Below are 144179 nucleotides of genomic sequence, written 5' to 3' on the forward strand. Positions count from 1 at the left end.
TACGAAAACTCAGCACTTGACGAGTGCGAGGTTGTCTGGGTACGAGTTGACGCTGTTGGCAAGTCATATTCAGATAAAACGTTGCAATGTTCTGAACCCGGCGACTTTGTTACCAATCAGCACGGAGTCAGATGAAATAGCAGAACATGACTGTTATTTGAGGACTGAAGAGGAAACAAAAGGTCGAGTGGACCTTAAAAACACTCCTTTGGAAAATCCAGATGGAACTTTGTATGTGGATGGTTCATGTTTTAAATTGCCAAATGGTGATGTGACTACTGCGTATGCTGTTGTAACTTTGAATACTGTTGTGGAAGCTGCAAGATTGAATCAGAACTCTGCCCAGGCTGCAGAACTGATTGCTCTCACTAGAGCGTGTGTGCTAGCGAAAGGGAGACGTGTGAATGTGTTTACTGACAGCCAATATGCATTTGGCGTCGCGCATAGCTTTGGACGGTTGTGGAGAGAGAGAGGTTTTATGACGTCGCATGGCACAAAGATTCAGCATGGACAGCTTGTGAATGATCTTTTGGATGCACTCACGTTACCTAAGCAGGTAGCGATTGTTAAATGTAGTGCACATCGTAAGGTGACGGATGATGTTGGTCGTGGTAATGCATTTGCGGATGAGACTGCTAAGGAGACTGCCCGGAACCTTAGCACTCGAATGTATGTGACGAGTTCGGTTAGGTGGCCTACAGAGACTAGTATGTGTGAAGACACTATCGAGAGTGTGAAAGCGATTCAGAATGAGGCCACCAAGACTGAAAAGACGAAGTGGAAAGAAAGTACGGGAAAGTTGGATGCGAATGGTTGTTGGGTTGATTTGTCGGAACATAAGAGATGGATGTTGCCGGATGCATATGTGCTAGCTGTTGTGACAATGGCACATGGGTTAGCACATATTAGCGTGAAAGGTATTTGTAAGCTGCTGTCCCCTGTGTGGAACAATGATGGTATCACGAAATGTGCTGAACGGTTGGTTAAGAATTGTATGGTATGCATGTTGTACAATCCTGGTAAGGGAACCCCAACACCTCCTGGCCACTTTGCTCCCCCTTCGTGTCCTTTTGAGGTGATTCAATTAGACTTCATCCATATGGAGCGATGCAATAACCTGAAATACGTTTTAGTTGTGGTTTGCGCGTTCTCCCGATGGATTGAAGCCTATCCCCTCAAAGACAACACTGCTCTGTCGACTGCGAAAATCCGACTGAAGGAATACTTTCCTCTGTATGGAATGCCTCGGATTGTATGGTCTGATAACGGAAGTGAGTTTGTGGGGAGTGTGATGAAGAGTGTATGTAAGGGCCTTGGAATTAATCAAAAATTCCATAGCGCCAATCATCCCCAGTCAGCTGGTTTGGTTGAAGGGTATAACGGCACCCTTAAACTAAAGCTAGCGAAGATTCAGGCTACGACTGGTCTTTCGTGGCCTGACGCTTTACCCTTAGCTTTACTGTCAACAAGGGCAACCGTACACTCCCGAGTAGGGCTTAGTCCCTATGAAATAGTGTTCGGTCGTCCTGCGAATGTTTGGGGGGTCCCTAGACCGGGTGTATTCTCTAGTCTTGAGTATCCAATGTTGATTGATTATCTTCATGATCTGACTGCTAAACTGAGGTTAATTCACCAACAGGTTTACGAAGCATTGCCGACGCAGACGGAGGGTCCAGGCCACCAGCTCCAGCCCGGAGACTGGGTGGTAACACGCAACTTTGCCCGTAAAAATAATTTGGAACCCCGCTTCACTGGACCCTACCAGTTTCTCCTTGCCACGAGAACTGCCGTCCGTCTAGAGGGCCGAAAAAATTGGGTGCATGCCACCCATGCAAAGAAAGTTCCTATACCTTTACCGGCAGACTCGTGGGTGAGGAAGGGCATTGCTTCAGCTGAATCCGAAGGATTGCCGGCTTTTGTACCTTTTAGCGATGCACAACCTGTCGGAGAATCCTCAGTGCAGCAGAAAGACATTGTTGAACATTTGCCACCGAAAGACTCAAGACCAGAACATTCGACTGATCAGCAGAACTCTGTTCCCTCATCGGATCCTTTGTTTGATGAACAGACACGTCCTGGGAAAACTCGATACTTTTTGCGATCCAGCACTAAGGACAAATAAAAAGATTTCGTTTTGTCCCTTGACAATTGCATTTTCCCGTTTTCCACGATCAGTCTGAACACCCGTATCACTGTAATTATTTTTGTATATATTGAGTTTCGTTCCACATGTATTTTTGCTTCCACAGCTAAGAGACTTTTTGTATATACATTGTGAATAAAGGCCGTAGGGCCGCGCGTGTACTTCCTTCTGGTTAGTAGGTCTTGACGCTAGGTTAAAGACCGTTGGTTCCTGGGAACTCCTAGGGATTGACTACTGCTACACAGAACGAAGTGCGTCAAGAAACGTTGCGGACGGTCATAGGGGATGGCGTTTTCAAAGCTGATGGACTTGGAAGAAGCTCAGGCGCAAAGATTCAAACTGCAACAACTTATTCGTACCAAATGTTTTATGTTTCAAATATTCGTATTGCTTTTGACTGTTTCTGCACTATTGGCGGGTGGGGTGTATAACATGATGTCGTACTTCTTACCTTCTGCCATACCTACTCCTACTTCTGACCCTAAACTTACCTCCACTGCATCCCCTCATTCTTTCCATATCTTACCTGAACACGAGCAGGCTTGACGTGCAGAATTCCGAAATAATTCCTTTATTCAGCTCCTTCATCAGCACCAGTTAGTGGTTAACACTACTAATTGTTGGGTGTGTGGGCTGATGCCACATACCACGGATAAGGGAATTCCATATCTGGTCTTACCGTATAGTTCCCAGGGTTCAGCTCGAGCATTCCAAACAATGTTTCGAAGCGCACTAGATTCTTACCCCAGTCGAGAGCCACGTTCTCCCTACTTTGGCCCTGGCTCGTATCATAAGCCTTTGTCTATAGCGATAGAAGATTTAGATAGAGATATCTATGAGCCGTCGCTCATCCCAGAGGAAGAGGTACAAGCCTATAGGGTCCTGAGTAAGGTCGAGTATAGTGCGCTCACGAGTGAAAAGCAGCTTAGAAGCTCGCCTCCGATATGGGTCGTACGCCACATTGGTAATTTCTGTCTAATGGGTCGTGGCCGAAGATCGAAAGCTCGACTTGGAGAGAGTGCTTGCACCGAGAATTAAATTCTGCCGATGGTCTCGTCCCCTGTGTTTCTGGCTGCCAAGGGTACATGCCATGATCGTGCGTATGCATGGTTGCCCTCCGACTTTGTGGGCTCATGTTTTATCGCAAATCTGTTGCCTCCGACGTTCACTGTAGACGCAGACTATCACAAGACTAGAGTTGTGAGAGGCGTAATTAGCAAAGAGGACACTGCCGGTCAAGAGGCAGGAGACTTTTTCAAGGGTTTCCTCCCGTTTTGGGGGCCTATGGTTAATAGTAGGAACCCGAGACAGTTGACTCGAGTGGTGGAATCGACAGCTAATATTACTGCCAGTGCCCTTGCCAGTGCCCTTGGTAATATCACCACAGAACTTCAGGCGGATAGGCTTATGACGTTACAAAACCGTATGGTTTTACACGTGATCTTAGCAGATCGAGGTGGGGTATGTAAGGTGATCCATTCGAGCTGCTGTATTTTCATTCCAGATAACGCTCCAACTGTCTATCAAGCCATCTCAAAGTTGCATAAGATCTCTGAATCCATACACGTGGATGTAGGGGATTGGACGCTACTTGGGTGGTTTTGGGGCCTGATGTCGACTTGGGGTTGGAAGATTCTGATGATTATCGGAGTTGTTGTGGCGTTCCTGTTCACGTGTTGCCTTTGTGTGCAGTGTGGTCCTGCCTTATGTGGCCTCTGTGCTACGACGTGTATAAGACAGACGCCTGTTACCAAAGGAGCTCGGTTGGACAGAGCTATGTTACAGCAACATCTAGATGGTCTGATGAATATCGAGTATGATTCCGACTAGTGCTTGCCTACATGAGGGCAAAAGGAGCGTCTGAGGTTCCGTGACCATTGTAAGTGGTGTTTTCGACTCGTACGAATATGGTCGAGTCTGGTATCTATGAACCGCAAATGACGAGTTTAGTGGGTGTACGCAGTTTCGCTGTACTAACCTAAACCGTTCGTCTATTACGTGGGTTTTTCTATCTGTACCCACGGGTTCCATCTTAGATACGGCATCCATTTTGTGTCTTGCCCTCAAGTAGCCAGCGAATGGACATTGTCCGCTTCGCGACCCTGGGATTCCCAAGACATCCGCGGAAGACACATGTCCCTTGAAAATGTCTTTATGACGAGGGGGATGATACTGTAAGGCAGATGGCCCCGCTCGAGGCCCATCTTGCCGTGCCGGTCTATTGTCTCAGCCGTGCATCTCATTAGGCACGTCCCTTTGATGCCTGCAGCTCGTGTTTCCCGATACCTCCCCTTTTACACCCTTTTCGATCTCCCCACTGTTTCCATCTTCCTCTGCACCTGTCCTTGTTCCTTCTTCAATCTGTTTTACTGTTGATTGGAATGTACTAATGGTGGGAAGATGGGTTTTTACAGTTGGAAACCGACAAATGTTTCCGCACTTATGTTCCGGACCTTGAATGTATCAAAGTGACCAAAGCGACCCCTCTCGGGGATAATTATGAGAACCAAGTCGTAAACCTTTGTGTACCATGTAAACCTATGGGAGAAATGTGTATAAAAGGAGCGATCCACAGTAGCAATTTGAAGCAGTCTCCTCGAACCTACACTCGTTGTACTTCCTGTGACTTCTGTGTTCCCTGCAGTAAATAAACCTCGAATCTTTGACGCCAAAGGAAGTGTCCCGTGTCTCTGTCATTCGTACGCCGGAGCAGGTTACCCACGAAGGTTTCAGGTGTTGTCCCCTGGCACCGCTGGGTCTTAAATAACCCAGTCCTTCAGTTGGCGCCCAACGTGAGGCTGCATCAGTGGTACCGGTCCAAGCCCGACGATCGTGAGGAACTTCGTGTGAAATCTCCGAGGGAAGGTGCACTCCGCTTCATCGATCCTATTGTCGAAATAAGTGGCCCGAAGACTTTTCCCGCGAAGATTCCCGCCTCCTGACGGCTGCGACAGACTGCTGCCCTGACTGTAGACCTGTTTTGGCGCCTGGCGTAGACCTTGGTATAGCGAGACGATTGACGGGCCTTCCTGGTGACGCCATCGATCTTTGAGTTAAGTATTTGTGGGTCGCTCCCAGAGTTCTTGGTTGTGGTTGCTTCGTTGTTGCATGGTTCCATTGCATTTGTGGTTCTTGGTACTTTGTTGTGATATTTGATGACTGCAGCCGCCAAAGACCGAGGGTTTTTGCTCTTTGCAGGGACTTGGTAAATCCCGTAACCCTTGACGTTTGTGGAACTCGGCTAGTGTGCAAGATGCCTGGTCGCAGTACTCTGTTTAGTTGTTTCAGACGTTGTGGTACGGATTCCCGACTGGAGGACTCTTGTCCGATACCTCCGGTTGGAACTCCCACTTATGAGCTCTACAGTAAGCATCGGCTAGGCCCGATTACTTTTAATGAATATTGGATCCGTTACACAAAAAAAGATGGTGTCCTTAGTTGGCCACCTCATGGTAGTTTTGAGACCCCGATTTTAGATAATCTTGAGGCTAAATTGTTTGAGAAAAAGTCAAGGCCGGCCATGTTTGATGCCTTTCGGTTGTGGCGTAAAGAAGCCCGAAAGAAAGAGATCAGACAGACTAAACGTAATCAGAGAGATGGTGTTGCTACCATTGTAAAGAAAGCAGAGCAGTTTCAGCGTGATAAGGAGGATAAGGAAAAGGAAGTATTTGATAGGCTACAACGTATGTCCATAGATAAATGCTATCCTGCTTTGCCTACGGAGTCGGATAACAAGGAAGAATTAGTTGAGGATCCTTTAATGTCCTATCTTATGAAGTCGCCACCTCCGTATGTACAGGGTACCGCGGCTCCTGTGGTTCCCCCTGTACCTGCTCCTGTGCCTGTTCCTCAACCTGTTCCTCAACCTGTACCCGTTCTTCCGACTGTTCCCGCTCCTTTGCCTACTGCTGTTCCTACTGCTCCTCCGCTTATACTTCCACATACTCCTGCTCCCGCTACTGCTCCTACTCTGCTTACTCCTGTTGCTTCTTCTGTTTCTACTCCTTCTCTTGTTAATCCCTTATGTTATACTTCTCCATCTACTCGATGTCGTACCTCTCCTGTTGCGGCTAGTTTCTTTAATTCTCTTGGACCTGTTCTTGAGTTCGCTGGTTCGGACGGTCCTCAAAGACGTAGTCAGCTTCCCGGTAACAGGGAACGTGCCGCGCTGTATAACATGGCGATGGGTTGGATGACGTACCCTCTTAGAAATCCTCCACGTGCTGTACTTGATACGTTCTGTCAATTCAATGTACCGACACAGAGATACGTTTTCGAAGAAATGTGCAAGGTTCTGCGCGATCAAATATCGGCCGATGCATCTGACGATGTATTGACCGCTTTGTCTAATCTGCAGCTTCAGTTCTCGAGCGGAATGATAGTGGATACTAACGTTCGACGCGCTGTTGAGCGGTTGTTATCTCTCCGTCCCTCTCCGATACCTCAAGCCTTGTTCGTTGAGGATGTTGAGAGACAGTTCGATGCGACTGGTCAGTTTCCCATGCGCGAAGTTCCACCAGTGTGGATGCTAGGTGATGCTGCTGCTGTTCCTATTATCTTACCGCATTTCCAGAGAGTATGGATACATCTTCCATGGAAACGATCGGAAGTGTTGCAGGTGAAGCAATCTTTGCCTGACCCTCGCAAAAATCCTGCAGGGTACTATAAAGAATCGCAGCTCGTAGCCGCTACGATAATGAATCTTGCCGATATAGATATGTTGTTTGGCAATGTCGTACCGCAACCGGTATGGGCTGAGATTCGTCAGGAAAATCATGTAAACGAATTAGGTGGTGATTGGGCTGCCATTGTAGCGGCGGATGGGTTGCAAACTGGTGGTGCTAAACCCGAACAGTTGATTGCTGCTCTCCCTCAGAGAATAATTACACTAATGAAAACACTTATGCCAGCTATGAGGGTGAACTGGGACAAATTGTCAGCCTGTAGACAAAAGAAGGACGAGAGTGTCTCTGATTTCTTTACGAGATTTGAGGAGGCATTCATCGACCATAGTGGTCAGGATATGGGCACTGAGGGTGGTCAACGGTTGTTTGTGGATAAATTTGTCTCTAACTTGTTGCCCGACTTGAGCAATAAATTAAAAAATTCTGAAAGTGCGTGGGCTGTTTCTACCTCTGCTCAAATATTGGCTACGGCACAGTATTACGAGAACAGAGAGAAAGAGGAGAACGACCGTGCTGATAAAAAGACGAAAGAACTCAAAACCAAAGTGTTGTTGCAGCAGGCTTATCCTCCGCGTTCGAATCAGAATGATTCGCAGCGGAATAGATCACAGCCGCAATTGAATAGGTCGCAATCTCGAAATGACTCCTCTTCCCAAAGATCTTCGTTAGGGTACAATCAGTGTGCCTATTGTAGACAGGAGGGTCATTTAAAATTTAATTGTCCTGTTCTAAACGATCGTAATAGTGGTAACGCATCTAGAGGAGGTCGTGGTGGTTCTCAGCAGCCATCGCGTGGTAGGGGTCGTGGTGCTCAAAATGATCGTTCAGACAACTCATCGAATTCCAATAACTGTTTTGATCAACGTGGATCATCGCAAGGACGATCTGCGCAGTACAATGTAGACGATTATTACGTCGATCAGGGAACTGACGACAGTAATTACTAGGACAGCCATAGACAAGGAGAGGGAGTGGTATCAGTTCCGGTTGATCAGAGAGGGCCTTACGTCGCAGTTGCTACATCGGGCGTCGTTGAGCCTTTTCTGTTGGACACTGGTGCAGCGAAAAGTTCCATAATGCATTCGAAACTCCCTGGCGCACCTTTGTCTGGCTTAACAAATGTTTCCGTTGAATTCTCCGGCGCCCCCGTTAGCAATCCAGTTTTGCGCCCTTTGTCCCTTACAATTGGGCCTCGTGAGCTTCAAGCTCCGTTGATTTTGACTACTGGTTGTGGTGAAAATCTTTTGGGCCTGGATTTGCTAAAACGTTTGTATGCAACTTTGTATTGTTCTCCTGCGGGAGTAAAGCTTACTTTGGGTGAGAGGGTTGTCTCTCCTATGTACTTGTCTCTCGATAAGCTTCCACCGGAATTGAGTTCTATTCCTGCATCTTTGTGGGCAACAGGTCCCAATGATGTGGGCCTGCTTGACATCTCCCCTTATGTTGTTCAGCTGAAATCTAATGTACGATTGCCACGTATTCCCCAGTATCGAATCTCTCTTGATGGTGAACGAGCACTGTTAGCGATCATCTATGATCTGATCGAAAAAGATGTTATTGAAGAAACTCGGGGAAACGTGTGCAACAGCCCTGTATTGCCCATTCTAAAACGTACTGATCCTTCGAAACCACCTGTTTATCGTTTTGTTATCGATTTACGGGAGGTAAATAAAATTGTGATTCCTCAGTTCCCTGTTGTGCCTGACATCACGGCGCTACTGACTCTGATTCCAGCTTCTTCATCTTGGTTTTCGGTGATCGATTTGAAGAATGCTTTCTTTAGCATTCCGATTGCCGAAGAAAGCAGAGACGTTTTCGGTTTCTCTCTTGGTGGTCGCAGCTTCCGGTTTAAACGTGCTCCTCAGGGCTACTGTGAGAGTCCATCGATTTACAGTCAAGCCTTGAAGGGTCAACTGGATGCGTTTATGTTGCCGGCTGGTACGGCCTTAATCCAATATGTCGATGACTTATTGGTGGCTGCTGATACTCAGGACATTTGCAAAATTGCTACGGTGTCGTTGCTGCAACATCTCTGTGACTTACATCACAAGGTGTCACCTTCTAAACTCCAATATTGTTGTCCAGAAGTGACCTATCTAGGTCACTTATTGTCAAAGGAGGGAAGGCGGTTGACCCCAGAGAGGATTGCAGCGATTGCGCGAATGACTGTGCCAACAACCCAAAGAGATGTGCGTGCCTTTCTAGGTATCACGTCGTATTGCAGGCAATGGATTCTGAATTTATTATTGCTAGCGAAACCATTGGTGGCTCTTACGTGCAAGGATGTTTCAACTCCTTTACCATGGACGGAAGAATGTCAGAAGAGTTTTTCTGAATTGCGTGACTCATTGTGTTCGGCTCCTGTGTTAGGTACCCCTGACTACAGTAAGCCGTTTACATTATACGTTCACGAGAGAGAAGGTTGTGCGTTGAGTGTCTTAACGCAACCTTTTGGTGGTAAGCAACGTCCATGTGCATATTTTTCCTCGACCTTGGACCCGGTAGCTAGAGCATTGCCGAGTTGCTTGAGAGCAACAGCGGCAGCTACGGTGTCCATCCGACAATCAGCAGGATTGGTCATGGATAATATGCTTACGGTGATGGTTCCGCATGCAGTTGACACTCTTTTGAATCGTACGAAAACTCAGCACTTGACGAGTGCGAGGTTGTCTGGGTACGAGTTGACGCTGTTGGCAAGTCATATTCAGATAAAACGTTGCAATGTTCTGAACCCGGCGACTTTGTTACCAATCAGCACGGAGTCAGATGAAATAGCAGAACATGACTGTTATTTGAGGACTGAAGAGGAAACAAAAGGTCGAGTGGACCTTAAAAACACTCCTTTGGAAAATCCAGATGGAACTTTGTATGTGGATGGTTCATGTTTTAAATTGCCAAATGGTGATGTGACTACTGCGTATGCTGTTGTAACTTTGAATACTGTTGTGGAAGCTGCGAGATTGAATCAGAACTCTGCCCAGGCTGCAGAACTGATTGCTCTCACTAGAGCGTGTGTGCTAGCGAAAGGGAGACGTGTGAATGTGTTTACCGACAGCCAATATGCATTTGGCGTCGCGCATAGCTTTGGACGGTTGTGGAGAGAGAGAGGTTTTATGACGTCGCATGGCACAAAGATTCAGCATGGACAGCTTGTGAATGATCTTTTGGATGCACTCACGTTACCTAAGCAGGTAGCGATTGTTAAATGTAGTGCACATCGTAAGGTGACGGATGATGTTGGTCGTGGTAATGCATTTGCGGATGAGACTGCTAAGGAGACTGCCCGGAACCTTAGCACTCGAATGTATGTGACGAGTTCGGTTAGGTGGCCTACAGAGACTAGTATGTGTGAAGACACTATCGAGAGTGTGAAAGCGATTCAGAATGAGGCCACCGAGACTGAAAAGACGAAGTGGAAAGAAAGTACGGGAAAGTTGGATGCGAATGGTTGTTGGGTTGATTTGTCGGAACATAAGAGATGGATGTTGCCGGATGCATATGTGCTAGCTGTTGTGACAATGGCACATGGGTTAGCACATATTAGCGTGAAAGGTATTTGTAAGCTGCTGTCCCCTGTGTGGAACAATGATGGTATCACGAAATGTGCTGAACGGTTGGTTAAGAATTGTATGGTATGCATGTTGTACAATCCTGGTAAGGGAACCCCAACACCTCCTGGCCACTTTGCTCCCCCTTCGTGTCCTTTTGAGGTGATTCAATTAGACTTCATCCATATGGAGCGATGCAATAACCTGAAATACGTTTTAGTTGTGGTTTGCGCGTTCTCCCGATGGATTGAAGCCTATCCCCTCAAAGACAACACTGCTCTGTCGACTGCGAAAATCCTACTGAAGGAATACTTTCCTCGGTATGGAATGCCTCGGATTGTATGGTCTGATAACGGAAGTGAGTTTGTGGGGAGTGTGATGAAGAGTGTATGTAAGGGCCTTGGAATTAATCAAAAATTCCATAGCGCCAATCATCCCCAGTCAGCTGGTTTGGTTGAAGGGTATAACGGCACCCTTAAACTAAAGCTAGCGAAGATTCAGGCTACGACTGGTCTTTCGTGGCCTGACGCTTTACCCTTAGCTTTACTGTCAACAAGGGCAACCGTACACTCCCGAGTAGGGCTTAGTCCCTATGAAATAGTGTTCGGTCGTCCTGCGAATGTTTGGGGGGTCCCTAGACCGGGTGTATTCTCTAGTCTTGAGTATCCAATGTTGATTGATTATCTTCATGATCTGACTGCTAAACTGAGGTTAATTCACCAACAGGTTTACGAAGCATTGCCGACGCAGACGGAGGGTCCAGGCCACCAGCTCCAGCCCGGAGACTGGGTGGTAACACGCAACTTTGCCCGTAAAAATAATTTGGAACCCCGCTTCACTGGACCCTACCAGGTTCTCCTTGCCACGAGAACTGCCGTCCGTCTAGAGGGCCGAAAAAATTGGGTGCATGCCACCCATGCAAAGAAAGTTCCTATACCTTTACCGGCAGACTCGTGGGTGAGGAAGGGCATTGCTTCAGCTGAATCCGAAGGATTGCCGGCTTTTGTACCTTTTAGCGATGCACAACCTGTCGGAGAATCCTCAGTGCAGCAGAAAGACATTGTTGAACATTTGCCACCGAAAGACTCAAGACCAGAACATTCGACTGATCAGCAGAACTCTGTTCCCTCATCGGATCCTTTGTTTGATGAACAGACACGTCCTGGGAAAACTCGATACTTTTTGCGATCCAGCACTAAGGACAAATAAAAAGATTTCGTTTTGTCCCTTGACAATTGCATTTTCCCGTTTTCCACGATCAGTCTGAACACCCGTATCACTGTAATTATTTTTGTATATATTGAGTTTCGTTCCACATGTATTTTTGCTTCCACAGCTAAGAGACTTTTTGTATATACATTGTGAATAAAGGCCGTAGGGCCGCGCGTGTACTTCCTTCTGGTTAGTAGGTCTTGACGCTAGGTTAAAGACCGTTGGTTCCTGGGAACTCCTAGGGATTGACTACTGCTACACAGAACAAAGTGCGTCAAGAAACGTTGCGGACGGTCATAGGGGATGGCGTTTTCAAAGCTGATGGACTTGGAAGAAGCTCAGGCGCAAAGATTCAAACTGCAACAACTTATTCGTACCAAATGTTTTATGTTTCAAATATTCGTATTGCTTTTGACTGTTTCCGCACTATTGGCGGGTGGGGTGTATAACATGATGTCGTACTTCTTACCTTCTGCCATACCTACTCCTACTTCTGACCCTAAACTTACCTCCACTGCATCCCCTCATTCTTTCCATATCTTACCTGAACACGAGCAGGCTAGACGTGCAGAATTCCGAAATAATTCCTTTATTCAGCTCCTTCATCAGCACCAGTTAGTGGTTAACACTACTAATTGTTGGGTGTGTGGGCTGATGCCACATACCACGGATAAGGGAATTCCATATCTGGTCTTACCGTATAGTTCCCAGGGTTCAGCTCGAGCATTCCAAACAATGTTTCGAAGCGCACTAGATTCTTACCCCAGTCGAGAGCCACGTTCTCCCTACTTTGGCCCTGGCTCGTATCATAAGCCTTTGTCTATAGCGATAGAAGATTTAGATAGAGATATCTATGAGCCGTCGCTCATCCCAGAGGAAGAGGTACAAGCCTATAGGGTCCTGAGTAAGGTCGAGTATAGTGCGCTCACGAGTGAAAAGCAGCTTAGAAGCTCGCCTCCGATATGGGTCGTACCCCACATTGGTAATTTCTGTCTAATGGGTCGTGGCCGAAGATCGAAAGCTCGACTTGGAGAGAGTGCTTGCACCGAGAATTAAATTCTGCCGATGGTCTCGTCCCCTGTGTTTCTGGCTGCCAAGGGTACATACTTTGTCTGCCATGATCGTGCGTATGCATGGTTGCCCTCCGACTTTGTGGGCTCATGTTTTATCGCAAATCTGTTGCCTCCGACGTTCACTGTAGACGCAGACTATCACAAGACTAGAGTTGTGAGAGGCGTAATTAGCGAAGAGGACACTGCCGGTCAAGAGGCAGGAGACTTTTTCAAGGGTTTCCTCCCGTTTTGGGGGCCTATGGTTAATAGTAGGAACCCGAGACAGTTGACTCGAGTGGTGGAATCGACAGCTAATATTACTGCCAGTGCCCTTGGTAATATCACCACAGAACTTCAGGCGGATAGGCTTATGACGTTACAAAACCGTATGGTTTTACACGTGATCTTAGCAGATCGAGGTGGGGTATGTAAGGTGATCCATTCGAGCTGCTGTATTTTCATTCCAGATAACGCTCCAACTGTCTATCAAGCCATCTCAAAGTTGCATAAGATCTCTGAATCCATACACGTGGATGTAGGGGATTGGACGCTACTTGGGTGGTTTTGGGGCCTGATGTCGACTTGGGGTTGGAAGATTCTGATGATTATCGGAGTTGTTGTGGCGTTCCTGTTCACGTGTTGCCTTTGTGTGCAGTGTGGTCCTGCCTTATGTGGCCTCTGTGCTACGACGTGTATAAGACAGACGCCTGTTACCAAAGGAGCTCGGTTGGACAGAGCTATGTTACAGCAACATCTAGATGGTCTGATGAATATCGAGTATGATTCCGACTAGTGCTTGCCTACATGAGGGCAAAAGGAGCGTCTGAGGTTCCGTGACCATTGTAAGTGGTGTTTTCGACTCGTACGAATATGGTCGAGTCTGGTATCTATGAACCGCAAATGACGAGTTTAGTGGGTGTACGCAGTTTCGCTGTACTAACCTAAACCGTTCGTCTATTACGTGGGTTTTTCTATCTGTACCCACGGGTTCCATCTTAGATACGGCATCCATTTTGTGTCTTGCCCTCAAGTAGCCAGCGAATGGACGTTGTCCGCTTCGCGACCCTGGGATTCCCAAGACATCCGCGGAAGACACATGTCCCTTGAAAATGTCTTTATGACGAGGGGGATGATACTGTAAGGCAGATGGCCCCGCTCGAGGCCCATCTTGCCGTGCCGGTCTATTGTCTCAGCCGTGCATCTCATTAGGCACGTCCCTTTGATGCCTGCAGCTCGTGTTTCCCGATACCTCCCCTTTTACACCCTTTTCGATCTCCCCACTGTTTCCATCTTCCTCTGCACCTGTCCTTGTTCCTTCTTCAATCTGTTTTACTGTTGATTGGAATGTACTAATGGTGGGAAGATGGGTTTTTACAGTTGGGAACCGACAAATGTTTCCGCACTTATGTTCCGGACCTTGAATGTATCAAAGTGACCAAAGCGACCCCTCTCGGGGATAATTATGAGAACCAAGTCGTAAACCTTTGTGTACCATGTAAACCTATGGGAGAAATGTGTATAAAAGGAGCGATCCACAGTAGCAATTTGAAGCAGTCTCCTCGAACCTACACTCGTTGTACTTCCTGTGACTTCTGTGTTCCCTGCAGTAAATAAACCTCGAATCTTTGGCGCCAAAGGAAGTGTCCCGTGTCTCTGTCATTCGTACGCCGGAGCAGGTTACCCACGAAGGTTTCAGGTGTTGTCCCTTGGCACCGCTGGGTCTTAAATAACCCAGTCCTTCAGTAACACTGCCCTGGTACAGATCACACCAATGCTGATGGTCTGTCCAGATTTTTCCGCCTTAGTGATGAGGACTCCCTAGGTCAAGGGTAGTTCTCCCCACATTTCAGCTGGAGGGGACATGTGTTAGACCTGACATCATTGACTTGAGTCTCTCCTCCATTTTTTTCTGTTTGCCTCCTCTGTTTATGATGTTTTTTGCTGGTATACTGCTTTGGGCACTGTGCCACTGCTGATCAGTGCCACAGTGCAAGTGCTCCCTATGTAAAATTGCTGTATTGATTAAATTCCATGTTTGGCTTATTTGGTTTACTGTCAGTCCCTAGTCTAGTGCACCAGGAGTGGCAGGGCTTGTAAATACAAATGCTGCTTGTGGGCTTGCAGCACATGTTGTGCCACCCACAAGAGCGGCCTAGTAAAAGTATGTCTGAAGGTCTGCCATTGCTAGACCTACGTGCAGTCTAGTACTGTCACGCTGACTGCGCAGGTACACCTGCTTTCCAGTCCCCAAACCTTCCCGTAACTTCATGTTAGTCACCCCTATGGTAGGCCCACGGGCAGGGTGCATTGTAAGTATAAGGTAGGACAGGCCTGACCAAGTTGTCATGTCCTAATAGTGAATTACAGCCATATTCGTTTTTCACTATTGTAAGGTAACCTGCTCTCCATTAGTTAGAATGGGCTGCCAGGATTATTAATGCTATAATCCTAGCTGGCTCGGGGAGCATGGTGCAATGTCGAGTTTGGTATCCCTGAACTCGGGGTTTAATAACGCATCCGTTTGTGTGGATGGTTTTTGGACTCTGGGTTTGAAAATAGCACTTTTAGAAAGTGGCTATTTTCTTGTGTAACTATTTCTGGTTTCTGCTGGTTTGGTGTGTGTGTGACAGGAGCTGGGTGGCTCCAGAGGTCTGAGTGAGTCAGTGTGGGATGAGTGGGACATTTGCATTGAGAGTAGGGGGAGAGTAGTTCCTGATAGCCTGCCCTGCCTGATACAATGCTGGCTCCACCTCCTGCCAGGTGACTGATGGCTCTGTGCCTGCCATGGACGATCCTAGCCTCACCTCCTACCAGGAGGCCGATAGCTCTGCTCCTGCCAGTGACAATGCTGGCTCCACCTCCTGCTGGGCGTCTGAGGACCCAGCCCTGCTCAGTGAATAGGCCAGGTGCCTCTGCCTGGCTACACCCACAACAGACCCAGGATGTGGGGAAATTCCCCTGCATGGACAAAGGGATCAAAGCCAAAAAGGGGTATAAGAGAAGGACCCCTGAACCAAGAATTTAGATCACTTCTGACAAGGAAACCTGAACCAAGGACAAGAAGCCTGCTGATCCAAGGACTTGCCGACCCCTTCTGCCAGTGTGCTGTTTGTTGTGGGAATCCTGCAGTTGCTTCTTTATTTTTGCCAAGGAACCAGGAGAGAGGAACTGTGTGTGCCCTCTCAAGCTTTGGTAAGAAAATCTCCAAGGGCTGGAAGAGTGCCAGCCTCCTGTTGAAGTCACAGGGCTAAAGGACTTCATCTGCTAAAAAGTGCTTGTTGCTGGAACCTGAAAATCCAGCACCTCTGAAAGAAACCAGCAACCTCGACGCCGACGGACGTCGCCGAATCCAGCTCGACATCGTGAGTAACGGCTCCAGTGTCCCGCTTCCTCGACGCCGGCCGCCATGCCCGATCGACGCCAGCAGCACCGCCAGTGAGTTGCGAGTTCGGCTCCAGCTCCAAGTGACCTCGTGTCTGTACTGCTGCTGATCGCATCGACTTCGAGCCCACTCGACGCCGTGAGCGCTGCTCACGCTTGCAACACCATCATCGACATAGACGACGACGCCGTATCCTGCTTCACCTCGTGAGCGCTGCTCCTGCCTGACATCTGTCGACGCCGCTGCAGGTCGCCCGGACTCCGAGGCCGGATCGACGCCGGAGACGCGACGCCGGACATCTCGACGCCGCTGATCATCGTGTGCTTCGCTTTTCCAAGGTACTGTGTTGTGGGGGTCTGTGCGACTCCGGGCTCGGCGTAGCGCTCCTCGCGGTCGACACCGAACCTTTGGATTAACTTTGCCTCGACGTCGTGTGACTCCCGTGTGGGTTACATTGTTGCCAAGAACTGTGTTTTACCGAAAAAGAGTTACTTTTGATACTAAAGACTTTGTGCTAAGAAGAAACTACACTTGAACTGTTATTTTTCCTTCCCAGAGTATTTATTGAGATTGTGGTATATTTTTGTCGTTATTTGGTCTTGTGCTAAGCCTTATATAAAAATCCGTATTTTTATAATACTATTGTGTCGTGTCCATTTGTAGTGTATTCACTTTATTACTGTATGTGGTCATAAATGCTTAACACACAGCCTCTGAGATAAGCCTGTCTGCTCTGCCAAGCTACCAAGGGGGTGAGCAGGGGTTATCAAAGGGTGTGATCCCCTTGCCCTGCCTAGAAAAGGTGTGTCCCTATTTGTCAGAAGTGCATACCTCTGCCAACTAGAGACAGCCGGTTCTAACAGAAGGGCTGCCCTTTTTAAAATGATGGCACTCCCCCATTTTTTGTATGCCTTGCAAAATACACCCTACCCAGTCTCGCCAAAATATTTCTCCACAATTGACTCTGAGGTCCGTTCCTTGTTATGGAATGGTGGTACTCCCCGGATCGCATTAGATAAACCCCAGCATAGCTGGTACGACGGTGGTACCTTGCTTCATGCACACAAAATGTATTATTGGGCCTCTCAAATGATGGTCCTTAAACACTGGACGCACCGCCCTATTGCGGACCCAGCATACAGACTGGACTGATTTAATATGACAGGGGGTAACTATCTGAGAGCACTCTATGGTGAGCCCAAGCATGTACCTTTGTTCCCACCAACCTCTACCACAGTTTCAATCTGGCAGGCAGCTACAAGCACATTGGGATGGAAGGGTAAAATCACACAAGTTACCACATGGCTAGAATCCTGCCACTTGGGGATGTTGTCAACTGAGCCAGGTTTTGATAAATGGGACCTGATTGGCCTCTCTGAAATTGGAGACATGTGGGTGAAGAGCGCGGTGGTTCCATTCGCCGAGCTACATTATCTACAAGCACGTAGGCCACTCACCAAGGCCATTCCTAAGGGCTCAGACCTCCCGGCCTCATCACCTTTAGAAGATAGGTACCTAGATGACTACCTGCCAGATAAGGAGATTTCCTTAACATATCACAAGATAATAAACAATCTTCCAGAACCACTTGATAAAATCTGTATGAAATGGGTGGACAACCTAGGGGACATACCGGATGAAGACTGGAGGGAAGACCTAGCTTCTCCCAAAGAGGTGGCCATTAGGTCCCGGTTCAAACTTATTCAACTAAAATTGCTACACAAAGCTTATTACACTCCCACAGCTCTTGTCAAGATGGTATTTCTGCCCTCCCCACTTTGTCCCAGTGACTGTGGTGTAGTGGGTACTTGTATGCATCAATGGTGGGAATGCCTAATCCTCCAACGCTACTGGAATGAGATTGTGCCCCTTATGTCCCCAATATGCCGGAAATCAATAGACCCCACCCCAAGGTTGTGTCGCCTAAATATTTGGGATGCCATAGATCTAAATCGTACCGAGCAAATGCGGGTTTCTCTGCGCTGTATTGTAGCAAAGAGGAATATTGCTAGAAAGTGGAAGGAAGGTGTCGTGCCCGTAGAACGGACTAGGCAGCGGATATGGACTGGTGCATGCAAACTGAGAGGGTGATATACGAAGGAAGGAGCCCAGGCAAATGGACTAGAGTGTGAGGCCCATGGAATGAATAATGAGGACTTCTATGTACCCCTTTTCCAGATGGTGCTTCTTGTAGATGGAGAATCCCTTTAGAAGGCGCAGACTGCGATCTGCCTGTCTGTTATTGCTACTGTCTCTCTTAATTATTTTTTAATACATTTATGCAGCTTTTAATTTCAGTGATGTACCCTCTTTGGCAATTGCTTTACTTTATGTTGTTGTTTTCTGTTGTGTTGTCATTTTTGTCAGGGTGATCTTGTGGCAATGCTAAAGCATTATCAAACAAATGCTGCATCCACAGCAAAAATAAGTACCGATCACGACTCATTATTGCAGGAAAGATGGCAATTGCCATCAAGGGACTGGTAGACCAATATGAAGCCAGGGACGGCTTCCTTATCAAGCCCATCAAAAAAGTTAAACCAGAAAACTGCCTCATCTCGTTCAGATTTATGAGACTCCAACGGGTAGCTCTATAGCGGGCCTAAGTCTGGCACTATTGACCCTCAAATACTGTTCAGCATACTAATTAGTCTGCTCAACAATCTCAGCCAAAAATATGTCATCCATAAAAAACTGTTTAGGCAAACAATTTTTAAAAATCACTCTACACCCTGCATTACCGGTAGAGGCAGGAAACACCGGATGCACCATCTTTGGATCAACCCAAAGTACAGCACTTCCAATGAAAAGCTTTGCCACTCCAGGCTGCAATCCAGATTCCTCTTGCTGCACCTTCAACCATTCAGTGTTCTCTTCTAAAACAGGCACTTCATCGCACTGAGAGTAGCTTCAGCCACACTGAGAGTAGATTCACCACCAGATGATTCCTTGTGGACAGAAAACTCACTGTGAGAATCGTGTACTTCCTCCTCTGCCTCAGTGCACTGTCAGGCTCATAATCATGGTTAGAGGAAGAATCAAAAAGTATACCAACCACCTGTTGAGCAGTAATCATGCGGCTAGCCATAATCCTTACTAATAAAGGTAACTTAACAAACAAGGCAATAAGAACAAACACTTTGTAAAATAAGTAATAAATAAAATGTGGCTTTAGCACAAAGACCTATGTACTCCAAAACGATACTACTCACTTGCCAGAAACACCTAGACTCACCCCCACCTACTCTGCACAGACGCAAGGATCAACATTATCCCACTAAAAAAGAAAAAGAAAATTACATATGAGACAACACATCGTGTACAAATCCCAAAACAGTTGAGAGCAATGCCACAGGAGAGTGAGAAACAATGATGCTCCAGTGATGTTAGGAGCAGGTAATTATGCCCCAAAGAGTGAAAACACAAGGATACAACCTCTGTGTGATCCGGCGGAGTATATCCCAATTAACAACTTCCACTTTGATGAAAGTCCTACTAAGCCAATAGCAATAGGAGAATGGTCCCCCAAGTAAGTGACAGCCGGTCCTGTCAAGGCACTGGAACACTCCCTTTTAGATGGCAGGCCACAAGCCGATAGATCAATAAGCCAGCACGTTGATTACACTTGATTGGAAGCTCCAACTTGGCTTAACAAAACAAAGGGTGGGTGAGAATTTAAGTAAGTTAGGAGTGACAGGTACAGCTTGTCCTAATGGTTTACCAGCTGCCCTTCTTAAACCTGACCCACACAGTGGGCACAATTTCTAACTACAGTCTTTGTGGATTGCTTTCTCTCTAGCATCGTCACTGCAAGCTGGTGAAGGTCCATTCTAGCACCAGTCCACAGGAAAAGAAGCCAGCATTTGCTGGGTAACTACCGAGCGATTTCGCTTCTTGATGTTGAAGGGAAGTGTTATGCCAGACTTTTAAGCAAGCAGTTAGAAGCTTGGGCCACAGAGAAGCAGCTAATTCCATGGTTCTAATATGGTTTCCAAAGAAATTGTGACACTGATGCCTGAAAACCCTGTCTTGCCTAATTGATGATGATACACACCCCAAGTCACTGTCCCTTTAAGCGGCTTTTATAGATTTCACAAACGCTTTTGATAACTTTCCAAGAGGTAGCCTTTAAGTTGATGTTAAGAAGATGGGGAATCCCTTCACTACTTCTGACAGCAATTGAGTCATTTTATAATGAGACATGACTGAAAATCAAGATAGATTCAAAACTGGATAACCTCAGAAAAGATAGCCACATATAAAGGTCTAAAACAAGGCTGTATTTTAGCTCCACTGCTATTTAATATTTATATGGTGGACCAGAAAGGTTATTTGAATATTTTTAGGCTCTGGCTCCCTAAATTTATGGGGCACAAATTCCAAATCCTCCAATACGCTGATGATATGGTCTTGCTAGACAGCACACAATTGGGTCTTCAGGGATCCCTTAACGCACTGGTCCACTGTTGCTCTGATAATGCTAATTCTATCAAATGTAAGTAAAACAAAAATTATAATCTTTGGAAGGAATCTGATCAAACATGGTGCATGGCACATCGAAGGAACCTGCTTAGAAAAAGGGGAAAGTTTTAAACATCTAGCTGTGCGCCTAGATGAAAGTGGGCACAGGGAACAAGACGCAGCCATGAGGGCCATGGCCAAATCTCTGATGTGTACAATGGTCCATTTAAAAAAGAACATGGCCAGACAAACCACTATAGCATTACTCTTTGCCGTAAGATGCAAAGTGATGCCGGCAATCTCATATGGAGCAACCATTTGTAAAGATCAAATTTTTGGTTGGTTGGGCAGACAGCAATGTGTGTGCTATTGTTGCCTTTTTGCCATTTCTGGCAGCACCAGCCAAGCTCAAATACGGCCAGAACTCAAACTGGCTAAACAGGAGCTGGCTCTTTATGTAAGACATGTGCCATTCTGCTTCAAATTAACATGGGAATGGTGCAACCTAACCACATGCACCCAGGGATTTATTTCCCCTAAGCAGACTTAAAGGAGATTACGGTGCAACAAGGGGATAGCCGTCAGAAACTATTAATTGTGTTGAGTGGTTTGTTTGCTGGGTCTAACACAATATTTTGTGGAATGATTTTTATGTTTTAATTTTAATTAATCAAACATAAATCAACTAAACTTGAAAACTAAGTCCCCAGTTGTGGTCTAGTGGACCAGTAGAAAATATGGAACCAAGAGACATGGTTTTTAATCTCTGCCTCCCATTTGGACAAATTGTGTGATCTGGGTCAATTACTTTTTTAACAGATTCTGCTGCTCCCTTTTGGCATAATTGCAATCAAAATTAAATCAAAAGCTGTTAGGAAGTGCGTGGTTAAAAAAGAAAAGCAGTGGATAGTGTCTGGGGGAATGGAGAAGTGGAGAACTGCCCAGTTTCATGGTATATTCACCAAAATATATCAATGAAGGGGACAGAAGGGCTTTTACTAGGTCCAGCATAAATACCTAGGGCAATAGTCAGAGAAGAGGGTATGCAGTTCCTATAGGGGTAAGGGGACAAGAAGGGAGCCCCTCATTGGGTGCCCATTGGGTATTGCAGTGTCGACCCGACTAAGAGCAGACCCAATGATGAAGCATGACACCTAGCTGGCTTGTTGTGTGAGGGTCCTAGTTCCATAGGGAGGAATCCCCCTCCCGCCATTTTCTGTGGGAAATTTCAGTCTTCACGAGAAATTAGTGTGTATCTCCGCCTCCTTGTCCCCTTACGCCTATAGGAACTGCATACGATCTTCTCTAATTATATTCACCAAAATGTAATATGGTGGTAAATGCCTTTGCAGCAAGTAGTCATGTACTGCAGAAAGAGATCTACTGCTTTAACACATTGTGTTATCCTGCCTGACCAATGCTCTACCTTTGCACTATAAACTGATTTCACAATTTGTCACCAATATGATATAGGCACAATGGAAAAAAAATAACACCAAGAAAATACTCCCAGGGTAGATCCACAGCATGGTTTCATTCACACATTCATGGCTCTTTACCAACATACACGTGACTTTACATCTCAATAGCTGAACCTGCGCCTGAAGCTGCATTATACCTCTAAGGGGACCCTTCCGAAGCTGAAGTTCCACCTTTCCAGTCATCAATAGGTAACTCTTTTGTAGCTAGTTAGGGTTTAAAAAGTGATAGTTACTTCCCCTTTCAGAGGATTGAAGAGGTAGGGAACCAAAATGCAGAAAGAATGGGATCCTGCATTGCCTTTGTGCCGGCCGTGGGGCAGGAGCCACAATTGTTAGTCAAACCGGCAAAACGTGTGACAGTTGGCCACCATACCAATATTATGGAGTGTTTCAATGAGCATTGCAATGTAATTCCCTCGGGGATAGCTTCCTGTTACTTTTTGCCCTAGGACAACACTAAAGCACTAAAGCATACTACATGATGAGCAGGCGCTGCTAGCGGAGTTCCCTGTAGGCTGTGCGCTTGTGAGCCCAACCATTCTCTAACATAGCACGCACCTGTGCTTAATTTGCAAATAAATAAGTGCCAGAGCTCTCGTCAGGAGACCACTGCAGCTTGCACCACACATTGCCTCTGCCATGCTGCCAGTGATAGTAACAACAAAACTACTACCTTTCACACTCCTGCAAGTGTGACAATCCAGACTATTCCATGTCCCGAAAGCTATAAGAATGGCTTGGGCAGCAAATAATAGTCATTTTTAATGTATATTGAATTAATAATTTACTGTTGTGGTCACATGAGACAGTGCCACTTGTGGCAGACTGTCACAAGTGCTGGTGTTGACAATTAAGCGCCAGTGCAGAGCCCTGACGAACACAAAGAGAATGGCAGCCTGCAGTAAATAGCCCTGATAGACTGGCTATAAACATTCTCATGTTAATTACTTTGCACCAGGTTCTATGAAATGTTTCGGTTTGTTGGCCTGATGGTTTATGGCAGCCTCCCTATCAAGGGACTCCGTACTCATCAAGGGTAAAGAAATCCAGGATGGTAATTCATTGGAAATCATCCTCTCCCTTTAGTACCAACTACATTCCTACACAGAAAAATGAATGTTTCTTTGGAGTCAATAATATCACAGTATATCCTCCACCTTTTTATAATACTCACAATTGTTGGCTGTCTTCATGTAGCTGGGAATTCCTACTCGAAGCTGCTGCTTTTACACTATTCAGTTACAGGGGCTCCAAACCTCCTACTAATGCCAGTGGCGAGAGGTGACCTTCAACCGTGAAGAGACGTTGAGCCGAGAGTCACGTCCAGTGGCAGGCACTGTCATAAATCACAATGCCTTTAAGCTCAAACTCCGAAGCTCTCAATCATGGCTCGTTAACAGATTTTATAATGGGATGTGACTGAGAGCTCAGGAGTTAAGCCTGAAGGCAATGCGAGCTTCTCAGAGTGCTGGTCAGTGGGCCCAAAAGATTAAAAAAAACAAAATGTACTTTCCTAAGCTTCCTCATCCTTGTCTTGATTGGAGTCTGCGCGAATCCTCCTGGAGACTCAACTAAATCCCCTCTCAGAATCTAGCTGCTGATAATGTTGAGCAGCACCAGCATTGGCTTGAACCGGCTGCTTCGATGCTCCAGCAGGCACTGTGGGCCTGTGCCCGCTCTCCACCCAGATGTCTCAGATAGCTAGGTGGAGAGGTTTAAAGTGCACATGCCAGGATGCCCGTCACAAGAGAGCCGGCCAAAGTAACATGTGCTATTTAAACTGAGGTGAGCACCACTCCTCCCCTGCTGCAAGTCAGAAGCAATGGCCCACCCTAAAACACTGCTTATGCCGGTAGCAGTGAAGATAAAAAGGTTATTCATTTTATTAACATTTTATTTTTCACGTTTGCTGAACAGGCAGCAGGGGTGCAACACTCCTCCGCCCTTACGGGAGGGTCTGCTTCTGACTAATGCTTAGAGAAATATGTCAATTCTTATTTTGGCCATTAAGTTTTTCTTCTTTTGTGTGCTGTAATGCAAAACATTCGACTCAATGAAAAAGTAGGTATCAGTGAGTTCTCTTTCAAATGCACATCTTTGCAATAATCTTTAAAATGAGGAACTAACTACTCAAAATCAAGCAAACTCTGATATGAACCTTATCATGAGACATGGTATGCAGGACCATACGGCAGTCAGTCAGTGTTAGAAATAGGGGTCTCTAGTTGGCAAAGGCTTGCACCTTTGTCCACGTGGAGGACCCTTCGTCCTAGTCAGGATTAGAGAGTTACACTCATAAAATAACCACTGCTCAGCCCCTTGGTAGCTTGGCACGAGCAGTCAGGCTTATCTTAGAGGCAGTGTGTAAAGCACTTGCACATAACTGACAGTAATACAGTGTAAGCACTACAAAAGGACACCACACCAGTTTAGAAAAATAGCCAATATTTTTAAATACAAGACCAAAAACTATAAGAATCCACAATACAGTACTTAAAAATCTACAGTTATCAAAGTACACTTTAAAAACAGTTCCTTGATGTTGATAGCTCCGTCTGGGGATATCATGGCACCGTGAGCAAACAAATCCAAACAGTTCAGGCTGGTCGCGGTGTTGTGGACCAGCAACAGTGTCAGGAAGACCTGCAAACAGTACCTGTTAGAGATGCAGGGCGCCGAAGCCCCTGCAAGTCACTTGCGTTGCAGGTCGAGCTCCTTTCTGTTAGGATCAGGAGCGGAGGCACCGGCAGGCGTCGGGTGCTGCGGTGCAAAGTGCAGCGTTGCAGAGTGCGGTGCCCTCAGGTCAAGGTGCAAGCAGCGGCTCGGTGTCGTTGTCAGATGGTGTCATGGGTGAGACCAGGGACCCGGTGCGAGGTGAAGGCAGTGCTCGTCACGGTGCTGGCAGATCAAGGGTGCAGGCAGCGGGGTCGTCGTTGCTGAAGGACTGTCATCGGATGACGAACGGGAGTCGATGGTGCCGGCATTGGTAGGCCAAGGCTGCAGTGCGGGATGATGGTGGTGCGTCGTGTAACTTTACAAGGGGTGCCTCGAACCACGGTGCAAGCAGCGGCGTCGATTTCAGCATGGCGCATCGTTGTGGGAAGGCCAAGGCGTTGTCGTGAAGCGAGGCTATGCAGAGTGCGGTGCCCACAGATCGCGGTGCGAGCAATGGTTTGGTGGCGGCGTCAGCAAGTTTTCTTGGTGAGACCAGGCTCACGATGTGACATTGCGGCGGTACTCTCTGTAGAGTCCAGGCTTTAGCGTGAAGCGAGGCGGTGTGGAGTGCGGTGCCCACAGGTCGCGGTGCGAGCAGCGGCTCGGTGGATGTGTCAGTAGGCGCTGTCGGTGAGACCAGGGTCATGGTGCGGCGTTGTGGCGGGGCCCCCATGCTGTTCCTTCAGGACATGGAGTCGGCAGCGGCATCGTAGACGGCGTCAAGTTGCTTTTCTTCTGTTACAGCCCAAAACACAGAGTCCTCAGTGCTGAGGGCAGAAGAGCTTGAAGCCTTTGCTGTTCCTGAGACTTCTTGAACAGAGGGTAAGCTCTACCTCAACCCTTGGAGAAACTCACAAAAGTATGTTGTAGAAAGTGCAGTCCAGTCCTTTCACTGCCCAAGACAGAAGCAGCCACTGTAGGCCAACACAGCAAAGCACACAGCAAAGTGGTAGTCCCGCCCCACAGCTTCTCCAGCTCATCTTCTTGGCAGTCTTCTTCATCCAAAAGAGTTCAAAAGTTCAGGGGTGTGGGCCCCAGTATTTGTATCCAAATATCCTTTGATCCTCTAGGCAGAGCATGTCTGTGCCCAGCCAGAACCAGTTCTGCCTTCCCTGGTGAGATTTCCTGGCAGGGGGTGGAGACAGCATTGTCAGAGGCAGACTAGGCCCTTTGAGGTGCAAGGAAATCTCCTCCTTCTTCCACCATCGCAGTCCAGGTCTAATCAGACCTTTCCTGACCTACCTAGACTATCAGGAGCCACCCTTGCTTCCTAGCCATCTGTCGTCCAAAACCCAGACAGGCAATCCACATTCCAGCAGAGGCACACGGGATGACTGAGCAAGAAAATACCTACTTCCTAAAAGTGGTATTTTCAAACACAGAATGAAAAATCACCTTTACTAAAAGATGCATCGTTAGATTCTGAGTTCAGGCATACTAAATTTTATTTTTCCATCTACTTTCCAGGGTCAGTTATGTTTATAAGATGTTATAAACAAACTTCCCATTCTTTCCTATGGGGAACAGGTAGCCTTCTAATTGTGAAAAACTAAATGGGCTGTATTTCACTCTATCATGACATGCCACACACACCAGGGCATGTCTGACCTTTCACATACACTGCACCCTGCCCACAGGGGTACTTTGGGCCTACCTTAGGGGTGCTTGACATGTAAGAAAAGGGAAGGTTAGGGACTGTCCAGTGTGTGCCCGGGCCCAGTCGACATGACAGTTACAAACTGTGTGCAGATTCTGCAATGACAGGTCTGAGGTACCTTTTCCGGGCTACTCACTTGCGTGGCACAATCCGTGTTGCAGGCCCAAGCGTAGCATTTTATTCCCAGTCCAATGCACACTCAGTGCACTTTTCTAGGAGCTAAAAAGAAAATCAAACAGCCAATCAGGGAAACACCAATCCATAACATACTTTACCACAGGAGCACTTGCACTTTACCACTGATCAGCTGTGAGAAAAGTGCGCAGAAACACTACACCAGCAAAAACAGAGTCAAAACAGGGAGGGCAGAAAGCTTCGTATTTGGCGTTTTAGCGCGCGCAGCAAAATTGTTTTACTTATTTTTTACGTTACTTACCTGTAATCGTCTGTTTGCCGTATTTTACACCCCCCTACCCTACCCCTCCCCCACCCCACGACACGGCCCGGTGGAACGCCCTACACGGGCTGTGGCTACCCCTAACACATGCTTCCACCTGAGCCCTATTCCATGTGACTAGCATATTATTTTGCTTATCTACAGATGACATTTTTATAATCTGTTTCATTTATTTATTTATAAAGTTTTGTATAACACGAACAAGACCCAGGAGGGTATCAAAGCGCTTCACATTTGACGTAGGCAGGATACCAAAGTGGGACAAGCATAATCATTACAAATAGGTTCAAGAAAAGAGCATGACAACAACATGATTCAGAGCATTTAAAAAACATTTAAGACGGATCCACTAATAGAGAGGAGTAGGCAATGTAAACGGACCCAGTAAGATCACAGCCTGCCAACACTATTAATCACCAGATTACACAAATGTAGAAGAACAGGTAATGGGAGAGAAACATTCCATAAATAACATACAAAGTTGTGCAGCAGCCTGTTCACACTGTTAAACCCAGGAGTATAACTGTGTAATGGACAGTAATCGCATCGGAGAAGAGAGCATATTGAAGTAGTTAAACCAGGACTTTAGGGCAGGAACTTCAGCATTAGGATTTCTTTCACTTCGTTTTTGAAGGAAGTGATGGATGGGATTCGGCGAACTTCTGGAGGAAGGGAATTCCAGATCTTTGGGGCCATGCCCGAGAATGCTCTGTAACCCGTTCTCTTTTTGTGGACGATTTGAGTTTTCAGGAGCAATGAGTTTGCACTTCGTGATAGACAGCCGCCCCCTGATAATTCTAATTTGAGAGCCAGATAGATGGAGGTCTTGAAGTGCAGTGACTTGTGAGTCAAGCAAACGATCTTTGGTTGTATTCTAGCTTCATAAGGTAGCCAGTTTAGTGATTTTAAGGCCGGGGATATGTGATCATTTCTTTTTGTACCAGTAATGAATCTGGCTGAGGCATTAATGGAAGCCGAAAGTGGAACAAAGCTTAGTTTGGGGAGACTGCAAAGCGTGGAACTACCGTAGTCTAGCCTTGGCAATACTAAAGCTTGAACCACTCATTTCAAGTCTTCCTGTGAGAGGAATGGTTTGAGATTCCTTAGTAGCCTCATCTGGTATTTAGCACCCATGGTTGCATTGCTAATATGTTTCTGCATGTTCAGGTGTCTGTCAAGGTACTGTCATGCTTTGTAAATAATGTTTCTCAGTAATACATGGGAGAACCTAGAATGCTGTGCACATATTTGGGGATTTACCATACATGAACAGTCACGAGTTGTCAAATGAAATAATTTGTGTCTTTGTACTGTAGTACCCATGCAGTTAACATAATATTTTATGCTAGCCAGGTAGTAAAGATTTGATGTTATATTGCTTGAAATGTGCCCAAAAGCAATACCTCACATATCTGTGAGTTGAAGAGCAGAATTGACTGAATAAACTTTCAACACTATAATACTGTGGCAAGATTTGTTTGAATTTCTTTTGAGCTCATAATCACTCCTAAATGAGTGACTAAAATTAACCTCACTGTATTCATTTTGCTGAACATAGTACTCATATCTGAAGGAGAAATTGATATGCCTCACTTATCAGAAGGCACCACCATCACACCTGTTTTCTTAGTGTCACTGCTTGCATTTTTACAAGCTTGCAACTGTTTCCCGTTAATCCCCCACGCCATTCCCTCCTACCAGCAGAGGCCAGGCCCTTACTTTTGCTGATTGGCCCAATTCATGTTCCCATAACTGATCTACCTTGGTTGCCCTTGTCACCCTGTTCTCTTACTTGACTTCTTATCAGAGGGCATTAAGCATAGGGTCAGGGGAATTCAGAGAGAGTCATGAGGGTATTCCTTTGGTATTGTTTCTACATGGGCCTGTGAAGGCCAGGTAGGGGCCTAGGGCACAGAAAATCTACTCCATGTCTACTCTTTGTCTCTACATTCTCCTGCTTCTTCCACGTACCTCCCTTCCTCTTCGATGGCAGTAAAAAGTGGTGGCTCATGCACCACAAACCTTTGCATAAATACTAACTACTATTGATTCTGCACACAGTGGAGAAAAGAGTGCCAACAAACATACGGTTGCCGCGCACAGAGAAAAATATTTAGAGGGAACATTGACTGCCAGCATTCATCTATGCCCTTTCAAACTGCAGAGCTGAACTTGGGCTAGTCTCTGACATCAGCGAATACCACCTGAGCTGCCTCCTTTCCTTACTAACTGATAACAATACAAATATGCAGCACATGAGGAAACTATTGAGTGACGCATGAGTAATCAAAGTTACTGGACTACAGGGATCTTGGAAGTTTCAGGAGAGGCCACTGGATGATGACCATCAGGGCTGTGGAAGAGTGCATAAAATGTCAGGCTCCTCCCACTATAAAGGCTGTAACAATGTAAGCCATTACAAGCATGCCTTTATAAAACCACTCTGGTGAAGACAATAGCAACTCAGAAATTCTTGTACAGTAGTGCCAGACTTACTCACATCACTTTGAGTTACTTTCAGAAGATGATACAGCTGGGATAGTGAAAAAGCCAGTTACACATGAGGTTGACATGAGTGCTAAAGCGAAGGTGCTTGGGAACAGATACTCATGACATACCTAGCTTTCTTTGAAAAGTTAGTAGAATCTGGAAGAAGAGGGAGCATGTTATATACTGCAGGTCTTAGTGCAAACAATGTAACTGGGTCCCCTCACTAGAGTGACATCTGTCACCTACCCCGGATGCTCCTTAGCCTCCTTCAGCATAGTCTGCATAAGTCACTTCTACTGTCACACGCTATTGTGTTTCCACTCCCTGCACTGCATTTCTGCAAGTCAAAGACATAAAACTAAATAGCATTCACAAAGCGAATAAATTTGGTCCTTGTAAAGCACATGCACATAGACATAACATTCAGGGACCCCACACTCACACTGCTGCCCTCACGTAGGCAGGCACACCCCTTCATGCTGCACTCACACAGGCATATGACTCACTCTGCACTCAAACAAAAGCACATTTCAACCTGAAGACCATTTACCTTACAGTTTCAAAATACAATGTTAATCCTTCATTCACACAGGCACACCCCTCACAGCACATTTACAAAACATAGTGTCTCTCCTGTACTCACACAAGCACACTGCTCACTCACAGGTACAACACTCACTCGGAAGGAGTAGCATTAGGACCGATGGTGGCTTAGGAGGCAAAGGTATCTGGTCCATTGGTCCACTAGTGCAATTCAAATCTTTTTAAGTGAACTACACTGAAGCCTGAATGTCTACTGCAGTTATCCAACCTCCTTTCAATGACACTTGGGCCAGCACTGCAGACTATATGAGTCTAATCTTTGTGGACTTTTGACCGGAAAGAGTCTTGGCATCAAAAGAAAGTCCTACTTGCCTTCTAAAATCAAGGTGGTGGTTTTCTTTTTAGTGCAAGCATATGCAAAAATTAAGAAATAAAAACAAAAGGAACATAATGGCAACTAAACATGGAAGGTATGTGCTGATCTGTCCTATTAGAACAGTAAAAAATTATAGAGTTTCCACAGTACAATTTCAATATGGTGGCATGGTCTTGAGGTTTGCAGCAGTGATACCTGGAAATATCCCCAGAGTGAGATACTGAGGTACTGTGACCCCAGGTAACTGTGATACACAATACTGAAGTAGAGTTGGGAGAGGCAATATATTACCAGGGAGAGCTGAGTCACATGTCTATCCTGGCTCCAAATGCCCAGGCACGAGCTGAACAATAGGAACATTTGGCATGGATATTCTGCACCAAATATTACGTACAGTATGATAAAGTTTCTATGAATTTAAAAAAAGTATATTTCTTTAACAAGCATTTCACCTTAGTACAACAGATTACATCACTGCATTGGGAGGCATTTATTAAAAGTAAAACAATGTAAACGTGAACTTAGAAACATTCATGTACCCAACTCGAGGACAATACTATAGTGAATTATGTACCACATTTGTTCCATGTCTTTGAAGGAAGCTTTTACTAACTGGCACTACAATAGAACACTTATTGCATGTCTTTTGCTGCAGCTTGCACTGGCTGGCACTGCAGTGCTACACTTGTTCCTTTTCTTTGAAGGAAACTTGCACTGGGCTTGTAGTGCTAAACGTGTTCTATACTTTTCAGTAAAGACTGTAATATTCTTGACCAGTTCTGTTTGTCTTATGTGTGAGAGCCAAGGCCCCCTGCCCTCCTGCTCCCTGTGCTCTATGTATTTCTGTGTTTTAGGTCTGACCAGAAAACTGCTTTAGCTGTTCTATCCGCCTCATGATTTCTCAAAAATATTACATAATCTTTCTTAGAACATGGACTGTGGGCCCAATTCATTTATTCATCAGAGTACCCTTCACATAGTGGTTTAGCATACATACAACTGAAAGTGGATCTGCCACCCTCCTCAACCATTTGCTTTGTTGTCAATGCCTGGGTCTGCCTAGTAGACAACTGCTGGTCTTTAAGATGTCAGTTAGTCTGGATAACAGTATTTTGCCTGCTTGCTCTGTGTTACTCGGTATCAAGAAGAGTCCGACCTCAGGAGATATTTTGTTTAGCTCATCCACCAGCACCTCACATGCACCTGCAAACTAGCCCTCAAAGAATAAGGAGAATACCAGAAGCTCTGCTTCCATTGCTACTGGACCGCAGCTTTCTTATGCAGAGCGCCAGGTATCAGTGTTGCAAACTTCCAAACCATGTCACCATCTTGAAATGGTGTTCTGCATACTCTTTAATTTTTACTGTTTGAAGAAATCTGCAGTGGTTCAAATGTGGCTGATGGGAGATTAGATAACTGAAGTAGACATTCAGGCATCGCTGTAGCTTACTTGAAAAGCTTTGAATTGCACTCATGGACCAATGCACCAGATAATCATTTTCTGCCTCCTACGCCATCATCTGTCTAGACTCTGCTACTTCCTAGTGAGCGGTGTATCTGTGTCTGCAGTGTGTTTGTGTGAGTGCAGGATGACCACTATGGTTTGTGTGTGTGCTGTGAGGGGTGTACCTGTGTGAATGAAGGATCAACATTGTATTTTGCAAGTTCAAGGTAATTGGTTTTCAGGTTGAAAGTTGTGCCTGTGTGAGTGCAGAGTGAGACAGAGGTCTGTGTGTGTGCAATGCGACGGGTGTGCCTACATGAGGACAGCAGTTTGCTGTGGGGACTCTGCATGTTATGTCTTTGTTTGCATGCACTTTACAATGGCCAAACATATTGGCTTTGGTTATGCTTTTAGGTTTATGACTTTGACTTGCAGAAATGCAATGCAGAAAGTGGAAACACTATAGTGTGTGTTTGAGACTAGAAGTGCGTTTTAATTAGGCAGATGCAGACTACTCCAAAGGGGGTTAAGGAGCATTGGAGGCTGCTGACAGACTGAGATGTCACTTTAGCGAAGGGGCCCAGTTACTTTGCTTTCACTATTGCCCATGGAAACCTAGCTACACCACTGAATGTATACTATAGCACAATATTGAGGACCAAAGCATGATCAAGCACTTTATAGAGGTATTCACTCAGTTACTCATTCTGTGGGGCATATTTACAAGTCCCCTTCGCCACTGCAGTGTCATTTTTTTGACACTCCAGTGGAGCACAATGTTAAGCCATATTTACAGGGCCTCACAAAGCTACCTTGTGTAGCTTTTCATGGCCTTGGAAATATGGCCCCCTTTTATGCATTACTCTCTATGAAAGCGGCGTTCCGTGGTTGTTGCTGTGGGGGTTCACACACAACACCCATGGATCCTAATGTATTACCAGACTTACAAGGTTTCCTAACCCTGGGAATTACTCAGAGTCCTACGCCTCCCCAGGGAAGGTGCTAAATTGGCACAAGAAAAAATACCATTATTTATCCTTGCTTTTTGATCTACATGTGCTGCATTCTGCAGCACACATAGAAGGAGAAAAACACAATCTAATGTTGTTTTTGTGCAAGAAGGTGTCCCTTCCTGCTCAAAAGCAATAATCCCTGCAACGCATGCAGCCTTGCACCATGGTGCTAGGTTGTAATTGTGCACCAGTGCAGAGGAAAGCACATGGATGCATTGTATTGCTGTAAGTATGACACATCCCTGCACTTTCCTAATGACGAAGCTCGGCACAGCAAGATGACTTTCAGAGCACCGCTGCATCATTTTTAGTAAATATGCATCTTAGTTTTATTCTTAAATGATTGCATGGAATTGTTTTGTTCAAGTACGCTGCTGCTTCCAATTTTTCCATATTATTGCTAAACATTCCCATAGGCCTCTAATTTATGTACTCTAATCCTAACGCATATGTGCTGGCCAAATCTCCATAAATGTGTGCCTGCTGTGCAACTCTGTGGGCAGGTCAGATGTTCGTCACTGTTCAGGAAGGGTCTCCTTAGATTGTTTGTGAATGACCCTGCAAAGTCCTCTGATGGGGAATGCTGCCCTCAAACCTGTTTAAAACTCTATCTACCTTCTGTGTATATATTCATGGGTTTAACTATGTTGTCCTATTTGGCAGGAATGTATTGTTTAAATGCCTTTACAGCCTAATCATAATTTCTCACTCCTAAGGCTCTGATTACAACAGGGTCTGTAAGGCAGGTGCAAAATTGTGTAAAATCTGTTGCAAATTGAATGGAAAAATGTCAAAAAAATGCCATTTCTTTGACGAATGGAAAAAGTGCATAATTTGCATATGATCGCTCATTAAAAGGTCAGCGTTTCATAAATGGATGCAAATAATGATTCAATCAATCAATCAATCAATCAATCAATCAATCAAGGACATTTATAGAGCGCACTACTTACCCGTAGGGTCTCAAGGCGCTAGGGGGAGGGGGGGTGCCGTTACTGCTCGAACAGCCAGGTCTTCAGCTTCTTCCTGAAGGAGAGGTGGTCTTGGGTCAGGCGCAGGTCGGTCGGGAGGGAGTTCCAGGTCTTGGCGGCCAGGTAGGAGAAGGACCTTCCTCCTGTTGTCGCTCTTCGGATGCGGGGGACGGCAGCGAGGGCGTGGTTGGCTGAACGGAGGTGGCGTTAGGGAGCGTGGAAGTTGATTCGGCTGTTGAGGTAGCTCGGGCCTTGGTCGTGTAGGGCTTTGTGTGCGTGGGTGAGGAGGCGGAAGGTGATTCTTTTGTTGACGGGGAGCCAATGCAGGTCTCTGAGATGTCCGGAGATGTGGCTGGTTCGTGGGATGTCGAGGATGAGTCTAGCTGAGGTGTTCTGGATCCGCTGGAGTCTCTTCTGGAGCTTGGCGGTGGTACCGGCGTAGAGGGCGTTGCCGTAGTCCAGTCGACTGCTGACGAGTGCCTGGGTGACGGTCTTCCTGGTCTCGGTGGGGATCCACCAGAAGATCTTCCGTAGCATGCGTAGGATGTTGAAGCAGGCAGAGGAGACGGTGTTGACTTGCCTGGTCATGGAGAGGGAGGAGTCCAGGATGAAGCCCAGGTTGCGTGCGTGGTCTGTCGGCTTGGGTGCGGTGCCCAGGGCGGGAGGCCACCAGGAGTCGTCCCAGGCGGAGGGCGAAGAGCCTAGGATGAGGACCTCCGTCTTGTCTGAGTTCAGTTTCAGGCGGCTGGTCGTCATCCACTCGGCTACCTCTTTCATCCCTTCGTGCAGATTGGCTCTGGCGGCGGCGGGTCGTTGGTCAGGGAGAGGATCAGCTGAGTGTCGTCGGCGTAGGAGATTATGTTGAGGTTGTGTTGGCGTGCGATGGCTGCGAGGGGGCTCATGTAGACGTTGAAGAGGGTGGGGCTCAGCGAGGATCCTTGAGGGACGCCGCAGATGACTTCGGTGGCCTCTGACTTGTACGGTGGCAGGCGGACTCTCTGTGTTCTTCCGTCGAGGAAGGAGATGATCCACTCCAGAGCCTTCTCCTGGATTCACTAATTACCACTTAATAAGCAAACATTAATTAGCGAGTACACACTTTGCTCCAGTGGTTGCGCTGCCAATGTAATACGGGTCCACACTGTAGAAAAACGCAGTCAAAGGAATATTTAGGACAACTTGTGTCAATCTGTGATTGTGACACTGCAATGGGCCGTAGTGCCAGGTGCTTGTTTGGAGAGCTAGTATTGTCTTATTATCGACACTTGTTGCTTTGATAATTTATTAACTTCTTCTTTATCACTTTTATCTTTTGCACAATCTGGGCATATAACTCAACAACCTTCTAAACATCTGGGGCCGTGCTACATAAAGTGAACGCTGAAAGTGCTAATTTCAGAGATGTCTCTGCCACGGTTTGGGGCTGGCTCGTGTCTTCAATAGCCCAAGATGTAGCAACATTATTTTATCTCCATAGACAGCGGTAAATGGTGGTTTGTCGCTGGAACATTAAAGGAAGGGGCTGCTTTTGGCTGAAAATGTGGCTGTATTTGTTGATATCTCTAAAGAAATCACCCAGCACAAGAGAAAAGAACATAGTAATATAAGACAAAGCAAAATAACCACAAAAAAACCACAGGGCACACAAAAAAAACATTGAAACTAGAAAGCAACACAAGTATCACATTACAACAAAACAAGAACCAAATGCAATACTGCAACACAAAATACAAGAGCACGTAAAAACACACCACCACAACAACAAAATGCAACACATCATATAAATACTAATATTCTGGAACCACATTACCACAGCCACAAGTTAGCTTTCATAATATGATGATAAAAGGCTACTGCATCAAGTACCACTGAACAAAAAATTACAAAAAATTCGTATCTACCCCCTGATTGCCTTTGCTTAACTGTTTTGCTTCTCTTCAGTGCAAACTGGTCCTTCAGCAGGGCTCGAGTTTAATTCTGCTGCATACAAGCAACAGCTATGTACAGAGATTCTTTAAAAATTTAAATAACGGATCAATATTCTGACAGTGTATACAAAATACACCATTCACCTGACTTGTGTCCAAGTTAAGCAATGACCTCATACAAAACCTATAAAATGTATTCTTGAAGATCAGTAGGCCGCCTTGCCATGCATCTGTGTGGGCCAGCTGGTCGGCGTCTGTTTCCATTGCAAGCGTGACTGTCCCGAGTGTTCACGGAGCATACAATGAAAGTTGTTTTTAGGGGGAAAAAGAAAAACATAAGCTTGCCAAAAGCAGAACTCCAGAGTAATATGATTTATGCCTTTCCGAGGAGCTTTAATTCACTTTAGGGTGATGGCAGTTTCTTAATGAGAAAAAGAGGCAGGATTGACAAGTAAAAATATTACCTTCATAAGATATTCGTTTGGTGGCAGAGCCTGTCGTGCCCATTTCCTGCTTTGAAGTTCTACCGAGTAAACCATGGCCCGTTTGCAACCACGAGGCGGGTAATCTAAAAGGGCGCTCGTTGTCAGATCAGCAAGCGAGCCATTATGGTTTCCTTCAAAGAAGGTCATATCAATACATGGCTCCTGAGAAACTCCTCAAAATCTTGCACCACCAAGGTTCATCAGCTGCTTGTCAGCAAGCCTCTCCAAACACTGGAGCCACGACTGGAAATTTCAACACAGTCACTCGACGTCTATTCATCTCACAAACATTAGTCGCAATTTAACCCACATTGTCACACCCAACGTCATCGTCGGCTGTTGCAAAATGATCAAACTCTCTCCCAAACGGACGTACACTGAATCACATTCAACAAACGTAAACTAAAATCATATTGGTATGTCTGGTCTGTATTAAGGAGGTGTCAGAGAACGTATTTGCCAATGCCATACTGTGCGTCATAGGATGTGGCGTAACTGTAGTTGTCAACTGAGACTAGGCCTTGAGGGAGAAAGAGCAGGTTTTTAGGGCCTGAGTACTAACCTCTAGTCGCAAAATACTGTTTGCACTTTGCGACCATATTTTTGCGACTAGGGTGCTATTTTGAGAACCGACCTACATATCAATAGGTCAGTCCCCAAATTCTCGATTAATAATAATTGTGAGCATTAGCGACTGCTATTGGTTAGTAGAGGTGGGCAGTTAAAAAAATTAAGAAAAAAACAATAAGGAAAATAGAATTAAACTTACCTGCCAGCCGCTGCTTCTCCTCGGTCCTCTTCTTCTTCTGTCGACCCAGGAAGCAGGAATAGGAAGCACCCAGGCTTCCACACTCCCTTAGCCAATCACAACCCTGCTGATAGCATCATGATTGGTCTGAGCACCGTGGTTTGGCGCTCAAATGGGGACTGGCAGCCTGGGTATGTTCTCCACCCAGGCTGTGCAACACAGCCCGCTGGTGAACATGCCAAGCAGGCATGACGGTTTGGCCGGGTCCAAGTTGGCGGGCCAAACCGTCCTGCGCACTTAGAGAGTGCCCACCACTCCTCCCCATGCTGTGTGGGCAGTCACGCCCACCTCTACAGAGGAGTACTGAAAAATAAAATGATGATAACATGCTATTATTATCATTATATCTTTCCTGTGGGCGAAGCTCCTCCTCCTTAGCGGAGGAGCCGCCCCTGGAAGTGGGTCACAACTACCTGCCTCATGAATATTAATGAGGTAGGTCGCAATTTGCAACCCACTAGGAAGCCATCACAGGGATGGCGACCTGCTCGGGTCATCAGACCACCATGTCTGTGATTGCTTTTAATAAAGCAATCATTTTTTTAAGTGCAACCATTTTCCGTAAATGGAAATAGGATGAGTTAAAAAATAAATGAAATGCTTAACTTACATTTTTGAACGTTTTCAGAGGGGAATGGTTCTTGTGGGGTCGTCTTCTCATTTGCAAATGGATTACCACTACATTTCTGTAGTCGGTATTCTGGTTGCAAAAGATTAATACATACCATTCTGATTGGTTATCTGGAAGTGTTGTCATAAACACGCCCGTCCAAATACCGAATCGGAATTGGGTTGCAATTTGGTGTTTGTACATAAAAAAATGCTTCTTTGCGATTCCAAACTTCCCGATTGCAAACACAAAAAATGATTTGTACATCTGCCCCTTACTTTCCAGAAGTCAGAACACTCAATATAGAGCTAAAAGGCAGTCGCGGTCGGTAGTAGGAGTACCTGTCGGGCGGTGACGTGGGGAGGGGGAGGGGCAGAGTGGGGGGTAGTAAACTATGGATTACGGAGGTTTACAGGTAAGTAAACATATAAATATATAAAACGAATTTCTTTGCATGCACTGCATCCCCAAATGCGTTGCAGTGCATGCAACGAAATTCGTTTTATTTATTGATGTTTACTTACCTGTAAACCTCCGTAATCCATAGTGTAAAATCCCCCACCCTGCCCCTCCCCCTCCCCACGTCACCGCCCAGCAGATACTCCCACTACCAACCGCGGCTGCTAACAGGTTAGAAAGGACAGATATGAGCTATCATATATTTCCCACTGTCTCAGGGGCCCTGAGTTATGGCAAACATGAAGAATTTATATTTTTGAAACCAGGGCGTCATAAAAAATGTAATAAAATCACGTTTGTTCAGGAATGATTGCTTTATTGCGGATTAACAGTGAAAGGAGGCCTATAAATGCTGGAATTCAGCAAGCACGTGCCTGTACCCCCAGGGTAGGACTCCAGTGTAGCCGTCCATGGTCTGTGTAGAAATATCTAACAATAGGCAGCCATTCCAGCGTGTTTTAAACTTTCAGTGTTATTCATTGGACTGTATTCAGCTTCAGTCTTAACAGTTATGTTTGAACAATTACTGTTTCTGCTTATGAAAGTGTGCGTGTGTGTATGCATGTGTGTAGAGTGATAGCCTATACACATTTTTATGAACATGTTTAAAACTAAAACACAGTTTTAAATCGGTAAGGTATTACTTTGCATCAGTTTCTTTGTGTTTTCGCCTAGAGGTTTTGAATGTTGAAAGTAATTATATAATCGGTCACATTGGTTTTCATCAGGAAACCAATGGCGAGAGTCCAATATAGAAATTGTTTTAGTATCAGACCCAGTGGACTCACACCAGAAACAGCATGTGGTTTTATGACTAGATTCACACAATTCTATTGTGACTTTCAAATAAGAGTTGGGCTCTCTAGAAAAATTATCTCACTGTATATGGGGTTGTTTTACTAAGCGCCCTGCCTTATCAGGAAAATTCCCCTTTGACTCTTGAATAAATTATATGTTTTCTGAAAATACTACTCTATTATATATGTCATCTTAGTACTGATTGCACGGTCATTTCTGTATAGCCCCACTTTTCTTTAAGTGGATAGAGACACAGGGATAGAACAACCATGTACAAACAATAAATCTATGACTTAGAAATGTTGTCCAGATAAATTCTGTATGGATCTCCTCCAATATGGACTATTGTAAAAATGTATAAAAAATGTAAAAATGTATATATAAAATGTAAATAGGTTTAGGAAAACAAGCCTATATGGTGACATACTATTGCAGGCTGATGTTTTTTAATCTTACAAATGTTTAAATAAGTGCATAGGATTAGAGATTCAATTGGAAGAAGGATGTACTTTATGTATAGGATTGTAAATATGATGACTGAAAAATGCAATGATGCTATATGGCTATTATTATATGTGTATTTTTTAAATGTTTTTACAGCCCTGATGAAGTTTTGTTGAACGAAACACATTGGCTGCCTAAAAGAAAATTGAATAAAGAAGAAACGAAAAAAGACATAATACTTTTTGGACATTCTTTATTGATATGTACATTACTTGAATTTGGGTGGTGCAATCCACAGTGGGTGGAACAGTTTTAGATCAACCTTGAGAGGCACATTTATCATAGTGCTGTGTCGCCCATGCAAAGAGGCACAAGAGTGACACAACACTCAAGTTAGATAGATCAAGCCACACCAGACTACCTTGCACGGCCTTGAGCGGCTTGCTAAATCTAGTGTAACGCACTACAGTGCAAATCGATGTGTTTCCTTACTCTGTCCCAGGGGAGACATTCCATGGGTGAAGCGTGGTTCTTCCCACTCATCCACCCATGGATTTTGACCCATTCTCAGATTTACCATTACTGGGAAACCTGGAAATGTGTAAGAATGCTATGCCTCCCCAGGTGAGACCTAACGAGGAGAAATGTATTTAATTCTCCTCGTATTTTCCTGTTTCTATGAGTGCTGCATTCAGCAGCACGCATAGAAACAGGAAAATTCTTGGAGGATTGTTTTTGTGCAGGAAGCTGCCCCTTCCTGCACAAAATGAATCCTATTTGCAACGCAGGCCCCATTGCACCATGGCGCAAGGGTGTTTGTGTTGGCACTAGGCAGCAATTTGTGCGGCGATGTCAAGGAAATGGCAGGAATGCACCGTAAAATATGAAATACGGCACATTTGCAGTACAGTGTCGTAATTTGCTGGCTGTGTTGTGTGAAAGCTTGATAAATTTGGCCCTGAGTTTTTACATAACCAGTTTATACAGTTGAATAAAATTCCCACCCTCATCCATGCCATGGGTTATAGCTCAGGAGCGGCACAAGATACAGAGTGCTCTACAAGAGTACTATGGAAGGCCATGCAGCACCCATGTGTCAATGTCATGTAAGGTTGGCTTACATGCTCCAAGATCGCAGTACGCATGGCTTTTCAACAAATATTTTTAACCATGGTGCTCTCCTCTATCCGAACTTTTCCACACAATGAACTTGCGGATGAAGCAATAACTGCCATGTAGGATAGCCAAGAAGCTTGAAGTGGACAGCATGGTCTGTCACATTGTCAACTCACACTGGATCTGCCAACGATGGTTGATTGCTCGCATGATGGCGATACATCAACAATACTATATATCACCATAATCAGCAAGAAATTATTTTGAAAACCATCAAGACAAAGGTGTGTTGGTTAACTAAAATAGAATTTGTAGATGTAACGTAGAAGGTACCCACAAGAGAATTATGTCCATGTGTTCAGATCGAGAAAGGAAGGAGGCGTAAGGAAAATAAAACCAGCAATAAACTGGATCAAACAGATCAGCAGTACTGGTGGGAAGCCAAGAGTATCCCCCTTGTGTCCTGTGGGAGCTGGCCTTTATGAGGAAGTGAAAAGATGTCCCTGGGAGCAATGGCTAAATGTAATGCATAAGTGCACTTGCTCTACAGTTATCTATGCTGATCGTGTTTGTAGTTGATGCAGTGTTATGTAGACTTGTGACTACATTGACTGCCCCATCCATGAAGGGAAATGCCAAGGTGTTACAGGATATGCTCTATCTAAATCATGAGGTTAGGCTGGAGTATTGGAGAGGTTTGATTCTGCAGTGATCAAGGGGATTGTCCAGGCCTTGTGGTTCATTTATCGTAAGAACGTGGTGCATTGTTTGAAAATGTTTCAGTGAGAAATCCAGTTCAGGATGTCCCAGAGTAATTAGAAGTTTGTGGGCCACAAGAGTGTCCATACAGTGGCACCTCAAACTGAGGAAGAACAGCCTTTTTTAGCACTTGACATTAAGGGTAGGGGGAAGAGTAGTAGAAGGCCGAGTCAAGGTAGGTGCTGTGGGCTATTAACTAAGGACTTAATACATCATTTCCAGTCTGGATTATTTTCTTTTAAAAAGGAAAAGTACCTTAATACACACACAACTGAATACCATTCACAATATTAAGAATACTTGAAAAATGGCAAAATTGGAAATATCAAATGGAACCACTCCTGAGGGATCCTTCTAAACTATTAGAGGCATTATTTTGCCTTAGGCTGGTTATTGTGATGTGATTATGGCAGAACAGCATACTTTATTCAGCTTCTGAAATCGCCGATGGTGGTTTCTTTACTACAGTGCTGGGGCCCACTCGTCCGAGGGCACCTGCTTTGCAAACTGGGAAGTCCACATGAAGAACTCTTTGGGCCAAGCAGTCATGCCATCTGATTCATACTTCCCAGAACACCGAGCAATACACTGGTGCTAGTGGTGCCTTCCTTGCGTTGTCCCAAAGCAGCTCAACTGTACATCATGGTAAGTGAGCGATGAAGGACAATGATCTCATTACCAGGAGGCTCTCCACCTTACTAGGCCATGGCTCAAGTCAGGGTGCTCCCATGCAGTAGAGAAAATGGGCCCCATGTCTAAAATAACCAATTATTTTCATAAATAGTGCAGCACACCCCACTGTCTCTGAGAATCTGCTATGCCAAATATGCTATCACTGGGAATCCCTTCACTCACCATGGAATCTCCTTGTGGCTAGAGCTAGGGCTGTGGCTGCGGGCGACCTCAGGTCCAGGTCACCATCAGCAGCTGAACAAATAACACACACAAGCATCTTACTGTTTTAAGATCTATTGGGCCATGTTGGCAAGATTGTGACTGGATTTGCTGCAATGCTCTTCTGGTGGCACACTACACCCGTGTCATAGGCTTCTGGTGCCTTCTAACCCCTAAAATTTCTGTTTGAGAATCCCTCACTTCCGTCTGCAGCCTCTTGAACTACTGTTCTAATCCTTAGCAGCAGGGCAGCTATATGGGCCTAGACATGCCCTCCTATCCAACCCAGGTGGTCTGCTGAGCTTATGTTTTCCTGACAGCGGCACCCACGGTTCCTCCTTATCCGACCATTCTCTTTGACTACATTTACCCTCCCCAAGTCCTTCCTCCATGTGCAGATTGACTATGTATACAGCAGGAGTCTCTAGTGTCCATTTCTGGTACTCCCATAAAGGACCATTTCAAAGAAGTCCACATGATCCTTTTCTGCAGAGTGCTTAGTAAGTCCACCATTCACAGTGCTTTAGAGGGAGTCAAGGAACTTTTTCACCCACCCCTGGGGAGAGTCCGTATAGGTCCAGAGAACAAGCCAGTGATCTCTAGACTCCTGAGAGTGAATGGTGAATACGCTCAGGCAACACCCTCCTCTATCTTCCCAGCTTTCTGAAACTGTGCAGTGAGTTCAAAAGGATGCTGACCCTAATTGTGGGGCACCCATCGAACGTGATAGGTCCTAAACCCCTCTCCATCCTTTTGTTTCTCTCACAGAACCCAGCCTCCTACCTGACCACACTTGTGCTGCACTCTGGAGACGTTTCAAATAGCAGCCTGCTCTCAAATTGTGATGAATAGCAATCTCCGAGGCAAGTTGTGCTCACTCAGACCTGTTCTCTTCCCTCTAAAGCTCCAAATAAACCTCCTTCGTTTTCTAGAGTGAGAGTTTTGCCTATCCCTTAATGACAATTTTACAAGACAATTTAAGGGGAAGGTCTAGAAAAAGCTAAAGCAGGGCCTACCCCACCCTCTTCATCTACCTGGAGAAGTATAATCTCCCTGAGACACAAGGTACTGTATCTAGAGGTCTTTGATCTGCCAGCATGATCTGCAGGGTAACTACCTCTCTTGGCATGGCAGCTTGAAACTGAAATATAATTGATTGTGAAATATGTGAAGGACTCTAATTATGTCACAACTGATGTGATATTGAGATTCTATGCCCAGTGGTTTTGATACAAAGGCAGTAACTCTAACCTTTCTACCATAAACCAATCAGGATCTCCAGTACACAATTTACAGACATAGCACACAGTGAACTTCATTACATGTGTTACACTATGTCCTATAATGGATGATACAGTTCCTCTTCGTCTTCAATCAAATTATTTTACCTTTTAGTCTGGACTTTTACCTCTCTCGATGCTGCTGATCTGCAGTTTCCAGGCTTTGTTAAGCAGCAGTTGTACTCGCCCAGCCTGCACATGTGCTCACATGACTGTAAGTGTATGTTTTCATTCACAACCTTCACAGAGCCCTTCAATCCAGATCTACAGGAACTGACCTTATTTTAAAAGGTGGATACAAGAGGTTACAGCTTAGGACAGTGTTTTACCACAGTAGTTACTGTGGTTGAGACTCCAATGAGGATCCCACACCACCAGTAAAGGTACAAACTCTAGTGGTTCAAAAGGGGGAAAAAACTGCAGGTTTCACAGATCAGAACTATGGGCCACATGTGCAAAGCCAACTTGCATTTCTTAATGGTGCGAATCGCTACTTCAGGCCATTTGGAAATGCAATTTTAGGTGGTGCAATTTGTGATTTCCATCATGAAGAAATCGCATTTTCTGCATTTCTAAATTAGAAATCGCAAATAGTTATTACCAAATAGTAAACCGCTAACACTGTGTGCAAAGGACGATTAGTCGGAAAATTGCCATTTCGGAAATGCAAATGCCATCAATGTGTATCAGGCTGTAACCAGGTGCAAACTATAAAAAGTCACTCAAAATGCATCTGGCTCTTTCAGAATGGCGACTCTGTTTGCCTTGGCAAGGACTATGAGGATTTTGGCTGGTAGGCAGAAGAGGAGCAGGAAACAGGAGAGGATATGTAGTGGAGTGTTAACCTGTTGGAACAGAATGAGGATGAGAATTATGAGAAGTATAAATAGAGTAGTGAGGTACATTTTGATTTAATTGCTGGGTTATATCCTCAGCTACAAATCCCAACAGTCGGAAGCAATGCAGGCATTGAGTAGTCTGCGCCTTTTAGCTTCTGGCAGTTACGAGAGAGTCATAGCAGTGGCAGCGGGAGAGTCACAAAGTGCATTTTCTGGGTTTTTCATAGGTTTTTGGAAATCATGGTTTGGCAGATTGAACCAATTCGTTTTTTTTTCTAAACACTCACCAAGATGTACCACCGACAAAATGCATGTTTTATCGGGTAGCACAGTTTTGAAATATTATTGGTTGTGTTCATGGCACCCATATTTCCATATGTCCCCCCTATGCAAATAACTACATGTGTAGAAAAAGGAAGAGCACCCATTCACTCAATGTTCAGGTAGTGTGTGATGCCTCATGAAGCATAACAGACCAGATTCCCAGGCAGCCCACATGACTCCTTTATGTTCCACCACAGTAGAATTAATAACCGTCTGTCTCAAGGTGAATTTGGCTATGGTTTTGTACTTGGTAAGAGTATCATAAGCTCAATTCATACAGTGTTCGATAGCGTATTTGTTAAATATTTGTTTCTTATTTTCATACTATTTAAGAAGACAGTGATTATTTCTTGCACCCTTGGATACTGACCCCATACTTGAATCCAAGAACCGGAAGAGAAAGGCAGTCAACATAGCACATAAAACAATTCTATTAATAATCAATCAGACATTTGAAATACTGAAATCACATGCTAGGTGCCTATATAAGAGGGGTGGAGCACAACTCTAAAGACCAGAGACCTCCTTCAAAATCATAATGCCAACATAGAGCTCGAATCAGACTCAGACGATAAACTACCACCACTAGAGATTCAGCAGGATGAGACACATGCAGCAGAAGGTAGCGCATGATGCAAAGTGACCACAAACAACTATTTTTAAGGTAAGAATTATAACCACATCTAAGAAATAGTCAAGATGGTAACGATTTTCCATTGATGAAAGCTATTCTTTTATTCAGGTTGTAACAATATATTGTAAATATGTATCATCAACTATATACTTAAATGATGTCATTGTTTAAACAAAGCAACACATTTGGAGGATGCAAACATAAAAATCTAGTATCATGCATCTGAGTGCATACCAAAACTGAATTTTTACGGCTTCTGGTGTTGGTCACCTTTTCAGGCGGACTTGGCTATGGTATTGGGGATATATCTGTGGCAGATGTGTGGCAGTGTGTTCACCTTGTACAGCATCCATCTGCGTAAATATGCCACTGAGACTAGAGCCATCTTCACTTTCAGGTGGTGGTAATATACCGGGACAGAACATTGGAGAAAGTGGGCATATTGACTGCATTTAAGAATGGTTACTTATTGGTTCTTAAAATCATGTGTTCCTTACAATGTGTGCCATGTCTAAACTCATCTGTGCGATGTCAAAAGTGTGCATATGCCTCGGTTGTCTTAATCATGGCTGTTATGTGGAAAGGGGCCAACAAAGACCTCTCTGTGGACAGCGGTATCATAAAGTCCAAGTAAAGCGGTTTCCGAAAAACTTCTCATTTGTCTGATCAATGTATGATGTTGGAGTGGAAGATATTCCACAGAGGACTATTATTAGACTATTCTTTGTATTTTGGCAGAAATGAGGGGCTTAGAAAATGGAGTGGATCCACTAGCTCTAGCATACACCATTACTTTCATTCAATGAAGCCCCAGAAAATAGGTGCATGAAGAAGGGAGGACAGGTGTCCTTTCTCCGTGTCCTTCTCTCCATGAAAATGATATATCATTTAATTATTTACAGTGCAGATTCTTTATATGAAAAAATAACATAAATGTGGTCTTCTTGACTTGCTTGCTAAAGGAACTGTTTTTCAAGCAATAGCCTTGAAGTTTGAGTATAAGCTCACTTCCACAAGTGTCCAATGGTCATCTCTAGGTCCTGTGATTATCCGTTAAACCTTCTCAATTATTCCCAAAACAATTAACAAGAGTTGGGAAGAATTAGGGCAATCAGCACCAGAACCATAACTAGGGGTTTAAAGAAAATAGAACGTTAAGTGGTCATAAAGGGTAAAGCATGGATCCACATGCACATCATTTTGGTAATGACCCTGTATCTCAAAATGTATGGCCCCCGAATTGCTATCTTCTTAAAAAACAAGCCTGTAGATTAGAAATGCCTCATGATGAAATTCATGGAAGATTAAAATGAAAAGGGTACGTTGTATGAAGAACAAAGTCGCAAAGCCTTTAAAGACAATTTTAGTAACAAGCAAGTGAAAAAGATTGCAAAAAAGTTTAATTGTCACCAAGATGGATTACTAATAAGGAGTGACATGTAGTTGCTAATGCAATACAGGGATCTCTCAAACAGGAAGGAACACAATCGTTAGTATAGATAAGGTAAGATGTTTAATCATCGAGAAAATTGTGTAATTAATGAGTTGGTACCTTCAATGTTGGTTTAGGAGTAGGTTGAGGATGATTTCACCCATACCAAACTTCACATTCCCTCCATGTTAAGGGGTAATGGTATTGTTTCAACCTAAGAACTATGGCATTGTATCCACCTAAGAATGATGAAAGGCTAAGTTGATCTTGTCAAATTGAAACTGGTTCAACTACAGAGCACTCTGAAGTCTACAGAGAGTACTTAACTTCCTGTTTGTGTGGTTTTAATGTTGGCAGATAATGATCCCATGCAAACCTACCTTTAAGCATTTGATTACTATGACCAAAGAGATGGATGCTTCAGATCAGCACTCATTGTAGCTCACCCCCACACAGAAAACAAATGATGTAGAGTATAGAAAGAGATTTGGGGTCAATTAGGACTTTGATGGTGCTGCGGCAGCCCTGCAGCAGCTCCGCACTCCTAAAGCAGCACAGGGACCGCCTGCCATATTACGAGTACAACTCATATCTTGACGGCTTTTTTGATCCTTTCTTTTGCCATCTCCACGGCAGTGCCCTGAAAACTGGCCCTGCAATGGGAACACAAAAGAAGTTCCAGAATGCGTGGACTATGAAGTCCATGCCAACAGGAACTTGGAGTGCATGCAAACACGGGGGCACATGTGCCACCCTGAATGCATCCCCATAGCGGCGGGGGCATGGGGATCAGGACCGCTTTTGTTTGCCCTCCGCAAGGTGAGCCCACCATGAAAAACCATGAAAAGCCTGATGAATGGGAAACTCATAATATTCTTGGTGGACCACAGCGGTCTAGCCATACCTATTTTATAGGCCTTAGCGATGCGCCACCACCAGGGAACAGCAGTTCCCTGGCACAGCCAGCACAGCGGTCAACAGTCCAAAAAGTCACCTCAGAAAAGGGTGTACGCAGGACCGCCATGGTGCACCACTGTGAGTACGGTGGTCATAGACTGCCATACTCGTAATCACCCCCTTTTTACTCCCATACACCTGTAAAGGCGTTATCTTGTACAATGCGCTTATGCTCTCTCATAAAGTTGTTTGTCACTAAAAGCTATACTACATGATGATGTCTTGTACAAACCACTGAAGTTGCAGTTATTTTAGGTCGCTGCAATAAAGGGAGATCTTTGAAATATGACAAGATCACATCAAGTTGAGAAAGTTGAAGAAGCAAGACACTACAATCAAAAAGATTGTAATGGTCAGCCATTTTTAATTGATTGGCAAGTGAAACTCTTTTGGGCTGCCTGTTGACTGAGCCTCCTTCGAGAAGGAACCATATCATGGGTGTGTTTGAGATATGAAAGAGGATAGTTGAATCCACAAAAATATATTTTCATTCCTAAAGAGGGCATTTGGTTTGACATTTGCCTCTTGCATATGATTCTTGAGAGCCTGTGAAACACCTGTTGGATGGATATACTAAAAGCTGTCTGGCTATAATAAGCAAAGCATTATAGACTGATTTTATAAAATATATAATTGTATATTAATTTGTATGTAGGATGCAAATAAATGAATACATGAATGAAATAAATGAACTTTTAGTAAATGAATTTTATATATATATATATATATATATATATATATATATATATATATATATATATATATATATATATATATATATATATATATATATATATATATATATATATCATGCACTGTTGATTGTGGTGCTTCCAACAAATTGTTCTTCAATTTATGTGATGCATCAGAGAGGTTTCTGGTGAACTGTGAGATCACTAAAGGATATTGAGCATTTTTTCTGTTTCCTCAAATAGATATGTTTCCTTGGTTGCGAGTCTGTTCACATCAGTAGTAGGGATACAATTGGTCCATGATGAGCAACACATATTCATTTATTAAAGGTAAGCTATCAGTGCTCTATGACAATAAAAAGATTTTTTCATGCAAGAAAGAGCCTGATTTGAACCAAGGAGTAATAATATACATTTTAGTGTCTGAATTAAGAACTTCTGAAGCTGCACAGCATGGGTCTCAATGGAGCTTTGCACACATTTACGTTTCACTTTTGAGGGAGTGTTTCAAAAAAATAGTTTATAACACATTTGCAGAAATAACATGAAGGGTTTTATGAAAAATAAAAATGCACTTAAATGCAAAAATTGGAGAAGGTAAACATATTTACTAGGCCTCAAATGGCTAAAGCAACATTGCCTGACAAGCTGACAAGACTAGAAAATGCTTATAATTATTATATTATTATTATTTATGCCTAAAATGTTTATTCCTTGGTACCAGATCTACCCAATCTTTGGAAAGAAGATCCAAGTTGTAGGAGCTACAAATAAACAGATAACTATTCAGAAAAGGTCCTGGTAAAAATTGGTTCATTTGAGGAAAATCCTTAAATCACTGTCTGTGATTCTAGTCCTTTAAATTACATTCTAATATGTAATGTACACTGGATGGTGTTGAGTTTCATTATCATGATGAAGATATAGAATTTAAAAATGACCTACAAGAAACAGCTACAGGATTGTATCCAGTGAGAACAGTAGATGACTTTTCTTCTGATTTAAAAGAAACCATGAACCTAGATGTGGGACATTACAGGGTAAGATATTGTAATAAAGTACCCAAACCCAGGTAGGGTATATGTAGGTTCTTTATTGAAAATGGTCCCATCCATAGGGCAGGCAGCAACTAAAGCCTAGTTGTAACTGACCGTAGAACATCCAATATGTCATAGCTGGACTGGCATGCCTTTACATTCTAAATTCCATCTTATACAAATGCAATGCCTAAATACCACACACCTGCTCCTCACAACGACAAAACAATACAAATGAAACAAAAGACAATTCCTAACTATACATCAGAAAACTGATAAAAAACTGAATAAATGCTCCTCCAAAAAGCTTATTAAAGCTACTGCATTGATTAGACCAGACTGTCATCCTTGTACAGCACTCCTCTGTTAAGATTCCAAATTCTTCCTACTTCCACTTTGATTGAGAGTTTGACATTTGTCTGAGGACCTGTGAACTTCGAACCACCTTTAGACGATGCAGGTTTATTAACAACTTTCCAAACATTATAATTCTGCTTATGCTTTTCAACACATCTCAACTCCTTTTCACCACCATTCTGCAAAGATTCCCACAACACACTTCGACTTTTCTCCCAAAAACGCCACCCAGGAGATAACTCAGTATTCCCCTATTTTCCTCTGAATACTTCAAAAGGGACATCTCCTGTAGTGGTCTGTGGAGAAGAACGGTATGCACACAGGAACTTCTTGAGTGCTTCTTTCCAATTCCTTTCCGCAAGCACTTCCAACTGTACACATTCCTTATTGTTCTGTTGAATTTTGCCACAGTACTATTCCCTTCCGGATGATACAGTGAACCCTTCCTGTGTTTAGTACCTCCTTTTGTCAGAATTAATCCATTCTAGCTGACACTAATTATGGACCGTTGTCAGTTAAAATGGCATTAGGCAAACCTCACGACTAATGATTTAGACTAAACACTGCGAAAAACTCAGCCGCGCTACGTGGAGCCCTGCAAGTGGCGGAGTGTGTTGGATATATGCTGTTCACTGTGATTTTCAGTGCCAGGTGCTTGTCTGCACTATGCAATCATTGCGAACGGCACAGCTCAAGCGGGTGCTGCTTCCTTTCTGCCACTTGGGTAGATTTTTATTCGAGCAGCAGGTTTCTCAATGCGAGCGGACAGTTTCTCAATGAGAGCGGTCATGAGCATACATGACCACTCGCAATTAGAAATCTGACCGTCTGTATTGAGAAATCTCATCTGGAAATTGATTTTCCACGCTTGTGCTGGCCAACTTGTTGATGATCATGAATGATAAAAATCTCACCAGGAGGTGGATTTTCGTTGCTCGCCAACTTGACGTTGACGAGCGGGAGTGAGGGAAAACACTCCGCTACGCAGAGCAGTGTTTTTCGGAACTCCGTGAGCTCCACGTACCGCAAAGTGCGTAAATCTCCGCAAACTCCGTGAGCGGAGCGGAGTTCACTGCCCAGACTTACTCAACACCATTGCCAATGCCAATTTCTGCACAACAAGAAAACTGATCAATCAGCACCACCAGATATTTGGGGGTTTCCTTTGAGTGCAGCGGTCCAACAATATCAACTGCCAATACTTCCCATGGTTTAGATGGAAAATCCCTACAACTCATCGGGGGATTCCTAACTTTATATGCCATGTCACTCTGCATACAATGTGGACATTCTCTATTTTTCCTCTCCGTCACCAAATCCAATCCTGGTAACTAAAAATATAAATGTACCCTTGCCTTGGTCTTACTCATCTGCTGGGTCCTTTCTTGTCTCAGACTCATGATCCTCTCTCTCAAAAACGTAGGCACTACAAGCCTCATTACTCTCAAAGTAGCATCTGATTCCATAGATAATTCATCTCTGACCTTTCAATAGCTTCTTAGACTGGAAACATAAGTAATCAGCCTCAACTCATCTCCTTCAGAATCCTTCTGCATAAGAATCGCACCAAGACCCTTAGTACTAACATCCGTCATGATGAATCAGTTTTTGGAAGGCTCAAACCAGCTCAAATTGTCAGCGCTTCCAAGTTCCTTTTTGACATTTAGAAACCTCCTTTCACGCGCCTCATTCCAGATGAATTTTGCTCCTTTTTTAAGTAACTTCCTCATATTTAGTTTTGTAGCAGCCAAATTGAGAATGGATTTCATGCCTAAAAAATAGAACAATTCACCCTTTTTCTCTTGACTATTCAAATTCAACACATTTGTGATCGGCTCTTTCTTTGGGGAAACTCTATCAGCATGGATGCCATGGCCCAAATATTCTATTTCTGTCTTCCAAAACACACATTTACTAAGCTTCAAGCCAAGGTCAAACCACTCTCTTTTATTATGCTGAACACCTGCCTCACTCTCTCATCATGAGCTTCCAAGGAATCACTAAAGATCAAAATGTCATCTTGAAAGCATTTAGGTCCCTGAACAGTTATGAACAGACCATACATGACACGCTGAAAAACAAGCTCTGTAGACACAAACTGAAAAGCATATGCACATAACTGTAGGTTCTAAATGGGGTGATGAAGATAGTAAGATCCCTGGAGTCTTGATGTAATCTTATCTGATAATATCTGATAATATGCTGCCGTCAGATCTAGAGTAGGAAAATATTTGGCTCCGTGCAATAAAGACACCATCTCCATGATTTTGGGTAGTGGAAAATGATCACTTATGACATGCTTATTGGTCAACAGCCTAATATTACCTGAAATGTGTGAGTCAGTACAGTCACTGCAACCTACTCTGAACTTCTGACTGCCTCTATATTTCTGCCGTCACACAATCTCTTTATCTCATTCTCAAATAACTCCCTCATAGAGATAGGAAAGGAAGGTATCCTAGCAACCCAGGAGTAGCACCTTGTTTAAGTTTGCTTTGATGCACATAACCTTTCAGGCACCTCAGCTTGGCACTGAACACTTTTGGAAACTCTTCTACAAGCTTGCAACACATGTATCCACTACGTCACTCATAATATCAAGCTCTTTCACTGCACACAATCGTAGTTCCTTTAGATACGCTGCCCTACACATTCCAGGTGTTGGAGAGTTGGAATCCAACCTAACATCTAAATCTCTCTGTTGCGACCAGCTCTACACACTATCCCCTTTCACAGAAACATACATCTTCCCATGGATTGTATTGGTTTTGTACTTGATCTCCGCTTCAAAATACCCCATGAGCTCCATGGCCATACACTTAGAGAATGACCTATGAATATTTTAATATGATCTTGTGACTAACCTCTTTGTCATATAATTCATAATCATAAATGAGTGCAAGCCATGCTTCTGAATAAAATAAGGTTTCCACATCTGCACTCTCAATTAAAACACAATCCTTCCCTTATAAATATTAACAATTTACAGTCAGCAATCTGTTTCACAGATTCTTGAGACATGATTTTGGAAGAACGAGAACGTTTTGCAAAGTGCCCCTTCCTATTACAAGCTTTGCACACTGCATTCCACACAGGACATTTTTCATATCAGGCAACATGCCCTGGATTAGACTGTGCAGTTTTGTTTTTACTCTCCTCTACAAACTTAACATCATCCTCCTTCACTTCAATCTTGCTCACAACACTTTTCTCGCCCTTATCCAACACTTCTGCACATTGTAAGTGTGCTCGAATCATTTTGCGAAACATATTACCTCATGCAATAATGGGTTATCTTTCACACACAATTCCTTCCTAGTCACTATTACATGTCAGCATAAATTGGCCTTTGATGTGTTCTTCCAGAGCAGAACCAAACTTGCAAGTGGACACAAGTTTCCTTAAGCTAGTCATATACTCTATCATTCCAAAGTGACACTGTTGAAGTATGGAACTGTTCTTGGGCAAATAATGCAAATCTAACTTATTGACGCACGTTTCAAATTATTTGATCTCAGCGTCTTCACTGCCTAGACCCGGTAGGTTCTCGAATATTTCCTGTTCTCCATTACGCAAACCGTGTAGTAGCAGCAAGGTTTTTCTTTCATGACTGACGTTTGACCCACATACTCTGGCATAGTGCATACATTTTTTTTCCACTTTGCCCATTAAATCTCCTCAGGTGTAGTGAGGAAAAAGGGCAGTGGAACTGCAATCTGCATTGTCTTGCAGAGAAAGGCGTAGTTTGCAAAATACTGAAAGCTGAACGTTGCTTCTCATACATATCTGACTACAGTAAGAAAGTTCTAGAATTCACAAATAACATTTCTGAAATCTGAATTAGAAGCATTAGAAACTCCCGGGGGGGACGTGGCGTGGACGGCAGAAGCTAATAGCTGCCTGATTGAGCCGTCGCGCCAGAACGGAGCCAGCGGCTGGATTTTATGAGCGAACATCGTAAGTCTAATAGACAAAAAACACAGCAAAATTGATCGGAACAATTCACCGACAGGAAGCGACCCAGAAGAGGAGTCAGGACGCACCAGGAGCGGAGCCCGGCGTCGGCGAAGGAGACAGGAGAGGAGGTGAAACGAATCCAAGAAGGCGATCGGCTTCGGCCGTAAACAGCTCCCCTAGACAAGAAGGACATCACAAACCTCAAAAGCGGAGTGGAGAGAGCAACTTCCCCTGCCGCCCCCACCTCACGGCCCCATCCCTGTCACCACAACAGCAAGGCAGCCCGGTCACCGCAACAGCAAGGCAGCCCGAGGTAGGCAAGCGGGGGAGGAGCAAGGCATAAGGAGAACCGGACGAAAAAGCAGACAGACCTAAGCAGCACCTCAGTGCCGCCGCGCCACCGCCTCCTCGCCCCATCTCGATCCCCCCACCCCCTGCGGAAAACACAACAAAATGTGGCACGAGGCGGGGCAGCATCAGGAAAGGGGGACCGAGAGCAGGAGTCACCCGACACTTTTGGGCCCACTGAATCGGCACGGAGCCGGCTCCCCAATGCCCGAAAAGAACCAAGCCCAGCCCGCACAAGAGAGAAAAAAGCAGAAAAGAAGCGAAAAGCATGACATCCGCAAACAGGAATGTCACGCAGTAACAGCTCCCCACAGGCAAGAGGATACCAACCAGCACGGACTTTGGCAGACTACACCCTAAAAGCTGCTCCCATTGTTTTTTTCACTTTAAGACGACATTGGCTGTGTAGTGCTCTGCTTTGCTACCCTGGAAGGGGCTGAAGATGAGGCAGGTTCATGCAGCAGATTCATGGAGGATCACATCCCGAAGATCACAAACCTAAAATTTGACCGTCAATTCGAACTGGATAGGGCCTTCAGAGTTCCTGCTTCAAGACAACTCGCGACAAAATTCACCAGGCCAATCATCTGCAAGCCACTGCCATCTCAGCACACGGACGAGATCTTTAACTACGCCAGGAAAAACAACCAGATCTTCTGGAAAGGGCAAAAAATCATACTTACGCAGACTACCACAAAACAACAGTAGACATCAGGAAAGGCTTCCTCGCTCAACACCAAGCGCTTAAAAGCAAAGAAATCCTATTCACCTTTGTTGCCCCAGCCAAATTCCAAATAACCGATAGGGGCAAAAGCCACTTCTTCATCGATCGACAAGACCTGCACGAATACCTGAAAGGACCTCCAACCTCACAGATGGAAGTATCAACACATGGCACCGCCAAAAGAGGGCCCTCTCCTGATCTTGCGAGTGAATAAAGACACCAATACACCGACCAAACACACCATAAACCACGCAACCGTCAGCTACCATAAGAGGAACATGCCAGAGTATTCTCAGGAATTCAGACCTACCTCAAAGAAAAAAGAAACTTTGAACTGCATCTACCTCAAGGAAACAGCGACTACAGACGCACAAAAGGTCGGCGGTCCTGAACGCAGAGTATCCGTTTTAAACAGTATTAGACTCCCAAGCTGTTGTTTACAACCGTGACTAGCGACCCCAACGTGGGAAGTGCCCTCGCCGGCACGCACAGTCTGGGCCGGTCACTCAACTATACAACACGTTTAACTAGAAATTACCTATTGCATTGAATTAAATTTGAATTGGTTCCGGGAGGCGGAATGGCGATCCTGCCGTCGCACCTTCCAGAATCTAGATGTGGGGGGTGGGGGAAGGGAGAGGGGGGGGGTTCGAGGGGGGAGGCAGGGTGGGGGAAGACGGAGACAGGGGAGGGGGAGAGGAATGATAGGACTTTTCTTTAATCTTTTCTTTAATCTAACTTTCACACTCTCTTGTCTTTACTTATTCATTCTACACTATCGCAGAATCCAGGCAGTGGGACTATCGGATGGGTCCAGGAGGGTCGGGCACAGAGAGCGGCACTCATACAACCTAGATAATGGCTAGCAACATCCCTGTCGTGCTAGCGACCGACCTAAAAATATCCAATTAACGTTAAAGGTCTCAATCACCCCATTAAGCGCAGGAAAGTAATTGACTACTTAGCCAAATCCAAGAGTGACATAGTCCTACTACAGGAAACTAAGCTAGACGAAGAGAGACACAAAATATTTAAAGCAAAGTGGATTGCCCAGGCAGTATGCTCCCCGGCCACCAGAAATAGCGGAGATGTCATAACGCTCATCTCAAAGAACTCCAAACTCACGATTAACTCACACTCGCACGATAGCAAAGGCAGGCTACTGATAACCAGCATCTCAAAAGGGAGTGACAAGATCCACGTTGCAAACTTATATGACCCCAACTCAGACGATCTCTGCTTCTGGAAAGAAGTAGCTGACGCCCTAGCCAAAATACCACAGAACGAGCTTCTGATTGTTGCAGGAGATATCAACATGCCCTTATACCCACTGCTAGACAGACAATCCCATTGCCGCTACCATCCCAACAGCTCCCACAATGCACTCCTCAGCATATGCACGAAATTCAACCAAAAAGACACATGGCAACTCACACACCCAACCACGAGGGACTACACCTTCTACTCAAACCCACACAAATCACACACGAGAATAGACTACATTCTAAAATCAGGGACCCATACACACATGATAGAAGAGGCACTAATAGAACCAAGACTTGTATCAGACCATTCAGCAGTCAGCCTGAAACTGGCCGGCCAACATAATGAGGTAAAGGCCCGTAGATGGACGTTCAGAAGTAGCACTATTACAGACACCACACACAAAAAAGAGATCATAGACGTCCTCACCGAATACACGATCACTAATGATAATGACGAAGTCAGCATGGGCACACTATGGGAAGCTCTGAAAGCCACAATCAGAGGGAAGTTAATTGACATTTCAGCTAGAATTAGCAAGAAGATGAACTTAAGACAAACTGAGTTAGAGGCAGAAATCAAAAAGCTTGAACTCGAATTTATAAAGGACAATCGAGGGGACCCCACTTTTCATAGACTAACGACCGCCAGATACGAATCAACAGAATCACGAGCGAAAGGGCGGGCCTATGGTTGAACAGATGCCAAGCACTGAACCTATGCGGATCTAATAAAGCAGGGAAACTCCTGGCCTCACACCTGAAATACAAAAACAACCAGAGGGCTGTCACAGCGATCACCGACACTGACAAAAGAACATACACCAAACACAAGGACATTCTAAGGGTCTTTAGTCAATTTTACTCAGACCTTTATAGAAACGACAGACAACTAGATAAAGATATATGCCAAAAGTACCTAGAAAGATTAAACCTACCGAAGCTGGATAGCGCGGACAACACAAAACTGGGGGTGTTTTTTTACTACCACAGAGAAAGAAACAGCAGTCAGGTCCCTAAAAAAGAACAAAGCCCCCGGCCCGGACGGTTACACAGGAGACTTCTACAAATCATTCTTACCACAACTCACACCGCTCATGAAAAGAGTATTTAACCATGTAGTACACACAGGGAGAATAACAGCATCCATAACAGGAGCTACCATAACAGTAATACCCAAGGATAACAAAGATCACCAACTACCAAAAAACTACAGACCAATCTCCCTCATCAACGAAGATTGCAAAATCTATGCAATGATCTTAGCAACAAGACTAAACAGGATACTCCCCAAACTGATAAGTAACACCCAGGTGGGTTACATGAAAGGCAGAATGGCCAGTGACAATGCACGCCTTCTATGCCACGTCTTAGAACAAGCCTCAAAGAGCCCCTTCAAAGCCCTCGCCACAGCGCTACACGCGGAGAAAGCTTTCGATAAAGTCTCATGGGCTTTCCTGGAGCAATGCATGGAAAACTTCAAACTAGGAGAGGAGTGCATAAGAAAGATAATGGCCCTATATCAGACACCCACTGCATGCATCACAATAAACGGAGGCCTATCAGAACCACTGACCCATCAACAAGACACGCGACAGGGCTGCCCGCTATCGCCCGCCCTCTTCCTCTTAGCTCTAGAGCCCCTAATCCAAAGCATTAACCTAAACAAGAAAATACGAGGGAAATGCATCGGCGACACGACTATAAAAGTAGCTGCCTATGCCAACGATATACTAATCATGACAGAACAGCCAAAGATATCGATAGAAGCACTCATGTCCACAATAAACGAATACGCCACCCACTCAGGATACAAACTTAACAATGATAAGTCAAAATGCATACCGCTAAATATTCACTGCAACAAAGAGCTGCTGGGCACATCGGGAATCAAGTGTCAACCGGGCCACGTTAGATACCTGGGTATCTACTTTAGCACTGACCTGTTTACCACCCTTAGCCACAATGAGAAACTGGTGCTAGACAAGATCAGAAAGCATTTTGACGCATGGTCTCCAAAATTAATGTCCTGGTGGTGGTGAATCGAGACCATAAAAATGATGATCACCCCCCTGGTGAACTACCTCTCAAGCATGCTCCCAATATTCCTCTCTGAGGAATTCCACCAAAAACTAGACAAAATGTGTTCTAGATTACTTTGGTGAGATAGAAAGGCCAGAATTAGCATGAAAAACACAAAAGACACAAAAACCAGGGGGGGTAAATCTTGCAGACTTCAAGACATTCCAACTAGCCTTCCTAGCCAAGCAGGGCACACACTGGATAGAGCACATGGCAAATTACATACCAGCCTGGTTACAGCTAGAAAGGGCAATACTCAAAAACCTTAACCCACTTGCCCTCCTCACTGCCACCACACACCCACTTGCGAGCGACCCAATAATGAAAAACACTAAGATTGCACTGCTGAAACTAGACAGTAAACTGGAGGTGAGCATCAAAGGCTCTAAGGCTGAATCCATATGGTCAAACAATGCTATAAAATGCAGGGGCAAAAACCTCAATTTTGAGAACTGGATAATGAAGGGCATCTGACACCCATACCAACTCAAAGCGAACTCTGCACCACTAACTTTTGCCAACCTAAAATCATCCCTGCAACTAGATGACTCAGACCTATACAAGTTCCTAAAGATCAAAACAGCCTTGACAAAGTCTAAAATATCAAACTCGAAACCCTCTATATTCCAATATGTTATAAACATAAATAGACTAGGACACCAGGTCTCACGCATATACAAAACCCTCACCGTGCAAAAAAATAACACCAACGAGAAGACAGAGAAATACTGGAACACTCATATACACCCACCACGAGATGATCGGGAATGGAACAATCTATGGTCATCAGCTACACAAGCCAAGATCACCCGAGCACTGGCGCAGACAAAACTTTTTGGGCACCAGAGCATCTACACAAGCTAGGACTTAGGGATAACAACACATGCTGGAACTGCAACAGCGATAAGGGCGACCTAGAACACCTGATATTTCTGTGCCCGACTCTCAAGGGATTTTGGGGGAGGGTCTTTGATTTTATAGAAAAGGTGCTCAAATGTAAAATGACAAGAGACTTCCCTTTGATCATCACAGACTCTATCCGCACCGACCTCCCCACAGAGGGTGAAAAAGAGCTCCTGGACCTCCTCCTAATTGCTGCAGCCAAGCTAGTCCTCACGAACTGAAAAGACACATCCAAAGTGTCGTACAGCGTATGGCTCTCCCGGATCACCTACTTAAGGGGAGCCGACTCCCTGGCGATAAAGTATTCACCCTGGAAAACCACCTCCAGAGACTTATGGAAATCTCTGGACAAGTCCCTACAAACTTTTGACCCACCATAGGATACAACACGAGCACCCCAAATGAGCTCCCTGCTAGCAGAAATGTACCCCAATGCCAAACGATACCTTACTGATGCCAGATCTAAACTACAACCTCTCTCTTTACTTATTCACATCTTTCTCTTTTTACATCACCCTATATTACTCCTACAAGCAAGAATTAGGGGGCCCGACACAAAACGTGCAATGTATGACTTAACCTGTCTGCTCACCGGCGGGCTTCCCAAAGGGAGGTAAACCCTGTTTACTGTCTGTATAAATACCATAAATAAAAATATTTATAAAAAGAAACTCCAGGGATTTTAGAAAATCTAGGCAAAAGAGTTTCTACTATTGGTAATTGGTTTGCTGCTGCTGGAGGTGGAGGAGCTCTGAGAGCTATATATTTGTGCCAGTATTAATAGTAGGGTTTGGCTTATTAACTTTAATCACTTTTTATAAAAGTTGTACATATTATTTTAATAGAAGAGAGAAAATAAAGAGAAATAAACATATAAAGATTGAACTAGAATTGTAAGATCACACCAATTGAGAATACAAGAAGTGGCAACAATTTGAGAATTTGAAGAGAAAAAGGAAAGACTCGACTGAGGATGTGAATGAATTCTAAAGATTCTTTTGTGAAGAAAATAAGATGGTTAGATAACCATCGGAGAGGGGAATTGAGGGATGGTTTTAACAATATCAACAAATTAATATAGTTTATAATAAATATGTGCTTTAATAAAAAATAAAGATGTGTTTAAATGCACAGATTGCAGTATGCACCATATTTACTCATACTAGGCCTCAAATGGCTGAATCAACATTTCCTGACAAGCTGACCTGACTAGAAAATGTTTAATGTGCATAAAATGTTCATTACTTGACCTTTCCATGGACATTTGTTTCATAATAAATAATAGTTGCATAAATATTTTCATCTAATTTTGCAAATATTGATAGAGCGCGCAGGTCACCCGACTATAATTTTTACCAATACTCACCTGGGCCCATAATTCAATTACACATTTACCAAATCAGGTAACCCACTTTTTACTACCAGTTTATTTAGTTCCACTAATTCCTACACCATTGACTTACCAATCCTTGTCACCGGTACCTATGATCACATGGATCAGGGAGTTATTTGTAAAGAGAGACAATCAAAATACCATAACATTAGCACTCATATAATAACCACAGACTCGAGGAAGGTTTAAACTCTTTATCTAATCTTCATCAAAAGTCATGATCCACAAATTAAAAGTAATTAGACTATCAATAACCAAAATCAAAAACAGTGTATAACTATGCAAAAGATATATTAACCAACCATCTAGCAAGTTTGAAATAAAGGGAAGGAAAAACAAGGAACATACTATTTTCAGAGACTTTCGCAATTTGACTAAAGGAGGGTAAAGAAAGGGAACATACTAAACCAACAGTTTCACAATTATTAACAGTTTGGAAAAAGAAAAACACAATATGCAATATCAAAATTAAATTTTAGCACATAACTATAGGGAAGGTAGAAATTGGAACACACTATAAATTCAGATAATCAAGCTTAACTCCTTAAAGGGAGGGTAAAGAAAGGGAATATTTATGCAATCATGAAAAAACATTTAGCATTTAACTAAAAGGTGGGTAAGAAAGTGGAACATGCTAACAAACAGCAAAACATGAATTTATAATTTATTAAGGAGGGAAGGGTAAGAAAAGGGAACATATGCACTTAAAGCTTTGCAAATCAGGGAAGACAAAGAAAAGGATGCAAAATATATTGACAATTACCCACACAGATATATATTTACCTAGAAAGGTGTGAAGACCAACCCTGGCCACGGGTCAGTTGAAAGGACAGAAGAACCCCAAAGATTGCAGTGCCAGTAGGCGAGCAGGTGCAGATTGGAAAATCAGGACAGGATAAACCCCTTGATTTGGATCAGGTCCGGACCACCAAAGGTTAAGACCAGCACCCGCAGTTTCGGTTGCAACGCCTGCGCTACTCCCTCTCTGCAAGGAATCAGACAAAATCCTGATTGGGTTACAGCGTTCACCAGCAAAGCGCTTCTCCAGCACTTCAACTTCCCAAGACCCCGATTGGGTTCTCGAACCTCACGACAGAGTGCTCCGCAGCCTTCTGCTCTTAGTCACCTATTGAGTGCGTTGGGTCAGTGACAGGTCAGCTATTCGGACAAGTCGGACAATTTCTCTAGCTAAACCTACACTAGTTATACAGTTTTCCAGGTCAGTGTACCACCCCCTAATGTTGCAAGTGTTGGACAAAGGAGGAGGACAGGTCATCACACCACCTAAAATTTAGACTTCAGTGTTGAATATTAATTTCTTTCATTCCCGCCCTCATCAATTTCTCTCACATGACATCTGCATTTTCCCCTAACAATGGTTGTTCTATTGACAAATACATTGTATGCAATTTGGCCTCTTCTAGTAGGGTCAGACGTGGGTTCCCAGGCACATCTTGGCTGTGACTGACATCTGGCTTGGGTTCAATAACACAGAGTTCATCTTCTAGCTGCAGACTGTCATGCGCGGAAAGGACTTCCAAGATGGAGTAATAAGCACCTCCCAGGCCCAAAGATTCCAATAATGCAAAGTAAAGGAAACAATTTTAGAACACAGAATAAAATGAATACACTGTATACCATGAATCTCTACACTATACCCATTACTTTATGATAAACTATAGCATTAGGATTAGACAGAACGAACAGCTTAGCAAAAGCAGCAGTGCAAGCCTCTCGCATGTGAGAACACAGAGTAGCCATATTAGCACTAGTGCGCAGATGCGACAGAGTTCCCTCCAAAGCTGCGAGTACGTCAAGTCACGTGGGTATGACAGATGCATGCGCAGTACAAATTCCCGTGTAGAAGCAGCCATTTTATTTGCAAGCGTATCAGGATTAGAAAACACATAAGCAAGCTTCACTAGGATACCCAATAATGAAGAAAATGGGGCAAATTAATAAGACAAACATGTTGATTACATAGTTAGGGTTATTCGAGGTTCATAATTACAAGCAAGTCGCTTCTTGTGCAAATCCTTGCTCCCTCAATATGATTCTACTTATACATATATCACTGTTAACAATTGATTAGAGGTTTTTTAGTTAGTGAGGTTATGAAGAAGTTCACATATGAGATGCAGCATTTCTAAAGGAATGAATGATGTGAAAGTCTAAGAAAATTAACAATGTATTTGATAAGACATGTTTCACTTGATACTGCTGTCTGTGGACTATTGTATTCCTGGGTAGAAGATGAGGAGTGATGCTGTTCCCATGAGTGCATCAGAAGCTGATCAGTCGACCGAAGAGAGATGAAGCAGCATGAAGATTACAGCAATATTGTGTTTGTCTATGAAAGTGTATGTTCCTAGAGCAGACCAATACATCTCAATTGTCCACATCTATCCCAGTCCACACTGCTTTGAGACTCTTCTGATTTTATTAAACTTCTCTTTATGAGAAGTTCTGCTTTAATTGATTCGGATTTTTGATTCTGAAGCGTTATGCTCCATGTTTTCTTACTCTCTCTTGAACTAGAACTCTTAATGTGTTCTAACTGACACCTTTTCCCTGATTCTTACAATAGGGATTCTTCCTTTATGGAACAGCTTAATTCATGTGTTTTGTGATTTATTGACTATTGATTGATTATTGTCTTCTAATGAGCTTCTAATGGCTAAGATTGATTAATTCAACTTGCAACCAAATAAAGATGAACTTACTAAAATATTTTAATAATACAACCCTTTGACCCAAATCCAAACTCTCATTATTGACTTAAAATAGATTATCAATTATGATTATAATGTATGTGATCTACAGCTCGTGATCTTCTCTAAAACAGCGTCAACGATCTATTGTCTCAGTGACAGTAGGAATTAGCCCGGATGATGGTAAACTGATGATCTAATTGAAACTGATTCTCTCTACATTTTTGCACCCATTTGGTTGGACTACAGGGCACCCATCTCTAACAAAGATCAGACAGGCGCCTATTTGTCGTCTATGTGATCGAAATCAAGTGTCCTAGGTGAAATTAGGCGATGCCTGTTACCTTGCCAACACTCCATCATTCAGACACAGGATTCCCAATGGTGCCTGTTGAGGCCAGGCATATGAGTCCCAGCAGAGCCGAACTTGCCATTTATTGCATCAAACATTTCTAGGCTGCAGGCATTGGAACACATTTTTTGAAGGACCAAGGACGTTATTGGCTCTATTGACACTTTCTCTAGCCCCCAACATTGATTGCAGAGCGCACAGTAGGGCTTAGGGGAGAGAGAGAGAAAGGGAGAGAGGGAAAGAGAGAGATTAGAGCGAGGAAGAGAGAAGGGAATGTGAGAGACAAAGAATGGATGGATGGAAATAGAGAAAGGGATAGAGAGAGGGAAAGAAGAAAGTGGGGCTGATTTGAACATTTTTCCTGTGCTGCTTTGATTCCCAATTCAGCCCTAGGGTACTGGAATTCACCTTGGCATCCACCCACAGGCAAATGCACACTACACCTGCAGGCAGAGGTTCCCTGCCACATCTTCAAAATGAGGCTGTCCGTTTTAAGGGAATGACAGGGTGCCAATTTTGACATTACGTCTTTCAAAGCTACACTATCCCCAGTGTGAATTGGTGCCTGCACTGGAGACATTTCATGTCTTGTAATATAATGCATGATCTCAGATTTCCGAAGAAGATATACCCACTGCAAACTGGCACTGTGTGAAAAGCACAAAAGATAACACACAGCATAGTCTGTACAAAGCAATTAAAACTCATTTTTGGGCCCTGGCAAAACACTTCTGAAGTCAAATCCACCATAGGATTTATAAGAAGCAGTCAAAAATAGTTAGCAATTAGGCAGCAAAGACCCCAGTCTAACCAAATAATAAAGGTATACATCTACAACAAGGGGATGAAAGGCCTCTTAATCTAAAATAAGGCAGCTTCCCCTTGTGGGCATCGTTCTCTGTCCTCTTTGTTTTCTGACCTTTAAGAGGCTATTACTCACCATTCACTATACCACTATTGGTATGATAACACATATTGTCCTTTGGGCCAAACAGTGGCCTGACGCTGTGAATTTTTCTCGTAGCTGACTGAGGTGCAGAAAGGTGGCTCTACCAGCTATGTGAAAATATTTTCAGGACTCGATAGGTCACAGCTCCAGCCACAGTGATCTGACATGCCACAGTGTTGCCCCATTTGAGACATGCTGTGCATTTCCCATACACGTGGTTCCAGCACTTCAGGCTGAACCCCACAGTGGATATCCCCTTATCTTCTCCTATCTTGCCAGAGGGTAATATTGGGTCAGCAGCCTCATGGACCCCACCCCATCATTTGGCGAATTGAGAGAAGACAATATGCGAAATGAAGAAGTAACTACTGTTTCAGCTTTCTTTCCTGCTTCAGTGCTTCACTGGAAAAGGCCTTTTGGGATGTATCATCCCAAAAGGGCATCGCTAATTAGAGAATCGCAAAATTTGCGATTCTCTATTTTGCGATTGCATTTAAGGAATCGCAAATTGCGATTCCTTAAATGCAATGTAGCAAGCACCTAAGTTGTGCGAATTTGGCATATGAAATGACAAATTACCACCAACTGACAGTTGGTGGTAATTTGCGAATTCATTGAAAAAAGCACTTTTATACTTTTTCCAAAGTGCCATGTAGCACACATACATGCACATTTCAGGGGTGCAACAGGGTGTCCTTTTTTAACCTATGAAATTGCGTGCGCAATTTGAGAGTACTTATTGGGTACTCACAATTTGCGCACGCAATTTCCATTCATTCCTATGGGCCTCTTGGCCTATAGGAATGCATGGGAAGGGATTCCTTAATTGTGACACGCAATTTGCGAGTCGCAATTAAGGAATATGAGGGAATCGCAAAATATTTGTGATTTTTTAATTAAATATCAGTTTGCGATTCTTAAATAGCGATTCTCTAAAAATCGCTATTCAGAAATCGTAAAACCTTTCACTGATACATATGCCCCTCAGTCACCCTCATTATCACTCAAACTTACTCATACACATTGCACCTCACTCCAGCTTAATCTTTCTTTTATTCCTTCATACTCTCATACTTGTTCATATTCTTTACACTCATTGAATTGCAGTCACTCACTATGCCTCTTTCACTCATTTTCACTTGCACTGTCACTCTGACTCATGCTCAGTCTCACCTCCCGTTCTCACTCAGTATAACTTATTCTCACCCTGATTCATTCTCACTGTCACTCACTCCCTCTTATTTGCACTCGCTCCCATCACTAGCTTTCACTCCCACGTACACACATTCTCAGAGAAACACACACGTGCACACACTTATGAACATATACTATCTCACACCCCTATACATGCACACAATATGGCACATGTTTTCAGTTCAGTGCTGGATGGACCCTGGGGTCGGGAGCACAACTCACTATTGCCTCAAGCACTGAAGCAGGAAAGAAAGCTGAATCAGTAGTTACTTCTTCATTTCGCATATTGCCTTCTCTCAATTCGCCAAATGATGGGGCGGGGTCCATGAGGCTGCTGACCCAATATTACACTCTGGCAAGATAGGAGAAGATAAGAGGATATCCACTGTGGGGTTCAGCCTGAAGTGCTGGGACCACGTGTATGGGAGATGCACAGCATGTCTGAAATGAGGCAGCACTGTGGCATGTCAGATCACTGTGGCTGGAGCTGTGACCTATCGAGTCCTGAAAATATTGATACATATGCCCCTGAATGTAATAGAGCATGAATGAATAACAGTGTCTTTGTGGGAGTGGGTTTTACTCTTGCATGTGTGCCATCACAAAATGCTGGTATCATGGTGGGAGTAAATGACCTTTACAAAGTGGTCCTTACCACACGGTACCTTTACCACCCAGATTTTACCATGTAGTTACCTTTATCACAAACATCTTCAATATGTATGGCTTTATCATTCATGGATTTAACATGCATAAGTAAGTATTGGTTGATTGTATTAATAGACATTTAAGAGAGATTGGAGTTAAAGTGGGGTTGGAAATTACTCCCCAAAAGTGAAAAAAGAGGTAAAGGTGGGTTTACTACATAAGGACTTATGAGGGGTTAGTGTTAAAGGGCTGCAGAAAGGATACTGTTAGAATCCCTGGATCCCTGGTTGGCTGAGGTAGGTACCGTAGGCCAAACAGGGACCCACGAGCCCGCAACGTTAGTGAAAGACAGGTCGCCTCTAGAGCTAGCGATACAAAAGGGGATGATGGACGGAGCGTTTGAGCAAATCAAATGCCTCCAGATCTAGCCCTCGCTCTACCTCCTTGGTAGCTTGGCACGAGCAGCCAGGCTTATCTTCAAGGCTAATGTGTAAAGTATTTGCAAGTACGCTCACAGCAACCCAAAGATAACGCCACCAATAGACTCCACACGCGTTTCATAGAAAAACAAGTATATTTTTATAAAAAGATATACAATGCGACCACACAATACTAAACCAACATATGCGTTGGGGTAAAGCTTTCCCTGGCCTATTACTATTGAGCTAAACTAACCACTCCTATGTATTCCTAATGTTGTAATATGCAGTTCGTTATGCAACAATCAAGTATTTCACAATATAAGAATAATACCAATCGTAATAAGGCTATCTGGCGATTTGTACTGTTACTGTAATGCAGTGCTTAATGCAACAACGTTGTAAACTGTTATGCCCCGTAAGGCAATGCATACGATCCTCTTCAGATACTCTGTTAGGAAAAAGCAATGCAACGTGTAATACGGTTATCAGGCAGTTTGTTATGCAAAGTAATGCAATGCAGAACATACATCAGGCAGTTCAGCATGCAACACTAATGCAATGTGTAATACGACAATCCGGCAGTTTGTGATGCAGGACTAAGACAAGGCATAACACATCTATCAGGCAGTTCATTATGCAAACCTAGTGCAATGCGTAACACACCTATCAGGCAGTTCGTTATGTAAAACTAATGCAATGGGCAATACGACAAACAGGCAGGTCGTTGTGCAGTAATAAGACAATGCGGCATACAATCATAAGATAGTCTGTTATGCAGGAATAATGCAAAAAGTAATTTACTCCGGCACTGTTCACAGTGCCTTTGGCGATCTCTCCACCACTCGTACTGGATTGCGGTTAGTCTCCGGCCACAGTTGCACCACCACACAGGTGAGATATAAATGCAGCTTTGCACTCCGGCCCCGGTGCTGCCACTCCCTTGGCACACTGGCTGCGATCCGAGCCGAAGCAGAGAAAGGGGCAGAGAGCGTCTCCCTCCGAGCCTGCGCCACACCCCAGGAGTCGAAACACGTTACCAAGGGGGTGCAAATCCAATCTCGTCTCCTCGTCCAGCGACTTGGGCCTCCGATGCAATCTCTCTGAATTTCCGGGCAATGGGAAGATCCCAGGCTGCACACTACACCCGCACTCAGAGTCAATGAGACTCACTGGACTCTGGGTGCACGATACCAGACAATTTCTCATGAGGGTCTCAGGCTGCACACTACACATGCACGTAGCATCGCTGAGACACACTTGATCTTCTGGTGCCCATCTTGCACAGGGCTCAGGCTTTAGAAACCCCACACACACACAGGGTCGCTCGAGACACGCTTGATCTTCAGGTGCCCCCGATCACAGGGCACCTCTGGCGAGGACCTCAGGTTGAAAACAGCACACTCACACAGCGTCGCTGAGACACACTTTCCCTTCTGGGTTTCACGATCACGGGCCAATCCACGCAAAAGTCTTAGACTGCACCAAGCACATGCACACTGCGTCTCTGAGACTTATTTTGCTTCCCGGTGCACACGTTCACAGTGCAATACTCTCGAAGGACTCAGGCTGCACCAAGCACACGCACACTGCATTGCTGAGTCTCGTTTGGAACTCAACTTGCCCAAGATCACAGGGCACAACTTACGAAGGTCTCAGACTAGACAGAGCACACACACACACAGCGTCTCTGAGAGTCTTTTTGCAAACTTTTGTGTTCCTGTGTTTCCGAACAGGGAGACAACTCACCTCAGGATCTTGGGGACAGTTACTTGAGGACACAGCACACATCAAAGTCCTTCAAGCAGGGGGATACAGCATACAGCAAATTCCCTTCAGCCTTTCCTTGGTTGAAACAGCAAACTGCAGGCCAGCCCCAGATCACACAGCAAGGGCAGTCCTATCCATAAGTCTCTTCAGTTGTTTTTTTCCTTGGCAAAGGTCCTCTTGACTACGAAGTAGCTCCAGTCTTGTTCACACTTGATCAAGCCATTCTCCAAAGTTCAGGGGCTTCAGCTCGTATAGTTATACCCCTCAATGGCTTTGAAGTCTTTGTGTTACAGACGGCACTATCCTCTGCTCAAACCAGTTATGGGTGCCTCCCTACCAGCGACACCTTCTTCCTTTGATTAGTTGGGGTCTGGATTATCAATCACTCAGCAGGAGATGGGACAATTGTTTTATAGCACCATCCCAGGCCTCTTCACCTCTGGGGGCTTGTCCTTCCCCTACACTCCAGATGCAGGTCAGCCTGTGTTTTCTCACCACCTCCCATGGGTCAAGACATTCCCCAGATCCTATCTCTTACAAATCCAGCCAGTCAATCTACAACCAGGCAAATACACTTCTGAAAGGTTGCTTACAAACACATAATGCAAAAACGGTCTTCATAAAAAGATGTGTTATTGCAGGTTGAGTTCATGAATACTAAACTTCACCTTTCCATCTTAAGCCTTTGGTAAGATAGGCTGGAAAACATATTACACAGCCTTCCCATTCTATCCTATTGGCAAGATGGCCTTTCAACAGTGAAAAACTGAATATGGAGATTATTTCATTGTCACAACATGACACACACCTTAGTACATGTCCTACCTTTTACATGCAGTACACCCTGTCCAGGGGGGACCCTAGACCTACAATAGGGGTGTATTAGGTGCACGAAAGGGAAGGATAAATTCTGGCAAGTGAGTGCACTTGACAGTTTCACAAACTGTGCACAGGCCCTGCAATGGCAGGCCTGAGTTTCCTTTTAAAGGCTACTTGTGTAGGTGGCACAAATAGTGCTGCAGGCCCACTAGTAGCATTTGCATTACCAGCTCTGGCACACTTTGTGCACTTTACTAAGGACTTCACTTGATAAGGCAGACATACAAATCATGGACAACTAATAACCCTTACTTTATACAGGGAACACTTACACTTTGACACTGGTTAGCAGTGGCAAAGTGTCCAAAACATCTAAGTTGGCAACACATGTCAGAAAAAAGGTCTAGGGGAAAAGCAAAAAGTGTAGGGAACTTTTGCCAAAAGGGCCTATTCCAAACCAAACCAAAGAAATGGTAAAAAGGAATTTAGAAGGGGTTAACGTTATTGTGGTGTTGGAGTGTTTACCCTCAAAAAGTAAAAAAAAGTAAATAGGGTTTGCAAGGGGTTAGGGTTAAATGCCTGCTGAGTGTAAGGGGTTTATTTTTTTACTAGTGGTTTTTGTGCAATCTTTTTAAATGTTTAATTTTTTGTTAGTTTAAATTTTAGGAGCTGAGTGTAAGAGTTTTAAGGGATTAGGGTAAGGAGTATTTTATGACCTTCCATTTGAAAAGGCTCCCTTGAGCTACTGAGCCGATAAGCTTGTGTTGATGTACTTGCACCCAGTAAGTATTACAGAGACATGAGAAAACTTTGGGCAGCATTCCAGCACCTCCAAAACAACTTGCGGCTATCTACTCATGAATGAATGAATCCAGAAACATGTGTTGAGAGTTACACAGCACAAGCTGTACCAACAAGAGCGAGAAATTAAAGACTACTACTGATTTAAGTGTTATTATGCACTGCATTAACCATGATGTATTGAAGCAAATTGAACGCTGGGATGTGAGGTAGTGTGCTCACACCTTCCTGTATGCAAATGCTCTCTTTAGCTCCTGAGCCGACAAGCTTGTGTTGATGAACCTGCTCCCAGTGAGTGGTGTAGAGACCTGAGAAGACTTTGGACAGCATTACCAGTACCCCCAAAATGATGACATTTGCTTTCCACTGACCAATCACTCTGCATTTGTTTAGCCCGTCCTATCACCCCGGGGGGTATCCAGGCACTGTGGATCTGCGGTCCTAGTCATAGACCCTGGTCTTCAGTAAGTGAGTTGGAGCAGAGGTTCCTGGTGGGAAGATGAAAAGTCAGATGGTGGTTGATGATGTTGTGGAGGGCCTGAGTCATCAGTTTGAAATGGCATCTCTTCCGGTAGGGTGACAGTGGAGGATTCTGAGGTGGGGGGTGGTGCTGGTCCATTTGGGGAGGTTGAGGGTGAGTCTGGCTGTGATGTTCTGACTGGTCTGGAGAAGTTTGAGGAGCTGTTTGGTGGTTACGGCATAGAGTGCGTTACCGTAGGTGAGTCGGCTGGAGATGAAGTCTTGGGTGACTGTTTTCCTGGAGCATGCAGAGGGTGTGGAAGCAGGAAGAAGACTTTGCATTGATCTATTGCTTCATGGTGAGCTGACTATCTAGGATGAGGCTGAGGTTGCGGGCATGGTCTGCTGGGATGGGGGTTAGGCCAAGTGTAGCAGGCCACCAGGTGTTGTTTCAGAAGATGTGCACTTATGTCTTTTCTGTGGTCAGCTTCAGGCAGTTAGACCTCATTTAGTCGGCAACACTGGTCATGGTGTTATGGAACATGAGTTGAGTGCCTTTGTGTATGAGATACTATTGAGTCCAAGGGTGCGCACAATGTCGGCTAGAGGCATCTTGTAGGTGTTGAAGAGGGTGGGGCTGAGGGAGGAGCTCTGTGGGATTCTGCAGATGATGGGTTTGTGCTCAGAGGTGAATGGTGGTTGGTGGATCTTCTGTGTTCATCCTGTGAGGAAGGAGGTGATCCACGTGAGTGCGTTACCAGGAGGCCAATGTGGTGGAGTCTGGAGATGAGGATGTGGTGGGATACAGTGTCGAAAGCTGCAGAGAGGTTGAGGAAAATCAAGGCTGCAGTCTCGTCTCGCTCTAGGAGGCATCTGATATCCTCAGTAGAAGCAATCAGGGTGGTCTCTATGCTGTGGTTGAAATGGAAGCCAGATTAGGAGGTGTCTAGCAGGTTGTTTTCCTCCAAGTGCCCGGTGAGCTGGTGATTGATGACTTCTCTATTATCTTGGTGGAGAAGGGGATCAGCGAGATGGGGTGGTAATTCTTGAGTTCAGTTGGGTCAGTGGAACGTTTCTTCAGTAGTGGTTTAACCTCAGTGTATTTCCATGCTTTGGGGCCGGTGGCCATGGTGATAGATGAGTTAAGGATATTTGTGAGGGTGTTGCCAATTTCTTCTTGTCCAAAGTTGAAGATGTGGTGGTGGCAGGGCACCGCAGCGTGTCGATTTCGTGATGGTAAGGGTGTCCTGGGTGGTGAGCTTCTTCCAGTTGGTGAGCAAGTGGCTGTTGGCAGTTTAGGTGGGTGTGAGGAGATGGTCAAGGTTAGTGGGTTGAGGGTCAAAGTTACTGTAGATATCTGATATCTTGCTGTGGAAGTAACCTGCCAGCGTGTTTCAGAAGGCCTGGGATGGGTAGATCATGTTTTCAGTGGCAGCGGGGCAGGAGAAGTCTCTAACGATGCTGAATAGTTCTTTTGTGTGATTTGCACTCACATCAATGCGGTTCTATAGGGCGTCCCTTGGCATCCCTAAGGTGGTGGTGGTAGATGTTGAGGGCTGACTTGGATGTGGTGAGGTATGCAGGCTTTCTTCTGGAGCGCCAACGTCTTTCTCCAGTCGCTTGCATTCACGTTTGATGTGTCATAGTTGGGGTGTGAATCAGCTGGCATGCTTGATGGATCTGCTGGTGCTGACCTCTCCCTTGGGGGCAGCAGAGTCAGCGGAGGTAGAGATCCAGTTTGAGAAGCCTGGACATCTAGCGTGAGGATGGTAGTGATGTCAGGGCAGTCGTCTACAGGGTCTCCGTGATTTTGCTCCATCTTTGGCAAAGAGGGTTGGAGGGTTCAGTGGGGCGTTCAGGTGCACCTGTGATGGTGAAGTGAATGAAGCTGTGCTCAGTCCATGTTACATGTAAGAACCTGATTCTGTTGCTGGCTGTGATTATGGGGTCCAATGGGTGTTCTGCTTTGTGTGTGGGGCTGGTGAATAGCTGGATGAGGCCAATGCAGCTCATGCTCTCTAGGAGGTTGGCAGAGTTGGTGTCATTGGTGTCGTCATGATGAAAGTTCAGAGTCTATTGCCAGAGGGGGGGGCAATGAAATCAGAGGTAGTGTTGCAGAAGGCTGTGCGCAGGCCCGGGAGTCTGTAAGCAAGGGTTCCTCAGATGGTAGCTTTTACGTCTGTCCTGATCTGGAAGTTCAGATGTTTCATGATTGGAGAGATTTCATCCTCGGTGGTGGTGCATTGGAGGGTGTTCTTGTGGATGAGGGTGATGTCTCCCTGTGCTTGTTGGAATGGTCTGGGTGCATAATCTTGTAGCCGTGTGATGTTGTGGTGGCGATGTCAAGCATCGATGAGGGAGTAAGGCAGGTCTCTGTGATGAACAACACACTGTGGTAAGGGTGGTTATGGTGTACCATATTTCTGTTCTTCTGTGGCTCATTGTGAGAGAATGCAGCAGTTGTTGATTAGGCCTCCAGGCCCCAGGGCCCACAGCTTGGTGAAGGAATACCGATAGATGGCTGGAGGTCCAGGGTTCCTGGTGCTGGGCACGGTCCAGAAGGGGGCAGGCACAGACAGGCTTGCCTATGGCATGGGATTAGCATGCCAGCGGTGTGGCCGCACAGCAGCCTGCATAAATAGTTCTGGGAGGAATGAGGGGCTTGCCAGGAGGTGGGGGGGTGGGAGCAGTACTAACGAGAAGGAGAGTGTCAGAGCAGATCCGGCGAATGGGAGTATGAGCTGCTGCTAGGCTAACTGAAAGCAATCCCCATACACTAGGGGTGAGACTGACGTTATGTGACCAGAAAAACAAAGTAGACAGGGTGGCCCAAAAAAAAAAGGCAACCAATTTGGATGAGGCGGGTGAGGGTTCGCTAAGGTGAGCAGAACCACCACCAAGTGGCCAAGGCAGGGATTGGAGATTGAGAGGTTGCTAGGTGACCAAGCAACAACTAGCCAGGAAGCAGACAAGGGATAAAGCAGTGACTTGGTGGAACCACAGAGACAAGGACTGCTGATGGAGGACTGAATCCAGAAACATGTGTCTGGAGCTACAAAGCACAAGCTGCACCAACAAGGGTGAAATATTAAATGCTACTGTTGATGAAAGTGCTTTCTTGTACTGCATTTGCCATGCTGCATAGCGGCAAATTGAGAGCTGGGATGTGAGGCAGTGTTCTCCCACCCTCCTTCTGTTTGAAAAGGCTCCCTTGAACTACTGAGCTGGCAAGATTGTGTTGATGCATCTGTGCCCAGTGAGTGGTACAGAGACATGAGAAGACTTTAGACAGCATTTCCAGCAGCCCCAGAATATTTTCTTGATCTATTCTGATAAAGAAATTAATCCAGAAACACATGTATAGAGTTACACAAGGACAACTGCACCAACGAGGGTGAAGAACTAAAGACTACAACTGATGTAAGTGTTATCATGCACTGTATTTACCATGATTCATTGGAGCAAATAGAGTGCTGGGACGTGAGGCAGAACGCTCCCACCCCACTAATACATTAGAATACATTTGCACATTTATTTCTCTAAGTTTTGCATTCATTCCTAAGGGAGGAACTGTCTCTTTTCTATGTGTACTGTGCCCATTATTTTAAATAAAAGACACACAGTAGAAGTACAGAATGCAGAGGAAATCACACATTCACCCCCAGTCTAGAGATCGGGGCTTAAATCCATTGTTCTTTTGCTCACCATGCCACCCCAGTTTAGACCCAGCAATATGCAAATCAGTCTGGAACCTGTTCCCCATGGGAACAGTCCAGCCCCGACTGCCAGGCCAGGTATTCCCTGGACAAGAAACAAACATTATGGGACTGGGACAGGGACCCACGTCTGGGCATACCCCGTGCACTCAAGGCGAGAAAGCATAAGACACACAGATGATGGACAGAATGCAGAGCAAGTCAAACATTCACCACCAGTCAAGAGATCAGGGTTAAATCCATTGCTCTTTTGCTCACCATGCCAACTCAGTTTAGACCCAACCATATGAAAATCAGTCTTGACCCTGTTCCTCATGTGAACAGTCCAGGCCAAATTGCCAAGCCAAGCCCTCCCTGGACCGTAAACAAGCATCCTGGGACCCGCTTCAGGGCATCACCACTCATCAGCCAGGCAAACGTGAATCCAGTGGCACAGTGAGCCTGGGTCCCACATCTGGGCATAAGCGGCGCACTCGGGGGTAGAAAGCAAAAGACATACCGATGATGGACGGAATGCAGAACAAGTCAAACATTCACCCCCAGTTAAGAGATATGGGTTAAATTCATTGTTGTTTTGCTCATCATGCCACCCCAGATTAAACCCAGCTATATGCAAATCAGTTTTCACCCTGTTCCTCATGGGAACAGTCCAGTCGGAACTGCCAAGACAGGTCCTCCCTGGATTGTAAACAAGCAACCTGGGACCGGTTTCGGGGCATCACTCCTCATCAGCCAGGCTAGCTTGAACCCAGTGGCACAATGAGCCCAGAAACCACGTCTGGAAGCTCTTTGGAACAGAAAGAAAAAGACACACAGGTGATAGACAGAATGCAGAGCAAATCAAACATTCACCCCAGTCAAGAGATCTGGGTAAAATCCATCATTCTTTTGCTCACCATGCCACCCCAGTTTAGACCCAGCAATATGCAAATCTGTCTTGACCTTGACCTCATGGGAACAGTCCAGCCTGAAATGCCAAGACAGGTCCACCCTGGACCAGAAACAAGCATCCTGGCACCGGTTTTGGGGCATCACCCCTTATCAGCCAGGCTAGCTTGAATTCAGTGGCACAGTAAGCCAGGGACCCACATCTTGGCATACCCGGTGCACTTAGTGTGAGCAAGCAAAAGACACACAGATGATGAATGGAATGCAGAGGAAATCAAATATTCACCCCCAGTCAAGAGATCTGGGTGAAATCCATTGTTCTTTTGCTCACCATGCTACCCCAGTTTAGACCCAGCCATATGCAAATCAGTCTTCACCCTGTTCCTCATGGGAACAGTCCAATTCGAGTGAATTCGTAATTGCGATTCGCAAAAATCTGCCAAATTCCGCAAGATTTTTTTTACCAGTTCGGGAAAGAGAACTTGCGCATGCGGTCACAACGGTCGCGAACATGTTGTTTCCACTTAACCAGCCTGCCAATTTTGCCTTTTTCCTGTTTCGGGTCGCAATGACGAATTCGCTTTCACAATTTCCTGTTTTGGGTCGCAATGACGTGTTCACGATCGCGGCGTCGCTCGGCCAGCTACCAAAATCTCGCAGCGCACGCGAAAAGGGAGGAAATCTCATCAGCAAATGCAGAATCATGGTAAGTCAATGCTGCGCATGCAAGATTGTATTTTTGAAGCGCGAACAAGAAAAAAAAATCTGCCAACTCGCGAATTGCAGATCGCGAAATTGCCAAAAATTCGCAAATTCCGAGAGCGGAACAAATTTTCCGCCCATACTTACTGCCAAGCCAGGTCCTCCCTGGATTGTAAACAAGCAACCTGGGTCCGGTTTCGGGGCATCATTCCTCATCAGCCAAGCTAGCTTGAATCCAGTAGCACAATGAGCCCAGGAACCACGTCTGAAAGCTCTTTGGACGAGAAAGCAAAAGACACACAGGTGATAGACAGACTGCAAAGCAAATCAAACATTTACCCCAGTCAAGGGTAAAATTCATCATTCTTTTGCTCAGCATGCCACCCCAGTTTAGACCCAGCCAAATGCAAATCTGTCTTGATCTTGACCTCATGGGAACAGTCCAGCCTGACATTCCAAGCCAGGTCCTCCCTGGACCAGAAACAAGCATCCTGGCACCGGTTTTGGGGCATCACCCCTTATCAGCCAGGATAGCTTGAATTCTGTGGCACAGAAAGCCCGGTACCCACATCTTGGCATACCCGGTGCACTTAGGGCGAGCAAGCAAAAAACGCACCGATAATGGATGGAATGCAGAGCAAATCATACATTCACCCCCAGTCAAGCGATCTGGGTTATAACCAGCATTGTTTTACTCACTATGCACCCCAGTTTAGACCCAGTTATATGAAAATCAGTCTTGAACCTGTTTCTCATGAGATGGCATGGGGAGCAAAAAAACAATAGATTTAGGCCCAGATGTCTGTACTGGGGTGAATGCGTGACATTGTTCAGCATCCTGTTCATCAATTGTTCTTTTTGCCTTAACACCTTGGCTGCTAGGTGTTTTCCCCTCCTGTGCTGACTTTTCATTATTTCCTTTGTTTCATGACGAGCTCAGCTCGTCACCAGCACAGCTCAACCGTGCATCATGACGAGCTGAGCTCGTCATCAGCATCGAAAGGGTTAATTTATGTATTCCAGTTTTCTTCATTTGTTTCTGTTGTTGGTGGAAGTTCATGGTCAGGTAAGAACTTAGGGGCATATTATCAAGGGGGTTTATCTCCGCTTTTTTGGCTTTAAAAGCCAAGAAAGCGGAGATAAAATTATCTCCCTATTACCAAGCTGTCGCTAACACCAGTTAGCGACAGCTAGTAGGAGATAGCGCCCATCTTGGGCCCCACTTTGCATGTCAGTGATATTTATCACTAATGAGATGCAAAGTGGGCGTGCCAAGATGTTAGAGACTGAAAACAGTCGCTAACATCGCTATCTCCTATTACCTACTTTTGGAGATATTCGCGCTAAGCGGGAATATCTCCAAAAGCTAACACCTGCCCTGAGCAGTTCTTAGCCATGTTATCCAATGGGAGGTGGATAACATGGCTAAGAGCATTTGCTCGATAATGCATGAATATCGCTGACTTTTCAGCGATATTCATGCATTTCGGCCGTTTTTTATCGCATTTGCGATAAACCTTGTTAATAGCAAGGTTTATCTGCGATAAAAATCGCCGATGTGCGGCGATAATTTTTGTCTCTAAACAAGTTAGAGACAAAAATTATCGCTAGTTGTTGGTAATATGCCCCTAAATTGTTTACCATTATAGAGCTTTAGGAACATATATTTATTGTCCAGAGAGTCTAAGAGAAGTGTGCATGTGTAACCTTACCTGAATTTCATTACCGTTTGCATCTTTCTCATGTTTTAATTCGTATACAGGTCAAGAAAACAGTTCCATCATTCAATATGATAGTATATTTTTCTTCTGAGACCTGACGTGCTTAAATAGACAATCCATATTTCTTCAAAGAAATGTCATAATTGTTCAAGTTTTCTTCATTTTGTGTGAAGTAGTCACATTGAACAATAGCCATTTATTATTCAACTATATGTTCAGGAGGTTAAAAAACAAAGCTGTTAATTTTCTTTTAACCTCAAACTGTAGTTTATTGTTAAGTAAATAGTCCCCTGCTAAGATATTTTTCCCAAAAGGCCTGGAAAAAAGGAAGAAACATCTGCCTTTGTATTTCAGGATACACGTTATTAATAGTGCTTATCACAGGAAGTTCATTTTTATTATTACTTTTCTAGGACTTTATTTCTTTTATGACTGATAAGTGTAAGTTGGGGACAGCTTATCTGGCAATAAAGAATAGATACAAGGCATTGTGAAAATCTTATATATTTAAATATGCACATTGTAATCTGGGCAAATAGATCAGGCGTTGTTTAAAATGTTCCACCTATCATCCCGATTTCACTATTTTCAAGACTTACAGTGTTATGCAGTTTTGCTGATAGCACAGTTTTTTAATGGTTTTGGCCATCATAGGAAAGGAATGGTTCGTAATCATAGGTTTCTTTTAGTTCATAAATGTCACTAAAGGCATTAGGTTGTTTTGGCTGTACATTAATCTCTTCTCTTCGGACTATTGGACATCTCCTTGGCAACGTGAATTGGCCTATTCCTTGCTACATCCCTTGAAAATGAACAATAGGCCTCATTGGACACGGCTCCTATACTTTTATTTGTTTACATTCGATATTTTCTCTAACTCTGCTGCAGAGGCTGAGTAGTTATGCTAATTTTTCATTCTACTAAACTGCCTAGCGCAAACCGGTTTGCCTTTACATTGATTTGAGAAGGAATCCACATATCTCCAATGGTGAACGACGTCAAAACCTAGGCATTTACAAGGCATGCGTTTACCACCCATCGTTTACCAGGTAATGGCTTTACAACGTAAAGCCTGTATCATGCATGTCTTTATCATCATTATAACATTACTACACATGCCTTTTCATTACTTGATAGGTCTATTTAAGGGAAGTTAAATCTTTATATCTGTGCGCAAGGCTGCAGGGCAGCCGACATGCATCAGGGTAGCACGAGCACCTAAAAATAATAAACTATAATTTCGCAACTCTCCAAGAAGTATTGGCTACCTCCTTTGTGTAGTAATGCGGATTTGTATCTATCTATCTATCTATCTATCTATCTATCTATCTATCTATCTATCTATCTATCTATCTATCTATCTATCTATCTATCTATCTATCTATCTATCTATCTATCGAAGCTTTCTCTTTATGTAGTGGACGAAAAAGATGTATACCATGTAAAGAGTCTAGACAAACCCCAAAAGAATTGCAGAGGCACAAAAGAAACCCCAAACGCTATCTTTTGTGGTAGTGTGGGTGAGCAGTTAGGCATATCAGAGGGTAGTGCTAAGCATGTTTTGCATACACAAAGGCAGTAAATAAGTCACACACTCAATAAAGAAAGCTGATGCCAATTTATAAAAGGAGCACAAACTTTTATAAAAATGTAAATTCCAAGATCATCGGAATTGAGTAGGTACTTTTCAAGTTATTAAATTTTGCAGTTTTCGAAAATAGACAGTGACGTTTCTGGATCGTAATGTTATCATATGGCGGAAAAGCATGTATTGCATTCGAGCACTTGTCAGCGACTTAGGGGACTGTTCTTCTGGACATAAGCTGTGTATTGGCAAGTTCCAGGACAACACCAATGGGTATCCTTGGGAGTCTCAGGGGTATCCTGTGCAGAGGTGTGTCATAGCGTCGGGAGTCCCATTCACTTCAACGGGGAATGGTCATTCGGTAAAGAGGCTGAAAGCTTGGACTGGGGAACCAGTCTTGGGGAACCCATGGGGGGTCGACCCTTAAGATCCTTGGGCACACAGGTCCACTACTCCTCTGGCTGTGGGTCTTGTGTGCATTGGTGTCTTTTGGCATAGGATCAGGTGCTGGAGTCTCTCACTGTTGTAGGGGACCTGCAGAAAGAGGCTGCAGTGACAACTGGAAGTCCAGTCTGGACAAACCCAAGGATGGGTCTGGGGACCCTATTGCCACAGTCACCTCCCTTGGATACAGGCTCTGGAGCGCCGGTGCATAGATGCTTTGGCACACTTTGTCTTGGTTTCTGCTGTAGAGGGGCAAACCGGATAACTGGGCCACTCTCAATGTGGGTCTCACTGTCCCTTAAGTCCCTGGATGTGCAGTCAATATTCCTTGGCATTAGTTGGTGTTCCGACTTGACACAACAAGCCTTGGTTGCTGTAAGGGGTCCAGTACCCCGGGAATTGGTTGTGTGCGGCTCTAATCAGTCTTGCCATCACCACACTTAGAGGGAGAACTGATCTGACCTGAAGTTCTGACAGTCTTCTGGGTTTCTTGAGGACTTCCCAGCAGCAGGACAAAGCAGTTGCTCCATGAGGGTTAGGTGCAGCAGGTAGGTTGGCAGGGTTAGCACCAAGTCAGTTGTGCGTCTCGGTTCTCGATTCAGTGGTCTTCTTCTTTGCCCACTTCTTCTCTTGGTATGTAGAAATCTGAAGTCCTGACATCAGGGGGTTCCCTAAATACTCAATTTAGGGGTGTTAAGGGGTGTCAGGGGTTGTAGCCAATGGACTGTTTAACGCTAGGATCACTACACCCCAAGATGGCCACTGCCTTTGGAGAGTGTCCATAACCCTGTACCAGAATTCCTAATTCCATAACACAAAATACGGTGGAATTTCTAAATTTGTGTTCACTCCATAGAGGTGTGCCCAGCCTAGTTGGTCAACACACTTCCTGCAAAGCTAGTTATTCTACCAGTCCTGGCAACTGTTGGCTCAGGGCAGGGGGTTTGTATCATCTCCTGTGAGATGGACACGCCCACTGAAAGACCCACTCAGATACTGATGCACCCACTCACAGGTCCACTCAGAGACTCAAGCAGTCACACAAAGAGCCACTCAAACACTTATGTACCTACTCTCACCCACTTGGAGGCTCATACACACACTCACAGATCCACTCAGACACTCATGCACCCATTCATAGACCCACTCAGGCATTTACACACCCACTCACAGACCCTCACAGAAAGGCCTCCACCCTCTCATTCACCAAGTCAAATGCTCATGCACACACTCACAGACCCACTCAGACACATATGCACTCACTCTCTCACCCACTCAGAAACGTATGCACCCACTCATAGATCTACTCAAACATCCATTCACCCAATCATTCTCCTAATCTGAGGCTTATGCACCCCCTCACAGATCCACTGAGAGACTCATGCAGCTACTCACCGAGCCACTCAGGCACTTTGGCACCCACTCACAGAGCCACTCAGACTCATGTACCCACTCACAGATCCACTCAGAGGTTCACACACCCACTAAAAAGAACTACTCAAAGACTCATGCACCCACTCACAGACCCACTCAGACACTCATGCACCCACTCAAAGGCCCACTCAGATACCCACTCACAGACCCACTCATAGACTCATCCACTAAATCATAGACCCACTCACAGACTCATGCACCCAATCACACACCTATTCAGAGACTCATGCACCCACTCAGAAATCTACTCAGAGGCTCATTCACCCACTCAGAAATTCATGCACCCTCTCACAGAGCCAATCATAGAGTCATACACCTACTCACACACCCACCTAGAGACTGATGCATAGACCTACTCAGACACTCATGTACCCACTTACAGACACATTCAAAGACTCATACACCCATTCACAGACCCACTCAGAGGCTCATGCACCCACTCACAGACCCACTCAGACACTCATGTACCCACTAAGAGATCCACTCAGAAACTCATGCACTCACTCACATACCCACTCACAGACTCATGTACTGAGTCACAGACCCACTTAAAGACTCAGGCAGCCACTCAAAGAATCATTTGGAGACTCGCACACCCACTAATAAACTCACTCAATCATGCAACCACTCATACACCCAATCAGACACTCATGCACCTACTCACAGGATCACTCATAGACTCATGCACCCAGTCATTCATCCACTCAGACAGTCATGCACCCAGTCACTGACCCACCCAAACATACATGCATGCACTCACAGATACACACTGGCACTCACACACCCACTCACACATGTACTCAGGCACTTACTCATACACTACTCATATACTCACTCAGTTACCCATACATGCACTGATGCACTCAGCCAATCACCCATGCATGCACCAAGGCACTCATTCAGTCACCCATACACCATTCAAACACGCATTCAACCATGCACACACTCATGCACTCAGCCAATTACCCATGCACACACAGATACACTCATCCAGTCACCCATTCACCACTCATACACTCATTCAGTCACCCATATGCACATTGATACTCTAATTCAAACACACATACACACACAGATGCACACATTTAGTCACCATATATAACTCATACACTCACTCACCAATGCACACACTCATGCACTCAATCAGCCACGCATCACTGATATACTCATTCATTCACCTGTATACCACTTATACACTCACTCAGGCACTCACACATGCACTCATGACCTCATGAAATCACCCATACACCACTTATATATTCAATCACTCACCCATACACACTCATTCACCTAGTCATTCACACACACACCACTCATGAACTCACTAAATCACCCACACACCAGTCATACACACAGTCACTCACCTATAAATGCACTTATGCACTAACTTACCCACCCATACACACACTTATACCCTCACTTAATAACAAATACACCACTCATGCAGCCACTTACACACCCACTGACTCACTTATACAACCACACACATGCTTAATTACTCACACATACACTGGCCTTTCTTACATATATTTTTTTCTGTTCAAATAGTTTTTTTACAGAATTTTTCCAAACTAGAACAGTAGTGAAAAGGACACTAATTACAAATTAAAATATAAGAGGTTCCCTGTTATAGACAAGCTTATGTTTGTGAGACATATGAGTGCATCGCGATGGACATAATTAGTTATAAGAACATAAGGCAAAGTAAATATCATAACATCCTGAGAGTATTGTATTATAGGTAGGAACATATCTCACATATGTTCTATGTATCAACATAGTTTACAAAATTACATTATTCCTCTCATACCCTAATTTCATTACATCTTGATTGTTAGTTTGAAGCCCCTATGGAGAGAACGTGAAGCATGTCCAGTTTGATATGACCTCTGTTTGATGGAACAAAGAAAATATAGCATGTTCATAGTATAAGCCTTATGGGAGAATTGTCAGAATTACACAGGAAGTTTAATCTAATTACCGACAAGAAGACTGTTAATATATATGTGCCCCCTGTGCTTTTATTCTTTGTATTGCACAGCCATAAGGGATTAGAGAGAAGTTCCTGTTGAGCTCATGGTGGATCATATTTAAAGGAGCAGGTTACAAGAGATTTCCATAGTTTTCTATGGAAAGAACGCCAGGAAGAGGAGAAATAGAGAGATATTATCCGCCCCTCTGAAGAAAGACACCCATTCTTACCACATCTTGAAGTAGGATTAATCAAAACAGCTGGGGACCCTTTCAAATGACAGGACACGTTTGCAACTGAACCATTAAAAGCCCTGTGAAGCATAATATCTTGGCAACTGAGAGATCCACTCAAAGAATTCTAACAGTCTGTACCACTGAGAAACAATTCAGTGACCCCATTCCTGCATCTAAATCTATATTAAAAATCCCAAAATTCATGGATGAATTCCCATATCTGCCTACCTGGTGGTGTTCTAGGCAATATTGAAACTGGAAAGTTGTTACTGGCAATGTTATATGGCCATGAATTACCCATTCTGTAGATGGTGACTCTGCACGGGGAAAAGGTAATTGGTCTAATTTTTCAATGCACAGTATTGTACATTTCACATCCCTTTTTTGCCATTGTCGCCTGCTTTCCGACAAATTATATGCAGAGAACAGCAACGTACTGTTAATATATCGCCAGGGCACATAACCAGAGCGCAATGATTGTAGAGTCCAGCTTAATGACCCAATAGAACGTAACTTTGATTGTCCGTGTTGTAAGATGGACAGATCCTGTTCCATTATATCTATTGTAGAAGCTACAATGTTGCCCAGTGAATACATTCCAGATATTAGTGTGGTCATGCCATTGTCAACCACAGCCAAAGCCTTTTTTAAGTTAATTCTGTCAATTCCACGCAACCACTTCTCCGCTTCCTGTTGGAAAATTTTCCAAGTTTCATTATAAACAGCATATAAGAAGCATTTCTAAAGTGGCTTTTGGGGACCTAGTAAAAAATCCTTAAGATCCATGTCATCTTAGAGTAAGGACAAGTGTTAGTTCACTTGTGACATTGTCAAAGTTCTTAGCCAATCTAGCCATGGCATAACTTCCTAACACTGTATGATGACATCACTCCCGGATGTTCTCATTGTACATAGCGTGGGCCAGGCCTATGGATACTAAACCCTTCGGCAGTACCCCTGAATCTTGATTGACACCTATTTGTGTTGATAGGCCAAACTAACTATCCCTTCCAATTTGGGTCTGTTGAATTTTATGAAACGCCATGCATGATGTCATCTAGTGTACCCTCACCATTTACTGTATAATTTTGCTATCCCTCTAAGTGTGAAAGCGAGGGAACGCGAGGTGCGTTCAAATCCTTAATCTTGGCTAATCCAGGACTGGAAGTCTGTTGCACAGTGCTGTTCAGGAAAATAATTTGTTGTGGTATGGGGCATGCTCTAAATAGTAACACCTTGCCTTGAACCTGCCAGTCCTTAGTACCCAGACACATATTATGTCTATAGTGCCTTTCCATAAGTTGAAAGCCTGTTTAGACAGCTGGGCAATAAAGCATGCTATTTTGCATCTATTTTGTGTTATTAAGCATACTTTTCTTTGCAGATGTAGGTGCAAGCTTATAATAATATAAGCGCAGATTTGATGTATTAAACCCAGAAAAATAAACAAACTTTTGTGCAAATGTCTGTAAACTACCTTTTGGTGGTGTTGGGTAATGTGCCCACTGGTGGTTTGTGAAAACATTATGTGGTACACTTGTTTAGGCAGGATGTGATGACCATAATGTTGGTAACAGCATATTGTGTCAAAATCAGATGAGTAGTCAAACATTTCATTTTTTGAAAATACTGCAGACAGTTCTAAATCAAACGACATGTTATTAACAGTTTCAAAATCCCAATCGTTAGAGTATATACTGGAGGATATGAAATCATTTAAATACATTTTCAATACATATGGTATTTTTAAATGTTCAGTGGGACCAAATACATCATATGAAACACTGTCCCAAGCTATTGCCTCAGGAACTGGAACTGCTGTAGTGTTCACATAGGACAGGTCTCTCTGTTCACAATGAGATGTTGTATGAGGCTTCAGCGCCAAGTTCACTTTTGATACTGCAGAGCATTCTGGGAGATAGTGTCCATTCATGATCAAGGAAAAGACAGCCACTAACCCTTTCCAGAAAAGTAGGAACAGTATTCCAGTTATTACCCAGAGCTGTAGCCATGGTGAATCTAGATATGTCTTTTTCAAAAAAATGTAGAAATCATGAAGTTGCTTTTTGCTGGAAACTAGAGCTGGCGATGACTTAGGTTTACTTGGATCCAGAGAAATGTGACAAAATCGATGAAGTAGCCAGATGCAATTTGGCAGCCGTGGTCGATAGTGGTAGCATCTGCCGGGCGGTGATGTGGGGAGGGGGAGGGGCAGGGTGGGGGTAGTAAACTATTGATTATGGAGGTTTACAGGTAAGTAAACATATAAATAAATAAAATTAATTTTGTTGTGTGCACTGCATCCCCAAATGCGATGCAGTGTGTGCAACAAAATTAGTTTTATTTATTTATATGTTTAATTACCTGTAAACCTCCGCAATCCATAGTTTACCACCCCCCACCCTGCCTTTCCATCTTCCCACGTCACGCCCGTCAGGTACTCCCACCTCTGGCCGTGGCTGCAATTCGGTCTATCTTTGGTAGCTCAGCACGTTTTGCTGAGCTAGCAGATATCTCCTGTAGAGGCATATTGATGTAGATGTTGGTGGTAGGCCGAATTGATATCTATGTTTCATTTGTGTTTTGATGCATAATTTCAATAGGAACGAGGTCCATTTCTTTATTGGAAATTCCATTACTTCGAATTGTAGACACTTCAAATGTTATAAGTCTTTCTGTCTGAACCTCCTGTATGGTAGCAAGAAGAGACCTGCTATTCAGGATCGACCACATAGTATGGTTTCATCAGATCAATTGAAAAAAATCTCTTTTCTTTCTTGCCGGAAAGAGGCAGAAGAAGTACTGTTCTTGTTCCTTCGACAGCCAGGACAGGTACGGGCTTTCATTAGGATACCCCAAATTCTTTCTTGTCTGCAATCTTTTCTCTGTACCGATCTCTGACTTTGGGGATCCAGACAGGTCTTGCCGTTACTGATTTTTCTTCCCAAGTGACAGTGCATTTTACTTACACGTTGATTTGTAGTGCCTGGAATTCATTAGGATCCTGTAAAACAGCAAATGTTTATTGATGTCAAAAAGTTTTCAACTGCAACTGTGTTTTCATAATCAAGGTCGGGTACCCACATTTCTATCCCAAATAGGACTTCATAATAGTGATACCTCCAAGGGAACTTCTTGGCATGTTATTAAGTGCCCTCTGGACCCCATATACTTGATTGACCCAACGACCACCCAAACCTAATAGCCTTCCTTTTAACGATTGCTTTAAGTCCCGGTTTTTCCTATCCATGACTGAAATTCCCTCAGTATTGTATAGAGAGGAGTACCGCAATGCAACAACCAAACTTCCCATGGCTTCCTTGTAAGTTTTAGAGCTAAATGCGGGGCCAAAGTCAGAATGTAATTTGCCAACTTCGTTTGTCCATATGAAGACTCGCAAATCCTTTATAACAGTTCGAGCGTCAGCTGAGTGCTGAGGCCAAACGCAAGGAAATCTAGAGCAGGAATCCACTGCCACCAAGATGTACTTGTAAGCCCCATAAGATTGTAAGAAGCTGCATTCGTCCAAATAGACACAGATGAGAGGTCTGTCTGATATTAGTAATGGTGTTTGTACTGACATGCTACGGTTGAACCCTTCATCTGCTGACAGATGTTGTACTTGAGAACAAATGCTTTTGTTTGTTGTGTTAAACCTGGTCACCAATAGCGTTCTTTCAGTGGAGAAACTGTTGCTGTAATCCCTGCATGTGCAGAACACAGACCTTCGTGTGCAGCTAGTATTAAACCAAATCTGCCATTCATGTTTGGTATAACTCTATTCCCCACTCCTTGAATTTGAGCATGCAGAATATTTTTTTATCTATCTTATAGGAGTACTTGAGTGGAAAGCCTTTTGGCAAGGCTGTGCCATTTTTGTGTGAAGCAATGACAGCTACCATTGTGCTTCTGTCTATTCTCGTACTAGAACAAGTGATTTCAGCTACGGCAGCAGTTTGCAGTCGCATTGTTAGCTTCATCAGCCAATGAATTCCCTTCAAAGTGAACGCCATCACATTGATGAGAATCATCAATGTGATGGCGTTCACGTTAAAGACTTGCTGAGAGATCACGTGATATACACACTTAGTGCGTGTGTATCACGTGATCTCTCAGCAAGTCTTTTTTAAACTGACCCTTGTTCCCAAAGCATTTTGTTCTTTATTGTGCAAACTTTTGAGTCTTTAAACCAATTATGGCCCCTGTAGTGAAGATATTCATTGTAAGACTAGGCACAGTAAAATGAATCGCACACTATAAGTGTGGGGAATTCCCAATCAGTTTGTATTAGTGTCAGAAATAGGAATTTTAATTCTGCCAGCTGTGCATTGCAGTCTCCTAGAGACTGTGTCTTCGTACTGCAGGGATGGAACTTGCCGTCCCGCATACATCTTTTTACAATCGCAGAAGCTGCTTTGTGTTGTTGTTTACTCCTATTGCAGGCTGAGTAGAACCGTCAGTGTACATAATGTTTTCATACCGAGCCAGAGGTATTATTTCATTCGGGAGAGGATATTGTTGTTCGCATTGCAGAAATGCCTGTGTTTTAGTGTAGAATCAAATTTGTAGTCTGCATCAATTACAATGAGAGAATTAGCGCATTGTATCCATCGTGGATGTAAAGCTTTTGCATTTGGAATGCTTGCCTTTGTAGCAGACTATAAGGCCAGTACTGGAGTTACAACAATTACTTGTTCCCCCCTGAGCCAGTGCTCTTTCTCTCACTACAGCAGTCTGTACTGCTGTCAGATTTTTTCTGTAGAAGCAGAGTGCATTTCAACGTTTGTTTACAATTGTGATTTGCATGCCATGTGTACCATGTCACCTTCATTGAAGTTTAGGAAAGTGTACCCTGAATGATCCGCAAGTACGGATTTGCACTGCAATTGTACCATGTCAATTGCAGCCTGCATTATATAAATTGTTTTATTTTTGTACCGTTATGCATTTAATTAAATGTGAATAAAGTTTTTGAATTTTAATTTGACCTGCAATTACACGGATCAGATTTTAGGTATTTACACATGTGTGTAAGTGTTTGGAAGCTATCATATCAACTTGCAAGGAACAAAGGATATCCGTGTGTTCCTGTGTGCAAATTCTAATTGGAAAATCAGGTCTGATTAAGCCATAGAAAGGTTTTACTCTTTCTGAGTAATCCAAAATGTATGTTCTGCCAAAATTTAGGAATTCCAATATGTATTGTACATTTTTCAGAGTTTTAGGAGGTTGGAGCAGCACACACTTTTCTAAAAAGGTGGCTGCTAGTCTTTTTTCTTCACTTGATAGCCCGTATCCCAAAAATAGGACAATGAGGTGGGCTATTTTTGATGTTTTAAATTTGAATTTGGAGCCCTCAGAGGTAAATCCCAAAATGATGTTGCTCACCCTGGTCAAATGATCCAATAAATCCGTGGTTCCCAAACTGTGCGCCGCGGCGCCCCGGTGCGCTGTAATGAGAAGCCAGGGGCACCGCGACCACAGTGGGGAAAAGTGAAAGCAGCCTCCGCCAAAATACGTCCAACCTGCAAAAACTGGGGACATGCAGGAAGTCAATTGTCCATAGGTCGGACCTCCGGTTATCGCAGCCGCAGAGCAGGACTCAGACGGCCGCTCTTTTTCCCCTCACAGGCTCCTGTTGGCTTTTCACTTTCTTAGTTGAAACCGATATATCTTGCGACCACTTTAAGGGAGTCTGGTTACTGGGAGAAAACCGAGTGTTTCCGAGGATGAGAGGATGGGAACTGTAAGGCATCAGAGCGTCAGAGTGAAATGTAGGCAGGGAGATATACTAACAGAGAGGACGAGAACACGAGCATGGGAGGGAAAGACAGAAAAACAAAAGAGCACAGTGGAGTGAGAAAGAGATAAGATCGATAGATTGCCGGCCATCAGATAGATACCTGTTGCTGAACAAATGCAAGGAAGGGATGATGAATGGAAATATGGAAGGGTGAATGGATGGGTGTACAGTCGGAGTGAGAGAGGCATAAGAGAACACAAATTAGGCGGAGGGAGGTGATGGTAGGGTAAGAACAGAAATGGATAAGGAGAACACAAGATCTACAAGTGGTAGTGAGTCAAAATGAAAAAGGAATAAGGAAAACAGAGAGGCGTCATAGCTGAAAGAACAAGGTGACATTTGGCAAAATAAAGAAGTAGAGAAGTACGAGGGTGTGAGCAAGAGCCAGAGGATGAAACGGAGCAGTTGAAAATGAAGGCAGGGAAAGAGAGATAAAGATAAGAACGAGCAAGAGACATAAAAAGCAGAAGAATAAACAGATGAAGGGGAGAAAAGACAGAAGAGCAAGGAAGGAGCAGCAAAAGAAAGAGCAATGCAAAATGGAGAAAGGAGACAGAAGAAAAGAGAGGAAAGAGAAATTGAGAGCCAAGAACTGGCAATTCCAATAGGCATAGCTTATGACTGAAATGCTTCTTCAGTCACTGATGAATTTAGACACTCAATAGGTCAACCTACACACACTGTGTCACTCATCTCTACACTCGTATTCATCCACTCACTGACCCACTCATGTATTCATCCATGTACCAACCTGCAATAAACAGACACACAAACATAAGCACTTGGAACATCAACTAAAAGAATCAAAGTGTAAAAAAAACATGCCACCATATAAACCTGTCAGGTATTCAATTACTGTTCAAAAATTACATTAAACATAGCAGCATGGCTGTCTTCAGGATCGGACTGAGAGAAAATAGGCACAGGAACCAAAATATATACAACCCCCTTTAGCGAATATGATTGCTAAAAAGCGTGCCCATATTAGCAAATTATGGCAGTTTTGAAGGTGTAAAGACACACTATGTAGGTGTTTTGCACTATACACAAGTCTTCCAACCTAGATTGCCATTGGTGGAAAACTGATACCTAAACTATTCAATGTAAGTAAGAAGTGACACCAAAAACCATGGGGTACTAATCTGCGATAATGCTTACACTGACAGTTTGACATAGCATTCAAGCTTGTGTTAGTCATTAGTCTGGCCTACGTGCTAATTATCTTATATTATCTGATACCTCCGGGTCTAGCCAGTGCTATATAAAGCTTTTCAAATAAATAAATAAAATAAATCAAAGTTGGAAAAACAAGCGCATCCATCTAACTAAGATTTTTAAGGTAAATTTTGGACTCTGTTGTTTTACCTGTCCATTGAAAAGATGTTATTATACAGAAGTTTTTGAACTATTGTGTGGTTGAAAAAAGTGGAAACATATTTGCGTATTAATCTTGTATCGTTTCACACTTAACGAGTTTTTATTAAACAACTGTTATCTTATTTTGTTACAAATATGAATATTATACCTTCATTGCATCCCAATTAATTTAAGGAAGACAACAGGAAGTACTCCCGAGGTCGGGCTTACATCCTCCCCCACCCGCCCACCGGTAAAAAAAAATGGTGGGGAGCCACGGCCAACTGCCAATTAGGTCAAGGGAGCCACGGGTCAAAAAAGTTTGGGAAACACTGCAATAAATCATAATCCATCAGATACATACCATCTACATAGGACAATGCCTCCTCATCAAAATTTTGAAATAACGTTTACCCTAGCTGAGAACAACCCCGGGCTATACCTATACCCTAGGGGCAGTCTACAGAAATGACGCTGAGAGCTAAAGGCTGAGAATGCTGTCAAATTTCTGCTTTCAGGCGCTATATTGTGGCAGAAATATCCATTCGAGATATCTAGTGTTGTTTTGTATTTTTCGCACAATGTCATTCATCAGTGAGACACTTTCTGTACTGTAAATGTCAGGTTGCATTACGGGGAACAAAGGTTTACTCATTGAAAAGGTGCAATTCTCTATTAAACCTTGGTATTCAAGATGATCTAGGATCTCCTTGACTTGTTTTTTTGCTTCTTGTTTTATTGAGTACTATCTCTGTGGCTTTGGAGATGTTTCTAATGGGATTACATGGGCGGGTGACTCAGTATCCCACCCTACATGGTTGTGATATAATGCTGAAGCAAGTGCTACTGCCCATTCCTGTGCGTATGAATGTTTTAGTGATACTGGGATGAGGTCAGAAAAAGCTGGTAAAATTACTGTTTCTCTCTTTGGGCACTCCATAACAATTTCAGGCGGCCAATCTTTTTCACCCAAAAGAATGTCAGGCATAAGTCAGATTCTCCCAAAAATGACCTTTCATTTTTTTAGGTTTGTTCCCCTCCATTTGGAGTGTTATTTCATATAACGGGTGTGGGACACTTACCCTAGTGTCAGGTGTCTACATCCTGATATGTTCATTCAACGCTGCTGTCACTAGAAATTCCATCAGTTTCTGGTGAGCTATTGTTACTTCTGCTGCTCTGTCTAGCATTGTCAGAGTCCATTCCCCATTCAGAAGTTGAGTCCTCAGTATTATTGGCATGTCTAAATTTAAGACCTACTACCTTCTTCTTTTTAAATTGAGGTTTTGATTTTGGTTTACCTTCTTTTTTGATATTTTTTTGATATTATAGTTCGAAGTACGATGTCTGTCTCTGGACTGTGTCCATTCTTCTTGTCTGTGTCATTCCCTCTTGGAGTTTTTTGATGAACCCTGAAAGGAACGAGAAGAACATGTATCAGTATCCTAATACCTGTCAGGTTTATATTGTTATCACGATTCCTAAGGTTGTACCTCCTTTCGGAGGGCTCCTGTTGAGGAGACCCACTCTTTGATTGTGATCTATTCTCTCTATTCTTTATTTTTTATTATTCTATTTCTTCTTGGAAGAATCAGGTGCTTGCTTGGTGTTATCCTTTTCAGGTCCACCCATGATTCGAGGTTTTGTTGCTCTAGCTCCCAAATGATCTATACCTAGTTCGGCATATGTGTCTCTGATATTTTTAGGTAATTCACGCTCCTGTGCATAGGAGTGAAATCCCTCAGACATTGGAGTATTGCCACTGCTGCTGCCTCTCCCTTTATGTTTGCTAATATAATAGTTGATACCTGGGCAAAATTTCCTAACAATTTCATTCCTAAGTTCAGAGCAGGCTCTGCTCCATACTCATTCTATATTTGTCTCAATACATCTGGTATTGCAGCTATTGAAGGGATACCATTAGTTTTGGTATAAATGGCAGCAAAAACTGTACCCCAAAAGGTACAATCCTCTATCTGGGGAGCTATGCCCATTGGCAAGCAGATTGTTAGCATTCTATGTTTTTATTGCGGGCTTGTGTGTGGAAACGCTGCCTCTAACTGTGTGATTTTCTGAGCTATCCAGAATAGCATATGCTCACGTCTAGTCAGCATTTTGCCCATAACTGCATTTAGCGTTTATTGGAATTATTTTAGTTGCAGACCCCTGAATTTGTCCTGCTGGTGTAGCCCTTGTTGGCTGTAGTGTTAGTGCTCTTATTACAAACTGTGTCTGGTTTCTGTAAAGTTTTATTATTTCTTTGTGCAGTGGACGTAAGTCTGCTACCCGCTTTGTGTCCATGTCTGGATGCTGTGTGTAAGCCACTAGGACCGGTCAAGTGGCTCTATTTCTGCAGAGACCGTGTCTTACTTTATCTTTTGTGTGTGGAAGGCGCCTTTCAACCAGTTTATGTGCTCCTGGTGGGTGAACAGAACTTCAATGTCCTCACATTTCTCTGGTGTTTCATCTTCAGTGTAAGAATGAAATGTATTTGTGTGTACATCTGCTAGTGGGAATTTGACTCACGAATAGAATAACTCTGTCCTGTATGACTAGTGTGCCTCAATCACAAATGTGACTGTCCCACCACTTGCTGTGACTCCATAGTCTGCTAACTTTAAGGTAAGGGCATTTCTGACATTTTCCAAAAATGTTTATTTTGCTTTCTTGTTCCCCATCCCCACTGCATCCACATTTAGTGCTGTGATGTCTTCAGCAGCAATTGTTGAAAAAGTTTCAAGGAAACTGAGATACGGTTTTATGCAACAGATGTTTCCCTTCCCACTCCAGACTTCTCTGGTTAAATGTGGGTAGGGGCAGATTTGACCGTTAAATAAGAACCAAACAAATGTTGCCATGTCGTGTAGTTCCTATAAATCTATATAGGATCTGTGTGTTTAGACAACATAGACAGTGGGATTGGTGTCCAGACTGATTCCAGACACCCCCACCGGATATGTTTGCCTGTGCACCGGCTAGCTCACAGTGCCACTGTCTCATTCTCAGAGAGATACACACAATAAGCAGTAGGGACGTTTTAATAAGTATTTATTGAACCAGCATCATTCTGGTGTAAAATAGGTGTGCTGAAATAACCATAAGACAGAAATAGATATAAATGTTTACAAGCACCAACAGAGTGAAAGGATGGTAGATTTCTTCCATAGTTCTAAATCAATGAATATATGCAAGCATATAATTACATGACAATGATAATGCTTACTCCTACGATGCAATCCTAACTAGATGCACCTATGTGTACTTAGCATGTATGTAGGTGTAGAGCCAAGAATCCCCCTAGGTTGAAGCCAACCCCATTACCTGAAGATAGCGACTGTGTGACTCTGTCTTGGTCTCGAAATGGACACCCCGCGAGGGATGTCAGACCACAGTGAGCTAGAGTGTCTGCCTGCAGGAACCTCAGTGTCTCATGTCAGTGTGTCAGCATGGAAGTCGTTCTCCTCTTCCTGCCAAAGCAAAGATATGGTGTATATATACCCAAAGGGCACCCCCAGGGGTTCTGCCTTGCTGTGTCATGTCAGCAGAGGATGAAGGAAGGGATGAGCCTTATATATAGGTATTATGCAGAAGATGGTAATCCTGCTGTGATTCTGAGAATCCTCATGCATAATAAATGAGGCTAGTTTTCTTGGAAAACCACACGACATTTATGCAGCACCTTAAATAGGTAAAAGGTCAATACCAAAAACGTATGTAGTAAATTGGCAGGAAAATATAGGTGAAAGGTTAGGTGACTACCCAGGCCTATTTTGGGGTACATTGCAAAACATAACACATCTATTTGGCTAGGTTGGTCATGGCGTTGCAGAAGTTGGTTTTGGAATTGGAGAGGTTCTCAGTGAGTGAGCAGATCAGTTGGGTATCGCCTACTAGGAGAAAATGTTGAGTCCATGGGATCTGGCGACGTCTGTGCGGGGGGTCATGTAGATGTTGAAAAGAGTGGAGCTCAGGGACGATCCTTGTGGTGCGCTGAATATTATGTCTTTGAGTGTGAAGGTGAAGGGAGGCAGTCAGATGCTCTCTGTGATTCCTGCAAGGATAAAAATGTAAAAAAATATAAATTGATACTTGTATAGCGCACTACTCACCCGCAAGGGTCTCAAGGCGCTTGTACGAATACCGCTGTGGAACCCATCCTGGCTTTCCCTGTGAGGCGTCCACTCCTGGGCACCCCCAAGGTGGAGGCCAGACATCCTTAGCGTTGTGGGGGGCCGTTGTGGAGATTAAGCAAGCTATTGCCCAGAGTTGCAGAGTGGGACTCCAGATCGGAATAGGCACCGAGGCGAGAATTATCAGGTCCGTGGAATTTTTGAGCCCAAGACCCGCTGAGGCGGGGAATTGAACCCTGGTCCCGGGCTAGACCTCTGCATCAGGGTCTGCCGCTCTAACCATTGAGCCACACTTCTCCACTCTGCCGCTCTAACCATTGAGCCACACTTCTCAATCCACTTGGAGGTGTCTTGCTGTATGCCTATGTTGTGGAGTCTATTGATGAGGGTGTTGAGGGATATAGTGTTGAATGCTGTGGAGAGGTCAAGGAGGATTAGTTCCACAGTTTCTCCACAGTCGAGGGGTGTTCTGATGTCATACATGGCAGCAATCAACATGGTCTCAGTGCTGTGGTTGGCACAGAATCCTGATTGTAAGGTATCCAGTAGTGTAAGTGTTAATTATCAAAAGGGGGTGTCTAAGTATAAATGCGAGTGCTACGTATGACTTACAGTTATATGAAAGTGGTGCGTAAATGATATTTCCAACAGATTAGTCTAAGTTATGAATTTGTCATGGTTGTCAGTGTAAGGTGTGTGTGGCAGAAATAAATTACAAATAAGTATGTAAGTAGTGAGGGCGTGGCCACGGAGGCGACTGAGATGGCTGCCTCAGAGTGAAGCTCCGCTGCCCGGGCCCCCGGCATCGAGGATTGACATGTAGCCCGTAGTTTTTCTGCCTGCAGCACAACACCATCCGACTGTGGTGACCTTCCCGCATCCTCCGGAGGCTTTGACAACTGCGGGGATGGCATTCGCGAGGTGCCAGACGGAGGGGATCGAGGGTCTCCATTCCCCCGGCGGCTTCCTCCCTGAACTGCGCCCGGCCATTAGGTGAGTGCTGTGCTTGGGGCGCCCGTCCTCAACTTGTGGGCTCCGGCATCCCGCTCTTTGCCTGCCTCGCTCCTCACGCTGCCTGGCCGATTAGTGCAGCGCCGCGGGGGTGCCGTGCTGCAGGGACGGGTTTGCGCCCTCCGGGCCTGCTGTGTGTGGGGGGGAGGGGGGAGTCTGAGGGTGGGTTCTTTTAGGGCGCTTCGGGTGGCGGTGCCCCCCTGATGGTTGTGTGGCGGCCCGATCTGTGCGCCGAGCTTCTTGTTGCTTTCCCCCTTTCCCCCTGCTGTACATCTCAGGGGCGGACCCACTACCGCGGGGGAGACACCGAGCCTGACCCTCCCTGGAGCAAGAACGGCCTAAGCTGCGGCTGCAACGATCGTGGTGAAGGCCAGGCGGAGCAGAGGACTGGGGGGTCGTACCTCCTGAGACATGGTGGTGGAGACTCTGCTGGTGCCTGTGGTGGCCATTTTGTTGCTGGCTCTGGATTGAGTTGCCGGGCCGGCACGGATTGCTGCCTTTCGTGGGGGGGTGGACCACCATTCCCCAGCGGGCACATTCACGCTTTGTTTTATCCGTCAATGCCATGGATAGGCCATATTGAAGCTGTTCACGGCCGTGGTTTCGCTTATGCTCTACAATTTCAGGTCCTGTGGCCGGCCTATTATTGAGAACTCCTGCCTCTCCGCCTGGGCCGCGCTACCACTTCTTGGCACTTCACTGCCGCCTCAGCGCTAACCATGGGGAAAAGAGATCCTAATCAGTGCAAACTTAGTTTCGACAAGGCCTCCCTCCTCACATCGGACGCTCCGCCTGGCTCATCTGCTGGGGCTACTGGATCTGCTGAAAGTGAGGACACAACTTCCCTGGTCACCGCCATGCTGGGCGAAATGCCTGCGGGTTTTAAATCACTTGATGGTCGCTTTGACACCCTTGAACAAAAGCTGGCAGATATGGAAACCAAAGTCCAAGCCCATGACCGCCGCCTCGACGTGGTGGAGTCCAGAGTTTCCGACATTGAGGACAGTGCCACGAATTCACTCAAACGATTGGAACACGCTGAAAGGATACACAAGGAGGTTGCCATAAAGAATTAAGATTTAGAAGCGCGAAGCCGATGCAACAACATCTGCATCATAGGCGTGGCAGACCGCGACAGGTCGCATGGACTCTTATGTGGAGCAACTACTTATTGACTTGTTTGGCAGAGAGGTGTTTACGCATGGCTTTGTGGTAGAATGTGCCCATAGGTCATTGGGACCTCGGCCTCGCCCTGGGCAACCACCCCGTCCGATCATTGCCAGACTCATGGACTTTCGCGACCGGGATGCGGCCTTGCGTGCAGCGCGTGAAAAAGGGGAGATCCAGAGGCAGGGCAGCTCTTTGTCCTTTTTTCCGGATTTCACGCTGATGGTTCAGGAGGCGCGGCGCAAGTTTGTTGGAGTCAAGCCTACCCTCCGAAATCTGGGACTCAAATATGGCATGTTGTATCCAGCGAGGTTAAGAGTAGATGTGGCCAGCAGATTTCGTATTTTTGACACTCCCACGGAGGCTCAGGAGTTCTGCCAGACTTACAAGAAACAGGGATTCCAGTTGCCCTCTGCCGCTGGGACCCGGTCCCCATCGCACGGCGACTCGCAGAGCAGCGTTGACCTCTTTGCAGATCAGGGATCCTGACAATAACTCGTCACGCCATATCCTTCTATCTTTCTACTTGTGTTGCAGGATTTGACTTTTGCATTCTTTGATAATTTTGTCAGGCAGTGTTTTGTCTTTGATAATGGGGAGTCTGCGCAGTGTGGCATTGCTACCCCCCATGGCGAATGCCCTTGTGCCTTCATTCTTCTGTTTTTTTTTTTTGTTGGTCCATCTGTTGGTTCTTTGGACGCTAACATGTTCATTCCCACGTATTGAAGTTTGTACGTATGGGGTTTGCCTCTATGGGGTTGTCCGGAGGCTGGATGGTGGGCGGGGGGTGGGGTGTATTTTATAAAAAAAGAAAAAAGTATGTAAGTGGTGCATAAATAATAAAACAAAGAGATAACAATAACTGTAAAATGTCTGTTTGTGGAGCTTAATTTAGATTTGTATACCAAAACTAAAGAAAGGTTCCTTATCTGAAACTGATATATATACGTACATACATACACTCACACTTACCTTACATATATTTACCTTTCTTTGTAAAGGTATGCATGGCAAAGGTGTGGTAAAAAACATGCCTGGTAAAGGCATTGCTTAGTAAAAGCATTTCAAGGTAAACGATGCTTGGTAAAGGCATTGTCTGGCAATAGAACCAAGTCCTGTGCACACGAATAAGGGTGAGGGTTTTAGTGTAAAAAACAAACTTCAAAAGTTTTTATCTTTCTGAAAAATGCAGGTCGAAAAAAGGGGTTTATATATCAATCCAGATCAATACAGAAACAAAAGAGCAGCCAACACATGTTTCGTCACAACGTGGTACAATTGTGACTCTTCAGGGCTGTGCTGTCGCAAAAACATGGATATATCATTAACGGTGATAATTCCATCCTGGTAGTGATGTAGGTAATCGGTATTAAGGTCGGGAAAGCATGGGTGGTCTTTCCCGATATCTCATTTGTAAAGAGGCAAATTCGTACGGACGTGTATGTCCGATTTAAAAGGCGATCTCCATTTCTCTGGAAATTTGGACGTGTACCACACACGCCGCAAAGAGGAGCTGAGATCTTTTAAATCGGGCATACACGTCCGTACACATTTGCCTCTTTACAAACCAGATATTGGCAAGGACCATCCTTGCTTTCCCGAACTTAATACCGATTACCTACATCGCTTCCGGGATGGAATTGTCACCATTTATGTGATATCCATGTTTTTGCGACAGCACAGCCCCGAAGAATCACAATTGTACCACGTTGTGACGAAACACGTGACGGCTGGTCTTTCGTTTCTGTATTGATCTGGATTGATATATAAATCCCTTTTATAATATTCCTGATGTCGACCTGCAAGATAAAATCTTTTGAAGTTTGGTTTTTACACTAAAACCCTCACCTTTATACGTGTGCACAGGACTTGGTTCTATTTCACTGTGTAGGACTTGACTTACACATTTGAAGGGTTTGTTTTATTTGGGCTTGTTTCCCCTGACCTGTCAGCACCGTGCTCATTCATCCACATCTTTAACTCCTTGCGTACTTGCCTGAGCACCATTTCTTCCTGTCCATAATCTAAACCCTCCACTGACACAACATTGTCTGGCAATGCCTGCATTGTAAAGGCTATTTCCCATCTCCAATAAACTCTAGGTTTAGGTTGTATCTCCTTAGAGTAAATGTATCCTTCATGTTTGCATTACAGATTTCCTCTTTTGGATGAAAAGTTGTGAGCTTTCGTCATGTTTTTCGCAATTTGCTTACATAAAATGCGGAAATAAGTACCTGCTTTCGTTTGGAAACTAGTTGATAATATTAATACTGTTTTTTTTATTGCTTGTATTTACCTTTTTACCTTTTTATTTGCAAGTTTTTAAAATACAAATATTCAATGCGTGTCTCTTCAACTCAAAGGTCATCTTTAAATGTTCCTCCTATTTTCACTCACAGTTTTAGTGGTATTCCCTTATTGTTGACTTAAGATTGGGTAAATCTGTCAAGAAAAGTTCGAGATTCTTTTAAAATGTAATTGTGCTATTTATGTGTGGCTTTGTATCTTTGTATCTTTCAATCAGTCAATCAGTCGTACTTGTATTGTGAAGCACTGTCGCCTCTAAGGTATCGAGGCACTGAGTGTGCTGTGTCTCCATCAAAAAGCTAGGTCTTGAGTTTCTTTCTGGAGTCTGTCTGGGAGGGAGCCGTCCGGACGTGGAGGTGGAGGGGCAGGTCTTCGTAGGTCTTGGCTGCAATGAAGGAGAAAGAGGGGCCCCCGCAGTGGCTGCAAAGTATGTGGGGGCGAGAGTGAGAGATGCGTAGCGCAAGGAAGGTGGAAGTTCATTTGATGGTTGATGTATGATGGTCCTTGGTCATGGAGGGCTCTGTATGCGAGTGTGAGGATCTTGAACAGGAATCTCTTCTGGATGGTGAGCCAGTGGAGGTTTCTGAGGTAAGGGGTGATGCGGTCACTTTGAGGGGGTCCAAGATGAGTCTGCCTGCAGTGTTTTGTATGGTCTGAAGTCCTTTGAGAAGCTGAGTGAGATTCCAGCGAAGAGAGATTTGCCATAGTTGAGTCTGCTGGTGATGAAGGCTTGTGTGATGGTCATCCTGGTGTTGAAGGGGATCCATTTGAAGAGCTGCAGAGCATGCGGAGGGTGTGGAAGCTGGTAGAAGTGACAGTGTTAACTTGTTCTTTCATGGTTAGTTGTCTGTTGAGGATGATGCCAAGGTTGCGTACATGGTCTGTGGGTGTTGGTTCTGAGTACTGCTGTCCACCAGCTGTGGCCCATACAGAGTTTTTGAAGGTTTATTTATAGGCATTTATAGGTTTTCTTTATAGGTTATGTCTACCGACTTTGGTTCCTAGATGGTGTAGCATAATCCCCAGACTGATAGCATGCAAATGACCATGTAGTGCATATGTTTACTCTTCAGAGTGCAACCGTTAACTGAATACACTGCGTTATATACTTTATTAACCACATCCAGCCACACCCATCAGATTACGTGATACTTGTAAGGAATCAGTTGAGGGCCACTAGAGTCTTCATGCACATAAACACAGGACATGACAGATGGCACTACTTTTTCTGAATGGTGAATTGCTTTCTGGGTCATGCTGTCAATTCATAGGGTGACAGCTGCTGATTTCAAAATGGTGGATGCTGTTATTTATTTTATTTATTTATTTTTCATTTATAAAGTTTTATATGGCAAAAACTTGATCCCGAAGGATATCAGAGCGCTTTACAATTTGAGGCAAAGGTAAAAAAGTTACTACTGTTGTATTATTGTTCTGACCCTTGACGTTAGCATGATGACTGAACTGCATCTAGTTAAAAAGACCATACCCTTTATTACTGGAGGCACATACAGTGATCCCTCCGGTTGCAGCTGCTTAATTTGGGGTACACAGGCACACAATCGGTTACTCTCGCCTGCTGTATGGGCCAAATTCGGATAATCCAGATTGTTTTACTGCTTTATGAGGAGAGATAATTAAGGTGGGATCCACTCACATCATATGATGGTGAAGATTTTAAAATCACCCTACGTGGTTTGGTTTTGAACGGAAATCATTAATGTGGCCCGTATGTATTTTTTATACCAAATAATTTTATATCTGAAACCTAATTAATTTTGATAAGACATGAAAACTCAAATTTGACCTTTATTTGTCATATTGTTTTATTGGCATCATATTTGTTGGGGATATATATGTTGTAGTTTCAAAACGTGAAAAATGCAAGTTTTTTTGTTTGTTTGTTTAATTAAATTTTTTTTTTTTTTTACTCTTAATAGAAAATATTAGAATTTTTATATCACATGGCAAATGTGAAATGTGTTGCAAAAACATGATTGGTAAAGGTAAAACACTTTACATTACTATGCGTGATAAATATATCAGTTGTACAATGTAACTCATTGTGTGTCATTAACTGACAGTGTATATGGAGCATAAGGGTATAGGCAACTGTGACAAAATACTGGTCTTAAAATACCTTAAATCATGTTTGACATATGGATCATCCATGGCTCTTAGCAAAAGAGCGACCATTGGCAAATGGAAGCACACTGACAGATGCTGGCAGATGCTGGCATTGGCACAATGGAAGTAATTATTGACATATGGAGTTCACCGCTGCATATTTTGAAGCGGAAACAGTCAATTCCTTGGGAGCATCATGCTTCATTGGCCTAGCACCCAAATAGCTTTTGAGCAAAGTAGTGTGAAAATTGTGATGCAAAATGCACGATCTTACCCAATTTTTCAACATTTTCCTCGGGGAAATTCCCACAAAAACCTCTTTGACTGTTTTGCTTATTTCGCAGTAGTTCAGGCCAAGTGGTAAGCTCTACCACCTTTAAAGATCAACAGCTGCCAATGAAGTTGGAACTTGAACAATAGAGGTAAAACACGTGTGATGGTGAAACAACACTGCTATGACATTAAAAAAATAAAAATGTAATGAATTTCGCCTCAGACGTTGATCTCTCAACTGTTTTTGCATACGTGGTCTCATTGCAGGCATACATCAATGCTAAAATTCTCTGAATTGAGGCATATCTGGAAAATGTAAGAACGTGTGCAATGAGTGAGAGTCGCAGATAAGAGTATTTATTTGACGTGTTCCTACCCTTGGGTTACAAACCTGAATCAATCAATCCTCAACCCTCAGAGTGCGATGCGCATACAATTGAGACAAATTACGTAAAATGTAAGATATGAACACTTGATTGAACTGTGAACGGTGGGAGATGACAGTGCAACCAGTTAGGGCGCCACCCCTACCAGATTGCATGCGTCTCCCCTCCCCGTACACACGCATACCCTCATGCACTTCAAAAACAGGCACATGCACCCAGCACAGGGTCATCAATCACGCAGACTCATGTCCGACACAGATGGAAGTCTTTGTGAGCTGGGAACTGTTGATGCTGCTTTCATGCGAACTTTTGTCTGTCCCTGGCTTGTTGGACAGGGAGCATGGTTAGTGTTTGTGGTTAGAGGGACTGCAATAATAAAATAGTGAGGCAGCGATTTTAAATAATAAGTATGAACGAATATTTTAAATGATGGGAAAAGTTTGATCTCGGTACTAAGGGATCGCGGATAGTGTCAGATATTTAAATTCACTGGGAGTCTTGTATACGTGCTACTTTTTTTATTGGCAGTAAGCACTTTAAAATTACGTAAAGTCCCAAAACAAATGTAGGTAAACATGAAAAAAAAACATGAAACCAGTAATTTACCCTGCATTTTACCTAAAGATATTTTGCAGAGACATGTCAAGTGTCTGCAGCAAACTGAATTCCAACAGCTTATGCCCTCCTTGTGTGTTTGGTGAAAATCCACATTGCGCAAGTATTAGGGTTACAAATTGTGCAGTAATACCTGCACCTTTGGGATTTCTCCACCCAAAAAATTTCGCGTGAAATAGCAGGTGGAATTTAACTGAGAAAAAAATACCTGGAATGGGGGAAATTGTGCAGTATTTGTGCAAATAATGGCCATTTCCCAACGAATAACTTCTAATGGTGTGGTAATAGTACACAATGATATCATCCTTCCGCGGCATCAATAATTCAAGTTGTATTGCTAATGTAGTTGTAATGAGAGCCGTAAAAGCTAAATTACAGTCAATACTACAACTTCAAAAACCAAAGGCATGAACAGTTCCTATTTCTGAGATAGTAAAGTGAGCGATTCAGAAAGGGACACTCAAACAGGGGTGTAAATCATGAAATGGACATACAATTATTTCACATATCCTTTTCTCTCAGAGTATGAATATTATGACATGTTTTACCAGTCTTCTCCAGTGCATTGTGATCCAAGCAGAATATTTTACTCAGATGTCATTTAATTGTGTTTGCCATTCTTTACAGTAATATACACAGTTCAATTGGTGGTGCTACATGCTACTTTTGTATTGCTATATTGAAATATTTGATGGAGAATAGTTTGCTCCACTGGCTCAAACACCCGATTCAAAACGTCCTTCCTGCTCAGAAAAGACTCTTTAAACAGCATGTAATTGCATTATCACTCGTTTCACCAGTCCTCTCTTATTACATTATGAGAGATGTATGCTACTCTACACACAATTTAATTAATTTTACAGTAAATTACTTGACTAGTCATGCCACAGTTCTAAAGACAGGTGTTTTCATGTTTTTTGACTTATTTCACTTCCAGTTCAGACAAATCTCTTTCAGCCATCACAAAGGTTGTGGTTACAGTTTCACTTGTATCACCAATATGCAATCCTATTTCATTTTTTGATGGATTTGTTTCTAGCAGAGCAGGCTATTTTAGAGGAGACGTGAGCATTAAAAGGAAGCTAAATGTTTGATATTGATATAGAAATCATTTCTGCTCCTTCAAAGTATTTTGCAACCTCCTTCTCAATTACACCTATACTTTCCTCTACATTAGAGCTTTCCAAACTTTTTCGAACCACAACCCACTTTTTAGAACAACAAAGTAGCTTAATGGACATTAGGCACATTTTTAACTAAAGCATCACGTGGTAGTGCAATGTTATTTGCAGACAACACATTTTCTATTGAAATGGCCAGCATAAATACAGGGGCATATTATCAAGGGGGTTTATCTCTGCTTTTTTGGCTTTAAAAGCCAAGAAAGCGGAGATAAATGTATCTCCCTATTACCTAGCTGTCGCTAACACCAGTTAACGACAGCTAGTAGGAGATAGCGACCATCTTGGGTCCCACTTTGCATGTCAGGGAAATTTATCACTAATGACATGCAAAGTGGGCGTGCCAAGATGTTAGCGTCTGGAAACAGTCACTAACATCGCTATCTCCTATTACCAACTTTTGGAGATATTTGCTCTAAGCGTGAATATCTCCAAAAGCTAACACCTGCCCTGAGCAGTTCTTAGCCATGTTATCCAATGGGAGGTGGATAACATGGCTAAGAGCATTAGCTCGGTAATGCCTGAATATCGCTGACTTTTCAGCGATATTCATGCATTGCGGCCGATTTTATCGCATTTGCGATAAACCTTGGTAATACCAAGGTTTATCTGCGATAAAAATCGCCGCAGGTCGCCGATACATTTTTGTCTCTAACCAAGCAATAGCGATAATTATCGCTATTGCTTGGTAATATGCTCCCTAGTTTTATAGATAAACTATATTGCACACATATAAGAATGTGCTGATAAATGGGTTTCATTAAAGATTTATTTTTTGTAAAGTACCAAGTAAAGTGTCTTAATTTTGTCTGATCCCTTCGAAATCTTTGTTTCCATCACACTTTAGATTTACAAAAAATGTGTTTCATTTTTACTTTCTTATCTGCTGAATGCGTACAGTTGATCTATAGGTATTTACATGTTGTTGTGTGTGAAATAAAATGACATCCAACAGCCTTTACACTCAAACTTCCTGTGCCCCAATATGATTGTCACACAATTCCCTTTACTTTTCTTTCTCTGACTAAAAAGTGAGAGGCGTTTATAAGCAGCAGAAGACAATCCTGGCATTTGACCTCTGTCTTTGAAGCGCAGCAAATGTGACACGATAAATACAGAATTTAAAGCCATCTATCTTTATTTTTTGTTTGTAGTTTAGTGACCCACCAAAAATCGCCTTGGGACTCATCAGTGGGTCGCATCCCACAGTTTCGGAAATACTGCTCTACACTGTTTACTTTACACTGACTAAGAAATGCTGCCGATGTTTCGATTTGGACTGCCTAGTCAAATAGGAGCTATTGCAGATCAGACAGTGCCAGAACCTCACACAACCCTACTGAGGGGAGCTGAGGGAAACCGGAGACCTGGATTAGTTTTATATGGCAAGCAAGACAGGACAGTAGATTGGGAGAGCACCTCATCCGCTTCCACCTGCACTTGCATATTCTGGTCCCATTGTTGCTGTGATTCCAGTGGTCTGTTCCCTATTTGCTCCTCTCCTGCTGCACACTCTCATCAAGCTTTGGGATAGCTTGATTTAGGTAAAAGCAGTGGATAAGGATATTTGCCCTCATGGAATAGGCAACCTTGAATATTTATATCAGCCTAGGTGTACCTGTTGTTGGCGACAACCAGTGCTCCGTATGGGCTCCTATCTAAAGGACATGTGTAAGTTCATCAGGACCTTTCCCTTTTCTTTCAGATAAAAAACTGTATGAAAACCATCTGGAATGAATATTTAACATTGTTTCACTAATAGTCCTGCCTCTATATCTTTTTAATCTGTTTCATAAACTCCTCTTAGAGGCCAGTTACTGTGCCTCCTTGATTGGTGGTCAGTATTGATAGGAAATTATTTCTGGAGTAAATACCGTTCATAATTATCCTGCCTTTTTTTGACTGGTGTCCTCATCTGTATAACCTGCTCTTGGAGGCTTTCCCTACAAAATCTTTGCGCAGTGCTTAATTTAAGGCAGTGGATGCTGGTGAGATCCACAGGCACTCATTTTTGGGGACCAGTACTTACCTCGAGCAAGAGAGGGAAAGCACAAGAAGCAGAAAGACGGATAAAGAGAAAGACAGAAAAAAGGTCACAAAGGAAGGAAGCAGGAACCTGCAAGGGTGAGATAAATGGATAGAGTGTGTCTGGAACTGTATTAAAGAGGCATGAGGTTAATTTAGGATTCATCCATGGTATTCAGGATGCTGGCACTTAATTGCACTGGCATCACACTTCTTCCTAGAAGAGCATTGGGCACTGGCTCTGTTTCTTTTACAAATTAAGCACTGGCTTGCTATATCTCCATTTTGAATCCATGATCTTGTCAAGAGGGTTACATCTGCAGCAGCATATATGTCAACGTCTGTCATGCTGACTAGACCATCTTTACTTTCTTCTAAATGTTCTCCCCGTACCAAACATGATCCTGCTTCAAAAGGAGGCTGGGGAAGAGATGAACCTTCTTTCAGCCACCCTTGCTGTCTCCTTCTTTCTCGATTGCAAGCTTTCTTTTCAAGTTTTGAATCTTTTCAAAGATAGTTTGTGAGGCCTGTGTGAGGGTAGGCCTTTCTGAAGAAGCTGCCACTTTTAAATAATCAGCTACACCTGCCGTACACCTGCCGTTTAAGGCTCATTAGGTACCAGAGGGACCTATAATCTCATGAAATGATTATTGTTGCCAATAGCCTTTCCTTCTGCATGGAGGCACACAAAGAGGTGGCCCTCTTGTGTGTTTTCTGGGTTGTCAGGGGTTTTCTGCATTTGACGCTGTCATTGTTTTGGGCCTATTCAATAGATCATGTAAATATATCTGTTTATAATGTGTAGAGTTACTCCATGCAGAGCGGAGGATTAATTGATTACTTTGTTTAATGCTTCATATAATTATTCCCATTTAGATGCAAGGCATATCCTGCAATGATTTTGTTCTGGAAAAAAATAGTGCACTTGTTGTCTTATTAAAAATGTTAACTGTTTCAAGATTCTTATTCACATTTCTATGTGATTTTACTGACTAATAAAAGTAGTTAAGTAGAATCTGAATATTTACCAAAAATCGTATTCAATACGGACCACATCAACAAACACGGAGGTGGAATCACCATGATCTACAAGGAAGCCATCCACAGCACCACTGCTGCAGATGACACGATCTCGTTCATGGAACAATTCAACTTCCAACTCAAAACAGATGTCAAAACCAAAATCAGAGGCACCCTAGCCTGCAGGCTTCCAGGACCACGCCCTGTGCTACGGCGACTCCATACCCAATTTCATTGCACCAAAAGCCACCCACACCAAACAATACATCTTCCTCAAATACCTCACTTTTCACCTCAAAAACCCTGACTACACCAATAGTGCCAACCTCCTCGAAAGCATGAAGAAAATGGAACCTTTCCCAACTAGTCACTGACCCCACACACAATTAGGGACACATGCTCTACCCTATCTTTTTGGCTAGTGACAGTCAAGTACAGCCCTGTCACCTAGCTCACCTGAACAGAGCACTCAATCATTCACTTCACAATCACATCCGCCCCTAGCACCGTCACCAAGCCACCCAACACCTTTCACTGCAGCTGTAGCAAAGTATCTAAAAGGCAATGGATCAATGCCCTGAACACCTCCCACCTCGACACCACAAACAACCTCGAGCAGTCTGTAAGAACTTCACCACCTGGATCACTGACTGCGCCAACAGAGTCACCACCAAAGTTGCCACTTGATACACCTCAGAACTGAGAACCACAAAAGACAACTGCAAGCAACTAGAAAGGAAATAACACACAGGCACGGAGCTCACAGACTGCACCACCATTAAAACTTTGCTCAACCACCATCGCTGACTCCTGAAAGGGGTGAGAAAGAGCTCCCTAGCCAAACGCATCTAAGCAAGTTCCAATCACAGCAATAAGTCTTCAGCATCATCAAGTTCTCCAACCCCTCAGCAACCAGAAACATCATCACCCCTTCCCAAGAACTCTGCGACACCCGGCAAATTTCTTCCACAAGAACTCCACCATCTTCAAACACTTTGTACACCAACCCATCGCCACCAACATCCTCAGCCTCCTCGCACCTTCAGATGCAAGCTTCGTCCACCAAATCACCACCTGGGACCAGTTTACCACACAGAACGACACATCCATCATGCACTTCACCAACTCAGGAGCTCCTATGGACCCATATTCCAACCACATGTTCAACCTCGGAAACAGGACTATTAGCAAAGAGCTCACCACCATCTTCATCACATCCATCACCTGGCCACCTTCCCAGAAGAATGGAAACATGCTGAATCAAACCCCTCCACAAGAAACCATCCGCTGATACCATCTAGCTCAAGAACTACTGGTCCATTTCCGTGCTCCCCCTTTCCCACCACAGTCCTCAAAAATGCCATGTACCACCAACTCACTGAATACATGGAGAACAATGATCTTCTGCAACCAACTGAATTGAGTTTCTGCATAAACCACATCACCTAAACTACCCTGATCGCAGCCACCAACTGCATCAGAACCCTCCTTGACCAGGGAGAATGGCCACCCTGATCCTCCTCTACCTCTCATTAGCATTTGACACTGCACCCCACAATTCCCTGATCAAGAGGCTTCATCAGATCAGAATCCAAGAGGAAGCCCTCAAATGGATTGCATTTTGTCTCACCAAAGTACCCAGAGAATCCGCCTTCCAACTTTTACCTCACAACCAAAGAACATCATCTGCTATGTCCCTCATGGGTATCCCTTAACCCCCTCTGTTCAAAGCATACATGATCCTTATTGCCAGCATTGTCAAACCAAATGGACTGAAAAGCATAGCCTATGCAGACAACACCCAGCTCATCCTCTTCCTATCTGAAGATGCTTCTACCACGAGGGACAAGTTCCACTCATGCATAATCAGTGTCGCCGACTAGATACAAAAACAACTGCCTCAAACTCAACACAGACAAAACAGAAGTGCTGATCTTCAGGAACAACAAATCCTCGTAGAATGACTCCTGGTGGTCCATGGAACTGGGACCCTCATCATTTCCCACAGACCACACCTGGATCCTCAACATCATCCTGGGCAACTAACTCACCATGAAAAACCAGATCAACACAGTTTCCTCCGCTTGCTTCCTCAATCTTTGCATGCTCCAAAAGATGTTCAGATGGCTTCCAGTCACCACTAGATGCTCTATCACTTAAGCCCTCATCGCCCACGTAGCATGGCGTGTCGCGCTTGAGCTCCGGGGTGAGTTGGTCCCGTAGAGCGTTTCTTTCCGCTCCTTCATGCCCTTCTGACCTGAAACATCACTCACCAGCAGCGGAACATGTGGTAACCTTCACGACGCTGTTTTTTCCGCGCTCTCAGCCACCGAGGATATGTTTCCTGAATTATCCCTCACAGCCGCTCGCATTCCTGAAGAGCGACCGCCATTTTGTCACGCATGACGTTCCTGTCATCGGACTTCTGAGGCGCCGCAGCGGATACAAACTTGCAGTATTCAGCGCTCGGCTGAGGGTTTCTACACACGACGGCTGAAATGGTAACATTTATGCTTTTTTCTTGATGTTACTTTCTTGCTTCTTGGCTGTTTTTTTTTTTGAGCTGCTCGCTTTTATTTTTTCTCTCACATTCTTCATGGAGGTGTCCGTTTCGCTTTATTGAGGTGATTTCCTACGCAACTTTGCTCATACTTGAACAGCTACTCTTGCTCTGCGTGTTTTGAGCGTAAACTGCCACTTTTTCACACTGAGTCTACATATTTTGCGCAACTTTGGTGTTCTAGCCTATTCCAGTGTATTCTCTCAGGCTCCTGCTACGTCACTGTCATTATGAGTCGGTCCTTGAACAGCAAGGACTCTAAGGACCTGGGCGCATCTTTAAAAAGACTTAAGTCAGTCTCTCCGACGCCTGAATCTCCTCAGGCAGACAATGCTTCCACATTGGACACCATTTTGGCGCGCCTGAATGAAGTTCATGAAATTGCGCAGTCAACAAAAACTAACACTGACTTACTACAAGTGGAAGTGTCTGCTATCAGGAATGACTTTAAAGCCCTTTCTCTTCGTGTATCAGCGACAGAAACACGAATAAGTTCCGCAGAGGATGGGATGCAAAAGCAATCCAGGTCCCTTTCTCAACTGGAGCGTTCTATGGTGGCGTTGCGCAGAGACCTCACGGAGCAGGAAGACCGTAATAGGAGATCCAATCTCCGTATTTTTGGCCTACCGGAGGACTCAGAGAAATCATCCTCCTCTATGATTGAGTTCCTATCTCATTGGATTCCGGATACACTCCAGCTATCTTTCCACAGAGATTTTGAGATTGAAAGAGCACACCGTGTTCCAACGTTTCGTTCCAAGGCAGCCACCCAGCCAAGAGCAATCATTTTTAAGCCCTTACGACATCAACACACTGAGCTGATTCTGTCTCATATGCGCAAGATTAAACAACTCAACTGGGAGGGTCATCGCATATCCATTTCTCAAGACTTTGCCAGAGACACAGTCATAAGACGGAAAGGCTTCTTGAACCTTCGGAAACGTCTCACCGACTTGGGCATTCCTTTTTCCTTTTCAGGTCCATCCAAGTTTCGCATCACTTATAAAGGACGTCCCAGGATCTTCGATGAACCGGCAGACTTGACAACGTTCTTAGACAACCAGGAGGAAATAGAGATGGAGATTCAAAGAGCAGCGTCGCAGGCTCCTGGGGCCTCAGGGACCTGATTTGTTTCTCTCTATACTTGTGGTTGTGCTGTTTTCAAGATAATTTCCTCTTCTTTCTTTCTAGTAGTGTTTACACGCTGATTTGCTCCTCTGCTATTGTACTTTCTTTCTTTTCTTTCTCTTCTCCATACTACTCTTGAATCTCTCCTTCCTTCTCAAATCCGTCCTCTCAGCCTCTTTTTCTGGTCTATCCTTTACATGGTACTTGCCTTGTTATAGTTATTGGGTGCAGATTTCTTTGTTGTAATTAATATACTTTTTCTTTTTTCACTAGCACTTTGTTTCTCATCTTTACCTTATACTAGGTATCGTTCTAGTATAGCGGGGTAGAATTCTCCTTACTGTTTCTGCTCCTTTTCACCTTCCATCTCTGTTTCTTCCTCGTCTCTACATGCTCCTCTCTTGCACTTATCTTTTTTTCCTTCTACGATTCCACTTTATAGTATAGTTATATGTAATTGTTGTTATTATTAATATGCGATTTCGGTGCATATTCGTTACTGTATTTATGAAATGTAACATATTATTTAGGTTGTTTACTGCATAATTGGGCTTTTATTGCATTTTTTATTCTATTGTTCTTCAATATATGATCTTGTTCATGTTATGATATCACTAATCTACTCTGAAGTGTATTATTCCTCTTATAGCATCTCAGCTCCTCATTTTCAAAATGTATGTGTACTGAGTTCGGCTTTTTCTTCATATTGTTTATTTATCTTAATGAGATTTTTTCTAATAATGGGCTGTTTCTCCTTACCAACTTTTGCTCTTAATACGGTTCCCCTACTCGCCCTTTCCACGTTCTCCCTTGCATGATATGGGTCTCTTTTAGACCTCCCCCTCTGCCTCTTCTCTTTTTCTCTTCTTGTCTTTCTTCTTTTCTGGCCTTTCTTTTTTCCTGGTTCTCCCACATGGTTGCTCCCGTAACATCTATTTTGCTTAATGGCTGGTCTACTGTTTTTTTGCACCCCGTTCTTTGTCTGTCATCAATGATGTCTCCGTTTGTATCCCCCTTTGTTACATGCCAGGTTTAAATGTATTATCCCTTAATGTTAAGGGTTTAAATCATCCAGTGAAACGATCTAAAATCTTGGATTACTGTAAGTCGCTCTCGGCAGACTTAGTCCTCTTTCAAGAATCTAAAATTACCAGTAGAGAAGCTTTATTTTTAAAGAAAGAATGGGTGTCGGATGTGTCTTGTTCTGATGCTTCTGGTAAACGCAATGGTGTGCTTCTGTTAGTTTCGAGGAATTCAGGGTTATCAATTATCTCTTCTGAGCATGAGTCTGAGGGTCGCTGGCTTTTATCTAAATTGTCGGATGGACAACATGACTTGTTTGTTATGAATATATATGCCCCGAATGTTGATAATCCAGCCTTCTGGAAATCCATTTCTAAAAAATTGCATGACACCCCTCATGCTGGCAATCTCATTGTTGGTGGCGATTTTAACTTACCAATGGATCCTTTATTGGACAGGAACTCTGCATTTCAGTTTTGTCCGCCTAAAGCACATAAACAGATGATTAACATGTGTTCCATTGCTCAATTGCATGATATTTGGCGTCTCCATAATCCCACTGGCAGTGACTTTTCTTTCTTTTCTTCCCCTCATTCCTCATTCTCTCGTATTGACTATCTCCTGGTTCACTCTTCTCTTGTCTCAGCTTCTTCCTCTCCGCTGATTCATCCCATTGTCATTTCTGATCATGCTGCGGTTACTTTTACGCTCTCGACCTTTGCGCCGAAACCACGTGGTCGTTCCTGGAGACTTAATACGGAAGTGTTACATGACTCTTCCCAGGTGGATAAATTTTCCACGGATATAAACACTTTTTTCCGTGAAAATGAGGATTCTGTATCTTCTCCAATAACTTTATGGGACTCTTTTAAGTGTACTTTTCGGGGCCAAGTTATCGCATGCATGTCCAAATGTAACTTGGCGATTAAGGGGGAACTTACTGACTTATCTTCTAACATCAAAACTCTGGAGGCCTCCTTTAGACATACCAAAGATCCGACTACCCTACAACAAATTAAGCTCCTAAAATACAAATATAATACTATTGTCACTAAAAGAGCTCATATTGGCTTCCAGGCGCAAAAGTCCAAGAAGTTACTTTTAAAGAATCGCGCTGGGAAACTATTGGCTGCCACATTAAAATTCCAAGATTCTTCCTATAAGTCCTCCCAGATCTCTTCTATTAAAGATCACACTGGCTCTACCAAATTCCAAACTGAGGAAATTCTTGAAGTCTTTCGCGATTTCTATAACAAATTATACACCCCCTCTAACCAGGCTTCTTTTGACAAGTGCCAAGACTTTTTAAAATCAATTCCGATTCAATCAGTCTCAGAAGAAGATCGCTCTACTCTGAATGCTCCTATCTCACCGGAGGAAATAGCGGCTGCTATCAAGGCCACCCGCTCGGGGAAAGCTCCTGGTCCAGACGGATACCCGATATTATTTTATAAAACCTTTCTCCCGCTACTTGTTCCTAAGCTACAAGCTGTCTTTGACACTTTCGTTCGTAATGGTTCCGTTTCTGGTACAGCTGCTGATGCCACAATAGTAGTGATCCCGAAAGAAGGTAAGGATCATTCAGATCCTAAGAATTTCCGCCCTATTTCGCTTCTTAATATGGAAGCGAAGATTTTTGCTAAAATCTTGGCTAAACGTCTAGAATCTTTTATTCCTAATCTAGTTCATCCCTCCCAAACTGGATTTGTTAAGGGTAGACTGGCAAGAGACAATATCCGCACTTTCTGTCATATTATTGGAGCGGGTAAGCGATCCCAACTACCTGCCGCGGCCTTGGCCCTCGATGCGGAAAAGGCCTTCGATAAGGTCTCTTGGCCTTTCCTTCGAGCTGTCTTATGTGCACATAACCTCGGGGACTCTTTTATTAACATGGTAATGTCTTTATATTCCCAACCTAAAGCTAATATTAGGGTTAATGGTTCTACATCCTCTTCTTTTAATCTTTGCCAGGGCACGAGGCAAGGGTGTCCCTTATCCCCTCTCTTGTTTCTGTTATCTATTGATCCTCTCCTTCGGCTGATTGATTTACATCCTGATATCAAAGGATTTTCTTTTGGCCCTCATTGTCTTAAAACGGCTGCCTACGCTGACGATGTTCTCATTTTCTCAGATGATATAGCGTTGGCCATCCCTGCTATCTCTGACACCATTTCTTTGTTCTCTAAAGTATCCGGATACACTCTAAACAGAGATAAGACAGAAATGTTCCCTTTAAATGCCTACTGTTTTCCTGCTCATATGGGTTCGGCTGGCTTTAAGTGGCAATCTACCCATCTCAAATATCTAGGCATCTATTTCTGTTCCACGCTACATACCACGGTTGCCTATAATGAATCTCAAACTCTTACTAAAGTTCGTCGTCTTCTGGATACATGGTCTCCGAAACATATTTCGTGGTGGGGTCGCCTACAAACCCTAAAAATGATGATCACGCCGATTATTAATTTTGTCTCATCCATGATTCCGATGAAATTATCCGACTCTTTTTTTCGGGAAATCGATGGTATCACCGCCAAATTTCTTTGGAATGGCAAACGCGCTCGATTAGCATATAAATATTTACGTAGACCCTGTGATATGGGGGGTTGTAATTTCCCGGACTGGGAAAAATACCAGACGGCTTTTTTGGCCTCTCAGGGGGCCTTATGGTTCTCTCCCCCATCCCATCATATTCCTTTATGGCTACTCATAGAACAGGACTTAGCTGCACCTCTACCAATTGCCTCTCTCTGTACTACTTCCACTTTGCACATTCTGTTTTCCCGCTCTATAATTATTGATACAATTGCCGCAATTAAGAGAGTAGACAGGAAGCTGGCATTTCCTCTGCACAAAACTAGATGGTCTTCCATTTGGCGTAATTCCAAAATTAAACTTAATATCACTCCCACCCTCATGTCTTATTGGGCTACGAAAGGTGTCTCTCTTGTACAACATCTGTATAGTGACTCTGGTGAGCCCTTACCTTTTTCTACCTTAGCGCTCAAACACTCTCTAACTAATCTAGACTTCTATACCTTTCTTAAAATCAAGGTTGCCATCTCAAAAACTCGTCTTCACCCCTCCTCCCCTACCATCTCGCTATTTTGTATTTGGCTCAAAGCTGGTCATGTTGCCTCCCACATATATAAGTTTCTATCTTCTACTTCGCTTCCTGACCAGACGGTTGCACAACAAAAATGGATGTGTCATTTTGATCACAATATTACAGATCATTTATCATCTGAAGCTTGGCAATCCATTAGCAAATTTGCGTTCCGTAACAAAATAGCTCCTTCCCTAATACAGTCCAAGTTTTTCTCGATTAACTTACTCCACTGGACACCTGTACGTCTTCATTCTCTCAACCTTAAAGAAGATGATCTCTGCTGGAGTTGTGGCCTGGAGGCGGGGGATTTCCCTCATATGTTCTATAACTGTTCCTTACTTAAACCTTTCTGGGACCTTATTCAGCAACATTTATCTCTTATCTTTGGCATTCAGCTCCAGCTCTCTTTTCCTCTAGTTATATTAGGTCCCTGGGCTGCTCCTACGCCTCTTCCCCTTGATTTGTTGCAATTACAGCTGTTAGATCTTCTTTTATCTATTGCGGTCAAGGTTATCCTTATGGAATGGAAATCTTTCTCGTCAGTCTCTTACCATACGTGGTGGGCATGGGTTTCCTTCTTACGCAGTGCTCATACCTCAGTAGATCTAGCCCACCTATCGCCTTCCATTTCGAGTGGGGTTTGGGCATCCCTGGATAAATACATGGAACTCTCCTCGCAAGGTGTAGTCCCTCGATTTCCTGTTGGTTTGTCTACTTAATTTTTGTCTGCTAGTTACGTTACATTGGGCTATTCCTGTGGGATTCCTTCTCTCTTTCTCCCTCTTTCCTGTCCTCTCATCCCGTTCTTTCTTTCCGCTGCTATTTTCCTTTCTTTCCTTCCTTCCTCCTTTTGCTCTTTTTTCTTCCCCTGCCCCTACCCTCATCTCAGAGGCTGATATGTTCCACGTTCTGAACGATATACCCATTATTGGCTTATATTATTAACTCCATATTGATTCCCTTCTTTCCAATTTTATTTACATCTAATTGAGTTACTGATCAAATGATATCCATGTTTTTTTTTTCACGTTCTACTCATATTGGAATGTATCACCTCTTTGTATTTTGACTGCTATTATTTGGATCCTTATTTCTCTCAATAAAATCTTGTTGAACTTAAAAAAAAAAAAAAAGCCCTCATCGCCCGCTGGTTGGACTACGACAAAACACTCTATGTAGGAACTGCCACACCGAACCTGAAAAGACGGCAGACAGCACAGGACTCAACAAACAAACTCATCCTCGACCTCCCCAAATGAACACACATCATAGCTTACTTAACGAAAATCCCCTGGCTAACATCCAGAATATATTCCAATTCAAGATGTTAAGCAATGTCTATCAAGCACTGCACAATCAAGGACCAGCATACATCAGCTATCGCCTGCACTTCCTCCAATTTGCAAGCCAATTGCACTCCGCCTCCCTCACTCACACCCCTGCATTCGCAGAAGCAATAGTGGAGGATGCTACTTCTCCTACATTGTTGCAAAGTCCTGCAACAACCATCTCCTCCACCTCTGGAACTCATCTTCTATTCAGGAATTCAGAGGGAAACTCAAGACCTGGTTTTTCAACTGATTATACCCGAGCAGCTTGGCTCTCTTCACCTGGATACCCTTGCGTTTGATTAGCAACACTTCATGAATCCTGTTTGATTGATTGATACAGTCAAGTGGTTTCTGTGATGTTAGTCTAACTAAGTACAATCAGTGTGCTGTTTTGATTGTGCTGACTGGTACATGACCTAGAAACACAGTAAGGCTTTCTACCTGGAGATTTAAAACACTATCAGCTAGATTCATCATAGTGCCGTTTTGCGAGTCCTTAATAGCGATTATTAAGGAATCGCTATTAAGGACTTGCAAAACGGGATTCATGTAGGAATCGCTAAATAAATTGCGATTCCTACATATTCCTTATTTGCGATTAGCAAATTGCTAATCGCAAATAAGGAATAACTCCCCATTCCTCATTCCTATGGGCCTAAAGGCCCATAGGAATGAATGGGGAGTTATTCCTTATTTGCGATTAGCAATTTGCTAATCGCAAATAAGGATGCGATTTCAAGGGTGCCAGGGGTGTCCAAAGGACACCCTGTAGCACCCCTGAAATGTAATCTACATTGGTGTTGCGCACACACATGTCCAAAGGACATGTGTGTGTGTAACATGCAACTTAGAAAAATGCATTTAAATGCATTTTTCTAAGTTTTCGCTATTTACCACGAGGTTTGACCTCGCGGTAAATAGCGGCCAGAAATAGCGAATTCGCAAATCAAAAATGGTTAATGAATTGCATTTAGGGAATCTCAATTAGAGATTCCTTAAATGCAATTCCTCGCAAATATGCGATTTCGCAATTAACGATTTTTGCATTTGGGATGATGAATCCCAAATGCATGCAAAAATTGTGCTCGCAAAGGGCCAGATTCGCAGAATCTGGCCCTTTGTGAGCCGATTTTTCTTTCATGAATCTAGCTGTGCCAGAGCCAGACTATGGGGCTGATTATGATGGAGGATTTTCCGCATTCTCTGGGCCGGCGGAAGCCACCGCCGGCCCGGAGGATGCGGAAAATCCTCTGCGGACCCACCAAAGACCCACTGCCACATTAGGATGGCTGGTGGGTCCTGGTTTCAGTCCGCCGCTTTTCCGCCGCGGTTGACTTACAACCGCGGCGGAAAAGCTGTAACATGGCTGGCGGTGTCTATCAGACACGGCCAGCCATATTAGGATAGTGTAAAAGAGATGCTTTTCCACGGCGGCTTTTCAGCCGTGGAAAAGCATACAGACTTTGACTTCGGGGGCCCGTTGCGGGCCCCCTGGGTGAAGGGGGAGGTGGGGGGTGCACATGGGGGGTACCTATGGTACCCCCCTGCATTTGAATGCAGAAATAGGCAGGCACCGCGCGGTGCCTGCCGCTTTCTGCATACAAATGCAATGTATGCATTTTTAACATTGCGGCGGAGGCAGCTTGAAGCTGCACCCACCGCAATGTTAAATAGCCTGCCAGAGAACTATGGGGCATATGTATCAAAGGATGTAGGATTTGCAAAAAAAGTTTGTGAATACTACATATTCCTTAATTGCAAATCGCAAATTGTGATTCACAATTAAGCAATACCCCCCATTCATTCCTATGGGCCTAGAGTTTGCGATTCTCAATTAGAGATTCGCAAATTGAGAATGCAATTTCAAGGGTGACAGGGTGTCAAAAGGACACTCTTTTGCACCCCTGAAAGGTACATGTGTGCACAAGTGGCAAAGAAAGCGCAAATTACCACCAACTTGAAGTTGGTGGTAATTCTCCTTAAGAAATTTGCAATTTCTTAAGGAGAAATTGCACAACTTGGGTGCTTTTTACATCACATTTAAGGAATCGCAAATTGTGATTCCTTTTAAATGCTTTCGTAAAATAAGGAATTGCAAATTTTGCGATTCCCTATTTTCCGAAAGTCTTTTGGGATGATACATCCCAAAAGGCTTTTTCCCGTTCGCAAACCGGCCGATTCTGAGAATCGGCTTGTTTGCGAATGGGAAATGGGCTTCATACATATGCCCCCATGTGCCCAAAATGCATCTGTAGATGGGCAGATGCATTTTAGGCACAATGGAATGCCAAGTTGCATACAATGATTATGTAACCTGCTTGCTATATGTTTTTGTTCTGCAGAATCAATCCCACAAATAGGGTGTTTCATGTGTAGAAAAAAAGTAAAATATCCCTCACCTGCAGATAGTTTTCGGCCTGCAGGTGAGGGACATGGAACCCTTTCCCCTCTCAAAACTGCAAAATGGTTGGTATTTCTACAATGGAAAATGTAATGCCAATGTGACCTGTCAACCTGGCAGCAGACAGTTCAAGGGATATCAGTGTTAAAGTGAACTGAGACTTCCCCATCGAAAATCTAGCAATTCTCCACCCTTCTAAATGAAGCGGGAGATGTGGTGAGAATTTATGGTGGTGTGTCCACTCTGCCAAACTCAAAAGAGGCAATTAGGGCCTTATTTATAGCAAGGAGATTGGATAATCTGTCACAAATGTGACGGATGTCCCACTCACCTCATTACAAGTGACACTTTTAATATGGCAGATGGGATAGCCGTCACATTTTGGCAGAGTATCCCATCCACCAAACTCTAAATAAGGTCCTTAATCTTTCTCTGTACGTTTCAAATAATTGTAAACCCTTAATTTTATGCTATCCATGTCTTCTAATGGAGAAGAATTACAATAATAGATAATAGAAACAAGTAAGTTGGCAATTGGCTCTGGAACATGGTAGGGAACTCATTCACCAGTTGTGAATTCATGTTTGATGATGCATTTAATGGTTGCGCATATAAAGGTAAAAAAGCTACAGAAAGGTGTTCAAAAAGTTAGAAAGAATGTCATGTTTTGTAAATCTTTATCAAGTTGTTGGTTTCTTATCTTCAATGGAAAATGATGATCTTAGTGTATACTTATGATTCTTTTCACCATGGTGTAACAGATAGTAGTGAAAATCAAATAAAAAAGAGTGGAAACTTAATTACATACTAGAGTGTTTCCATGCAACATTTGTTGCAAATCACAAATTAAAATATTCAAAAAGAGAAATATGCAAATGTACTATTGAAGTGTGTAACTCTTTGCTCAGATGCAATTCACAAAATACACATAGTAGTACACTTAGGTGTCCCTATCCCGGTCAACCGTGTAAAAAAGGGGTGGGGACAGATACACCTTCAAATACATCTATAAAGGTTATACTGGTAACATTGTAGTCACATTTAAAGTGTAACTCCACTACCAAAATGCATGTCTAGACTACATATAACTTCAAATGCCACAGAATAGAGAGTTAGCGACACCTGAGCACACACAAATAAAGATGGTGAGAATCAGAACTTGAAACACATAAATACAGCCTGCTCCTTGGGCTCAGTCCTCTTTTACTTGTGCTGTATGACGGCATGGAGTTAATGACCAAAAACAAGAAAGGTTTTCAAGCAACAAAATTATGCTGTCACAATTTTCCCAAATGCACACTGACTCACATTGTGATTTTAAACAAATAACAACATCCCTTGCACTTTAGCAAATTAGCAAAAAAACATTTACTAGTGTGGAACAGGTGACATACATGCACACATTCCACAGATTTTAGAAATGCACTGTACTGTAAGCCTTACTTATTTAGCAAATACATAAGCAAAATCTGCTTTCAAATTCTACCAAAACTTGGCAACAGTATATGTTTTTAACCTGTTATATATCTGCAAACACATGAAACACCCATAGGCTTCTCTCACAACAGTTCCCAAAGGTACACAATCTCACAGTGTGATTCTAGACAAATAACAGCATCCTTTGCATTTTAGCAAAAAACATTACTAGTCTGAAACAGGTGACATAACTGCACACATTCCACAGATTTTAAAAATACACTATACTGTGGAAGCCTTACTAATTTTGCAAATATATAAGCAATTGCTGCTTTCAAATTCTACCAAAGCTTGGCAACAGCATACGTTTTTAACCAGTTATATATCTGCAAACACATGCAACACACACAGGCATCTCTCACAACAGTTCCCAAATATACAAAAACTCAGTGTGATTCTAGACAACCAAGACTGTCCCTTGGACTTCATCAAAACACACTAACTAATGTAGAAAAACTAAGATGACTGCACACATTCCACATATTTTAGTACTGCATTTCAGTATTAAATCCTAACTTGTTTTCCAAATACATAAGCAATGTCTATTTTGTAATTCTATCAAAACATAGCAACAAAAAAGGTTTTTAAGCATTTATGTATCTGCAAATCACATCAAGGAACCAAATGATTCCCTCACACCAGTTCCCAAATGTACACTGACTCATAGTGTGATTCTAGACAAATAACAGTATCCCTTGCACTTTACCCAAAAACACTTAGTACTCTGGAACAGGTGACATAAATGCACACATTCCACATATTTTAGAACACAGTCTCACAATGTGATTCTAGACAAGCTAGTCTACTCCCTGGACTTTACCAAGAAAAACACATTCATCTTATTAAAAACTAACACACCACATACAACCTCTCACAAAAGGATAAGTTACCTTTCAAATTGATTTGTAGATTAAGAAGTATGTCAGTCACACACCATATTTTCGTATACAGAATCCCAGTACTCTGCAGCTCTTAACAAAACCAAAAAAATGGCAAACTTTCCCTCTCATTCTGCACACAAATACATGAAAATATCAAATCACATTGCTTCCCACATTAATTCAACAGCTAACACACATTTCTATTAGTTACCCATTTCAGCCCTTTCCAAGTGACATACATTTAAACCCTACACCCAATCTGCTCACTGACTGTTACCATAGAAACAGTTCATGGAATACTTAATTGAACTCATAGGTCACAAGTTCAGCACACAATGTTGCTAATCCAAACAGCAAGTGTGCTTGACTTTTCAAAATATCAGCTTATCCTATGTAATTTTCCTTTCAAATACTTTCTCTGAACGAATAAAAAACATGCTTTTAAAAAACAAAAACATGCACCCCATTTTTCAGACTAGAATGTTTTTAAACAGCCAATCATTTCTTTTTTTTTTCAAAACTGCATCTTATCCACAATTTTAGAAAAATCTCACTTCTTAAACTGCCATTTCGCATACAGAGACCATCTGAGTGCATCCAAACCTCACTTTAAGATGCGTAGAGTGTGGATTGTGGGACACAGCTAAATTTTCTGGAGCCAAAGGTATGCATAAAACAGAAACATAGACAAAGACCTAGCTTTACCAAATGTAGACATTAAATGGATTGGACCGAGAGGGTTAAAGTGGCTCCAATTGATGCCATTGGTTAAATCCTGTTTGCATCTCCAACAGCCTGACCTCATAATTGTGCACTGTGGTGGCAATGACCTAGGCACTTTCACTGGGGTAGGTCTGGAAATGCTAATAAAGGACACCTTTACAGAATTGATGTCACTTTTCCCCCAAACTGCCTTTGTCTATTCTAACATATGCCAAAGGAAGAAGTGGAACTGGTCCAATCAATTTTGTCCACAGATTGAGAAAGCTAGGAAACATGTCAATAAATCTGTTTCTGCTTTTCTCCGAGATTATAGAATGGGGTCCATTTACCATAACAATCTGCGTTTCAATATGGATGGCATCTATAGGAGAGATGGTGTACATTTTATAGATGATGGTAACAGAGTCTTCCTCTTGAACTTTAGACTCAGCCTAGGTACTTACTCGTAGGTAGCAAAATCTCTCATTAAGCACAAGGGCTCTTTTTAGAGCCACCCAAGAACTAAACACAAAAGCTTGATGTATATTTCAAAAATATTATTTTTTTCGTTTTTTGCTTGGTCGTGCACCCAACGTGTCAGAGTTGTGCACCCAACACGTAATAGCCGTGCACCAAACACGGTGGAGTCGCGCACCCTACAGGTTAGGAGTCATGCATCCAACACATGCACACCAGGGGGCCGCCCTGAGCAATGCGCTGGGTGCACGACTCCTAATTTTACCATAAAAAAAATAGCCCCTATCACTAATTTCAATTATCCCTGGGACCCCATCCCCAGGGCTTATTAAACGTTGGGGACCGTGGGGGAAGCCCCAATGCCCCATCGGTCCCGCCGGCTACCCGCATCCTTCGAGAGCCGGTATTGCTTTTCCACATTGGGAGCTGCTAACATGCAGCTCCCTGTGTGGAAAAGCAATATGGTTTGGATTTTGAAAGAGAGAGCTGGTTTCCCTGCTCTCTCTTTCAAAATCCAAACCAAGTTTGCAATGGGAGGGCAAAAGCTCCAGCCCTCCCATAGCAAGCATAGTGGCCACCGCCAGCCTGGCGGGGGCAATCCACCCGACATCATAATGGGCCCCTTAGTATCTAAATTGAGAATGTACTGCATCTCAAATTTCCTAAGAGCTTTCATACGATTCCCACCCCTCTTGGAGATAGGGACAGAATCTATCAGATAGTAGAGCATCTCTTTAGGGTCACCCTTGTGTATTTCATTAAAGTGGCGAGCTACCGGGTATGAAGGGTCATTGTTTTTAATTGCGCCTATATGCTGTAACACTCTCTTATGGCCTTGCAATGCAGTGCTCCCAACATATCTTAATTTACAAGGACACTCAAGTATATAAATTACATGGTCCGTTTTGCAAGTTAGTGCCTTGTCAATAGTAAACTTCTTTTCACTGAAAGGTGTTTTATACTTGGTCATGGAGACCCCATGTTGACATGCCTTGCAGGTCTTGCATTTAATAAAACCTGTTCGTTGTGATAGCCATGTTTTTATTATTGTTGGCCCACAAGGGTCATTTTTAACTAGAGTGTCCTTCATGGATTTTCCACGGCGGTATGTTATTGCCGGGTGCTGGGGAACCGTTTTGTTATATACATATATATATATATATTCAGCACAAAAAGGACTCAGATATCCGGACCCATGGTGCTTCTGATTCTGGTGTAGTAATTCTCGGCAGAGCCTCGCCAAATAGAAATGCAAACAAACTTCCTCTCAATGAGAAAAGATGAAAAATGCACTTGCAGGAAGTAAGCGTGTCCCCAGTGTCTTCTTTATTTCATAAATTAAGCAACTTCCAGGTCACAAAGAACCGACGCGTTTCGTTATCCCCTGATAACTTGCTCACGGTTACAGCCCAACAGTTTGAAAACACTGATTAAAATAATTCAAATACATCATGTGACTAGTGATCTCATCCTATGTTGTTTTTACAAGGAATTATGGTACTTGTAGGAAAAAGTGATAATAGTGTATTTAAGCGAAGAAAAGAACTTGCATCTTAGTTGTTATCAGGGGATAACGAAACGTGTTGGTTCTTTGTATCCTGGGAGTTGCTTTGTTTATGAAATAAAGAAGACACTGGGGACACGCTTACTTCCTGCGAGTGCGTTTTTCATCTTTTCTCATTGCGAGGAAAGTTTGTTTGTATATATATATATTTATATATATATATATATATCCAAATACCGCTCCGGCACCTGTAACCACCAAACGGAGAAAGACACAGACTCCAGAATCAGCAGACACTGCTGGCTGCAGTGACTTTATTTAATTATAAATAGTGCGAGATGTCGGGCAGGATGACGCGTTTCAGCTAACGTGTAGCCTTGCTCACATAACCTCGCTGCTCAAACAACTGAATTTAAATACATTATTGACTGCGCTCAGGTGATTGCTTGAACTACACAGGTGGTAGAAAGTGAAAACATACTGCGATATAAACTACAAATCTGTTTTCCTGAAAATAATACCAGCACAAATGCATTTAAATACACCATAACATCGTCTTAAATGATGACATTTGTCAATTGATTTGCAAATATTTTCGGTCCTAATACAATTGTGACAATATGGAAAACAACAAATGTTTTTATCTAATCAGTGGAGTCAAGCGTGATTATTTGTACCAATACAATTATACTTAAGGTTGTAGGGTTACCCATACGAGAGCATTAATGCTACGATGCCAATTCTGGGAATAAAACCTTACTGCACAACAAAAAAGCATAATGTCCAAATATTAATGTTCTATCAAAGCATTTGATCATATATTGAAAAATTGTCGATACTGAAGTCATAGCATTATAGACTTGTGTTCAAACACTAGGGGCCTCATTTATGAGAAATGACGCATTGCTGCGTGAAAGCAGCGATGCGTCACTTCTCAGTGCGCACTCCTTGCGTCATGATTGATGTGTCATATTTATAATATGACGCATCATGTCGCAAGGACTTACAGATACGTCAGTATTTCTGATGCATCTGTAAGCGCAAAAGTGACGCATTGCTGAAGTGTGTCACAAAAGTGACGCAACTCCAGCAATGCGTCCTTTCACATGGGGAAAGCCCCATGTGAAAGGGCTTGCGTCAGTCTTATGCCTGCTGTGAGGCAGGTGCAAGATTTTGACGCAACAGCATCCTAAAAGTGATGCAGTGAAATCTCATAGATTTCACTGCTTCACTATTACGAGGCTTTTTGAGGGGGAACGCCCCCTCTGCATACATTATACCTGACGCAAGTATAATGTGGCGCAGGGGTTTAAAAAGTGACGCATCTACTTAGATGCGTCACTTTTTAAATATGGCGCAACAAGGCGCATTTTGTACGCCGCTGGTGCGTCACAAAAAGTGACGCGCCGGCGGCGCAAAACTGACGCAAGGCCTCATAAATAAGGGCCTAGGATTCCTTAACCCGTTATGGAGAGTTCTAGATACATGACACTAATCACAAATCCAATGCCCAAATGCATAAATGTGATTGTCACGTAACAAAAAGCCTGTTGCAGCTTAAGGTGAAATTATCTGTGCAGACCTTACAAATTGATTATCAAAAAAGAACGCCTGTGACCCCACACTATGTTCGCAGCAATAAGAAATAATAAGTGTAAAGTGATACTAAAGTGCAAATACAGTTTCGTGTAGTAAAAAGGTTGTTCTAGTGATCATCATACTAAACCAGTAAGTGTTTAACAGACACTAAGGTGAACTGGTTGAGAAAGATCGGCATGAAATAAAACCTTTTAAAGGATTATAGATATCACCAATTAACCTATATATGGTCATTCTTACTTGGGCGAATATCTATCAATCCAATGAAGGACTTGATATGTCTTCTTAAAGCAGAGGGTTTTAAATTCAGACATATGTAAACAATGTCCTGTCTATTCAGCCCTTGACGCTGCAATTACCACAGGAACAGATCTCTCAGACACCAAGGTTCGTGAAATGAAGTGGTTTATTTTCTCCTCTCCACCAGCATGACGCGTTTCGGCTGTCTTACACCAGCCTTGATCACATATATATATAATGCTATTCAGTTTAAGACTGAGTTGGATGTGGTCAGGTTCAGAAAAAAGCTGAAAACATGGCTGTATCCTAATGGATGAGGTCCAAGTTTCCCATGTGCAGGGGCACGCTTTCTGACTCACAGTGCTGTGAAGCCTCAGGGTAGCTAAGCACTTTATAAGTCAAGATAAGATAAGAAAAGAGGTCAAACTGTGAATTACATCAGGTGAATCACAGTACTGAATTCATTTGTAGGATGTTTACCTGCCCTAAACAAATAAACAAGCATTAGGAATGCATTAGGGCTCGGGTTTGTTTTAAGTTAGAGATAATGGCATTGTAAATGGCAATGTGTTTTAGGCACTCTGCACTACCACTCTGCACTCTGCACTCTCAATCTGCACTCTGCACTCTCAATCTGCACTACCACTCTGCACTCTGCACTCTCAATCTGCACTACCACTCTGCACTCTGCACTCTCAATCTGCACTACCACTACCACTACCACTCTGCACTACCACTCTGCACTACCACTCTGCACTACCACTCTGCACTACCACTCTGCACTACCACTCTGCACTCTGCACTACCACTCTGCACTCTGCACTACCACTCTGCACTACCACTCTGCACTACCACTCTGCACTCTGCACTACCACTCTGCACTCTGCACTACCACTCTGCACTACCACTCTGCACTACCACTCTGCACTACCACTCTGCACTACCACTCTGCACTACCACTCTGCACTCTGCACTACCACTCTGCACTACCACTCTGCACTACCACTCTGCACTCTGCACTACCACTCTGCACTACCACTCTGCACTCTGCACTACCACTCTGCACTACCACTCTGCACTCTGCACTACCACTCTGCACTACCACTCTGCACTACCACTCTGCACTCTGCACTACCAATCTGCACTCTGCACTACCACTCTGCACTACCACTCTGCACTCTGCACTACCACTCTGCACTACCACTCTGCACTCTGCACTACCACTCTGCACTACCACTCTGCACTACCAATCTGCACTCTGCACTACCAATCTGCACTCTGCACTACCACTCTGCACTCTGCACTACCACTCTGCACTACCAATCTGCACTCTGCACTACCACTCTGCACTCTGCACTACCACTCTGTACTCTGCACTACCACTCTGCACTACCAATCTGCACTCTGCACTACCACTCTGCACTCTGCACTACCACTCTGCACTCTGCACTACCACTCTGCACTCTGCACTACCACTCTGCACTCTGCACTACCACTCTGTACTCTGCACTACCACTCTGCACTACCAATCTGCACTCTGCACTACCACTCTGCACTCTGCACTACCACTCTGCACTCTGCACTACCACTCTGCACTCTGCACTACCACTCTGCACTCTGCACTACCACTCTGTACTCTGCACTACCACTCTGCACTCTGCACTACCACTCTGCACTCTGCACTACCACTCTGCACTACCACTCTGCACTACCACTCTGCACTACCACTCTGCACTCTGCACTACCACTCTGCACTCTGCACTACCACTCTGCACTCTTCACTACCACTCTGCACTCTGCACTACCACTCTGCACTCTGCACTGCCACTCTGCACTACCACTCTGCACTCTGCACTACCACTCTGCACTCTGCACTACCACTCTGCACTCTGCACTACCACTCTGCACTCTGCACTACCACTCTGCACTACCACTCTGCACTACCACTCTGCACTACCACTCTGCACTCTGCACTACCACTCTGCACTACCACTACGCACTCTGCACTACCAATCTGCACTCTGCACTACCACTATGCACTACCAATCTGCACTACCAATCTGCACTCTGCACTACCAATCTGCACTCTGCACTACCACTCTGCACTCTGCACTACCACTCTGCACTACCACTCTGCACTACCACTCTGCACTACCAATCTGCACTCTGCAGTACCAATCTGCACTCTGCACTACCACTCTGCACTCTGCACTACCACTCTGCACTACCAATCTGCACTCTGCACTACCACTCTGCACTCTGCACTACCACTCTGTACTCTGCACTACCACTCTGCACTCTGCACTACCACTCTGCACTCTGCACTACCACTCTGCACTACCACTCTGCACTACCACTCTGCACTACCACTCTGCACTACCACTCTGCACTCTGCACTACCACTCTGCACTCTGCACTACCACTCTGCACTCTGCACTACCACTCTGCACTCTGCACTACCACTCTGCACTCTGCACTACCACTCTGCACTCTGCACTACCACTCTGCACTACCACTCTGCACTCTGCACTACCACTACCACTACCACTCTGCACTACCACTCTGCACTACCACTCTGCACTACCACTCTGCACTACCACTCTGCACTGCCACTCTGCGCTGCCACTCTGCACTACCACTCTGCACTACCACTCTGCACTACCACTCTGCACTCTGCACTACCACTCTGCACTACCACTCTGTACTCTGCACTACCACTCTGCACTACCAATCTGCACTACCAATCTGCACTCTGCACTACCAATCTGCACTCTGCACTACCACTCTGCACTCTGCACTACCACTCTGCACTCTGCACTACCACTCTGCACTACCACTCTGCACTACCACTCTGCACTCTGCACTACCAATCTGCACTCTGCACTACCAATCTGCACTACCAATCTGCACTACCAATCTGCACTCTGCACTACCAATCTGCACTCTGCACTACCACTCTGCACTACCACTCTGCACTCTGCACTACCACTCTGCACTCTGCACTACCACTCTGCACTACCAATCTGCACTCTGCACTACCAATCTGCACTCTGCACTACCACTGTGCATTCAGCACTACCACTCTGCACTACCAATCTGCACTCTGCACTACCACGCTGCACTCTGCACTACCACTCTGTACTCTGCACTACCACTCTGCACTCTGCACTACCACTCTGCACTCTGCACTACCACTCTGCACTCTGCACTACCACTCTGCACTGCCACTCTGCACTACCACTCTACACTACCACTCTGCACTACCACTCTGCACTCTGCACTACCACTCTGCACTCTGCACTACCACTCTGCACTCTGCACTACCACTCTGCACTCTGCACTACCACTCTGCACTCTGCACTACCACTCTGCACTACCACTCTGCACTCTGCACTACCACTCTGCACTCTGCACTACCACTCTGCATTCTGCACTACCACTCTGCACTCTGCACTACCACTCTGCACTCTGCACTACCACTCTGCACTACCACTCTGCACTCTGCACTACCACTACCACTACCACTCTGCACTACCACTCTGCACTACCACTCTGCACTACCACTCTGCACTACCACTCTGCACTGCCACTCTGCACTGCCACTCTGCACTACCACTCTGCACTACCACTCTGCACTACCACTCTGCACTCTGCACTACCACTCTGCACTCTGCACTACCAATCTGCACTACCAATCTGCACTCTGCACTACCAATCTGCACTCTGCACTACCACTCTGCACTACCACTCTGCACTCTGCACTACCACTCTGCACTACCACTCTGCACTCTGCACTACCACTCTGCACTCTGCACTACCACTCTGCACTCTGCACTACCACTCTGCACTCTGCACTACCACTCTGCACTACCACTCTGCACTACCACTACCACTACCACTACCACTCTGCACTACCACTCTGCACTACCACTCTGCACTACCAATCTGCACTCTGCACTACCACTCTGCACTACCACTCTGCACTACCACTCTGAACTCTGCACTCTGCACTACCACTCTGCACTACCAATCTGCACTCTGCACTCTGCACTACCACTCTGCACTACCACTCTGCACTACCACTCTGCACTACCACTCTGCACTCCCACTCTGCACTCTGCACTACCACTCTGCACTCTACACTACCACTCTGCACTACCAATCTGCACTCTGCACTACCACTCTGCACTACCATTCTGCACTACCACTCTGCACTACCACTCTGCACTACCACTCGCACTCTGCACTACCACTCGCACTCTGCACTACCACTCGCACTACCACTCGCACTCTGCACTACCACTCGCACTCTGCACTACCACTCTGCACTCTGCACTACCACTCTGCACTACCACTCTGCACTCTCAAACTGCACTCTGCACTCTCAAACTGCACTCTGCACTACCACTCTGCACTACCACTCTGTACTACCACTTTGCACTACCACTCTGCACTACCACTCTGCACTACCACTCTGCACTACCACTCTGCATTACCACTCTGCACTCTGCACTACCACTCTGCACTACCACTCTGCACTACCACTCTGCACTACCACTCTGCACTACCACTCTGCACTCTGCACTACCACTCTGCACTCTGCACTACCACTCTGCACTACCACTCTGCACTCTGCACTACCACTCTGCACTACCACTCTGCACTCTGCACTACCACTCTGCACTACCACTCTGCACTACCACTCTCCACTCTGCACTACCACTCTGCACTCTGCACTACCACTCTGCACTCTGCACTACCACTCTGCACTACCACTCTCCACTCCGCACTACCACTCTCCACTCTCACTTTGCACTACCACTCTCCACTCTGCACTACCACTCTGCACTACCACTCTGCACTACCACTCTGCACTACCACTCTGCACTACCACTCTGCACTCTGCACTACCACTCTGCACTACCACTCTGCACTACCACTCTGCACTCTGCACTACCACTCTGCACTACCACTCTGCACTACCACTCTCCACTCTGCACTACCACTCTGCACTACCACTCTGCACTACCACTCTGCACTACCACTCTGCACTACCACTCTGCACTACCAATCTGCACTCTGCACTACCACTCTGCACTACCACTCTGCACTCGCCACCAGACACGGCGGACTCGTGGAAAATTAATGAAGTGACCTAGAGGGTGAGGATGGGATACTCCCCTACCATTGAGTTCGTAGAAGAACAAGATTACATACGAAAAACAAGCAGCACAGAAAGCATCACTTTCGCGATCGCAATTGTTTAAACAAGCAGCACAGAAAGCATCACTTTTGCGATCGCAATTGTTTAAACAAGCAGCACAGAAAGACATCACTTTCGCAATCGCAATTGTTTAAAAAAAAACAGATCTGATACATGTGAATATCTAAATTGCTGGCCGGCTGTTCATGCGCGCACACAGAGCTGAAGGGAAAAAACACAGCAGTGCACACGCTCCCAGCACCATCTGCCTTCAATTACCGGCACCTCGGACAGCTGGTAATTGAGGATTTATGTATTCTTCTGCGCGTGTCCGAACACTTTATGCAGAAAGTGGACATTGACAAATTCCTAAGGCCTATGGCGTGCTGCCTTACTTAAACACAGCCTTGCCTGGACCAATTACCATGCACATGGCAAAATACCACACGCAAAAACCGCGCGCTTTCTGGAATGTATCCTACAGAAGTCTGGAAGCCCCAAAAGGGTCGGAACTCCTCCCACTGCTGACGCAGTGGCGGAGGCCTCGCCCTAAAAAGGAAACCCAACACCTCTTTTTTTCAGATCTGGTAACAAAAAAAATACCCTTCACAATGACAGTGCTATTCAATTAATCAATCACAGAAAGCCTTATTCGGTTCAGAAAACAGGCGTCTGTCCGCCACCCCAGAGGAGGAGGAACCGTCCGCAGGGGCAGCGGCGGTCCCTCCATGCAAATTAGGATGTGACCACCACCCTGGCGGTCACATCCTAATTTGTTTAACATTGCGGCGTGTGCTGCTTGAAGCAGCACCCGCCGCAATGTTAAAATGCAAGCAGTGCATTTGCATGCACAAAGGGGCAGGCACCGCGCAGTGCCTGCTGCTTCGTTCACGCAAATGCAGGGTGGTACAATAGGTACCCCCCATGTGCACCCCCCACCCCCTTCACCCTGGGGGCCCGCATCGGGCCCCCAAAGAAAAGACCATATGCCTTTTCGTGGTGGCATTGCCGCCGCGGAAATGCATTGCAAAATGCAGATCCTAATATGGCTGGCGGTGTCTGATAGACACCGCCACCATATGAGAGCTTTTCCGCCGCGGTCGTAAGGCGACCACGGCGGAAAAGTGGCGGACGGTCTTCCTGACCCCCCAGCCATCCTAATCTGGTGGGGGGTCTCTGAAGGCGCTGCTGCGGATTTTCCGCATCCTCTGGGCCGGTGGACACGTCCGCCGGCCCGGAGGATGCGGAAAAACCGCAATCCTAATGAACCCCTAAGTACATTAGAAATTATATCTCTCGGGAGCAACTAAAGATGCAAAATGGCCAGTCGAACTTGAGAAAAATATACCCTTTTGAGATTAGGAATGATATACTCCTTCCTGGGCATCGCTGCAGATACATAAGTGCCAGTCGAACTTGAGAATAATCTGTCCTTTTAAGATCAAATATGATATACGCCTTCCTAGGCATCACATAAAAGTTACAAAACAGGGTAAAATGCAAGTTATCCTGTGGAGATCTATTGTCACAACCGCAAGGTGTAAGTTTGTGGCCTGCTATTCCTGCCACTGGGATAAGCTAGCGGAAACAGCAATAAGTCTAGCCAGAACCTAGTTAACAAACAGCGATCGTGCTTATTTTTAACAAGAGCAGGTATGGCTCTGTGTTTGGCACAGTTTTCAACATTATGGGGTCTATTAGTATGGCAGACGGATCGCCACCGGCCGTATGGCGGCGGTGATCCGCCCGCCACTCCTCCCCGCCCACCTACCATTTCCCCCGCCATATTACGATGGCGGGGGGGACCCCAATGGACGGAAAGACCGTACGCCGGTTTTCCGCCGGTCGAGGAGTCGACCGGGCAGAAAAGGGGTATAAAAAAGGGGTATAAAATGGTGGCGGTGTCTGCAAGACAACGCCATCCATTTTATAATGCAGGCGGGGATGTGCCTTTCCATGGCAGCGTTGCCACCATGGAAAGGCATGCGGTTCCTGACTATGGGGGCCGGTTGCGCACCCTAGGGTGTTGGAGGGTGGGGTTGCACATGGGGGGTACCCCCCTGCATTTACTCGCACATCGTGGCAGGCATGGCGCGGTGCTTGCCACGATCTTCATGTAAATGCACAAACTGCATCCACAACATTCTGGCGGGCGGTGCTGTGATGGGGGATGCCACCACCGTACAATTGGCAGCCAGTCCCAGAACCACAAGGGTGGCAGGCGGACAAAAATCTGCTCACCATCCTAATCAACCCCTATATGTCGTTGAGCACAAAGCTTTGCTAGGGCAATCTCTTCTCTAACCTTGAAGCTCTGCCTAAAGAAATGTTATTTTACCCTGTGCAGTCTGCTAATACCTATCCCATCTGTGGAAATAAATAAGTCTCCCTTGCCTAAACTCGGAAGGAAGTTACTGTTGTACTTAAGCCATGGGATGTGAAGTGCGTAATCAAGGGACAAACAGTCCTTTGAAATCTCCTTACTTTGTTTAATCCCGGGCCTTAAGCATATATCAAGTCACTGAGAAGAGGGCAAAAGGCTATTATTGTACCTTTAATCAGCACACCTGCCAAGCTCACCCCTGTAAGCATCTACTAATGAATCCTCTCCAGTATGTGAAAATAAACACTATATGCCGGGAACCATGCAATCAAAAAGTTACACAGTATCTCACTGCACTTTAATTTTTTTGTTTCTATGTGTCTTTTTAAACTTACTTTGTAATGTCAGTGTAACAAAAATACACATCTAGGATTTTTTTTTATTTCCTTGCAATACATTTTGTATTTAAAATGTTATTTATACTGCACATTGTTCCATAAAAAACACTTGAAATATTAGCACCTTATCCCGAACCAAAACGCAAATTTTTCAAAGCACTGACAACCATATCTACAGTCTCAGGCAAACAATAAATACTAAACGGATGACACTCACAGCCTGATTCATGAAGTGAAATTGCGCCCGCAATCGCTGCGAAAATGCAAATGCGGGCGCAATTTCCGTAATCGGCATTCAACAACAAAATAGCGAATTCGCAAACACATATTTGCGAAATCGCTAATAAATTCGCAGAATCCCGGCAGGTGAGCATTAGCGAATCGGAAATAGCGACACACCACGGATTCTGCGAAAATAATTGCGAAATCGCAATACAATCGCAATCGGTATTCAAGAAAAATCGCTATTAGCGAAAAACCCAAAAATCGCTATTTGCACCGCGCAAAATAAGGACAACTCAAAGCAGGTGGTAACCATGAAAGCCATGGGAAAAAAACTTTCAAAAAACCGTTGTCCTATCACCAACAGGTACTGGCCTGACCAATCACACATAAGGACCATCATCAGCAGCACCATTAGGACTCCCACAATGCCAGGAATGTACATGGTGGTGAGGCGTCGCAGGCTAGAGCGATTAGCACGGAGGAGACGTAGGATCCAAGACAGTATATTCCGCCAGCGGGTCACCTTGCTGGGCCAAACCAGAGAGCAGATATATGCTAAATACAGGCTGAATGGGGAAATGATAATGCCGCTAATACAGGACCTTGACCCCCTGATGCAGCACCCAACAAGCCGTACCAATGCCGTGCCTACACATGTGCAGGTATTGTGTAGCCTGCACCTCCTGGCCTCCGGAAGTTTCCAGGGGATAGTAGCGGCTGCTGGGGGGATATCCCAGCCCACCATGTCACGCTGCCTCCACACTTTTGTTGACGCCATGCTCACCCAGCTACACCGTCATATCAAATTCCCCGCCAGCCAACAGGAATTGGACATGACCAAGCTACAATTCTACAATGTAGCCCATTTTTCACATGTGCTCGGATGTATAGACTGTACCCACGTCGCCATCTGCCCACCAGCTGGCATGGAGTATATGTTCCGCAATAGAAAGTCCTACCACTCCCTCAACATCCAGATGGTCTGCAATGCCAAGACATACATCACTGACATTGTCGCACAGTACCCAGGGAGTACCCATGACTCCTTCATTTTCCGGCACAGCGGACTCCACACACGACTGGTCAGGGGAGAGTTTGGGGAAGGACACCTACTTGGTAAGTACACTTTGATTGAAATGTCACATTGCAAACATGTAACAGCGCAGCACAGGCAATCACCATCTGCTCCTCTCATTCAGGTGACAGTGGCTACGCCCTCCGTGAATACCTCCTGACCCCATACCTCAACCCTGCTACACCTCAGCAACGGCGCTACAACATTGCACACATACGGACAAGGAATTGTATAGAAAGGACATTTGGCCTGCTCAAGAGCAGGTTCCGCATACTGCACAAGACAGGTGGGGCCATGTATTACAGTCCTGAAAAGTGCTGCCGCATTGTAGCTGTCTGCGCAATACTACATAACATTGCAACCAAGCGCCGGATACCTGTTGACATCTCTGGCAGTGAATCTGAGGGGGACAACCGGCCACCTGCACATGTGCGCCATGCACATGGGGAGAACCCAGCAGAAGGGCACAGACGTCGCAACCACATCACAGTGAACAGTTTCTAGTACAACCACTTCCATCACCCCACAAATCAACAATGCATGCAAAATGTAATGATGACACAAAGCTAATGTGTGTACCAAAATAAATGTATTTGTTAAATTCACAAAAATAAATATCAGGTTTCTGTCCAAATAAGTCCAACAAACAGTATTACGCCATACTGCTGTGCATCACTGCATGGCAGGCTTAACCTCAGCCTGTGCCCTTGAATAACTGCAGTTCTCTAGGGGCGCGTAGTGCGCGTTCCGCCATAGCGCCTCTGAGGGGCATCCTCCTCCGGGGCTTCAGGCAATGGGGGGGTCCTGGTGCTGCGGGTGGGTGGTGGGGCCTGTGAGGCAGATTGTGAGCTGACGCTGGACGCCTCCTCACTCGCATCATCACCCCCCACAACAGATGGAATAGCTGGAGGGTGAAGAGCGATGACGGCCGTGGTGAGGGTCTCCAGCACCCTTGTCATGTCCTCGCTGCACTGTATGATGGCGTGCTGCTGGGTCAGAGAGCGCTGCGCCAACAGAGATGTCGCATTCGCTGACACGTAACTTGCCCTGCTGTAAGTGGCAAGCCGGGTCAATAGTTGGAGGTGGCGCCGGCGTTGCCCACTGCGCACTCTAAACATGGCACGGGTGTTGGCCTCCACGGCTGCAGCAATGCGGGCCATTACAACTCCCACACCTGCCAGGTCTGCCCTCATGCCTTCCATGTGGCCTGCAACAGAGGCCACATTGCGCCCGATCATGTGCAGTTGAAGCTGTATAGCTCCATGCTGCTGAGCCTGGCGCTGGTGAATGCGGAGCATGCGTCTCTCGACGCTGAGCCGCGCCAGTCCATGAGCATTGGCCCGCCTGCTAGCTGCAGTGGAGCGCTGGCGTGACCTGCCACGCCTGCCCTGCTGGCCTGAGTGTGAGGCTGGCCGCTGTGTGGACAGTGGCGCAGCCCCGGATGTAGAGGCGACAGCTGCTGGGGGTATGACCGCCGGTGTTGCAGGTGCGCCAGACGCAGGGGGTGTGCCTGCTGGTGTGGCTGTTGTCGTAGATGCAGGGGGCACGGGAGTGACTGCCCTGGCTGCGGCTCTGGGAGGAGCAGCGGTGGCAGGAGGCACAATGGGGGCTGACATGCCAGTGGATGTGGGTGCTGCACCAGTTGCAGGGGGGACGCTGCAGGTGGTACTTGCTGCTGGTGTAGATGCAGCGGCAGGGGCTGGTGCCTGGCTTGGTGTTGGCACCTCCACCTCCGGGACGCCCTCATCGATCTCCAGCCTATCGCTGTCGCTGGTATCGCCAACGGTGGGGGTAAGTGGTGGATCATTAGTTGCATGTATCTGGCAGACGTGCAGTTGCTACATGCATGCTGGGTGACATTCCCTGAATGGCAGTGGCGTTGTGTGCTTTGGGACCTGTCTGGCTGCATTGTGGTACTACAACATTGTGGCCAGACTACATCTCCCACAATGCTTCAGGACATTCCTTGATGTGCAACTATGGCATGCCTATGGGACATTGGGGGAGCCTATTTGGTCATGGACATCCATAGGGGGCAGGGTCGCAGTCGCATGCCACTTACCTTGGGTGTCTTGGGTGGTGCGGGATGAGTCCAGTGTCGTAAAACCCACACAGGCCTCCTTCTCCAAGGTGTTCTCGACCTGGTCCTCCAGGGAGGTGTTGGGTGGTACAGTTGGTCCTCCTCCTCCTGTGCCCGAGGACTCCCCAAGGCGCGCCGCCACCTTCTCCTTGGCACGGCCTCGGAGGTCGTACCACCGCTTTTTTAATTCCTCCAGGGACCTGGCCGCCACTCCCACGGAGTTCACTGCTGAGGCGATCCCCTGCCATATGCGCCGCTTCTCCTGTTCTGGGACCCTCCGTGAATTAGCGCCAAACAGTCGGTCATGGTTGGCCACAACCCCCTCAATTAGGTGTTCCAGCTCCTGCTCAGAGAATTTCAGTTTTCTCTTGCGCCCAGACGAGCTGCTGGTCCCAGGTGCAGGTTCCTCAGCCATGGTATAGGGTTGTGGATCACTGTAATTTCCAAGATTTGCTGCAGCTCTCCAATGTGCTCCCTCTCTCTCTGCCTCAATGTGCAAAATGATGGTGGGAACCGGCAGCTTCCTGGTTGTGATGTCATCACTGGGCTCGAAATGCGACTTCCCGTTTTCCCGATCTCGCGAGTTTGCGATCTCGCAAATAGCGATATCGCAAATAGCGATATCGCTATTTGCGAGATCGCAGTCCAGGCGCGGGTAGCCGGAAATTGCGATTATTCTGCGATTATCGGTCATCGCTAACGGATTTTGCAATTGCGTGCGAATCGCTTTTTTTTATCGCAATTATTCATGAATTCGGATTTGCGATTTCTGAATAGCGATTCGCTTTTTTTCGCTATTTCAGAATCGCAAATGCCGATTTTCATGAATATGGCGGTCAATGCTCTAACTCTTTCTACAGACCACTAAATTCAATTAATAGATCATGTAATATAAAAGCAAATATAGAAGGGGTTCAGCTTTCTTTGTCAGTTTCACAACTGTACCACGTTTTTTACTCGTAATCTCGGTGTGTCCGCAGTAAATGCCACTGCTATCCTCCCGCTGCTTGTGTGTACATTATGGCTTTGATTCTCAGAAACTGGCAACGAAAGCACAAGTTTGTTCATATATCCATAGGAGATATACTGAAATAGAGGCCGGAAAGAAAGTACAATCGGTGAGAAGATAGAAGTAACTGACATAGATTTCTACAGCACTGATGCGGGCATGCAATTGTGTTCAAAGCTAGGGATTCTGTCTTAACATGGTTCAGTTTCAGTTAAAAATCTATTATCCATTCCCGCTGCAGCTGCATTCCTTTTTTAAAAAAAATATCTTCATTGGCATTTGAGACAAAAATATATGGTACAGCATTTTAGATATATTGCAAAACTTTCCAACAAGGGAGACCATTTAGTCAGACAATGCGAGGAATGAGAACAAGCAAAAGCAGAAAGAAAAAAAAGAAAACCTGTACCCAACACGTATATATACAGTGTCATATGCATCATAAAGATAATCATTTAAGATAGTGTTGCCTCATTTTGGTCCCTCATCTTTTATAACCTATTTTCTTAATTGATGTCTCTATTGTGGACCAAACCTGTCTTTTGAACTAAACTACCCACCTCCCCTTACCCATACCTCCCTCCCCTTCATGTCTGTGTGTGTATCCTTCTACCTCTAATCTATCCCTGTGCTCCATCTCTCATTTCGAAGTCATGTATCTTCCTGCCTCATGTAGTGGTCACCCTATAGTCCTTGTGAATGCGCAATCTCAATATTATTGGACTGGGAGCCAGCCGGTGTCTGATTCGACTGCATATTCTTCAGCATTCTCCTCCATGCCTGTAGTTCCTCATCAACTTTTACATCACGTCTGATCCTCTGCCTTCAGACCGTCTCTGCTGTAGACCATTCATTCACATCCCGCACCCATTGCAACACTTTTCCTGGGTTGTGGCTCAGCCACAATATGGCTACACATCGTTTTTCCAGGACCAGTCCCAGAATCAGAAATTTCCTGCTGAGGTTCCTATTTTTTAGGTGGGTGCCCTAGCTGGATTGCGCTGATCTCTTCAGGAATCACCCACCCTGTCCTGCTCTGTAACATAAATGGGACATCGGTCCAGTAAGGACATATGACCAAACAGGACCATGACATATGTAGGAAGTCTGAGTCTGCCTCACCACATCGGGGACATTGCCCCGAGTGGTCGGTATAAATCCTGTGTATTCTTTTGGGAGTAAGGTGTGTTTGATGGACAAAATTATATTGTATCAATTTAAAGAAGGTCTTCGAGCTCACTTGGTTCACTCCCTCATGAATTTTGATCCAATCCTTAGTTGATATGGGGTCACCCACTATTGTGTCCCATCTTGTCTGTACAGGGAGTGTCTGAACTATCTTGTCCTCCTGAATTGCCCGATATAAATTCAACACTAGTCTTTGTCCTTGGGCAATATACCACAGGACCTGCAATAGATTGGCAGCCAGAGGTTCCTTGGGAAATAAGGGCCACAACTCCCTAGCCACCTGAGCTATTTTCTCATCTTGCTGAAACTGCCTGGTGCCCAAACTAAAGGTTTCCATTGCCTATTTACCTGTAATACATTGCTTATTGTCGTACAAATCACCCATCATTAGTCACCCCCCCTCATTCCATCAAAGTACAGACATAGAAGCCAAATTTTAGAGAAGGGTGGTACTACCCATAGGGGCATGTCTGAGGCATACGGAGCTCATCTCAGCACCTCCTGACTGTGAGTTTCCATATTTCCACCACATGTCGAATTATGGAAGGGCATGTCTGGGATACATCTGTCCTCATGATCAACAGCTCAGGCAGCGACCAGTCATCAAAAGTACCCGCCAGCAGACTTTTCTCCCAGTTTTCAGCTTCATCCAGCCAGTGCACAGCATGCGGCAGCTGAGAAGCCATATAATAAACGTGTGTAAAAACATCTCGGTAGGATGATAATTTTTACTATGGCAATCTTTCCCATAAGGGACAGAGGTAACTCCTGCCAAAAATGCACTGAAACTCATATTCCTCAATTACTTTCTCTATGTTAAGCACCAGAAATCGGTTAGCTGTCGTGGCCAGTTTGATCCCGAAATACCTAGGTTCTGTCTCCACCTACAGGAGCCCCACCTCCAGCAGTGGACCACCTGGGTGTAAAGCCAGCCTTCCCATCGGAATCAGTTTCGACTTCCCGGGGTTTATCTGCAGTCCAGATATGTTCCCGAACCTCTGGAGAACGTCCGATAATATCGGAATCGCCTGGACGGGTTTCTGGAGGTACACTAGAGTTTCATCTGCATACATTGATACCACGTGGTTAGTCGCTCCCAGTGGGATCCGAAATGCATCCAGTTCACCTCTCAGAGCCGCCACCAGCGGCTCCATCACTGTCGTAAAAAGGAGTGGTGATAGCGGGCATTCCTGTCTGGTGCCACGTTGCAGTCTGAAGGCTCTCAAAACCAACCTCCCCATTCGTATTCTAGCATGAGGAGCCGAGTAGAGTAACCATACCCATTTTAGTAATTGCACTCCCCATGATTCGCAGGACCTCCCAGATGTACATTCAGTCCACCGAATCAAACGCCTGCTCTATATATAATAGAGCAAGGGTATAATCTTCCTGATCTAATGAGAGGGAGTGCCATACATGGGCGAGCTTCCGTAGATGATGGGCAGTACTATGTTTGGGTATGAAGCCAGCTTGGTCAGAATGAATGAAGTAGTACATATGTGGTTGGAACCGAGCTGCCAGGATACCGCTCAGGATTTTTATATCTATGTTTAAAAGGGAAATAGGTCTATTTGAGCCCGGCAACTCGATGTACCTGTCTACCTTGGGTATCATGACTACCAGCGCTTCTCTCATCGAAGATGGCAGTACTTGTCTCAGAAGTGCTTCTTTATATACTTCCAGAAGGCGGTCCACCAAATGGGTGCAAACCTTTTATAAAACTGGGATGGTAGACCAATACTCCCGGGGCATTTAGATTGTTTTAGAGCTTTTATTACTCTCAATATTTCCTCTTTAGATATTAGGACCTCCAGCAGTTGACTCGCCTCCTCTTCCAGTCGAGGTAAGTCTAGTGCAACCATGAATTCAGACATCATCTCCGGATCCGGGGGAGGGCGCCCTGCATACACCCGGGCTAGATGTTCGGCCAAGATGTCCAGGATTTTCCCTTCGCTATAGACTGTGTCCCCCCCCCCACCCCCCCCCACCCTTAGACTGCATCTGCACTATGTGGGAAATTGGTTTCTCTCTCTTAATCAGCTTGGCAAACAGGGCCCTGGATCGATCCCCCTCCATATGGGGACACTGTCGGTACGCGGTTTAATGAAACTTTTCAAGCCTATATAATGCTGCCAAAGAGACACAATTGATGGACGGGATGCAGAACAAATCAAAACATTCACCCCAGTCAAGAGATCTGGGCTTAATTCATCATTATTTTGCTCACCATGCCCCCCCAGTTTACACCTGGTCATATGCAAATCAAAGGGGGGTGGGAGAGCCGCGAACATGTCACTGCCGGATTGCCCCATTGCCTCATGGTCATTGTAGTTCATTATTCTTCGTTTTGGTTCAAGGATCATCAAATGTTCAAAAAGTTCATGGCCAGTGCCCGTATATTCTTAGATCATATCCCTAGACACGTGTTTCTGGTTAAATACCTTCATCAGTAGGGAAAAATATTTTCAGAGGTTGCTTGACATGCCACCGTCATCTCCTCAGGACTATTACGGCTCTCGTGTGCAGGCGTCTCCCAATGCTCGTCAGCATATGGCTCACAGGAGCCTTTTTATACAATACAAAGGGGGGTGGGAGAGCCGCGAACATGTCACTGCCGGATTGCCCCATTGCCTCATGGTCATTGTAGTTTATTATTCTTCGTTTTGGTTCAAGGATCATCAAATGTTCAAAAAGTTCATGGCCAGTGCCCGTATATTCTTAGATCATATCCCTAGACACGTGTTTCTGGTTAAATACCTTCATCAATAGGGAAAAATATTTTCAGAGGTTGCTCAACATTCCTCCCGTCATCTCCTCAGGACTATTACCGCTCTCGGTGTGCAGGCGTCTCCCAATGCTCGTCAGCATATGGCTCACGGGAGCCTTTTTATACAATACAAAGGGGGTGGGAGAGCCGCGAACATGTCACTGCCGGATTGCCCCATTGCCTCATGATCATTGTAGTTCATTATTCTTCGTTTTGGTTCAAGGATCATCAAATGTTCAAAAAGTTAATGGCCAGTGCCCGTATATTCTTAGATCATATCCCTAGACACGTGTTTCTGGTTAAATACCTTCATCAGTAGGGAAAAATATTTTCAGAGTTTGCTCGACATGCTACCCATCTCCTCAGGACTATTACCGCTCTCGGTGTGCAGCCGTCTCCCAATGCTCGTCAGCATATGGCTCACGGGAGCCTTTTTATACAATACAAAGGGGGTCTGTATGCGGTTTATTGAAACTTTTCAAGCCTATATAATGCTGCCAAAGAGACACAATTGATGGAAGGGATGCAGAACAAATCAAAACATTCATCCCCAGTCAAGAGATCTGGGCTTAATTCATCATTACTTTGCTCACCATGCCCCCCCAGCTTACCCCTGGTCATATGCAAATCAGTCTTGACCCTGTGCCTCATGGGAACAGTTCTGCCCGAACTGCCTAGCCAGATCCTCCCAGGACCGGAAAAAAGAATTCTAGGACATTTTTCGTGGTTTCACCCCTCTTCAGCCAGGATAGCTTGATTCCAGTGGCACAGTGAGCCCAGGACCCATAGTCTGGCTGGATTGTTACAAAAGGTTGGTAAGGGCGCACTACACGGTTATTGCAAGTTTTTATGGTTGTATGGTGCTCCGAGGTATCATCCTCCAATGTAAGGTGTAAGGAAATGTCTCTGTGATTGCACCCCCATAAATATGGGGTGTGTCCCCCGGGCTCCTATAAATCCTCCTACGTGGGAGGTTCAATGAATCTGTACGATAGTTTGTCTGTTTGAAACTTAATGTTTTATTCCATCTTGTTTTTATCACATGAATTTAAAGTTCATAATTTTTCACTTTAGTTCATTAAAAAACATTTTAGCTTTCCCAATGCATTTCGGAAAATAAACTGCCTTCTTCCAGGGGATGTCTCTATAATGAAACAGAATAATGCAACATTCAATGTAAACCCTACATGCTATATTTTCACAGTAAATTGTTTTTAAACATGTTTATTCTTAACCTACGTTGTTAACCATTGACTCGGAGCATAACACTTAAACATTGTGCCCGGCAAAGTATTAAGAAAACATAATTCAACCCCAAAAACTCTTTGCTAAATACCCATGTTCTATACCATGATTGAATTCGCTCCACGCGAGTGTTTTCCGATCATTTACAACGGTGCAGGTGTAAATTGTGAAAAGTGATACTCGGGTCTATTATAACTATCTGTAATGGTGAAACGTGTAAACGCTGCTAATCAAAGTACTGAGGCGGGTAGGCACTCGATTGATAAAATAAGAAGCCACTTGTCAGTTTAAGGAACAAAAAAACATAATTATAGATAGCAAGTAAATTCCATGCGGTCATTCAGGCCGTATGGAATTTTTAAGTTTTTAAGTTTCATTGACGATATCTTTTTACTATGGGAAGGTCCTAAACATACTTTGGAAACAGAACTAATACAACTCAATAATATAGATACACACATTCAATTCACCTATGAAATACAGGAGGAATCAATAACATTCTTGGATGTGAGAGTTATGAAGACATTAACAGGATTTCAGACAGATTTGTTCAGGAAAAGCACGGACAGAAATAACACATTGCACTATTCGAGCTTTCATCTTCAACCTCTTAAAGAACATCTACCATACAGTCAACTCCTACGAGCGAAAAGAATAATATCTGATCCTGAAACACTGAAACAACAAACAGAAGATATGATACTTAGATTTAAAAAGCAAGGGTATCCTGATCATATTCTCCAACAGGCACAAGAACGTTCAGCTACAAAAAAACAGAACTGAATTATTGACTAAGAAACAAACAAAGACCAAAGAATCAATCACGGTAGTTTCAAAGTACTCAACAGCAAGTAAAAGATACAGAACTATCATTAAGAGACATTGGGAAATTCTGCGAATCGAACAAGACTTTAATCGCATTTTCGATGAGGATCCCATCTTTGCGTATACAAGAACCAAAAACCTTGGAGAACGGCTGAAACAATCATACACTGAGCCTATTACATATAAGGTTACACTCCCCTGCTGGAACTGCAACCATTGTAACAGCATTATCAAGGGAACAACCATCAATCACCCGATGAAAGGCAATAAAAGAAACTTAAGAGCAACAGCGACATGTGACACAGCCAGTGTAGTGTACATTTTAAAGTGCCCTTGCGGAAAGATATACGTGGGACAAACAGATTAAAATCAAAACCAGATTAAATGAACACAAATCCAATATCAGGACAAAACAATTAAAATCAACAGTGGCTCAACATTTCTTGGAGATGAGCCACAATATAAGCCAACTGAGATTTTGTGCTCTTAAAAATGTATCCAAAACGGAAGGACAAAACCACAAAAAAGACTGTTGCAGAGAGAAAACTATTGGATTTCTTTATTGACCAGCATGACCCCATACGGCCTGAATGACCGTATGGAATTTACTTGCTATCTATAATTATGTTTTTTTGTTCCTTAAACTGACAAGTGGCTTCTTATTTTATCAATCGAGTGCCTAACCGCCTCGGTACTTTGATTAGCAGCGTTTACACGTTTCACCATTACAGATAGTTATAATAGACCCGAGTATCACTTTTCACAATTTACACCCGCACCGTTGTAAATGGTTGGAAAACACTTGCGTGGAGTGAATTCAATCATGGTATAGAACATGGGTATTTAGCAAAGAGATTTTGGGGTTGAATTATGTTTTCTTAATACTTTGCCGGGCACAATGTTTAAGTGTTACGCTACGAGTCAATGGTTAACAACGTAGGTTAAGGATAAGCATGTTTAAAAACAATTTACTGTGAAAATATAGCATGTAGGATTTACATTGAATGTTGCATTATTCTGTTTCAATATAGAGACAT

This window comes from Lissotriton vulgaris, chromosome 3_1 (genome assembly GCF_964263255.1).
Source record: "Lissotriton vulgaris chromosome 3_1, aLisVul1.2, whole genome shotgun sequence".
Classification (NCBI taxonomy): Eukaryota; Metazoa; Chordata; class Amphibia; order Caudata; family Salamandridae; genus Lissotriton; species Lissotriton vulgaris.